The sequence below is a fragment of the Ursus arctos genome, unplaced genomic scaffold, assembly GCF_023065955.2.
Source record: "Ursus arctos isolate Adak ecotype North America unplaced genomic scaffold, UrsArc2.0 scaffold_17, whole genome shotgun sequence".
In the NCBI taxonomy this organism is placed as follows: Eukaryota; Metazoa; Chordata; class Mammalia; order Carnivora; family Ursidae; genus Ursus; species Ursus arctos.
This window is the reverse complement of record NW_026622841.1, coordinates 25,832,650-25,976,828: the sequence shown is the minus strand read 5'-3', so window position 1 is coordinate 25,976,828 and position 144,179 is coordinate 25,832,650. Positions and strand designations below refer to the sequence as shown.

The 144,179-nt window shown below is 41.5% G+C and overlaps 4 protein-coding genes and 1 pseudogene across 7 annotated transcripts in view; 2 read left to right on the top strand and 3 right to left on the bottom strand.

The window, feature by feature from the left end:
- KATNAL2 (katanin catalytic subunit A1 like 2) overlaps nt 1-61,148 on the top strand; it is a 62,792-nt gene extending 1,644 nt beyond the window's left edge. Inside the window, exons 2-16 of the mRNA XM_026496258.4 lie at nt 21,244-21,314; nt 23,991-24,157; nt 25,494-25,536; nt 28,475-28,592; nt 29,739-29,837; nt 31,876-31,974; nt 32,178-32,255; nt 35,477-35,575; nt 37,590-37,653; nt 37,851-37,969; nt 43,300-43,391; nt 45,641-45,751; nt 59,034-59,196; nt 60,105-60,207; nt 60,723-61,148. Coding sequence (XP_026352043.1) covers nt 21,244-21,314; nt 23,991-24,157; nt 25,494-25,536; nt 28,475-28,592; nt 29,739-29,837; nt 31,876-31,974; nt 32,178-32,255; nt 35,477-35,575; nt 37,590-37,653; nt 37,851-37,969; nt 43,300-43,391; nt 45,641-45,751; nt 59,034-59,196; nt 60,105-60,207; nt 60,723-60,862 — 1,566 coding nt within the window. The 3' untranslated portion in view covers nt 60,863-61,148. The remainder of the gene's footprint in view (nt 1-21,243; nt 21,315-23,990; nt 24,158-25,493; nt 25,537-28,474; nt 28,593-29,738; nt 29,838-31,875; nt 31,975-32,177; nt 32,256-35,476; nt 35,576-37,589; nt 37,654-37,850; nt 37,970-43,299; nt 43,392-45,640; nt 45,752-59,033; nt 59,197-60,104; nt 60,208-60,722) is intronic.
- Nucleotides 61,149-67,573: 6,425 nt separating this feature from the next.
- Nucleotides 67,574-102,278, bottom strand: HDHD2 (haloacid dehalogenase like hydrolase domain containing 2). 4 transcript variants are annotated; one of them, XM_026496260.4, is made up of 7 exons: nt 102,115-102,278; nt 95,494-95,604; nt 91,671-91,879; nt 86,464-86,548; nt 74,759-74,975; nt 72,273-72,336; nt 67,574-68,378 (listed from the first exon to the last, which is right to left on the bottom strand). In XM_026496260.4, the coding sequence occupies exons 2-7, from the start codon at nt 95,592-95,594 to the stop codon at nt 68,275-68,277; spliced, it is 780 nt and encodes a 259-aa protein (XP_026352045.1). In that variant the 5' UTR covers nt 95,595-95,604; nt 102,115-102,278; the 3' UTR covers nt 67,574-68,274. The 4 variants fall into 4 exon arrangements, with proteins under 4 accessions (XP_026352045.1, XP_026352047.1, XP_026352046.1 ...); XM_026496262.4 differs by lacking the exon at nt 102,115-102,278 and adding an exon at nt 101,772-101,925; XM_026496261.4 differs by lacking the exon at nt 102,115-102,278 and adding an exon at nt 101,738-101,920.
- Nucleotides 93,963-94,743, top strand: LOC123000898 (GTP-binding nuclear protein Ran-like; annotated as a pseudogene).
- Nucleotides 102,279-104,048: 1,770 nt separating the features above from the next.
- IER3IP1 (immediate early response 3 interacting protein 1) lies at nt 104,049-121,444 on the bottom strand. Its single transcript, XM_026496264.4, has 3 exons — nt 121,222-121,444; nt 108,136-108,237; nt 104,049-106,868 (listed from the first exon to the last, which is right to left on the bottom strand). Exons 1-3 carry the CDS (start codon nt 121,310-121,312, stop codon nt 106,813-106,815), a joined length of 249 nt encoding a protein of 82 aa, XP_026352049.1. The 5' UTR covers nt 121,313-121,444; the 3' UTR covers nt 104,049-106,812.
- Nucleotides 121,445-143,152: 21,708 nt separating this feature from the next.
- The window catches only part of SKOR2 (SKI family transcriptional corepressor 2), a 32,833-nt gene continuing 31,806 nt past the window's right edge, over nt 143,153-144,179 (bottom strand). Inside the window, exon 7 of the mRNA XM_026496265.1 lies at nt 143,153-143,215. Coding sequence (XP_026352050.1) covers nt 143,153-143,215 — 63 coding nt within the window. The remainder of the gene's footprint in view (nt 143,216-144,179) is intronic.

Genomic DNA, 144,179 nt, shown 5'->3' with positions numbered 1-144,179 from the left:
CTCTTTAATCATCCTTATTTCTTCAGCCGAGATCGTGACCCAAGCCACCATGATCCCTTACCTCTACCACGGCGATAGCCTCGTAACTATTCTTCCTATTGGTTTTTGCCTCCCTCTAGTCCATTCTTCATCCAGTGATCTTCTTAAAATTCTGTCATTCCATGGCTGGGATCCTTTTTTGCCTTTTATCATACTTAGGATAAAACCCCCAAACCTTGATGCGACCTACTGAGCACTGCAATGGTGTAGCCCAACTTGCGCATCCAGTCTCTTCCTCACCACGTTCTGCTTTGCCTCCCACTGACCCAGGCACGTTCTCTTTGATCTGACATGTCTTCGAACTCCACATACTCTGTACCATACAAGTTAGTATTTCATTGTGATTCATTTATTTTTATTTTTATTTTTTTAAGATTTATTCATCCATTTGGGGGGGGGCAGAGAGAGAGAGAATCCTGAAGCAGACTCCCTGCTCAGCAGGGAATCCAACGTGGGGCTCATTCCCAGGACCCTGAGATCATGACCTGAGTTGATATCAAGAGTTGGCTGCTTAATCAACTGAGCCACCCAGGTGCTCAGTTTTGTGATTAATTCATGTTACTGTTTCCTGCATGTGACATAGCTTCTCAAACAGAATTCATGAAACTTGAAGGCAGGTGCGGTTTTATTTTTTGTTTCATTCCCTAGATGGCGCCGAGAGACATATTTCGGTATGCCCATTGATGGCTCGATTTTGCAGGAGGTAGAAGTGCAAGGAGTTGTGCTGATTAGGGGTCTGCAGAAGGAAGAAGGTGGCGTGGGTGCAGTGATTTGGTGAACTGGATATAAAAAGGATTGCATGTCCACAAGGAATTTTGATCACCTACAACATCTACTGTATTAGGATTTCCAGAATACTTCCTTTTTATTTGGATGATTTTTATTGTTTCAAATTATATATACATACATATACAATTGCTCTGAGATCTTCAGTTTCTCCAATTGGAGAAATTTACACCTTCCTATGGGACTCTACACCTTCCTATAGGACTAAGGGCAAAATAAACTTGCTGCCATTGTTGGAGTTAAACAGAGGAAGTCAGCTGTGTGTGAGGTGGGAGATTTCTTCTCACTATTCAGTGCACAGATTGTACTTAATTACTCCTTCCTTAATTACATAATTGCATGCTTAATTACTTTGTCCTTTCCAAAGTTTGTGTGGTTGAGTTTCTTCTCAGAGTAAATGTCCGATCTTCAGCCAGGGTAGGGGAGGGATTGTCACGTGACTGGGGTGGGGTGGGGAATCTCTTATACTCTGTTCAGTCTGCTCCTCATTATTTCTGTCCTTAGAAGTGCCTGGTGACTCCAGAAGTACCCAGTGCACTCAGTTCCTGTAATTGTCTAGGGCTCTGTCATACTAAGGTGCTTCTTGTTGACTACTTTGTCTATAGGTGTTGGTTTTCTTTGATTTTGGTTGTCTTTTGCTTTTGTCTTTGTTCTCTTAAGCCAGCTGGCATTTATCCAATTGTTCTCCATCTGTCAATTTTATTGTCATATCTGTCTGTTGTCACTTCCTCTTCTAGGGTCTTTTTCCTCCCCCCCCCCACTCATTTCTGCTCTAATCTTTATTATTTCCCTCCTTCTCCCGGCTTTTTTTGGAATTTGTTTGTTCTTCTGTTTCTAGCTCCTTTAGGTGTAAGGATAGGTGGTTTATTTGAGATTTTGAAACTTCTCTTCTTTCTTGAGGTAGGCCTGTGTTGCTATAAATGTCACTCACATTTAATGCAATCCCTATCAAAACACCACCAACATTTTCCACAGAATTAGAACAATCCTAAAATTTGTATGGAACCATTAAGTACCCTGAATAGCCAAAGCAATCCTGAAAAAGAAAAGCAAAGCTGGAGGCATCATGATTCTGGACTTCAAGCTATATTACAAAGCTGTAGTCATCAAGATAGTATGGAACTGGCATAAAAACAGACACATAGATTAATGGAACAGAACAGAGAACCCAGAAATGGACCCACAACTATATGGTCAACTAATCTTTGACAAAGCAGGAAAGAATATCCAATGGAAAAAAGACAGTTTCTTCAACAAATGGTGTTGGGAAAATTGGACAGCCACATGCAGAAGAATGAAACTGGACCATTTTCCTACACAATACACAAAAAATAAACTCACTATGGATGAAAGACCTAAATGGGAGACAGGAATCCATCAAAATCCTAGAGGAGAACACAGCCAGCAACCTCTGAGATCTTGGCCACAGCAACTTCTTGCTAGATACGTCTCCAACAGCAAGGGAAACAAAAGTAAAAATGAACTATTGGGACTTCATCAAGATAAAAAGCTTTTGCACAGCAAAGGAAACAGTCGACAAAAACTGAAAGACAACCTACAGAATGGGAGAAGATTTTTCAAATGTCTTATCAGATAAAGGGCTAGTATCCAAGATCTATAAACTTATCAAACTCAACACCCAAAAAACAAATAATCCAGTCAAGAAATGGGCAGAAAACATGAACAGACATTTCTCTAAAGAAGACATACAAATGGCCAACAGACACATGAAAAAATGCTTAACATTACTCTGCGCAGGGAAATACAAATCAAAACCAAAATGAGATACCATCTCACTCCAGTCAGAATGGCTAAAATTACAACTCAGGAAACGACAAATGTTGCCAAGGTTGTGGGGAAAGGGGGACCCTTCTACACTGTTGGTAGGAACGCAAGCTGGTGCAGCCACTCTGGAAAACAGTATGGAGGTTCCTCAAAAAGTTGAAAATAGAGCTACCCTACGACCCAGCAATTGCACTACTAGGTATTTATCCAAAGGATACAAACATAGTGATTCAAAGGGGCACCTGCACCCCAGTGTTTATAGCAGCAATGTCCACAATAGCCAAACTATGGAAAGAGCCCAGATGTCTATCAACAGATGAATGGATAAAGAAGATGTGAGATACACACACACACACACACACACACACACACACACACACACTGGAATATTTACTCAGCCATCAAAAGAATAAAATCTTGCCATTTACAACGAAGTGGATGGAACTAGAGGGTATTATGCCATGTGGAATAAGTCAGTCAGAGAAAGACAAATACCATATGATTTCACTCATGTGGAATTTAAGAAACAAAGCAGATGAACAGAGGGGAAGGGAAAAAAATAAAAAGATAAAAACAGAGAGGGACACAAACCATAAGAGACTCTTAACTATGGGAAACAAACTGAGGGTTGCTGGAGGGGAGGAAGGTAGGGGGATGGAGTAACTGGGTGATGGGCATTAAGGAGGGCACTTAACGTAATGAGCATGGGTGTTATAGGCAAGTGATGAATCACCAAATTCTACCTCTGAAACTAATAATACACTGTATGTTAACAAAATTGAATTTAAATAAAACATTTTAAAAAGAAGAAATTAAATAATTAAATAAAGGAGAGGGAAACCTTGAACAAAAACAATAAAAAAAAAACCCAAAATGTAGTGTTTAATTAAAATAAGACTTTTTTCCAATCTGTAGACCTCTGCGACTTTCTTCTTTTCAACTTGAATTTAAGATCCTCTAAAATGTGCTAAGGGCAAGGAAGCTCTGGGGAGCAATTCTTTCAGTGTTTTTAATTTGACCACACAATTCAAAACAAATAAACAGTAATTGGTATCAACGCACAAGAATGCTTTTTGGAAAGCCATAATTGTTCCACACATTCATATGTACACACAGAATAATCCTGGAACAAAGTTAATTTTATGTCTCGTATGTCATTATATATATTTTTCAAAAGTTGTGACTTTGCCTTTGTGAGACTTTTATATTAAAAAATATCAGCTATAAGTGTTAGCTAATTAATGAGGTGGTTGACTAGGTTTTTAAATGAGTGTTGTTAAATGCCTTAGCTTTTATTAATTGCATGGGCCCCTAAAAAAAAGTAATTGAAAATTTAATTACATCAATGTTTTTCTTCAAAGAACTGAGGCTTATTAAACTTTAAATGTTCAAACATTTAAGCATCTATTGAAATACCAATAGCTATAAACAATGTGCAGTTCTAAATACTAATTAAACAAACTCTAAATCACCGTAAAGCGAAGCTGAATTTTAAGTAACTTTCATGTTTTAAGTGCTCTTCTCTGCTCTTACATAAGGAAGATTAACCACTTAACTACTGACCACTGCAGCAGCCTTGCGGGCGTCTTCTAAAATGCTGTGGCTGCTGTGGAACCACATTCTTCCTGGATGTGGACCAAGCAAGGGAGACCGATCCAACAACCTGGAGCAGTTTGCTAATGTCACACGGCTACTCTTGGAGACTTGTTTTTGTGTTTTATTTCTTTTTTAACCACTAAGAGAGAATATGAGAGTGTACAGATGTGAATTTGCATATTCGATGGTTTGGCTTTAAAATACCTTCTTTTGGAAAAACAACATTTATTAGGTTTTATTTTTAATGTAAAAAGTATATGTATCACCACCCAGATAAATCTTTTTTTTTTTTAAGAGTTTATTTATTTGAGAGAGAGAGCATGTGTGTGCCTGTATGAGGAGGGGGAAGGGCAGAGGGAGAGGAAGAGAATCTCAAGCAGACTTCCCACTGAGGGGGAGTCTGAGGCAGGGCTTGATTCCAAGACCCCAAGATCACAATCCCAGCAAAAACCAAGAGTTGGGCGCTCAACCAACTGAGCTACTCAGGCGCCCCATCACCCAGATAAATCTTGTATGCGTTAAAAAAAATTGATATAGCCTCTGCTTTCCACTGTGTTCGAGTAACAGGTGCCAGACCAACCTTCCTCCTGTACGCAGCTAGAAACCTGGCCTAAGTATGTAAATAATCTATTTTCAGCCAGTGGACAGTGTGCTCATGAGAGAAGCGCTTCTGCTTGGAAGCAGTAACTAGGAGCATCTAAGCAGAGAAGAGATGAGACTGAGAGTACAGTGTGAGAAGACTCAGATGGTTAATGGAGGGAGGAAAGGGGAACAGAGAGGAGAAGGCTGTGCAAACAAATTGCTCCATATTTCTGAGTTTTGGGCTGAATACTAAGCTGTGCATCTACAGAGTAAAAAACGTGCAAAGCTGGGGAAAAGCCAATTGCCAGGCAACGATAAGCTGAACAACTAGTGGTGTTCATATAACCTCCTTGTAACATCGAGAGCCATTTTAATGCCAAGCAGCGTGAGTGGAGAAATGTCGTGGAAGATCAGAGCACTTAGCAGAGGTTCCAGGAGGGCTGTGCATCAGGAGCGAGCTCAACAAGCCCTAGCGTCAGCCTACTTTAGATCTCTTTCCTAACAAAGCTTAAAAGCAAGTCTTGGTAGGATCAGACTTACCCGCAAATAACCAAACTATCTGCCAAAATAAAAGTCAGCGCACTTAAAAGAAGACAAGAAAATCCAGACATTCACAAAAACTGATTTATAATAAAAAAAACTACTAGCGGTCATAAGAAACAGGAAAATCTAACAAAACCAGGACAAAACTCAGTCAACAGAAATAGCGGAGAAGACGGAATTGGCAGACAAGGACTTTAAAAATAGCTATGATAATTATGTTTAAGGATTTAAGGAAAACAGAATTCTAAAGAGGAAAAAACCAGAAGGTACAAAAATATAAAATAAAGCACAACTCACAGAGTTGAAGAAGACAGTATTTTAATTTGAAAGACTCACTGGAAACTATCTAAACTGCAGCACATGGAAAAAGTTTGAAGAAAAAATGGACAAAGCCTCAGGGACATGAAGGACAGTATCAAGGAGTCAAACATATGTGGAATTCACATCCCAGAGCAGAGACAAAGAGGAGAAAAACCTACGAAGAAATCATGGCTAAAAATCTCCCACAGATCCAAGAAACTCAAAAACTTCCAAGCAGGATACGCACTTGTTGGCTGTGACAAAGCAAGTTGCTATGTTATGAGCTGCCCTCTGAAGACACCCATGGGGCAAGGAACCAAAGGAAGCTTCCAGCCAACAGCCAACCAGAAACTAAGGCCCACAGTCCTCCAGCTCCTAAGGAACTGAATTCTGCAACAACCGTAGGGGCAGAAGGAACACATTTGGGTGACAGAAATGTTCTAAGTCTGGATGGGAGTGTTGATTAGATACGTGCGCACATCATGGGACCGTGCACTTAAAATGGCCGCATTGTACTATATGTAAACGATACCTTAATAAAGGTGATTTCGAAAGTGCTATAAAAATTCACACAGTATTTAACAGAAAGATATACAATGAGAAGTAAATGCTTTCTTCCCTACTCTCCACCCCTTGTCCATTTCTGCTTTCTCACCCTGTAAGAAACTATTATCTTTCGTTTCTTATATCCCTATTTAGAAATATATTCACATGTCATAAGTGCATATATATTTATATATTTTTTCTTTTCACAGGAGAGATCATTTTCTTCATTCTGTATTTCCCCCTTACTTTATTACATATCTTGTAAGTCTTTTCACAAATATTTATGGAGAGCCTGAGTCAGATACATTAAGTTCTCGGGATGTGGGAGTGAGAAAAAAGACACTGCCTCTACCTTCACGGTGATTATGTTTTAGTAGGGAAGGCAGCTAACAGGTAAACAGGAGCCCCAAAAGAGGAATTGCTGAAACATAGAAAAGCCATAAGTCCAACTTTAGTAGGCAATGCCAACGATTTCCCACAGTGGTTATATCAGTTTATACACAATGCATGAGAATTCCCATCGTTCCACATCCTAAGCAGGATTCAGTATTATCAATTGTTTATCCTTTATGTTTCCTTGATTGCAGATGAGGTCAAGTACTTTTTTGTTAGTTTATAAGCCATCTGGATATCTCATTTTGCAAAGCACCTATTTCTCTTGTCCATTTTTCTATTGGGTGAATTTGTCTTTTTAATTGATTTTTGGTGGGAACTCACTACATATTTGTATATTAATTCTTTTAAGTGCTGATATTTACAGCGTACTAATATGTTTTCTTTTATGAACACAAATTCATATTTTAATAAAGGTCACTTTATTCATGTTTTCTTCTACAGTTAGTGGGTTTTTGGTATCCTCAGAAAATCTTTCCCTATTCCAAAATCATGAAGATATTCTCTTATATTATCTTCTAAAAATCTTACTGTGCTCACACTTAGACCTGTGACTCCTGTGGACTGATTTGTGCGTGCATGCACACATACACATGTCTGTGTGTAAGGGATGAGGTAGGACATATAGTTTTTCCAAAAGCATTTACTGAAAAGATGTCCTTTCCCACACTATTCTTTGTCCATGTATATGCAGAATTGTTTCTGGGCCCTCAAGTCTGTTCCACTGGTCTAGATGTCTACTTCCTAGGCTAATCCCACACTGTCTTAATAACTGTAGTTGTGCAATCTCGGCATCTATTAAAGCAAAGACTTTACTGGTTCTTTCTTGTCAAATGGTTACTATTACAACACATATCGATGCATTAGAATCAACTTGTCAAACTACACAAAGGTTGCTGGATTTTAATTGGGATGGAATTGAATCTGAAAATAAACTTAAAGAGTATTGACAAAAAATAATGAATCTTCTGATGAATGCCTATCCTTTTTATTCCAACTTTAATTTTTTTCAATAGCAATTTTGAGTTTTCTGCATAGAGATTTTGCCCATCTTTTGTTAGATATACTTTTAGCTCCTTGATATTATTGTAAATGGCTTTTACGTCACTGTAAATGATTTCTTGAGTTTTTCTTTACTTCATCTTATGTTTATTATTGATATGTAGAAATACAATGAATTTTTGTGTATTTATTTTATTTGAGTAACATTGCTAAATTCATTTATTAATTCTAGGAATTATTTGTGGATTCTTTTGACTTCTTTATGCAATCGTATCTGTTAAGAAAGACAGAGTTAATTCTTTCTTTTCAATTCTTATGCCATTTGTTTAACATTCTTGCCTAATCTTACTGTTAAGACCCCTAATATAATGTTGAATAGAAGTGGGGATAAGAGGCATTATTGTGCTGTGCTGAGGGAGAGGTACTAGCAGGAACATCTTTTTTTTTTTTTTTTTTTTTTTTTTTTTAATGTGGGCTCCACACTTGGTGGAGCCCAATATGGGGCTTGTACTCACAACCTTGAGATTGAGACCTGAGCTGAGATCAGCTGGACGCTTAACCAACTGAGCTGCCCAGGTGCCCCTCAATCCAGGAACATCTTAACCCAGTTTGAGGGACTGCGATTTTTCTGGGCCACATAGAGAATGAGAGACTGAGCTTGGGCAGCTTAACTTCTCCCTCTGTCCTTATTCCTGGGACTGAGCCCTCCAGGTTTTACCAGGGTCCCCTATTATGCTGGGTTCTGGATTCCGACTTTTGCACCTATGGCACCTTGAGGCTGTCAAACGTACTACTCAGCATCTTAGCTTCTTAGAGGCAGGCAAATGAACTTGGGAAAAAGTGGCTTCAAATGCCTCGGTCATGTCTGTGCATTAATGAATACACCGTGCCCCCACCCCCACACAGGTATATCTGTAGGGTGGAATCCTATAAGGGAAGTTGCTATATTAAAGAGTTTTTATGTGTGTATATTTGACATATGTGAATCTGTACAATAAAGTTCTTGTGGAAATAAATGAAAACCATCTAAGTGAGAGCACAAGCCCTTTCTTGAGAACTTGCTGGAGCAAGGGAGTCAGGTACCATCACTTGCATTTGGCAGAGAATCAAAGGCAGGCAAGGGAGTGGGAAAGCTTGATAGTGAGAAAAAAGGAAGTCTTCAGGCATTTTCTGACTGGAGGTTGTTGACTTGGGACAGCTGGAGGCAGGCTAACTAGAAGCAGGGTACCTTATGGGACTGGCTTGGAGACCATATTTGGCTTTCTCTGCTTGGTCCTCATTTGGAAGCTGGGAACAAAAACTGGGAGGCTGGCGGTTGTTGACCAAATCCTGACCCCCTCTGGGCCCGTTACTACAGAGGCTGTGATTTCGATTCCTGGACTCCTTGCTATAGAGTTTGTGGTTTGGTTTTCTGGGATGGTTGCTGCCGAGGTTGCGGTCTGGCTTCTTGAGCTTATGTGGGTCTGACCACTATCCACTGATATATTCAGTCTCTCATCCTAAAACTGATATGGCTGTACCGAAGAATATATACTTTCAACATTTTGCCTGGTAACTTCAGTAAAAGTTGTATCAATTTGTACGTCTACTAGTAATGTGTAATATTTTGCTCCAACACAGCAGGCTGTTCTTTTGAACTTTATTCATCTAATAGGTAAAAATTTGTATCACATTATGTCTTTCATTTGCATTTTTATAAGATTGAGTATCTTTTCATATATTTAAGACTCATTTGTGTTTCCTTTGCAGTGGACTATCTTTTCCTATGTTTTGCCCATTTTTATAGTAAATTGTTGGTCCTTTTTTCCCTTTGATTTGTGGGTACTTATTATACATAAAGGAATTTGGCCTTTTGAACATTGATAAAATTGTAAATATCTTTCCCGGATTGTTGTCCTTTGACCTTGTTTTTGATTACTAAAATTTTTATGTAGCTAAATTTATCAGTCTTTTTCATTAATGGTTTCTGTGGTTTGTGTCCATGGTCTTATTTACTCTGAGATTAAAACAACAACAACAACAACAAACATGCCAAGTAGTTTTACTTCTTTATTTAAGTACAATCTGGGGATACTATTTATTAATTAAAACGATGTCTTATTGTTTACTGAGAGGCGACTTGATAAAAGTACAGTCGATCTTAAAATCCTCAGTGAAACCGAGGCTTCGCATCTTCAGCATTCTGAAGTATTCTCCAGGCAGGGAGGCCGTGGCACAGAGGCTCACAGGTGCAATATCTGAAAAGTCCAGGAGTCAGAGTTTCCCCAAAGCAAAAGATTCTGGTCTCCTTCAGAAGTCCCATCCCCTAATCCCCAATGCCCGCGTTTTCCTACCCTCAAATTCCATGTCCGGGGAGAGTCCTCAGTTTACCGTTGGGAGAATCTCTTCTTGAAATCTTTCATTGTCTTGGCCATCATCGGGGCAGTTTTCTTGGCGGGTTTCCTGCTGCTGGCCACCACGCCCCCTGGGCACCGCTGGAGCTCAGGCGGTCAGAGCCCGGCTTCTCCAAGAAGAGGTTCAGACTGGCACTGCGGCAGGGAGCATGGCTGCTTCCTGGGGGGATGGTGCTGGCTTGATCCATGGATCCTTCTATTTCAAACTTCTCCTGGCTCCTTCGACCATCAGAAGGTGATAAGGCCACATGGTTGAGAGAGTCAGCTTTGCCCGTCAGCCTTTGGGCTTATTGGCAGGTGCAGATCCGATATTCATTGTCAGTACTTGGCAGCGGCCGCTCTCGGGCATCCCAAAGCCGCACGTGCGTCTCCCACCACGCCCTATGCTCTTCTGGACTTTCTTAAAGTTTTGGTGACAATAAAGTTTCCATAATGTATGTTTCTTCAACTAGTACATGATTGTATTTATTCGATATAGCTGATCGGCATAGAATCTCCAAAATGCATGGGCTCGAGAACAGAATGCGTGACTCCTCCCACTTCCAAGATTGATGGTGTTTTTAAGTACCCGGATGCGCTGTTGACACAGGGTCGTCATTTTGCGGAGATAGGCGCACTTGCAACCAGAAAACATGTGCATCTTCGAATTCATTCTGCGCCCAGGAAATCCAGCTGCTTCCTCTTCCTGGGGTGAAGGCAGTGCTTCTTGCTTTGGTTGGAAGGAGGACATCAACGCCGAGGCAGAAGTGCTCAGTAACTGGCCTGTACCGTGGGCAATGGGAGGTCTGGCGACACTGGTAATGCATCAGTGGGGACCTCTTTCAGCTTGGCTGAACCGGCTCCCGGCGGCGGCAGCTTATCCGACTCGCTTTTGTTCACCTTAGGCAACCTCTGGCCTGAGTCCAAGTTTCTTTTCTTTTCTTTTCTTTTTAAGATTTTATTTATTTGACAGAGAGGAAAAGAGGGAACACAAGCAGGGGGAGTGGGAGAGGGAGAAGCAGGCTTTCCGCTGAGCCGGGAGCCCGAAGCAGGGCTTGATCCCAGGACCCTGGGATCATGACCTGAGCTGGAGGCAGACGCTTAACGACTGAGCCACTCAGGCACCCCTGAGTCCAAGTTTTCATTAGCGCTTTTAGATTCATTTTTTAGTCCTTCTTCTCCAAGCGCAGTTGCTGAAGTTTTCACGGTCTTCCTTTGTCCTTTTTCTTCTGGGGCCAGTCGTAGTTACGTATGCCTCCAGAGGGTGGTTCCAGTTCATCATGCAGATCGGCCTCCTCAGTGTCACGGAAGGAGCCCACTGGCTTTCTGTCCAAATAAGGAGTGTTTACTTGCCCTTCCTGAGTCCTCGAGTTGTTAGAACTTTCTCTGTCACCTTGGGCAACAGGCGTCCTGCCCACGTTCCTATGTCTAAGCTGTCTAGACTTTGCTTGCTTTTGTCTGATTTGGTTTTCTGGGAGCCTTGCGCTTTCGCTTTTTAAGGCCTCTGAAACAAACACCCACGGAGGTGAAAACTTAGGGATGTAGTGGCCCTCTTTCCTTCTTTCTTGACACCCTCACTGAAGGCGTATCGTCGTTGTGTTGTCTCAGGACAGAGGCCTTGGGCTTTCCTCTCTGGAGAAGACCTGGTGTGATTTCTGGCTGATCAAAGCATTGGACTTTTCACGTCCTTTGGTACCCACCAGGAGTTTGTCCCTTTGGGAAGATAGGTGCCCCTTGCTTTGACACACAGCTCCTTTCCCTTGGGGCCACCCTGGTGTCCTTCTTGCCTGAGCCCCGGTCTGTGCTGGGAGGCAGCAGAGTGGCCTTCTCCAGGCCTCTGGCATGCAACATGGGCCAGCGCGGGGCGTCTGTGCCTGTCCCAAGACAACTCTTGGAGAGTAACCGGAAGATTCCTGCTTTGAGGACTAAACTGGAGCAACTCTGTGACTCTTCCCTGTCTCCGTTCACGACTGTGGGACACTGGGTGGAGCCTCTTGAGCTCCGGGGCTTTTCTGTGGTTTTTTTCTGGGCAGTCCGATTGGCTGCTGTAGCCTTTGCAGGGTTGTGGGGAGTCTTCCTCCATTCTGACCTTCTGAAGAGTGGTTCCAGGGCACTTTGGGGAATCCTCTTCTCCAAGTAGGGCTCAGTGTCTGATCCACGGGAGTCAACTTCTTTCCCTGGGCCACAGCCCAGCAGGGCTCTGGATGTGCTGGTGTTTGTGACTGTCCTGCTGCCCAGGTCTCCACGAGCATGGCTAGAGTTGGGCCAGGCAGACAGTCTCTTCAAATCTTCTCACAGCTTCTTCGGGTGGAGGCTGGTGGGCAGGCACACCCGCAGCTCCCACACAACTGGGTGCCCCAACCTCGCTGCCATCACCCGAGCGACCTTGCTGCCATCACCTGAGCTGGGGTCGTGTCCACCTCTGGCCCTGTGATGGCCTGGCCTGGACCAGTGCACCCAGGGGGAGCGGGGTCTGCAGTCCAGGTGCGCCCGACACCCCGACTTCTCCTCCTTGGGGTGCGGAGCCACTGCAGCATGCAGCCCAGGATGGAAGGAAGCCCCCTCGCCAGATCCTGGCCTTGTAAGTATCCCAGCCACCCTCCCTTGGGTGCTGTGACCAGCACACTGCCCCAATGAAATGAACTCCTGTGGGTGGTCCCTGGGCCGCCCGCCCTGCTCTGGTACTGAGAATTAGCAAGAACCAATCAGAAGTGACCACCCTAGTGCCCTGCGCCTGCTGTTGACTATCTTAATTTTAACCTTAACGTAACCCAACAAAACGAGTTATATTTCCCCCATTTTATGGATGAGGAAACTGAGGCTTAGGGAGATCAAATTAAGTTGCATGTGGTCACATAACAGAAAGAGGTGAAGTTGGATTCCGAATCTAAGTAGCTTAGGTCTACGGTGAGCACACACGTCTGAACAGGTGGAGGAATCGAGGCCTAGAGACAGGACGGATTAGTCTAAAGTCCAACAGTTTATCCCCGTGAGGACGGTAATAGTCCCTACATTTGGCTTGCCCCCAAAGCAGTGTATGACACAGGCATCAAATAAATTCTTGAATGAATGAATGCCATTCGCTCTCACCACCGGAACATCCACAGTAGGGCCGGAGTCAAATCAGCCTAAGCGCCCTCTCCAACCCAATTATCCTTGAAAGCACTTACCCTTCTCTTAGAAGGACTACATTTTATTATTACTATTATTACCACTAAAAATAATCACTTAATAGACTTCACTTAAAATGGCAGCATTGATTACAGCTCCTTTCATTAGATCAGACCTGATTAGATCCTAGTCAGATCTCCAGGAATGCATCTGGCCAGACCTCTCGCTCCAATCAGGAAAGTTCCATGGTTTTCCTTCCTTTATTTTTTTATATTTAAATTTTTTAATCTGTTGAACAATTCTATAGGCATACATTGTGAGGTGTTATCAACGTTTCCTTCAATTCTTTCCAGTTGTCTCAACATTGTTTACATAGTTTGTTTATATAGTAGCCTATATTTCCCCCCATTATTCTAGGCTTTAAAGATATCTCAAGTGTTAGAATTTATTAGATTTAAGAATTCCTGACAGTTATTGTTTTTGATATTATCAGTGTATCAATTGGCAGTTCTAATATCACATGATTGCTTCCATAATCACAAATCAAATTTAAAGAAATGATAGATAACAAAGAGAATAAATAAAATAAAACACCACATTCCCACAACCCAGATACACTAAGGTGTTAACCAAAGGTGAGTGTATGGATAAACACCCTTCCAGATACTTTTCCGTGTGTGTATATACAGACACATGCACGCACACGTGTTTTATCAAAACGAATTCATATTAAATACTGTTCTTTAACCAACTAGTTCTCTAACCTGGATCATACCTTGTATCTCGTTGTTGTACCCCTCACCTCACCTCTCACTGAATCAGCACAGCTTCCCCCACCCCCTACCTTCTCTATTGTCATTCTGGTTTTTATTTTTAACGACACCGACTTGTTCAAGAAACCACGAGAATTGTTCTCCAGAACATCTCCCCTTCTAGATTTGTCGGCTTGCTTCCTTGAGGTCTCACCTGCTGCTCTCTCTCTGGTGAATGAGAAGTTGGTTCTAAAGCCTTGATGGATTTCAGTTAAATCCTTTTATTTACCTCATAGGCGATACATCAGGGGACCGACAGTGCCTGTGACAGCAGTGTGACCTTTCATGCCGCTCTGTGGTAAACAGAAAGAAGCCTGTGTCAGCATGAGCTTTTGAAAAAAACACAAATATCGTAGTTCCATAACCTAGTTCGGTGTTGAATAACAGTGGTGTGGGGTATGGAACGTCTCCTGTTTCAGCAGACTTTCTACTTCCCTGAAATCTCAAATTCCATAACCAGTTCATACTCAGGATGAACAACAGATGCCTCCTCTCGTGGAACACTGTCCCTGAGCATAGTTGACCAGTTCTGATTTTATAGTTTACAAGAAATGCCTTTCCTGGATCTGCAGACACTTTTTTGGTAGTTCTGGTGCTTTGTCAAGTTGTGGAACATTTGAAACTTAGGAAGTTTCCTCGTAGAAACAGGAGGTAATCAGGAAACAAACGAAAAACAAATTAGAACCTATGGGTATATATTCAAGCTTTTAAGTGAATATTAGATGCAGGGACTGTAAAATAGAACTATAATAAAAACATCTGAAAGAAGAAATGTGTCCTTTTTAACTGTTTGTTTTTGAGATGGAAAGCTTAATGCAAAATTTGGATCTTATTACAGAAATTGAAACAAGCTCATGCAAATTAATCTCCATTGCACCCGTAAAAAAGAAATTAAAAGCACTAATGTTGCATGTGGTGTATATACAGTAACATTTCCTAAATATCTTCTGGGTCTAAAACTAGGGATGATATTCAATGCTTCCTTTTCCTCAGGCTACAGTATCATAGGATTCAATTTTGAATCTGATAATGGAGGCATTTTTGTTGCACAATTGCCCACAAAGGAAATGAAGGAAGAAGAAAACAGCCAGATCATTGAAGCAGAGACAATGAGATACCACAGTTAGATGCTCACTCCTGGACCTCCTTTCTTTGGTAGACAGAAATTAATTGAGCATCTAATTGTGTCCATTTCAGGGGCACACCATCTTTTACAGTTTAAATTGACCATTTGTTGTTGGCCCATTCTTAGTTTTTCAATTCAGAAGATGACTTTCTATGCTAATCTGAATGGCATGAGTATAAAGATGTTACAGATCTGGTAAACTTTACACTCTTAACAAATCCATGAGACCACATTCTGTGTTTCAATAATAGCACATCTTAAATATTTAGCATTAGATATTTGAATAGTATTTTCTTATATCTTTTTTCTGTTCTTACTAAATTCTGAATTCCCATCAAACTCGTTTCAAAGAAAAAGCTGAAGTATTATGTTAAGGCCTGGAGTCCCGAAATACAAGCTGTTTTGCCCAGTGCTTAGTAAGAAAGCCCTTTTTGAGGCAGCGTCATTACCAAACAGAATTCTAAGTCACTGAACAGAAGGGTGCCCCTCAATCCCCATTATCTGCCATACACATCAGGACTATTTGCCAAACTTTGTGATCCCAGCCGAAAACCCCTAGAAATACTCTTGACTGGAGCTGGGACAGCTACCATTTTCCAGGAATGTAATCAAAGCCCTGGACCAGCCTCTCTGATAGGTTATTTATATTCTTTGAAGAATATGGTCAACATCGCCCAGATCAGCCTGGGATCCAGAGGTGCCTCCGTCCTAAGAATGAGAGCTTCGCCTTCCTGTTCATCCCGCTCTACCGTGAGTTCACCAGCTCAGGGGTTCACTGTTTAGGGAGCACTCCGAGGATTCTAACATGAATCTGAGGGAGATCATTCTGACAGATCCCCCAGCTCAAGTTCTGTTGGGGTGGCTGAGACCCAAGGTGCTAGCTATGGATGGCGGACCACAAAACTCCTAGGTTTCTCTGTGTCTGTGCATGTGAAGTGAGGTGAGGTGGGGGTCTGGGGTGGTGGGGGTGGGAAGTGTGGAGTGGAGGAGGTGCCTGCAGGTGACTTTGTACGGATCTTTCCCTCCCAGTGAGTGAGAACACTGCCCTGCTCCCCTTACCTCCCAAGGCTGGGGCAGGGGACCCGGATGGCAGAGGTGGTAGATGGAATTCCTTGGCCTAGAAATTTTCTGATCTGTGAACAGTTGAACCCAAGCTGAGGTTTTGTTTGCTTCTTACTTGCCAACATTAAATTTAAACAATCAAAAGTATATGGATTGACCCTTCAATTGCTATGCCCCCAGCCCCTTCCTCTACCCAGAGGTGATTACATATCTGGGTTTTTATTCCTTACTTTTTCTATGAGTGAAAGATTGTGGCTGTGTATTTCTGTGACTTTTCACTTTACAATAGGTCTTAGAATTAGGTGGATCTACATATGGTGGAATAGAAAGATTCTTAAGACATATTATTAAGTGGGGTGAGAAAGCAAGATGTCCAACAGTATAAACAAAATTATTCCATTTTGGTAAATTTTTAAAAAGTGGTACATACGTACTTTGATATATTCGTAATTCCTTTCTGAACCGTTGCACAAGAATTTAAAAATAGTGGATAACATGAAGAGAGAATCTTTGCTTTTTAAACCGTTTGTACTATTTGAAGTTTTCCTTTGTTAAATTTAATTCAAGCTTGTATTTTAAACTTTCTTTCCCCGAGTAACATAATATTCGGGGCAGGCAGTGAGTGGGTGGAGAGAAGACGCGATGTCTCCAGAATCTTTCCTCACCAGTGTATATAGACCAACCTCATTCTTCTGGCTGGTGCATAGCATTCCACAGCGAGCTCGTGCCATGACTTATTTAACCACTAATGGACACTTATAGCCAATTCCAATTTTTTTTGGCGAATACAAATAATGCTGTATTAAACATCCTTAAACAGTAATCATTGTGCATACATGGACTATTTCTATAATCTACTATAATTGATCTCCTATAGTATACATTGCTGGGAGTGGAACTGCTGGGTCAACGAGTACGTGCATATTTCATTTTGATAGATCTTGCCAATTTGCTCTATAAAAAGGTTGTACTAGTTTACATTTCCACCAGTTATGTCGGAGTGCATGTTCTTTCACACCTTGCCCAGCCTGGGTATTATCTGGATAACATTTTTAAGATTTCTGCATTTAAAGAAATTGGAGATTCTTACTGAAAGCAGCTTATTTTTGTCCAATGAACTGAAGAAATATTAATAACACTTAAGGTGGTTTCTTCAACTTTTATGTGCATGACCAATGATGACAAAACCAAAAAGAAAAAGTCTACAGCAAAGGGAAATGAAAACCTTCTGGATGGTTTTGCGTTTTCCTTTCTGCCCGGTACGTCCCACCTGGGCTCGCGCTGACGGGGCTCGCTCGCTAGCTGAGTCAGTGGAGCACGTAAAGGCGCTCCCGCGGCAGCCCCGCCCACGATGGGACCAGGCTCTGCCGTCAGCCTGGTGAGCAGGCTCTCACGGGGGTGTGGGCGATAAGCAGCTCTTTCTCCCCACCACTTCCATTTGAATCACTCCAAAATGTTGCATGAAACGATTTCCATTTTTCAGTCGGACCATTTGTTTTATATATCAGGGTAAAAAAGTTACTCAAATTATTTACATTCATTTTAGCCTTCTTTTCTCTACCTCTCTCCATTTGTTTTTGGCATTTTAAAACAGCCTTCTTTGAGATATAATTAATATACCATGCAACTCACCGGAAGTATATTTACAGAGAGATACAACTATCAGCATGGTAACTTCAGAACATTTTCACTACCCCAAGAAGAAACTGTACCCCTTAACTGTTACCCATCCCCATTCCTCCATCCTCCTCTGCCCTCCCATCCCCTTTTCTTTTCTTCTTTTTTCTTTATTTTTTAGTGAGCTCTATGCCCAATGTGAGGCTCGAACTTACGACCCTGAGATCAAGAGTTGCACGCTCCACCCACTGAACCAGCCGATTACCCCCACCCCTATCCCCCTTTAAAAACATCTCTGCCGGGATGCCTGGGTGGCTCAGTCAGTTAAGCGTCTGCTTTCGGCTCAGGTCATGATCCCAGGGTCCTGGGGTTGAGTCCTGCATTGGGCTCCTTGCTCAGTGGGGAGTCTGCTTCTCCCTCTGCCTGCCACTCCCCCTGCTTATGCTCTCTCTCTCTCTCTGACATCTAAAATAAAAAATCTGTAAAAAAAACCCAAAAAAGAAACTTCTCTCCCAAGATCTTTTCCTGTTCCCCTAATAAGTTTTCTGGCGCTACCCAGACCTTCATCTTCAGGAAATTCAGAGCTATCAGCGAAACTGAGTGTAGTGTGAGCAGTCCTGAGGAGCACAGGCAAAACCCTCCTTAGCTAATGTTTCTCAGCATCCTACTCATAAGAGAACACGTGCATCTATCTGTGCCTGTTTAGGAAGAAGCACGTGCTTCCAGTGCGAAGGATGGAGAGACTGTGAAATACACGAACAAAGCAACTAACAGCTGCTGAGCACCCACCGATCACTGACCCTGCCACGGGCACAGCACGCCACAGTTTGCAAAACACTGTCCGGTTGGAAATGGCACTAGTCAGTGTCCAGCGAAGTCCCTCTGAGTAGACAGGGCTCTCATGGCTCTTGTAAGAGACACCATTCATGCGTTACCATGTGAGGTCCGCTAAGAAAGATTGTCTGGTAACCACAATTGTTTGATTTTAGCAAATGTGGCACACGGATTTTGGCAAGTTAAAATAGCTTCTCTCTAGTCTGTGGTTAATGTGCAGGGGTGGGAGTGGAGATTGATGAGGAGGGGGTGAATGCAGGAGAGGAAGTGATGGGGAGAAGAGCACTGGGTTCTGATCTCAATTCTGCAGGCTTTTGAGCAAATCCTTTAATTTATCTGGATCTTGGGTTCCTGAGACTCAATGATCTCCCAGTAATTTTTAGACTCTTAAAATTCTGAATCAAAACCCCAAGCGTGAACTTGAGAATTTGTATATTTAGAAACATAGCCTATCAATTTTATCACTGCTTATTTAACAGGTGGTTATATTTTTTATTTTGCAAGCTTGATTTGGACTGAATTTTGTGATGACTGTCATCTTTATTATGTGAATAATAATTTGGAACTAACCTGGATTTCATGAAGTGCTTCCCCTCCTAATGCACTAGATGGCACTAGAGGCAAGGCAAAGCAAATTCAAAAAAAAAAAAAAAAAGGGGGGAGGGAGGGTAGGTTTCGACTACCAAAGTCGGTTACTAATACGGTAAATTCGAAAGGTTTCAGTCTCTTTCAAGAGTCATGTCAACATCTTCAGAAAGATGAGCAAACACCGCCGGAGTTGAACATCTTAATATCAGGATAATGTCATTTTGTGTGGCAGCTTTCACACTATGACCGTGACCAACCGTAAGACATCTTAGATTGGGACCCGACACATATACACACAGGCTAAAGCAACAGAAGTTCCCCAGAGCAATCCTGAGACTTCTTCCCTGTCTCGCATTCTGAGACAATGCTATTGCATTGAAGGGAAGCCTTGGGGGGGTGGGGGGTGTAAATGACACATTATCTGATGTATTTGATGGTGCAGAAAGTGATACATCCCCTTTAGAGATGTGTTGGTGTTTGAAAATTAGCAATAGGTATGCAGAAAAGTAACCAAGCTAAAAAAAAATGAGGCAATTATCCATCCCAAGAAAAATAATGTACAGAAGTGGAAAAGTACTTTCTGACTCAGCAGTGAACATTGTTTTCATGGTTACAATAATAGAATCACCGAACACTGATATCCGTGTAAGGGGAGGGGAGGGTGAGAAGTTGGATGACAGCTTAGTTCTCATCTACCTTAACTGGATGTGACTAGTTAATGCCTAATATTCAAGTATCATGGAACACTGATATATTTAGAAACATGGAGGTAAATAGAAGAAACAGCTCAAGTAATTGAGGTTGTTGCCTCTAGGGAGTGAGTGGGGGGTGGGGTAGTGGAGTGGGGCAGAGACTATTGTTTTTCTTTAAAAAGGAAAACATTTGGACACATATTACAACATGGATGGACCTTGATGACATTATTCTAAGTGTCTAAGCTAGACACCAAAGGGCAAATACTGTATGAGTCCATTTCCATGAGGTACCTAGTATAGGCCAATTCATAGAAACGGGAAGTAAAATGGCAATGGCCAGGGCTTAAGGGGGTGGGGGGAGGGCATTACTGTTTAATGAATACAGAGTTTCCGTTGGGAGGGATAAAAAGGCTCTGAAGATGGATGGTGGTGATGGCTGCACAACAGTATAAGCGTGCTTAATGCCACCAAACACGTATAAATGGCTGAAATGGTACTGTATGTCACGTATGTTCAGCACAACAAAACAATGTAAGGAGAAAAATAATTTATAGTACTCTTTGAATTTTAAATAGCTGTATGCACATTTTAATTTCATTACATTAATTTTTAGAAAGCTTTGGATGAATGTCTGAAAAGTTTTTGTGTGTGCCATGAGCGTGAGTGTTTGCGTACAGATTTTATGATCTGGGCCACTCAGGGGCCTCTTTTGCTTTTATCCAGTTCTTATCTGTATTGTCCTTAGATAAAGATGTTAGGTAAGCTGGTCTCAAGTAAGGGACGTATTACTGAAAGTAGGTATTTTATGAATACGTTTCAGGGGAGTTTGAGATACCAGATAAGTAAACGCAGCACACGAACACTGAATAAATGCACAGATGCATCCAGTTTGAATAGGGACATTATTACGCGGGAATTTCCCTTCTCTGGCCTCTGCTCCTCTGAGGGGATCTTCTCAATGTTTGGCTGTGTAGTCACCTGCTGAATGGCTTGCTGGAACTCGTGGCCACGTTTGTGCCGGGACTGGGTGGGGCTCTGAGTGAAGCCAAGATGTCCTAGCAGGTCAGTACCCGCGATGTCAGAGCTGATTTCTAGCTCATGAGTCTCTCTTTACCATCACTTTCCTTAACCTGGCCCAAACAGGAGTGTATATATTCGCTTCTTTGCTGTTAAGAGCAATAAAATGCCAGTTAGCTTGGCCGTAAGAGGTTGACTAGTGAAGCGCAATTCTAATTTAAATCATCATACCTTCAGTTTACAATTGAGAAGGCAGCTCTAAGAAGAAGACAGTGGAAAATAACTTTATATATCCTTAGAGACGTCAAGCTGCCTTCCAGCCTTTGAGTCATGCTTCTTGGTTTTGACAGGTTACATTTACCTTCAAGGGTTTATTGCTATAAAAAGAGTGTTCTATCTCACTGTCATCCCATCTAAATTTTCCTTTTTGTTCACAGTGCGAGATGAGGACAGAAGCACGACGAAAAAATCTTCTTATTTTGATTTTGCACTACTTAACACAAGAAGGGTATGTTACATTACAAATATTTACAGAGATGATTCCTCTCTTTCTCTGACCCCCTCTCTTCCAGATATACCCTTATCAAAATAGTTCATAGAATTTATTTTTTAGAGCAGTTTTCTATTTATAGAAAAACTGAGCAGGAAGTATAGAGAGTTCCCATCTACTGGGAATCCCCCCACCCCAGCCAGTCTCCCCTATTATTAACATCTTAGGTTGGCGTGGTACATTTGTCACAACTGGTGAACCAATCTTGATATGTTGTTAGCTGACACTCATAGTTTCCATCAGGGTTTACTCTTGGGTTGTATAATTCCATGAGCTTTGACAAATGCATAATGTCACGTATCCAGCATTGTAGTATCATATCCAATAGCTTCGCCCTAAAAATCCCTTGTGCTCTGCCTATCCCTGCCCCCACATTCAGCAACCCAGACACATACTTTTATTGCCTTATTTACATAGATATTATTCCCATTACGCATTTGAAAACTTTAACAAAGCTACCCAGTTCCTGAGATACCGCCCCCCCTTCAGGTTTCAGGCCTATCAAATGAGATGCCCGGGGTCCCACTGCTGGGTATCTACACAGAGATAACGCTCTTATTCTTCAATTCTCCTTCCCTCAAGATAAAGGTATCGCATTTACCTGATGACCTGTGCTTGACTCTCTTTTCTGAGCAATGCCATTCGATAACTGACATGGGAGGAAATTGGGAAGCATTTGAGTTTGGCCACCTACCTGATTTAGAAATGTGTAAGCCCTTACAATGAAGGCCGCTGGTGTTCTGGGTTTTGTGAAGAACAGAGCTCATCCACTGTTTACTTTCAAGTTTCCTTTCTTTCCAAGTTCCAGCCAGGAAGAATATATTTGGGTTTCAGGCTTAGGTCTTGAACTTTCAAGTTAAAGCAGCAGTTCTCAACTGGGGTGATTTTGCCGCTTGGGGGACATTTGGCAATGTTGGGAGACGTTTTTGACTGCCACAATGGCACCTAGTGGCGAGAGGGCAGGGGTGCTGCTAAACATCCTTCAACACACGGGACAGCAACCCACAACAGCTGTCCAGCCCCCGATATCAACCGTGCCAAGACACTGTATCAGGAAGACCTGCGAAAACAAAAAGACAAAGCAAAGTCAGCATAGTTTATCCCCTCTCCTACAGGGCTTACTGTGTATTTACAGGGCATGCATTTCCCCTTTCTGCCACAAGATGGCCCCTTGCATCTCGAATTAATGAAAATTCTACTAGAGTTGATCATTTTCTTGAAACCCGCTGGTTAAGATACTTATGAGTGGATTGTCAAGATGAAAAGTAAACTGTCAGGAAAGTAGACCTACCTTTAACAAAATATTAAGAAGTTATCTTCGCAAAGAGGATAGATTGTAGTGCAGTGGAATAAACAATCAGAAAAAGCTTTGTAGAGAAGGTGATGTGAGCTGGTCTTGAAAAATGTATAGAATACGGATAGACAGACATGATGGACAAGGATATTCTAGGCAGGTGCAGAGAGGAAGGAAGGAAGGAAGGAAGGAAGGAAGGAAGGAAGGAAGGAAGAGTGAGCATGAGCTAAGTGGAATGATTAGGTAAACAGAAAGACCAGATGTTGACTGTCAATGGACATTTGCAATTTCTTTAAAATTAGCAAGGTCACTGGAAATAATCATGGCAACCTCATTTAAGAAAGTTCAAGCTTCCAACTGACCTGAATCTGGGGCAGGGAAGAGAGCATAATAAACAAAGTTTTCTCCTACTTTCCCAGATTGGAATCAAATAGCAAGATCTCTACCTTGCGGCAGGAATTCTTAATCTGAGGTCCTTGGATGAAATTGTATGCTAATTTGTGCATATTTGCACACTTTTCAGGAGAGAGTCATTGGTTTCAATAAGAAGTCAAGAGCTAAAATTAAGACCTGGAAAGTCTTTCCACTTTCAGAGGATTGTGAGACAAAGCATGTTTTTACTGCTAAAACCACTTAAGTTGGACAGCCTTACAACTGAACAGATTAAAAAACGGCAGTGACGTACCCCTGGTGAAGACGGCGCTTACATTCACAGTCAGCTTCTAGTGTAATGTGTGACTGAAGAAAAAATCACCAGAAATAATACATCCAAGCCGATGATGTCTTCTTATACTTAATTTCCCTCAATGATACTGATCAACATATTTTTGGAATTTCCTTCAGAACTCATGACCTACCCTTTTCAATTGCTACAAAATCGTGGCAAATCTTGCGTCTTGGAGTTGAATTTGGGTTTATCAAGTGCCCGATATTATCTAAAATGAGTGCTGGTGAATAAAGAGGTAATTGAGTTGGGCACAGACCCACTTTAGGCTAAAAATGAGTAAAAGTAAAGCACAAGACATTTTCTTAGCTGATTTACATATTTGACTTTTAAGCACTTCCAAAAATATTTTGAACAATGATGACACCATTAGAGTAAGTATGTAGCTTCCTGAGGCAACTGCTCTGAAAAACACTACGTGCATATCCTTACTGTATGTGGGGCTCCTTACTCTATAGGCAAACCTCATGTATTCTAACTGTTGTCCAATGTACTACTTAATATAAGCTTACTATTTGTATCGAACATCTTTGGACTTGTTATGCCTGTTTGCCTTTATTCATTTTACCCAGTAAAATGCTTTTTGTTTTGTTTTTCTCTTCTGTGAAATGGCCAGATATATCGATGCAGCCAAAGCTTTGGAGCAAGAAACTAAACTGGGGTTACGACGCTTTGAAGTTTGTGACAACGTTGACCTTGAAACTATTCTGATGGAATATGAGAGCTATTACTTTGTAAAATTTCAGAAATACCCCAAAATTGTCAAAAAGGCATCAGACACAGGTACATGGCTATTTTCTAGAAATAAGGTTTTCTCTTCATCTTTAAGACCAGTGTTTCTTCCTCATTGTGTTCCCAGATAGATGCTACTGCCACCCTGCACTGAAAGAATAGACCAGAAAGACTGTATCCTCTATTAGATCCTGTACAGATAATGTAAACATGATCGTCTGGGCAGTAATGTCCCTATAGCCATGTTGGCATTTGTTCGAGGAATGTATGTTTTAGGACAAGGAAAGCAAAACCTCAGTGTATCACAGGTACTTTTTAGAAGACCAATACTACTTTCATTTCTTTAGAGATGGCAAGAGCTGTTGGAAGAGGATAAATGACAGAAGACTTGTTGTTGTTGTTGTTAGGAAGACCTATTATCTATCTCGAAAATAACATGAAAATGAGTATTGGTGAAGCTAATAGCTCATGTATAGATAATGAAATGCTTTTGAAAGCCATCAATCCAGATAATGATCAATATAATGCAAAGACCCAGTATAGGTTAGCAGTCAAGGAGGCTGGCTGGAGGAAAGATCTACAGTGAGGGCCCCATGTTTTGTAGTAACATCGACTTAGAAGTCTGTAAGTGGGGGAAGTAATTATAAACCAAGGGAGATCATTGTCCTGTTTATAAGGCACTTGTTAAGCCACAGACTTTAACATTTCATGTGGGGACCAGGAAACCAAGAGGAATGTCAATTAAAAATAGCCGGGGGTGAATCTCCTAGCTGGAAGGGATATTTTATCTGAGCTCCTTTCCAGTGCAGCGTTCAGAGCTCCATGTCCTTGGCTGGTTGTTGGATCTGGGTTTTGGCAGAGAAAGCACTGATGCCTAGCCACTGGGCAACCTGACCTATCACTCATGTGATCTAATTTCTAGATTGCTGGTTCTGATCTAACTTAGAACCATAGTCTCCTGGGATATTGGACACAATGTGTTTATTTTAAGGTAAACTGGCAGAGTATGACTGATAAGTGTCCATGCAATCACCCTGGTGTCCCTACAGACCACAGCAAAATGGTGTCAAGTACATGAAAACTTGAAATGGTTACTGTCACCTGGCCCACAGTGAAGTCACCACCAGGTTCACGGTTTCTAACACGTTTCATATCTGAGGGTTTTGGGGTCCGCCTCTGTGTGGAAATGCTTGGGAAACGTGAGCTTCTTTGTCTTTTCTGGTAGTTTCACTTCTTTCTACATGAGAATAGCTTAGAGCTCCTGCATTCCACAAGGCTGTAGCACAAATTTTAAGAACAATGTGAAAGGACAAACATACCTGACAAATCACTTTCTCTTAAAAAATTAAATTCTTTCCTTTTCCTCCCAATATTTGTTTCACCACAGCTGAAAATAATTTACCACAGAGAAGTGGAGGGAAGACCAGAAGGTAAAATGAATGGTAATTCATCTTGACCAACTCAACTGTAGGAGTTTGTGGGATCGCTTTCCAGAAGATTCTCCAGCTCAGCTCCATGTCTGTCTACCAGCAATTGCAGACTACGATCATGTGACCTTGGTGGGCCCAGCCATGGGTTCTCCTCACCTTACGATGTCCAGGATATGGGTCACTGTCTGTTGGTTCTCCTGGTTTTATCACAAATAACTGCATTTACTGGTGCTCTTTCAAGGCTCTGTGCTGTGAAAAGATCCGGGGTTCAATTCCTGACTCTGCTACTCACCAGCTTGGAGCAATTTTCTGACACAAAGTGAGGTCCCCACACGTAGGGAACACCCACACATGCTTCATGATAATACTCTCAACAATGCTCTGCCTGAGGCCACCTTGGCTTCGTGCTATTCTTTAGGGACAGTTTTATTGTTTTGACCAAAGTGTTATCCTTTTACTTATAGTTTCCATAAAGCTAGTCAGACTCTGACAATGAACGATAACTACTTTAGAACAGAAACGGTGAGCAGCACTTTAAAAGGCCAGCTTTGGTATGCGTTTGGATTCTGATTATTTTTCAGCCACACGCTTCTGCCTGGAACGTCCCCAGCATTCCCTACCTGGCAGAACGTTCCATGAGTGGTGTCTTCCGAGCACTTTGCTTCTCTTTAGGGATGGAGCTTGACAGCTTGGGTGTCTTCAGCTCCTCTCTGAGTAAATGCTTGTACCTGGCAAGCACAGAGGTCAGACAGCAAATGGCTGGAGTCAAGAAGGATAATTAGGAAAGTAATGAACGCTGTGGGTTTATAATTCTGTCATTGAAGGTATCTATTGAAAGAGGTTGTATCATGAGATTGGCTATTAACAAATGAAAGTACCTTTTCCTCATTTGCACATCTCACACCAGAGAGCAAGTTCCCAGTTTACAGATCTGCAGATGACCCAATGGAGGAATGGTTACTTAATGTGATGGATGGCAGAACTAGGATGCGAAAAAATCTTGACAATTTGGATGATGGGCCCAAAATAATAAGATGAAATTTACCAAAATAAGGTATAAGCTCTAACCAAAGATTAAAAACAAATAGCTCCCTCATTACAAAATCAGAGACCCGGAAATTTGAGTTAACAACAGATGCACTGTGACTCAACAATGCGATATGATTGCCAACGTGGTCTCAGGCCTCAATGATAGAAGAACAGTGTCCACAAAATAGGAGTTGACTCTATTCTGGTTAGAAGACAGTGGACACTGGAAAAGTGACCAGGATGAGGATGAATCTGGTAACCTTAAAGATGATTGGAGCAGCTGGTGATGTTTAGCTCGAAGAATGGAAGACGCGGAGGAGGTGGCCCTAGAACGACACAGTATCAGTTTCACTCTCTAAAGAGGGCTGAGCCTTCTTCGTAGTATTCCACAGGGCACACCTGGGAGTGGCAACTAAAGTTACAGCGGGGTGAATTTGGTTCCATATTAGGAAGAATTCTACAATCGTTAGAGCTGACGGGAAATGAATTGCACTGCTTTGCACATGAAGCACTTGTCTTTGATCGTGTTAAAGCAACTCTGTGAATCACTTGCCTCTAAAGGGAAATCAAAGTGGGGAGACAGACTCCAAGGCCCCTGCCTGCCCCACAGTGACGTTGGGCAAATTTAACTATATATATATATGACCTCACTTCACTTAAATCAATGCTGTTCCTAAGGGTTTGCACTTGTAAAATGTTTGGTATTCGTTTCATAGATATTTCATTTTTGTGCCAGCAAAAGGCCCAAGGGACAGGCATTTTTATTCCTTATTTACAGATGAAAAACAAGTGCTGTCTACCTCTTAGGACACTCACCCCAGTGGGCCAACAGTGGGGTCACCGTGTATGGATACTGGCGGTATTATTGGTGTGGGTGGTCTTGCTGGCCAAACACCTATCTGTTTATATTAGACACAAACAACTTTTTCTTTCCCACAAAGAAATGGAGAAATAGCTGCTCTCTGAGACCCCTTAGAATATGGGAGAAATGTTTCCAGTGAAACTCCTGCAAACACATTTCATGTGTAAGGACAAATGAACTGAGAAAACCAAACAGCTTCTGATGTGGGAGTTCATGTTGTGCCCCCCCAAACAGTCCTGCCTCTCTCTGATGTCATCTCCTATCTAACAATATTGCAACACTGAATTTTAGATCTCATGGTGAGGACCTCATGTACAAATTTATTTTACTTTTGCATTGATGTATATGACATATATAACATGTATGCAGTCAAACACATTTGTACACAGATACCACCATCCCTGCACCCCACCCCCAGGAGGCTCCCTTCCCAGACAATACTCCCCATCCCCACCAGACGTAGCCACTATCTCACTTCCAGCCCCATCAATTTGTTTTGCTTTAAATGAACAATGTTTGGTGAATATTTGTTTTGCAAATATGAAGATCTTATGTGATGAGGTAAGGTTTGCTTCCCTTCCACAAGTCCCCTCTAGGTATACCCAGCACACCAGATCAAAACCGCTGGCAAATCCCTAGGCTTTCTCCTTCCTCCCCACAACCTAACCCCTGGTCTGCATACTGTTCTTTAAAAGGTAGGAAGAAAAGTTGTAAAAATGCTTGCGAAGTCATGAGTTCTTGAGAATACAGACCTATGTGCAGAAGGGCTGGAGCCAGGTGGCATGAGGGAAAATGAAGAGGAGGGCAGGAGCCTCCGGGAGGAGGCGGACCCTCTAGCCTGGTCTTGGAGGAACCCAAGGGGTAGACTGGAGCAAGTCAGAGCCAGGATGGACGGGGTGGGAGGGCAGTGAAGATGGAAGGACCCAATTGTGGTACAGGTGCCTATCTTTCTAGAACTCTTTTTTAAAATGTGGTACACAAGTTGTTTAGTTAACTCAAATTAAGTGGTTAGAATAATTTCCTCCAAGGTCTTTGTTTCTCCCCTAGGGTGATGAGCGACAGTTGTCAAAATCTTCCCAAGATCAGTCAGCAGAGGCCACGGTCCAGAACCACAGTGGGGAAGTCAGGGGATGCCAAATCCCTCCATAAGGAGCATCCTAAACAGGTCTGGACAGCTTTGCTTGGCACTGGTAAAATTGCAGGTGGCTGAGAAATAGCTCCAAGAAAAGTCTCATTTATTTATTTAAGGACCTATGTTTTTAAAATGCTATGTGATTTTGTTAAATTGTAGATTTTCTTCTTGATTAAAACCACAGGCAAATCTCTAGCCTTCCTAATGTTTTTAAAATTTGAGTGGGAGGTCTCCTTCCTCCCCCTAGCCTTTCCCCTGGTCAGAGTGCTGTGTGACAGGCTTTGAGGTGTGAGCCCTGGGCCCAGTCAGAGCAGGGGTCCTAGTTGCTACAATGCTAAATCATCCCATTTGAGGTAACCATAGGTGGCAAGTCTTCCTGTCCCAAAGCACATCCCCGGGCTCCTAAGATTAGGCCAGGAATAGTCTCAGGAATGGCTGGGTTTCTCCAAAGCACACAAGGTCAGTCCCCACTCCAGACCTTCACACTGGACAATCTTGGGGACAAGGTGGGCAGCAAGAGGAGAGAGCCCAGCAGGTGGGTGAAATCAATGGCTCTTGACTCAGGGGATCCATCCCTAGAACCTCCTGGGTTAGGACAAACATACCAGGTTTCAGTGGAAAGAAAACCAGTTGATATTATGAAAAGGAATGGGAAGAATAGATGTCAGAGATGCCCAGTGGGATAGAAAGGAATAATCATGAAACTCGATTGTCAGAAGGAATCTCTCACTCTCAGAGAGGTTGGTTGTACGCCTCTGGCCGTGTAGTCTGACTCAGGTAGAAGGGAGGTGGAGGTGGGGCAGGAGAGTTCCACAGGTGGCTGGTTGACTATTGACTCTGCTCCACCTCCAAACTCAGCCACTCCCGGCATCGAACACCTCTGGTCACAGGAGAAAAGACAAGCCAGTGAGTGGGTTTGAATTGAGGCACCATGGTTTCCTCCACTGGAAAAGCTGCTTGAAGCCCACGGCTTCCAGTGACCGCTCCTTCCACATGGCACAGGCAGGCAGTGAATTCATCTTGTTGGGACCGCACAGAAGTGGCCGAATTACACACAGGGTTCCCATTCACTGAACTGATACCCAGTGTGTGATTTTGGACGATAGAATAGGCCGTTTCCACGGGCATTTGTAACTTGTGTTCCATGGCTGCCTTCTCCCTGTCTTCCTCTTTCTTCAGGAGGCTGTCATTAATTCTCACATAGAGAGTGCTGACTTTGGCTTGAGTATATCAGGAATCAACAAAGGCAGTGGAGAAGAAAATGTCCGCCCACAAAAAGTAAGTGGAATTCATGAACCTAGCACCAAAAGGCGAACTCCCTTTTCTTTCTAAAAATGAAAATAAAAAATGCTATTGTTGTCAAATAGAAAAGCTAATGCAGAATGGTCAGAGCCTGGCTGTGAGATGAGCTGCGAAGAGCACTGGATGAGGATTAGAGCCCTGGGGTTCTGGTCTGAATCTCCTTTCTGGATGAATGGTCTTGAAGGAACTGCCCCATCTCTAAGAAGCTTAGTCTCCCTATTTGTAAACTCTCTTGGAAGAGATGGCTTCTAACGTCATTGTCAGCTTAAAAATCCTGTGACTGAGATGGTAAATGTCGGTGTTCTGCATTATTGAAGGAGTCATGGCGGCATCCTCATCCTTCTCCTCCCCGTCTGGTAGTTGACTAGTGGTGACACCTTTCCTCCCTGGGGGTGTGGCTCTAGGCTTAAATGTCATTTCATGTGAACCATGAAACCTCAGTGGAAATAGGGTGGATCTTGTTCCTAATAGACATCTCTACCCCTTTCATAATGAACCTCGTGTCTTGATTTATAAATAAGAGCTGCTCAAATAGAAGAGACTCAGATTGGGAGGATGTAGGCAAAAGGCAGGTTAACCATGTCCTTTGGAGATGCGAAGAAGCAGGATCGACATCAACTGGTTTCTCTTGATTATAACTTCTGGGGTTGTATTTCTTGTAAGAGCCATCTTTCTTTCTTTGGGCAAGTTCTCAGACTATAGGACTTCAGATTTACCTTCGGCCAGCTCTTCTTGGGTAGACTCTGGCTGTGTGTGCTTGGAGGGGAAGCTGGGAGCATCTCCCTGGAAATCAAGGGAACTCTCATTGGACTGAACTGGCTCCTTGAAGGGCCTCAATTATATGGGTGATTGCTGGAGATGATGCATTCGGATTAGTGCCTCCCATGGAGAAATACTTCCTGGTTCACCTCTGCTACTTTCATTGTGTTTTCAGCCACTTTCGCCTAGGAATTTTGTGACACTAGGTTCTCCCGTGAACATCTCACATTGATATGAATAGTTGTTTCTGATCAGGTCACAAGGAAGGGACTGTTTAACCCAGCACTTAACCTTGGAAGGAGTCTAGTTATAAATTCTCTTTCCAGCAGACGTGTCTTCCGGGTAAAACACAGATGGTTTTCTCCCCAGCATTACAGATGTTCAAAAACTGAATGAGGGTATGTGGCCAGAGGCCCATCTCCAAAATGGGTCTATCATTGATTGCAATGTTAGGGCCCCTAGCTTTAGGGTTCCCGAGCTCCCCTACAAATTTAGTAGGTATGTTGTTCTTAAACGCACTAGTCAGACTGCCTAGGTTCAAAACCCTGCTCAGACTTTCCCAGCTGTGTGACCTTGGGCAAGTTGTTCAATCTTGCCAAGCCTCATTTCTCTTATCTGGAAAATAGAAATAATCAGTGCCTGCTTTAAATATCATGAGTGGAGAGCGTTAGCATAGTGCCCGGCATATAACATGCCTCAGTAAGCACTGGCTACTGCTGCTGTTACCGTCTTTTGCATGCAACCTTGCCTTTTCCTTCTCCCTGTGGGGAAGACAAGGGGGCACTGGGAGGAGTACGGGAGACAGATATCTGGGTTTGAATCCTGGCCTTAAGCCACTTGTTAGCTGGCACTCTACTGAGTGAAGAATGTACGTGATGGTAAGTGGGAGCTATCGTTACTCTTACGCCAATGCGTTCTTCCTGTGTGGGGGATGTTTCAAAGGACCAGACAATGTAGGGGCAACAGACCTGTAAGGAAGCAGGGGGCGTGGTGTCAGGAACTTAAAATTGCTTGTGAATTTTCATGCAAACCAACTTCATTCTGAGGAGTTTATTTGCAACTTAATTTTTTTTCTAGAGTGCCCAACTTGAGGGTCACCTCGTTCACGGTTAGCGCAGGTTCTTCTGAAAGCCTCACCTGAAGTTTGCCCTACATACCAAGGTACATAGATGTGCCTTGATTTACTGAAGCTGAGCTATTAGGGGTAGTCTTCCCTCATGTTTTAATGGTGTAAATAACAATGACTCCCTTTCAGGGCCAAATCATTGACTTCCGAGGGCTGCTCACAGATGCCATCAAAGGAGCAACCAGCGAACTTGGCTTGAACAGCTTTGACTGTAACCCAGACCCCTCAGTAAGTGGCTAAGATATGACATTGCAAACTACCAACACCCAGATGAACTTCCGAAATATAATTTTGAGTCCAGAGAAACCTTGAGATCAAATCGAAGGTCACAGCAACCTGCCACCAGTTATGTCACCGAGATCCGCCCATTTTGCTTTCTAAATTATGAGCGATATTACATGTAACGTAAAGCTTTCTGTTCCCATCGTCAGGAACGATTGTTGAAACCTCTGAGTGCATTTATTGGCATGAATAGTGAGATGCGAGAACTGGCAGCCGTGGTGAGCCGGGTAAGATCTGATATTCAATTCACAAATTTACGGAGGCGGATTGGGGCTTCTGGAGCATTGTGGGCTGCTTCTTTTATTAATAACAATAAATATGATCATTTATTTATAAAGTGCCCCCACTTGCAAAGGCACTCATATTGTTTAGAGGCACAATAATGCATGATAAATAAATTATAGAATCATAAAATTACAATACAAAAAGCCCACCATCTCACTACAGAGGCCAAGAAAACCAAAAGGGAAAAAGACTTAGAAGGGAAGGGACAGGTGAAAGGTTTTAGAGCAGAGCCAAGAGTTAAGGAAAGAAAGCCTCTTAGAGAAGGAAAGAGCATGCCTGTGTCTTGTTTAAATGGTCAAAGTCTAGAAACAGAGATGTTGGGAGTCTGACAATTTCATAATTGGAAATTTCCATGCAAAACAAAATTAGTAGGAAAGAGCTTATCATCTGGACTACTGATTTTTAAGCTTACCCTCCAGAATTCACTTATTTTATTTTCTTCTTTTTTTAAAATTTAAATTCAATTAGCCAACATACAGTTGGCTCTCATTACTTTTAGATGTAGAGTTCAGTAATTCATCAGTTGCATATAACACCCAGGGCTCATCACGTCATGTGCCTTCCTTACTGCCTGTTACCCAGTTACCCCAACCCCCCCCCCACCTCCCTACCCTCCAGAATTTAAAAGCAGTGAAGTGTCATGGTTAACGACACTGGCTCTGTATTCAGTTGAGCTGGATTTGATTTCTACATCCTTCTCTTTCTAGCCATATGACTTTGAGCAAGTTTCTTGGGAACAGAAAAGGTTCCTGAGTTACAGGGTACTTATCTGATATCCAGCAATCTCATATTTAAGGAAAGACTGAAACCTAGGCAGACTCAGAGATATGTTTAATATGCTCCCAACAATGCACAGCTATTCTGAAGTAATTAAGGGTTCCCGAGCTCTGGCTGTTCAGTTTAGCAGCTGTTACTGCACCTATTAGCTATCAAGCATGCGCTGGGGGCTGGAAACACAAAGATGAACGAATCAGACACAGTCCTTGCCTTTAAGAGTCTCTCATCCCATGGGTAAGGTGCACTTGGAGAACATAAAGGAGGGGTATTTTGTGCCAAAGTGTAGGGAAAGCATTAGGGAAGAAGATACATGAGAAATAGGCACATGAAAATGCACAAGAGGGAGGGAGGAGGGTTCTAGGCCAAACAACATACCTGTGAAATTGTACAACTTTGAGCTGAATGAGCCACAAGGAGTGGTGGGGAATAATAGGGCTGCAGAGAGAGGCCAGAGTTCCTGAGTAAAGGAACACTAACCCAGGATTGGAAGTGGCCTACAGGACATGGGGAATCTTTGAAAGGTGTCCATCGGGAGAATGGGATACTCAAATGTGCTTTTAGTCTGTCCTAATGACAGGGTGGTGGATGGATATCAAAGAAATGGAGATGAGGAGACCAGCTTTCAAGTTATTTCCAGTGAGAGACGATGAGGTCTGTGCCAGGCTGTGGTAATTAGGATGCAAAGGAGAGCAGAAAAAACAATCTTTATGCCCATAAAAATTAATAGTCTTGTTACTGTTTCTGCAAGAAGACAACATGACTAGAGATGACGGAGTTGTAGAGTAGAAGTGGCCCGAAATGATTCCACTGGGCATCTTTTCTACAGTACCATGGGAAGTAGTTCATCCAGTCTCTGCTTGACTGCTTACAGTGATGGGGAGATCACCATCTCATGACTGATAACTTTGTTGCTATAAGGAGGAACTTCCTATTGGAAAATTAAACACTGCTATGTGGAATTCAATATCAGCTCTAGAAGAAGGCAAGGAATACTGCTCTGATCTATGGATGCTTTGAATTCCGAGGTAGACGAATCCCCCACTCTGTGCCAAGCCTTTCCTAAGAAAGTGTGGTAATAAGAATGTGAGAGGGCGGTGGGCTAGCCTGTAGATCCACAATCTAAAGATAGGGGGCATTCTCCCAAGATTTTGGAAGACAGTCCTTTCTCTGTCGCTGTATCAATGGATCATGTCTATTATGCACCACCAAAATCACTTGTATGAATATTTTCTCTAATGAAAGTGGTCAGCCATGGTGGAGGGATGTGGGAGAATGGGGGACAGGGATGGGGACATAACATCTCACCAGCACTGAAAAAACATATTTTTATATTTTGAACCATGTGTATGTATTATTTAAAAATTAAATAAATATAGGGGTGCCTGGGTGGCTTAATTAGTTAAGTGTCGACTCTTGGTTTCAGCTCAGGTCATGATCTCAGGGTCATGAGGCTGAGCCCTGCGGTGGGCTCTGCGCTCAGCACAGAGTCTGCCTGATGATTCTCTCTCTGCCCCTCCCCCCATCCAGGTGCCCACACTCTCTCTCTCAAATAAATAGATCTTTAAAAAAATTAAGTGAATATAAAAATAGTTTCCAGATTGTTCTGTAGTCACTCAGAATGACTTTTAAAAGGAAGCTTTTTCTGATCTAACACTAGATACTCAGTATGCCTGGAACAGCTCCTGCTGAGAAAGGCCCTATGTGGCTGTTCTGAGGCGTCCTGTGGAATTGAAGTTTGGAAACTGTAAATTAGTTATCAGTAAAAGCTACCTTAATTGATTGCCCCAGATGGTTGCTACAGGGCTCCACTAGGAGAGGGCCAACCGCACCTCTGCTTGCTTGCTGCCTTCCTTCAATTTTGCAGAAGCAATTGCTCCTGATGGAAAGTAGGGAGACATCACTAGGGAAAAAGAGAAATTGGTTTCAGAGCAGCATTATCTCTTTTAGGCCACAAATTAAGAAAGCGTTTGCAAGATCAAGGAGCAAGCGAGGCCAGGCACTGGCTAGGAACTCTGTTTTGCAGTAAAAGCCAATGTAATTTGAAGGCATATTCTGTAGCTTCTTTGATTACAGTCATAAATCAGCCTGGTTTGCTATTGACTGAAGACAGGTATAGTCCATTGTTAGGAGATTTTGTTTCCTCTTAAAAGTACCATATTATCTCATCAATCTCTTCTTCAGGGAAAATCACTGAATATGTTCATGGCATCCATTGTTGAACTAGCCCATAATTACAATGTGTATATATACATACATCTAATATGAAGAGTTGTTATCACCAGCACTTTATGTCCTATTGTAAGTCAAGTATTCTGCTGCTCCTGTGTTTATTACAGCTGTGGAGGAAAACATTAGTTTTAACAAAATGATCAAATGTGCATTGCAGGACATTTATCTCCATAATCCAAACATAAAGTGGAATGACATTATTGGACTCGATGCAGCCAAGCAGTTAGTCAAAGAAGCTGTTGTGTACCCTATCAGGGTAAGGATGGGAAGCCTCTCGGGGGTTCTTTCTGTTCATTATCCATTGGACAAACTGTATGTCATGTACCCATCAGGAAGAGAGGACAGGATGTTCTTCTGTCACCAAGTTGATTTTTGCCTGTGTCCCACAATAATTGGTTAAACACCGGAGTCCCAAGGCCCAGCCATTGCAGGCATTTTGAAATCATGTTACATTTCGGTTCAAGGCAGGGGTCTGTTCAAGTGTCGTTTAAGACCCAAGACTCTAATATATATGATTTGTCAGTTATCATAGATTGGTTCAAATTAGTCTGCCTCCCGAAAAATATACTTATTATAGTAGAAATGCCTCCTGTAGGAGAGGGCCTCTCACTTTGTTTCTATAGACCTTACCACCCCCCCCCAAAACCCCCATCATCTGGGGTTTTGCTTTTGACTCTTTGTAAAGACTAGACAGCCCCTTCCAGGGCACTGGCCAGTAAAGCCATTGTGTTATGTTCACTGATTTTCCCCGACGAGTCTTTGTGCAGAGTGGTTCATGAAACAGGAAGGAAAATAGAAAAACAAGACATTCCACGTTGGGTTTACAACTGTGGTGATGAGAAGGTCTGTGTACCGCATAGCTTTGGCTGTATAACAGACCACCCCAAAACTTCACGCCTTGAAACAACAATCATTTATTTGTGCAAAGTTGTGGCAGTAGGCAGTCTGGGCTGGGCTCAGCTGGGCTGGCTCATCTCTTTTCCACCTGATTCTGGCTGGAATAGACAGGACAACAGAGACTTGTCCACGTGCCTTTCATCCTCCAGCAGGCAGGCCCAGTCTCGTTCCTGTGGCGGCACAGACTTCCCAGACAGAAGCAAGAAAGGCCAGCTCCCAATCCAACAGCATTTCTCACGTCTCTTCTTATAGTCCTTATATTTTCAAGTCTCTTCTTATATTTGCTAATGTCTCATTGGCCAAAGTCACAAGGCCAAGTTCAGATTCAAGCAACGGAGAAAGATGCTCTGCCTTTCGGTGGAAGGAGCTGCAGTTCATTTGTGGCCATTTTCTGTAATCTCCCGCAGTCAAGATAACACATTTATCGCGTTGAATAATCTATTTATTCTTACCACTGAGCCCACACAGCCCCTGATTTTTGGCTGCTTCTAGTCTAATGAGACAAAAATCAATAAATTTGGATGGTCTTGCTCCCTCTTTCTTCCTGTGTTCAGACATGGGGGTAAGAAATATACTGGCGTTCAGAATTAGTAGAAATTTATTCTCCCTTTCCTCTGAGTGGCTGTATGGTACAAGTCTCCTGGGACAGGATAGAACCTCTCACTGAAACTCCGGATATGTTATCTCCATGGTGCTACAAGGTTCAAATGTGATGGCGTCGAGATTTTGGCGTTAGCATCAGCAAGAAACTACTAGCTGGTTATAATTTTACTGTTGTTCTTCCTTCTCCCTTGTTCTCTATCACTCTACCTACCCTCCAGACTGTCCGAATTTGATCTAATGGGAGAGAATCCCTGAAGTCCGTGTATGTCCTGTGTGGAGTCAGTGTCTCATAATGCATTCAGCATTGAATATTCCCAGCTTCTAAATCAGGCTTTGCCATAGCTTTATTTGCATACACCTTTGTTTGTTGGTTTTAGTGTTTACCTTAAAAGGCATTCCTGATTCACAACATTCAAAAGATTGCCAAATACCCTGTACGTAGAACTCCGGGGGGAAATGATGTTATGTATGTAGGAAATAACTATGGTGATGGAGAGGGAAAGTACCTACATATGACTTTCTTTTCTTGAGAAAAGAAAAAAATTGCTCTTTTAAAAAGCCACAGAAATTCAGCCAGGAATTGCTATTAAGTGTGAAAGCAAAACTGGGGTCAATAAGATGTAGACGGAAGCAGCCAGCCTTCAGAAAAGGAAGACCTGACTCTCTGAGCTGTGCTGGGTTTCACTCCAGCCTCCTTCTTTTGTTTGTGCTAAGGGTGTGCAGGCTGACATACCGATGCCAAACCTCATCTTCGTTCCTTGTTTCCATAGTACCCACAGCTGTTTACAGGAATCCTTTCCCCCTGGAAAGGACTACTGCTGTATGGCCCTCCAGGTAAAGGAATCTTTCTGTTTTGGTCTTGATACTCAGTGTATATGCAGAGGATGAATTGCCCTACTGTCCTCATTCAGGCTGGGGGGGCTAAGGACCATGGGTAACACCTCCTTTTTCACTTGTGAGACTGACTTCTCTCTGTGAGCAGAGGAATGGAGTTCAGGGGTCACTCATGTTTTATCCCCATGTGTCTCTAGGCACAGGAAAGACTTTACTGGCCAAAGCTGTGGCCACGGAGTGCAAAACCACCTTCTTTAACATTTCTGCATCTACCATCGTCAGCAAATGGAGAGGGGATTCAGAAAAACTTGTTCGGGTAGGAATTCTTGATTTTGCTTTGTTTTGTTTAGAATAAGCTCCAGCAAATACAGTGGTGCAAAATGATGTTAGACCTTGTTTGTTTTTAAGTGACTTATGTGTTAGAATTTATCCTGGACTCTGATTACCAAAAGCCCAGGAGATGGATTGACTATTATATGTGGATTTTAATCCTATCCCCATTAGCAAAACATGATCTCCTTTCGTTTGGGAATGTGACCAATAGTCCCTTTTTGATTCTTGTAGTTTAGGAATGGAAACTGGGACAAAGGTTGTTTATGATATTTTTTCTTCATTCAAGAAGCATTTATTATTAATTTATTATATTTTATTATATTTATTATTTATTTATTATATTTATTATCTATTTATTATATTTATTATTACAGTACATTCAGTTACCATCTATTGAGAGGCTACTACCATATGCTAGTCCCTACACCAGATACTCTCAGAAAGAATCAAGAAATTGAAAACAATTATTTTTTCAGATGCTCTGAGCAATTTTCCTCCAAAGTGCTCCATAGCCTTACAATTTGTTCCTCTCCTTAGGAGAAAATATAAAAAATATTTTATATAAAATATAATATAAAATTTTATGTTATAAAATTTTACTATACTTTCTGGTCACCTTAAGAGAATATCTGTTTATGATTTACACCTCAATGTAAGGTGGGCCCTTCTCAGAAATCCTGTTAAACTGCTGAATTCTATAGAATGGTAAGTAATCAGTACTAAGTCAATGTAAATACTATATATTTTCTGAAAAGAAATTACTCGAAAATATTATGCTTAAGTTACATTCCCTTGGAATGTCTCATTTTCAAAATATTATGGCTTACTTGGAAGTCATAATAGAATATTTTTATAGGATTGATTTACCTAAAATGACCTATTACTTATTACTTTGATACTTTTCTCAAGTTATTTCAAATGTGTAAGTTTTTATAAATTCTTATCACTCTTTCAAGATTGTAATTCGTGGAAACCCACGTTGACATCTGTTTCTTTGTTCTTTGAGTCTACCCTAGTGCCAGGTCTAAAGGTGGGGTTGGAACTTAACCTGTTCCTAAGTTTGTGGGTTCTATGTGATTCTGGTTAGTTTGATTTCAATTAGCTAAAATCTAAACTATAAAATCATCATTAGCTTGAAGACTCTTTTTTTTTTTTTTAAAGATTTTATTTATTTATTTGACAGAGATAGAGACAGCCAGCGAGAGAGGGAACACAAGCAGGGGGAGTGGGAGAGGAAGAAGCAGGCTTCCAGCAGAGGAGCCTGATGCGGGGCTCGATCCCAGAACACCGGGATCACACCCTGAGCCGAAGGCAGACGCTTAACGACTGAGCCACCCAGGTGCCCCATGAAGACTCTTTTTTTTTAACATTCCATTTCTATGTGCTGAGGAACAATAAAACTTTTACGAGATGCCCCCAGAATCAGTTTAGATTCTCTCCTGTCATGAAAAGTGGTGTTTACAACTGTGAGCACAAAACACTGCAAGATGCTCAAAGAAAGATTACATTATATTCCCTGGACAGGACTTCCCTAAACAGAAGAGTAAATTCAAATATTTTATGAATATTCTTTTTTCTTTTTTTTCTTTTTCTTTTTTTTTTTTTTTTTAAAGATTTTATTTATTTATTTGACAGAGATACAGACAGCCAGCGAGAGAGGGAACACAAGCAGGGGGAGTGGGAGAGGAAGAAGCAGGCTCTCAGCGGAGGAGCCTGATGTGGGGCTCGATCCCATAACGCCGGGATCACGCCCTGAGCCGAAGGCAGACGCCCAACCTCTGTGCCACGCAGGCGCGCCCCTGAATATTCTTTTTTCTTAAAGATTTTATTAATTTGTTTCAGAGACAGAGACAGAGAGAGAGAGCATAAGCATGAGCAGTGGGAGGGGCAGAGGGAGAAGCCGACTCCCTGAGGAGCTGGGAGCTGGAAGCAGGGCTTGATCCCAGGACCCCGGGATCATGACGTGAGCCGAAGGCAGATGCTCAACCGACTGAGCCACCCAGGCGCCCCTTTTATGAATATTCTTAACGAAGATTGAAACTACTAAAAGAATTGTCTTGTTTAATGTTGGATAGCCAGAAAAGTCATTTAACAAGGACTCTCCATTCTGTGTGAACATTTTATATAACGAAAGTTCTCCTTTGCTTCAGTATTATTTTGTTAGAATTCTTAGGGCGAGGAAATGATTCCTCCCCCAATTTCTCCCCTTCTTTTACCATATATTTAAAAAAGTAACTAGTGTTGGGGTGCCTGGGTGGCTCAGTAAGTTAAGTGGCTGACTCTTGATTTCAGCTCGAGTCATGATCTCAGGTTCCTGGGATCTAGCCCATGTCAGGTTCCACACCCAGCAGGGAGTCTGCTTGAGGATTCTCTCTCTCCCTCTCCCTTTTCCTCTGCCCCTCCCCCACCCACATTCCCTCTCTTTCCCTCTCTAAAATAAATAAATCTTTAAAAAAAATAACTAGTATTTTTGAAAAAAAAAAAAAGGTACAAAAGGGAATATTGACCCTTGAGCCCTCTCCCTAGAAGCAACTACTACAGTTTGCGAGTGCAGCCTTTCAGAGCATTTATCTATATCTATATTAATACCAACAACTTCATCTATGTCTCCCTTCCTTATTAAATACAAGTAGGAACATATTCCACATACCCTTCTATACTTTTTTTTTTCCCACACTCAACAGTATAACTTGGCTATTGTTCCACACTATTACAGAAGAACAGTTCTTTTATAAGTCTGCTTGGCATTTCATTGCCTGAGTATACCAAAACGTATTTAACCAGTCTTTTCTTAATGGACATTTAGGTTGTTTCTAGTCTCTTGCTATCGTGAACAAAGCTACAGTAAACAATCTTACTATATACATGTCCTTGCATATGTAGTAATGTAGGACAATTTCTTTGAAGTAGAGTTGCTAGGTCAGAGAGAATGAAAAAATCACTGATCACCAAATTGCCTGACAATAGCATTGCACCAGCTTACGCACCCATCAGTGATATGCGTGTTTGTTTCCCCCACCCTGGCCAACACTGTGTAGTACCAAAATTTAAAAATCTTGCCAATCTGGGGGGACGCCTGGGTAGCGCAGTTGTTAGGTGTCTGCCTTCAGCTCAGGGCGTGATCCCGGTGTTCCGGGATCGAGTCCCACATCGGGCTCCTCCGCTGGGAGCCTGCTTCTTCCTCTCCCACTCCCCCTGCTTGTGTTCCCTCTCTTGCTGGCTATCTCTGTCAAATAAATAAATAAAAAATCTTTAAAAAAAATCTTTGCCAATCTGATAGTGAGATTAATATTTCAGTGCTCAAATATGCATTTAATTCAAATGAACATCTTTTTATAGGTTTAGAAGATATTTGTATTTCTTATTTTCTGCGAAATGCATTTTTGGCTTTGGATATTTAAAAAAATAATTCAAGAGGAAAACAGATAACCTCTGCTAACCTTGAAGGATCTCATCTTCTATCCTTTCAGAAATTATTTTCTGAGCTCTTGGAAAGATCCTCACCTGGAAAGTCTTGGTCATGCTGTCAAGATCTTTACTATGAAGCTTTCAGATAAAGAGAGCCCTTCAGGACCTTCCTCTAAATCAGAGACACTTTCCTACCATTTGTTTCTCTTTCTATTCCAATTAGAGTTATTTATAGGGAACCCTTGGGTTGTGTTCCTCCCTCCCCTCCTAATGTTCTTGCCTCCTAGGAATTGATGCTATTGAATAGTTGAGTGGTCTCTTTAGCAAATGCACACACCTGTTGGTGCTTACATCTTTCAACACCCTCCCCCTTGCCCCCCAATCATATGATTTAACTTCCTCCAGGTACTTTTGAAAATTTTAGACTAATGCTTCCAGAGCACTTACCCGGAATTCTATATATTCTCTGGCACTGGAAAGAGCAGTGGCATGGTCAATATGGAGACATAGGCTCCAGATGTGGTTCTCCTTCCAACTGGATGTTTGGTCTTGTAGAGCCTCTTGGTCTCTCTGCACCTTAGCGAGCACCTTAAAAACATAAATGGTTCTATTAAAGAGTTCTGATATTCCACTTTTCATTGGGTAGATTGCTGCTGTTGTAATCATCCTTATTATCAGTTATTTTGGGGTTTTTTTGGTGTGTGATTAGGAAAACAAGTTACTGGCTTCTAATGAGAGGATCTCTATTGTGTCTAAAAGGCATTTGTGATGCGTGTCCCAGCACTGACACTGTTCTCTCAGTTCATTAGGCTGAGCCAATTGTCTCGGCCAATATGAAATAGGATTCTGTGAAAGGAAAACACTTGCGGACGAGCACGGATGCCCCATACATGCACGCAGTGGTGAAGGTGAGGAATTTCCCGCTCAGTGACAGGGAGACCTGTAAGGGATAACCTGCCACTACTCATGAAAACCACAATCTGGCCTTTTCTGGGCTCTTCTCCTCTTATTTGTTCTGTGATGCTTTGCTAGTGCTAAGTGACATGGAGAATAAATCCCCTATGCCTATTAAAGAACCTCTATTCTTTTCTAAATCTCTACTCCTTTCTCCGATCAACCAGTGAAGAATTGTATATGGTGCTCAAGAGATCACTTTCAAGGTTAAAAAAAAAAAAGGTTTAGTTTTTTATACTCTTTTCATCACCACCACATCTCCCTTTAGAGCTCTTTATTTTGTTTTTATATGTCTGTTCTTTTGCTGGCTGCATTCCTGTTCTTGTTCAGTCTATAATATTTTATTTTGGAATGGAACATTTTAGTCAATTGGGAATTGCCTTCAAGTACCTGAGCCTACCAAACAACAGTGTTTGAAGTGGTATGGGGACCCCATGGAGTAACTGGGGGAGCAGAAAGGGGCAAAATTCTTCAGTCTTGTTACCTATGACTGGAACTGTATCATCTCGCTACAGTTCTTCCTTCTGAGAATAACCCTCATTGTCCCTAAAGGTTAAGGGAAAATCATCAAATGACTTTACACATTCTAAGGCTTTTGCTGTCCATATGGAACATGTGATTGTCAGGGAGTCTCAGGGGCTAACTGACTGACTAGGAGCTCAGGAACTGCATTATATCTTAAGCTCTCCCATTTATGATTAGTAACCTTGAGCTAACCACTAACTCTCTCTGCTCTAATTTTATCAAGTGATAAATGGAAATAATTGGACCATCCATGGGGTTCTGCTAAGGGGAAATAATTGCAATGATTATAAAGTTATAGTGAAAGAAGAGAGTGCAGCATAAATGCTTAATATTACAGCCATCCTAAGCTTTTAATCTCTGGGAGTATCAGTGAACTTGAACTTAAGTATATGAATTTGAATACATGGTTGCTTTTCTCCCACCCAGGTGTTATTTGAACTTGCCCGCTATCACGCCCCCTCCACCATCTTCCTGGACGAGCTGGAGTCAGTGATGAGTCAGAGAGGCACGGCTCCTGGGTAACAGACAGGGGTTTTTTTTGGTCATCACTTCTCCCCTCTTGTAAGTGTGTTTGATGGTCGGAAGCCCATCGACATTTACCAGCAGAATGAGCCTATTAATAAGCCCACAAATTTTCTGCAGACACGTGGAAAGGTCTTTAAATTAGATCCTGTTAACTGAACAGCTGATTTAAGTAGTTTTTATAACCGGAGGAAATGTCATCCTCCCTTCCCCCTTTCCCCACAGAGTGGTTTTCAGGCCCGAAGATCACCCAGCCCCATGATCCCAGGCTGCCATAACGGTCTTGCTGGCTCAAAATAGCTGCCTGTGACCACGTCCTCTGGAGCCAGAGGGGCTGCCTGTGGGGAACGGGGCTGCAAAGGCCAAGTCCCAAGAGGCAGCCCTTGACAAGGGGTGTGAGCCCAGGGAAGCCACCACTTCTCTGTGACATCAGGTTGTGGCTCAGCCTGTCGGATTTTAAATATGTCACATATGTTATCTCTAAAGATTAAGTGTCCACTTAATGTCCCCAGCAGAAAAGAACACATCTCAGACTGCAGTGAGCCTTCTGTGTGTGTGTGTGTGTGTGTGTGTGTGTGTGTGTGCGCGCTTTAAAAAAGTCTTTCTGTCTCCGCCAGAAGTATTCTTCTTTGAAACTTTTTACTAAACCTGGCTTCGAAAAACAGGTCTCTGGGAAATTGCAACCCGGCTGCATTTATTAATGGCCTCTAATGGTCCATTATCAAGGCAGAACTAATAGTAATAAAAGGCAAATATTTAGCTTCTTGGATGTATAACTACAATATAATTTATGAAATTTTACTTATTGAAAATCATTTTCCTAACGGCAAAGCAACCATTAAGATGCACCCAAGAGGCCCAGCATTGATGGCATTGATTTAAATGGGACAACTGCCATGGCTTAATGGGTGCTAGTCAGCCCCAGGCTGGGACACACTGTCTCTCTATCCAGGACCTGATGGGAGCAGACCGGTGCACAGGCACCCGGCTGGGCACCCACCAGACAGACCACCCTAGTGGTCATTCCCTCTGCAAAGACCCAGCCCACGTGGCCTGCCTTACCGTAGTGACCTGTGCACTTGTTCTTCTTTCGCTTTGTCGATCTCCATTCCCAGGGTTCCCCACGGCTCTGAACGTGCTAATTTAGGAACTTCATCAACTATCCTTGTGTGCTCCAGGTTTTGCACTGAATGTCAGCTTCTTTGTCTGGAACTTGGACCCTAACACTAGAGTCTTCAAAGGCTCAGGGACTAAGAGCAGGTGCTCTGAAGACTTCTTGGGTCATAGGATGTTAAAAGAATACTTAAGAGTAAATGCTAAATAAATATATAAATAATATATAAATATATAAACAAATATATACATATATAAATATATGAATAAATAAATATATAACTCTACTGTAAGAGACTGTCCTCTCTCTTAGGAAAAGGTAGTTCGAGAGTGAGTGGCACAATTCTTTAAAACACACACAGCTAATCTATGCGGCCACCATGCACTCGCAGAGATGAGAGGCTGAACGTCGTGTTGTCTAAGAAATGCACTTTTTTGGTCCTTTTACCTCAATCTGTACAAGTGAAGAAGAACGAGAGGCTGCTGAATGTAGTCAGTATTTAGAGCCAGTTCAGATTGTTAGGTCCGGTAGTGAGCTCCTTCTTTTTGGGAGGGTCTTTGGCATGGTGGAGGTGGGGCTCAGAGGGTGAATTTGCACAGAAGACAGCCCCAATCTGCTGTGTTAGGAAAGCATACTTTCCATGTCATCTTATTAGGAGAGATGGAAACAGATTCATTGTAGTAGCTCATCTCTCTTTAATGGATTATATCCACAAATTATACTAAAAGAAATACTGTATATAAAAGTACTTTGATGCCTGCTACAGAAATGAAAGGATCCTTCTCAATTACACCATTTATTCCAAGGGCAAATAGTACTGCAGGTAGAACCGCTGGGCTGCATTAAGTCCATCAGGGCTACTGTCTACCTTTCAGCTGTTCTCTAGTTCACTGCCAGCCTTTGGTTTCCTTTCCAATATCGTCATTATATTCATTTACTTCCTTCCTATCACCCTCTACGTGAAAATTGTACCAAACTGCTTGTTTCCTCCAACTCTAGTACGAGTGGCTCCTTAGAATGAGGCAGGTCACCTGTTCTACCGGCACCGAATCATTGATGAGAGTGCCACTCTTGTCCTGGAAGCAAGGGCTCCATGTCTGGGGAGAATCTCACCTGTGTGTCTCTCTGTAGGGGAGAGCATGAAGGAAGCCTTCGGATGAAGACAGAGTTGCTGGTGCAGATGGATGGGCTGGCTCGCTCAGAAGATCTCGTGTTTGTCCTGGCAGCCTCTAACCTGCCATGGTAAGAGAGCTTAGTACATTATATTTTTTTAAAAAGATTTATTTGTTTGAGAGAGAGTGCATGTGTGCGTGGAGCAGGGAGAGATGGGAACCGAGAATCTCAAGCAGACTCCCCGCTGAGCACAGAGCCCTATGTAGGGCTCAGTCCCACAACCCGGAGATCATGACCTGAGCTGAAATAGCATCTTGCTTAACCAACTGAGCTATCCAGGCGCCCCTTGAACACATTTTCATGAGCCACTGAGTACGTTTGAAGACATTATGTTGGGCATTTTCGGCAAAGGCTCATTGTTTGGATCTAGCCCTGGGGGATCAATCTGAAGTCTTTCCTGGTCAAGTCCTCAGTCCTCGCTATCTGTTCCATGAAAGAACCTGCCTTAATAGAAGGAACATAGACCAGGCCTACCACTAACAATACTTAAAATGGACATTTTGGAGCACCTGGGTGGCTCAGCCGGTTAAGTGTCTGACTTCAGCTCACGTCATGATCTCAGGGTCCTGGGATCAAGCCTCATGTTGAGCCCCCCGTCAGGCTCCACGCTCAGAGAGTAGTAAATAAAGGCTTTAAAAAAAAATAAAATGGACCTTTGAGTTTCAAATCAAATTATTTACTATATTTAAGCAGGGCTTTGGCAGAGAATTATAAAATGCTGAAGTCTTCAGGTGGGATTCAAGGAATATTCCAGAAATAATACGTTTATACTTTAACAGTATTAAAATCAAACTTTTTTCTTAAATTAGGAGGAAGATCTTTAATGTTGCATAGTAAATAGGAAGCTAAATAATCTCTAATTGCAAATATAATCTACTCTCAGAGTCTTTTATTCAAACTGTATCCCAGAGTGGTTTAAGAACAATTCTAGAAGTGGAATTGGGAAATAAGAGAGGCTGACTAAGGAAAAACAATATCTAGTTGGAAAGTATATTTAAAAAATAATTATAATCCCTTTACACTTCCAAGAATATTTTCACATACATTATTTCTTTCGAGCCGCAAGTAAGACAGGAGACAGATGAGGAAATGCTGTTCTTGCCATTCACAGACAAGGTCAAGGAAGGTCAATCCACCCAAAGTCAATAGCAAATCTACAACAGAGTTGGGACTAGTAACACAATCTCTCCACCCTCACCCCTACCCCATCCATTTCTGTTTCCACAAAGATGAGGAGAGAAACTCTTCTATTGTTTCTCTTGCTGGTCATCTAAGCTCCAAAAGAAGTCACTGAAAAGAGATGATGTGCACGTGTAATCTGTTATTTGAAATATATTTCTAATTTCAACCTGGTTCCACCTTCCCTCAAATTTATAAGACTTCACTAATGTGTACGGTGATCAGCATTTTATGTGTTCATGATAGATCTATTTATGTACAAATATAAAAGTGAAGTCCAAGCAGAAAACTGTCGTTTAATTGTGATTGTGAAATCCCTCAGAGAAAGAACCTCCACTGCTTCATCCGTTTGAAATGGGGTTGATCACAAGCACTTTACTCCTGTCCCAAGTGACGTGCAAGTCAGCTGGAAAGGTCTGTGCACGGCTGTGGGAATGTCTGTGCCCCCCAGGGGGACTGACACATTTTCTACAGGAACAGAGAAGCTTCTACTCCCAGTGAATACCTAGGACTTTGTGGAGGAAGTTACTGTGCCGCCACAATTTCCCTGAGGTGATCAGTTTTTAGTAAACCTCAAATGAAATGATCAGAAAAGAAAAAAAAGGCAATCAATCAAATATTAAAGAAGCTTAGAAGGTTTTTCCAAAAGAATTGCCCCTCATCAGGGCAGCAAATACGCACATGCTTTTGAGCTTTGCCTGCATCATCACAATGTCCCTGGGAATGATATGTTCTTTCTGAGCCATCCTTGAGCAATGCTGGACTCTAAAAAAACTTATTATGAAAAATTCCAAACAGACAGTAAAGAAGAGGAAAAAGCACCCACCATTTCCCAATTTCAGTAACTAACATCTTGCCCGATTGATTTTTAAATTTATTAATTTGAGAGAGAGAGCACAGAGGGAGAGGGAGAAGCAGACTCCCCACTGAGCAGGGAGCCCGACACGGGGTTTGATCCCAGGATCCTGAAATCATGACCTGACCCGAAGGCAGGAGCTTAGCGGATTGAGTCATCCAGGTGCCCCTTGCCCGACTGATTTAATCTCTTCCTGCCCCCTGCTTCGTTTTGCTGCACTACCTTAAAGTATATCCCAGTTGTCACATCCTATTGTCAAGTCACTTCTCACAAACATACCTCGGTATACATCTTTTAAAAAAGGGACATTTTCTTCCATTACTGTACGATGACATTACCACCCCCAACAAAATTAACAGTAATTCCTCTGTATCATCTAATACCCAGTTTATATTCAGATTTCCCAGATTGTTCCAAGATGTCTTTTTACAGTTAATTTACTGAGCTGCTATCCAAATAAGGTTTGCATTTTGTTACTGGTTTTTCCCTTAAGTCTCCTTTAATCTAGAACAGACCTCCTCCCCTTTTTTTCCCACTTGCCATTGACTTGTCAGGGAGACTGTCCTGTAATAAGTCTAAATAGTCTGGATTGCACTCATTGTATCCCTTGATGGGAAAAACAATATTTAGAGATTGCAATCTCACAGTTAGGGGTGCTCCTTGCTAACTGAGTTACCATCGCTTCTTGGCCATTGATCGGGCAGAACTAGGGAAATACATAGTTTTAAAAAGAAGCAAATAATGACTTCACACTAGTATTTCCCACTCAAATTTAAAACTACAAGAGCTTTAGTTAAATTATTGGATTTTATAGTTGTACATTTTCTCTAATTGTGAAAATCTTAGTTACCATTAATATAATTAACATTTACTTAATCCTAATATGTAGGTATATTCTGTATTATGTAACAGAGTTTCTCAGTAATAAGACAACTCCTCTCATGACAGCAACATTTTTGACGAGGAAGATGGTACACACCTGGCCTGAGATGGAAGTGCTAATTCAGGATTTCTTAACCTCAGCACTGCTGACATTTTGGACCAGATAACGCTTTGTGGGGACTGTCCTGTGCACTGCGTGGTGCTGAGCAGCGTCCCTGGCCTTTCCTCACTGGATACCAAGAGCATAACCCCCATCGTAACAACCAAAACTTGCTTTCAGACATTGCCCAGTGTTCCCTGGGGGGTAAAATCATCCCCAGTTGAGACTCACTGAACAGAAGTGACAGACATTATATAGAGACAAACTACACATGCCCCACAGATGAACTCTCAAGGTTTTGTTTTTTTTTAACTCCAAGAAATAATTGAGTTTGGTTAACTTACACAAAAGGTGGCATATTATATAAATTGTTCTGTATCTTGATTTTTAACTTAACAAAATATTCTGAGCAGAAAGTTCTTACTTACTCCCTTTGTAGCTGTGTATGTTGCATTTTGTGCATACGATCATCTATCCCAATCACCTGATGATGGGCATTTGGGTTATTCCTACTCTTACTATTGTGAATAATGGTGCACATATATCACTTTGTGTATTTGCCAGTGTATCTTTGGGAGAGGTTCCTGGAAATAGAATGGCTGGGTCAAAGGGTTAATGTGCATGAAATTATAGTAGAGATTGCCAAATTTCCCTCTATAGAGGTTGTACATTTTGTATTCCCACTAGTGTCCTGCTTTCATTACTTAACATTATAGTGAGAACATTTCCAAAGTCATTAAATAATCCTTGAAAATTGGATTTTGTAATGGCTGTCCAAAATTCCCAAATGTGAATATACCACAATTTAGTTAATCATTCCTTTCCTGTTGAACATATATGATGCTCCCAACTTTTCTCTATTATAAATAACACTGAAATGAACTTCCTTGAATAAAAATCTGTGACCAAAATTTGTTTTTTTGCTTTAGGACAAATTTCCGGAAGTAGGATTACTGTGTAAAAGGAAGTGGATGGTTTGTAAGCCCCTTGCTACATACTGCCCAAGTCCGTGTATGAGGAAATACCGCATTCTTCTCAAGGCTATTGGAACAGACCTTTATCTTGGCTTCAGGGCCTTACATGAGGGAGCAAAATTATCTGATTACAGCAGACTGTCCTTCTGCCGGAAATAACTAAATCATACCAAACTATATAAAAACCCAATCTTAAAATCTCCAAAGAGATTCTTCATGGTTGGTTAGTGTTAGTTCTCACTTACAGCATCTTTCAGGGCACAAGGCTCTCATTTACTACTTGTTAACTTACCATTTTCCCTGGGCAGGGCAGTCCATTCTTTCTTAGAGGGTTGGTCATTTCTCCCTTCTCAGCAGTGAGATGGTGTGCAGCCTCTCCTCCAAGGAGCACCTGTCCTCAGCTACAGCATCCCAGAGAGGACCAGAAGGAAGCAAGAAATAACAGTGTGGCTGCGTCATTTGATGTGTAAATAAGCAATGAGGAGAATAACAAATGTTGCATTTGTAATATTATCATTAAAATAACAGCCATGTAAGAAACGTTTAGTGAGCACGATTATGGCTAATTTGGCCCACTTCCATTGTTAAGTGTGCACAAACTCAGGCCTAAGAGTCTAGAGGGAAAGAAAATACTGACCAGGGCCGTTAAGGCAAATGCCATCTTTAGATGTTTTACAAATACGGTGGGAAAATTTTATGTGTGAAGCATGATGAAACTCATCTCTTATTTACTACTGCAGAAGGGCTAGAAAGTTCACTATCCTTAAAAATCAAACACTGAGTATGACCAAACTTTGGATTAAAAACAAACAAACCCCAATCCTAATGTTCAGAAGAAAGAATAAGATCCAGGAGATTATTGCACTGGGAACGTGCAAGAATTTACCTATGTAAAGTGACTTCTTCCTATAGGAGCTGTCTCCTCTCTGGTGTGGTATTTCTATAAAAGTGTGTGCATGGGACTGAAGAGAGCACACATAACCCCTGTTCTTCCTACAATCTCTCCATGCATTTCGCGGGCTCCAGGGGAAAGCCTCAGGCCTTGGCTATCATCACCCTCCGGATCAACGTTTCTCTGAGTGGTCTGCCATAGGTCAATAAGCATTATCCAAAGGATAGAACCTAGTGATCTAATAAATTCAAGAGATACTGAATTAAAGACAGTTCAACTGGTTTCCCTCCATGACAGGACTTCTCAGTGCCTTTAGGATGTTATTGTGCGTTGTGACTCTCCAAGAGAAGCTATGAGAAAGTGATGAGAAAGCGGTATTTTCCCTACTTATTTGACCCCAGAATCCTTTCCTCAAGGAGCATTTCACAAGACCAACGTTCCATTTGAGAATGCTTTGGGAAACAGTGGTTTGCGTGAACTCACTCTGATCTGATGACTGCATCTTTTTCACTGCAATTGCATTCAGTCATGCTTTCAGGCTTTTTATTGTTCACTGTATTTTTGTGCCTACCAGTGGTCAAACTGTTTTGCTTGAAATTGCTTCTGCCCATACATAACATCACTATCCCATGCAACAATATCAAGTCCATGATCTTGCACGTGAGGTTGTCGGGTGATTCTAACACAACCAGGAAAGAAAGGTGTGGTGCAGGACTGGGTAGGTGCAGTGGGGAGGGCACAGGACTGGCTAAGCGGGAGGTTGCTAGTGGTAACCTTGCCCTTGTCCTGTTCACATCTTACTCTGTTTGCTTTGTTCCACCAGACAGAACCTCTTTCAACCTCTTTTCAACCTACCGTGGCATTTCTTTTTTCTTCTTAATGGTGCAGGTTGACATGTGAACTATAATTTTAAAACCAAATTTTACAAATTATGAAATCAGTATATCTGTTTTATGGGAAATTTGAGAGCTAGAAAAAAGTACTCATAATTTTACTACTGTGACACAGGGATTAGCCTCTTTGTATATACCTTCTGGAGAAAATGGTGTAGTTATCATCATTTGTTGCCTGTGTAGCTTTCCACGGTAATTTTTTTTCCCCAAAGAAGAAATAGTTTTACTGTTTTGACTATGTAGAAAAGTAATACACACATACTCATTAAAAATATAGTATATACTTCGGTACTGCTTGAAAGTGAATGGTCCCCTGTAACTGCACCCTGGTAAATAGAAATCTTCCCAGATTCTTGTGTGTGCAGTGTATACACACACACACACACACACACACACACACACGATATAAACTGTGATCATCCTATGGATGCAAATTATTTTCTTATATGGCCTGCATTTTTTGTTCTTTCACTTCATGTATTATGGACAAGTTTGAACATCTACCCAATTCCATATAGAATCCCACTTATGGGTAGGCCATAATTTATTTGATTTTTTTCTTTTTCTTGAGGGTTTTAAGATGGCATCAGCCTGCTGGATCATGCTCCTCCCACCACGACTCAGCTCCCAGCTCAGCCCCGCAGATACTTATAGGTGGGAAGCAGATATTTTCTTCAGTGTTTGGCTGGAGTAGAGCAGGGATTATCAAAAGGTTTTCATAGTCCTTTGTATAAAGAGAATGGGCTTTTGCCTGTGCATGTTAGCAGTTTTGGGGCCTAGGTGTCTACAGTGCCCCACTGGGGATATATGAGAGGCAAAAAGAAAACCCAGAGAAGCCACTGCCACGTCATCCCTCATGTCCCAAGGGGCCCAGTCTGTCCTCCTCCTCCTTTCACCCTTCAGTGTTTCCCGGCATTCGTTGGCTGCATTATGTCTAGGGATTTTTGATTCTAAGACGATGGGCTATTCCAGCTCGGCCAGAAGTAAAGGTCTCTTCTCTTCTCTTCTCTTCTCTTCTCTTCTCTTCTCTTCTCTTTCTTCTCTTCTCTTCTCTTCTCTTCTCTTCTCTTCTCTTCGATCCCCTTTTATCTTTTATACATCTTAAACACAATCATTTTGTGCTCCAGACCAGTGGAGTCTAATTCTGTTAAGTTTCTCCTGCTCTCATTACATGGTGGTTTGTTACAGGTCTTGTAATTTTAGATGGTGAGCTTACATTTAATGAAGGGGACTCTGTCTGTGAGTCTTGCATGTGTGCTTCCAGAGAAAATTTATATTTGTGTCAAGCTTTAGACCACTTTAAGCTAATTCTCAGCTTAAGGTTTCTCTGATCATGCCAATGAGGGTAGGTCTGTATTCTGAATCACAAAGGAAGACCTTAAAGTGCAAGACAGACAGATTTCCTGTTCCTTCCTTGGCAGTGGGCATATTTTTCTGACCCACCCTTTCATAGAGTATGTGCCCTCTGGTTGTTTTATGTAATGGGCTTTGATTCCACCTCCCATCTTGAATGTGCCCAAGGCCTTCTATGCCATCCCACATGTAAACCTGCAGATCCAAACCTTTTATAACTAAGAGGCAAACACCCCAAGTCAGCCACAGCTTCAACTTCAAATGCTCAGTGTTGATTTTCAGCTTCCTCTTCATTTTTAGTCCTCAAGAATTTTGGCCCTGCTTCCTTGTGGGCTCATTTATTGTGTATTCAAAAAGTGTTTCCTATAATTCATCATTTTTAAAGGGGCTTTATAACAAGAGATTTCTGGATATCTAGAGTTCTTCACTTTGCTGCAAACAATCTTCCCGTTTTTTACAAATCAATTATTGATAATATATTTGCTGGCAGGAATAATGGGAATATATCTTCGTTGTTGGTATTATAGTAATTAGAAATAACTTTTACTCTTTATTATAAAGAAATGATGCTCTTAACCCAAATATCAGTAGGGCATAAACTGAACCGATTGATCTAGACTTTCCTACTGGATCCTCTTGTCTGGGGCTTGTAAATTCACTCCTCAGAATGAGGAGTCTCTGGAGAGGAGAGGTTGGAGACTCCATACGAAGACTACATCTTTCTTTCTTTCTTTTCCTTTCTCTCCTTCCCTCCCTCCCTTCCTTCCTTCCAAGATTTTATTTATTTATTTGGGAGAAAGAGGGAGAGCATACATGAGCAAGGGGAGGGGCAGAGGGAGAGGGAGCAGCAAGACCCCCTGCTGATCAGGGAGCCCAATGTGGGGCTTGATGTGAGGCTGGATCCCAGGACCCTGAAATCATGACCTGAGCCGAAGGCAGACACTTAACCGACTGAGCCACCCAGGCGCCTCGAGACTACATCTTTCAATTCATCTTCAAAAGCATTGCCCAGCCAAGTGAGTTTGATGAATCATCCCCTAAAATCATTGTTTCTATTATTTTCACTAAAGATGAAAACAGAAAGTTTTATTCCCATTGCCCGAGATGATGCTGATTTTCTCTATTAATTAGAACTAATGACTATACAATGCTAATTTTCAACAAAGCAGATAAACCTTCATAAATGAATGCTGGGCTTTAAGGAAGCAGACCGTTTTACATGAAGCCAATAGCCCTGCACCAAAAGTTCATTCATTCATCCAAGTAGTCTTTATTGAGCACTTATTCTGAGTATTCTGCGTGATGGCTGGATGGGGAACTCAAGAAATATGGTCCATGATCCTTGGCCTCTGGAAGCTGGCTATCTAATGGACGATGAATGAGATATAAACACAGATAACTTGAGATGGGGATACAGCCAGTACTATGTGAATGGTACAAACAAGTAAAATACAATGGTACAGGGAGGAGGCCATTTCTGAGAACAGAAATTTAAAAGAAAATAAAGTCTTCATGGACTACAGCACACTTGAACTGGACTTGTGAAATGACCTGGCTCTTGGTAGACAAAGGAAGCGAAAATTGCTGAGTAGAAGCTCAACAAGGATGGCAGAATGTGGACTCCGAGAACAGCAAACAGACCAGTTTGGCCCACATGGGAAATGCAGATAAAAGTCAGCTTGTGTGGGGTTCACTGTGGGAGACGAAGTAACCTTTAATGCTTTATTCACTGGCTCCCCGTTATTCACTGGCTCTACTGCAGAATAGTGAGTTCCTTACTCTGCTCTTCAAGGGCAGCCATGATCACTCCCTTCATGTGGGTTATAGACGTACTACGAAGGCTGCTTACAAAATGGAAGGTTCCTTTCCTCCTGCCACGCTGAGAGAGTTTGAACTTAATAATGTTTTAACTGTTGAATGAAACAGAATTACGTTCTGTTTCCAAATTCTGTAAAATTTGGAATTATCTGTGTCCCAGGAACCACACGGTTTAACAGGGGAGACAGGCAAAGGGCTGAGGAGAGGCCCTGAATTCAGGTTTGGCGCAGAACCCCGGGTGCTCGGGTGCAAGGTCTCAGGGCCAGGAGGCTGTCTGGGAGGCCAGTGAGCACAGGCCCAGCAGCCTGGGCCTGAGGCCTTGTGAGCCTCTGCCAGGTCTCATGTCACTCTTGCTGGTTGCTTGTGTTTTTCGAGGTGATGAAGGTACCAGAGAAGCAAAATAAAGGAGACATGAGAACGGAACAACTAGTCAACAAAGTGTGAGAGCTAAAGGGAGTGTTTTCTGGTTGCCACACATTCAATTTTTTCATATAACTGTATTGGCATAAAGAGTAATTCCTGGGTACATTCCATTTGTCCTTTGTTTCCTCCCTTGCATGATTATATTATTATTGATGTCATTAAAAGTGCATCCATCAGACCTGGCTGTCAGAGAGTTGCACTTATTTTGTGCCCACAAGCAGTTTTGAGGTAAATCTCTTGCTTTAGGGCATTAGTTGATCAATATAGACATCTATAGTGAGGTATTGTTTCCCACCTCCTGCATGACTCCATTTTCCTAAGGCATTCTGAGGATCTGGTCTTCCTTTCAATAAGAAGTCACTTCAGAAGGGATGGGGAGACCCGGGAGAAGATACCCCTACAAAAGAACGTTCCTTCTGCAGTCCCCTGTCTTTGCAGGAGGGGCAGCTGGTCCAAGGCAAGGCCTTGAAAGAAATACGGCAACAGCTTCTCGCCCCCAGTTCTGCAATTTCCTTCAGGGTAGTTTCTGTTTCCTTCCTGGGTTTTAGTCCGATCTCAAGTCCCATTTTTATCTTTGATGTTTACAGGACCAACACTCCTGCAGTCCAAGGTCAAAACCTCCCTAGTATTGCCTCTAGTTATTCATAAGGAGGGAGTGTGTCTCATTAATTTCTGTATTTTGAAGACTTAGCAGTAACAACACACTTGGCAAGTGGTCAGTATTGCTGACCTGAATTCCTAAAATGTGAATTTAATGGTTTCTCCTCTATTGAATTATCCCTCCCTCACCTCCTTTCCTTTCCCACCATCTCCTCCCATTCAGCCACAACTCTCTACTGTCTGAATCCACTCTGGATTCATTCAGACATACCAGGTATTCTATCGATTTCATCTTCTTGGAGCCATGTCTGCCAGAACCTTCTTGCCAACACCAAACTGACCTGATGATCCTCTGTACCCAGTAGAGAAGGAGACTGTGGGAGCTCACCTCATCATCCTGGAGATGTCCTTTTCCTTCTGTTTCTTGAATCCCATGGAGCCCTTTGGTTTGGTTTAGGCTCTCCCTTTGGTCTTTCAGTACTTTCCTGATAAAGGGTGCATGGGAGATAAAGACTTGTAGGCTTTGCATGTTGAACATATCTTTACTCTGTCCTCTTAGTTGTTTGATCAAGATATAGACTTCTACATTGGAAATCACTTTTCCACAGAAGTTTGAAGGCGTTACTCTATTTTCCTTTAATGTCTTGCATTGCTGATGAGAAGTCTTATTACTGATCCTTTGTCTGTAATCTGTTTTTTCTCTCTGGAAGCTTTTACGATCCTCTTTGTTCTTGGGGTCCTGAAATTTCACCATGGTAGGAGTCGGCAGTCTACTTGCACTTACCGTGCTGGCATCAGACCAGTATCCGAGGCACAGGCTCTGGGCTCTCACTGTTCAGGTTCAAATCTACTGCCACCATTCTCTAGCTTTCTGACCTCAAGCAAGCTACTCAACCTCTGTGCCTCAGTTGCCTCCCCTTAAAATGGATAAAAAATAGTACCTACCTTGTAGGGTTGTTGTGAGAATTAAGTGAGTTAATATCTGTAAAATGCTAAAGCCAGTGCCTGCCGCTTAGAACTACTAGTTAAGCAACAGTTTTTATTAATATTTCAAATACAAAAAAAAAATTTCCTAGAGTTTTGCAACATTTCCTTGACCCTGTGCCTTAAATAGAAATGTTGGCCTTGAGAGGGGGGAATGGCTGCATAGAGGGGCAAGGCTGAGTCTCTGACATGAAATGAAATTTCAACAGCGCGAGACCGATAAAGTACAAAGCAAATGCAAAAAAGCAATAGGTGGTTGTTATTGCTGGCGAAGCACCCTCACACTATGGAGTCTCAGCTCAGGACTGGAGGAACAACAGGTAAAGACAAGACAGAATCTTTAAAGAAATCTAGTCACCCCAAGTTAGGATTCACATATGCTCTCCGAAAGGATGTTTTCAATTTTCAATGTAAAAGGGAATATCAGGACAGAGATTCAGAATGAGGAAGAACAGGAAGATGCGCTGGAAATTGTGTCTTTATGAATGAGAAATATCTGGTGATGATGCTTTCCTTGTTACTCTTTATTAATGGTTAGGCCAGACCAACACACAAGCATTGCCTCATTTCTATACTAGGAAATCAAAGAGATGTTTCCCTCCATTTTAGGAACCTGAAATTTTAACATATAAACAGTTCACAAACTCACACTAAAAACGATCTATTAATAGGGATGGTAATACAGGGTAATCAAAGAGCCCCCTTAATGAGGGAAAGCTCTATTTTACCGAATAGTGCCAAATAATACATTTGGAATGAAAAAAAAATTTAATCACTATTTTGTACCACTCTTATGAAATAACCAATTCAAAGATCATTAACAGATGCTAAAACCACTAGCTGAAAGGGGATGGGAAAAGGAGTATTTACACAGTGCCAAAGTATTGCACACAGGGGCGCCTGGGTGGCACAGTGGTTAAGCGCCTGCCTTCGGCTCAGGGCGTGATCCCGGCGTTACGGGATCGAGCCCCACATCAGGCTCCTCCGCTATGAGCCTGCTTCTTCCTCTCCCGCTCCCCCTGCTTGTGTTCCCTCTCTCGCTGGCTGTCTCTGTCTCTGTCAAATAAATAAATAAAATCTTAAAAAAAAAAAAAACTTCAAAGTATTGCACACAGAATACTTACTACTTGCAAAGAGATGTTTACAATGGAGTGGTCTGTGGACATCAGATGATCCCAGTAATTAAACACCACATCACTAATAGTGGGACACACCAACATGTGGATCCCAATGTAATGAATATGAAAACATAAAATCATCTATGAAATATACTTGCCAAAAATCACTACCCTGATTCTAATTAAGCTTTTAGATCTATGTTCCATCTTGGAGGACAGGGCACAGAGGAACCAGTTACATGATACCATGAGGAAAACATCAGGGGAGTCCAGAATGTGTCTTATTTTGGTCAAGGCAAAGTCTAAAGAAAGGTCAAGGAGACTGGTCTAGATTATAAGAGATTTAAGAGATATAACCATATGTAATGCATGATTCTTGATTGGATTTGGGTTGGAAAAGGTATTTTGGGGATGACTGGAGAGATTTGAATATGGAATGAGCATCAGACATTTTATGCAATCAGTGTTAATTCTGCTGAGTGTCATAATAGTATTGAAGCTATGTAAGAAAATGTCCTTATTGGGGGAAATGTATGCTAAAGTATTTAGGCATGAGATTTCATGATGTAATTTACTTTGAAATAGTTTGGCTGGATAAATAGATATGAAGCAGATATGATGAAATATTAACTGCTGTTGAATCAAGATGGAAGGTTTATGGATATCCATTGTTTTATTCCACTTTTCTGTTTGGAAATTTTATATTAAGAACTTAGAGAATTGGCTCACAGATGCGAAACTGCATAAACCCGACCTGACAGTGTTTTGGGAGGGGCAGGCTTGTGGGTCTCAAAGGGCCACACTTGCGTTGGGCACCCTGGAAGGAACTTTTGCTCTTTTGAGTTCAGCAGAGCAATGGCGTGAGACAGTCATTCACTCCAGAATGTATGAGAATTTGGGAAGAATTAATGTACTTCCCAGCGTGCCCAAGTTATTGTCAGGAATAATAACTCACTGGCAGCTTTAGACTGAATAATTCATGGTATGTCTGCAATGGGAATGCTCACGTGTGGCTGTTGTTAGTTGGATTTTTCCCCCAAATTAAGTCACCTAAAATGATCTCCTTTACATGAGGTATTTTGGGGATGTATTTTCTTTTTTTAACCAAGTCTTTCTCCCAAACAACATGAGGTGATTTTCCTGTTCGCTCAGGTATAGATGTAACAGGTAAAATGCAGAATGGCTTCCTACAACGGTAAACTGTTCTTAAAATATAGTTACTGCTTAAGAAGTGAGTTGATCACTCTAACCAGTTCCTCCATTTCCTACGTGATCTCAGGGAGCTGGACTGTGCCATGTTACGCCGCCTGGAGAAAAGGATTCTGGTGGATCTCCCCAGCCGGGAGGCCAGGCAAGCCATGATCCACCACTGGCTGCCCCCCGTGAGCAAGAGCAGGGCTCTGGAGCTGCGCACGGAGTTGGAGTACCGCGTGCTGAGCCAGGTAAGCTGCCTGGAGGGAGCACCTGCAGGCCAAGCAGCCACCACACAAATCTTCTGGGTCGGGTCCTCTCATGAGCTGTTTTGGGGCATATTCCTTGAGTCACTTAAAAAAGACTTGAGCTGCCCAGCAATGCGCGTCTTCATTCAAGCAGGGAGAAACAGTGCCATGTAGTGGAAATAGTAGAGGGTTTCGACTCAGAACCTACGGTCAAATCCTGGTCCTGCCCCTTATTAGCTGTGTGGCCTCAGGGAAACCACTGACTCTCTAAGTCTGTTTCTACATCTGCAAAACGGGTAACCGATATACCACAAAGGATTACCGGGATGATTCAAATCTTCTACAAATGGAAATGGGGGTACATATCTGCTACCCTCATGGTCACTGGTGTCGCTGCCTCCTTTGAGTGGACACTTGAACATATTCTCTGTTCACCTGAATGATGAACAGCTGAACGATGTTCTCTGAGGTTCCTCAAAGGCAGGTATGATCTTATTCACAAGAACACAGTGCCTTCCAAATTTGATCATCCCTGAATTTGGGCACAAGGACCCCATTAGGGTACCATGGGTGGTCTGGTCCTTCACCAGCATCTTCCAGCATGATGGCATTAGGGAGTTGTTTACTGCCCAGCTTCTCAGGTTATCCAAACACGTAAGCAGCCTCTCTACCCCCAAACATGATAGATCTGGGAATCTTTGTGTGGTGTTCGTGGGGGACAGATACAGATTCTAAACAGGGGCTCTTTTTTCAATTTATTTAAATTCAATTAGCCAACATATAGTACACATCATTAGTTTTGGATGTAGTGTTCAATGATTCATTAGTTGCGTACTGGGTCTTGCCTATAAGAACGTAATCATCACCAGCACTGTGATTACTGACCAACGGCTGGTCTGCGGCTGTTTCAGGAGACTGAGGGCTACTCGGGCTCAGACATTAAGCTCGTCTGCAGGGAAGCAGCCATGCGGCCTATGAGGAAGATCTTCAGTGCACTTGAAAATCACCAGTCAGGTATGGTTGGGATCACAGCGAAGGTGCTCTGGGAGAGAAATTTGTTTAAAAATCCAACTTTCACCAGCAGATGGAGCCTTGCTCCTGTGCTCGGTGGCTCTTTGCACTTGCAAACACATTCTTTGGTCAAACTGTCCTCCACGTACTCAACTCATCTCTTCTGTGGTGTTCTGTTTTGGATCAACTTTGCCGCAGATGATAAACTCCTTAGGGCTCAGGCTTTTATTTCTCTGGCACAGTATGATGTTGGGCTGGATCCATTTGCGGCACTATATAACTCTTAAACACTACCTTGATAACGATACATTTAAGTCATATTTTTTATCTGGGCTTCAGGGGCTAAGTTGCACATTAAAGAATTTCTCCTCCAGCTCTCTTTAGTCTTGCCTTTTGCTGCATTAACCATTAAGAATGCTGCATTATGCATTGTCTTGAAAAAAAGTCTATTAGCATTTCAAGAGCACGAATCACCATAAGGTCAATTACTGCGCTGTTACTGTTGTGTTTTTATCTAGAGAACAGCAATTTACCTGGAATCCAGCTGGATACAGTGACCACTGCCGACTTCTTAGATGTGTTAGCTCACACCAAGCCTTCAGCAAAGAATCTGACTCAGAGATACTCGGCCTGGCAAAGTGAGTTCGAGTCTGTATGAAATCACATCTACCCTGACCTGGCCACAGAGACCACCACAGAGGCCTTCCAATTTATTAGTGTAAGCGGGAGAAGAGCATAATGATTGGGAGAGAAAAGAGAAAATTATCCTTGAAGACTGAGTTCGTTTGAACAACTGTACTATTTTGGAAAAAAGATATTCTTGTTAATTTTTCCTGATTGATGCCAGCAAAACACTGAAGATGTTAATTACAGGTGTATATGCTATCAGTCACGCAATGGAAACTTTTCTCACAATTCGACTCCATACAATTTGATGAACAGATTCTTACAGTGTTCCTTGTTTGTGAATTGGTATTTTCATTTCGAAGAAAAAGACCTAGTTTGGGAAGCTGTGTTAGAATGCACAGTGGCTCCAAGTTGGGGGGCCCATTAGAAGTTAAGTGTGACAGACCATCCGACCAGCTCATGGGCTTGCGGGTGGTTAGGAATGGGCGTGGGGAAGGACATGCAGTGCTTCTTCTGACAACATCCTGAGTGTCATCAGCTCTCCCTAACTCTGACCCCAACCAGTTCTATCAGCAGCAAAGCCCTAGCAGACTAGCTCCCCCGCAGAGGTTGCTGCTACGCCTCAGGGGAGCATCTGGAGTTTTGGGCTAGCAGCAGGGCTGCTGCCGCCACCACCACCAGCTTCATCTGAGCCTTTGGAGTTCTGGCCCCTAGTTATCATCTTTGGACTCTCCACATCCCCTGTGCTCTGCCCTCTTCCCACCGCCACAGGTCCTCGGCGGATCCAAAGCTTAGGATGGGGAACCTGAGATTCCAGAACAGTCGTCCTGGGTCTTCCCTGCCCTTAGGCTCCCCCACATCTCCTTATGCGGTGGTCAACAGCTGGAAGCATCTCCCTCAGAAATTCACGATCTGAGCCATCTACTTTCAACCCCTGAAAAATGCCGCTAAGTGATGCCACCACCCCTCTTCCCGGCTAGAACTTACCTGTGGTTGTCCCCTCCTTCTTCCCTTCCTCACCTCATTTTCTTCATCCCTGCAAGGCACACTCCTCCTCTGAAGAAAAGCTTGCAGGAAAAGGGACATTTTGGATAGCTAAATATTCCAAAGGATTTTACCCTAATTTTAAACAAAAACAAAGCGTTTTGGGGGGTACTGGTTATTTTGAGCAGAATACCCTCAAATGCCTTTTTAAAATGCCATTTCATGGGCAATGCAGTCAAACTGAAAATACACCTATATAAGGAGTTAAAAATAAACAAAGACATTTCATCTTAGTATACGCTAAACTTAAGCTTCTTCACGATCATGAAGGTCTTACACTATCCAGCACTAGCGTTAGCCTAGATGTCGAAGTCTCCAAACTAAATGGCCTCAGACTGCTGTACTGTTCAATTTCCAGCATCTGCTTCCTGTGTTTTGGGGTCATTTTCTTTTTTTCTTTTTTTAAGATTTTATTTGTCAGAGAGAGAGAGAGAGAGAGCACAAGCAGGGGGAGCGGCAGGCAGAGGGAGAAGCAGGCTCCCCGCTGAGCAAGGAGCCCAATGTGGGACTTGATCCCAAGACCGCAGGATCATGACCTGAGCCGAAGGCAGACACTTAACTGACTGAGCCACCCAGGTGTCCCGGGGTCATCTTCTTTGTCAGGCTGTCAGTGGACATATCTTGCAGCTGTTAGTCCATTAGCTTGTGGCCACTACCATCCTTTCTGATTTCATAAAATCTCATTTGGATGGAACCTCAATTGTTGTTGCTAATTTGTTGTGGTTGCAAAGTAGATACATTTGTGTGTGTGTACTTAAAAGTGAACAGGTAAAAAGGGGCAAAGTAGAAAGCCCCTGTGGATAGCATGCTTTGTGCCAATGTTCGGCCCCGTTTAGCTCACTGCTCTTTCCTTACTCCAGTCAGGGTAAGCGTGGTTTTGCCACCCCTCATAATAAATACACACAGCCTCCCACACAGCTATGTACCTGACACACCTCCACATCCTTCCTCCATTCCTCCTAAGAATCTCCAAGTTCATCTTTGTAATACTTCCGTCTTATTCAATCGCATATTCAATCCTCCTCTTTCCCTTGGAAAGTTTGTCTCCAAATAATTAGGCAAGTATGTTTGTAGGTCACGCTGTATTTCAGTGACTTCTTTATCCATTTTCTCCTCTATCTAATGACTTCTTGCTTTGCATGAAATGAAATGTAGCTCTTTCATCCTTCTGCCGTGTCCCTACCAAATACACAGGTCTTTCCCCATCATCAAACAGTTATGATTTTAGGTTTACTTAATAATTGGTATTTCTATGAGAACACATACTGTTCATGCAGAGCCACTAGTGAATCAAAATTACATTTCCTTTATATGTTGGTTTTGTCTTTCCAGGAATTAAGTGCCTTGTTTTATCATTTGCTTAATTTTTGAAGTATCTCTTCTGATTTTTTGCAACATATTCTCTGATCTATTAGATACTGATCAGTATTAGTTTCCAAAAGGCCAATAGCAGGTAAACTGTTATTCCATTCCCATACCCTCTGGTCCTGGTGTTTTAAGGGGAAAGGAACCAGGAACTCTTCTAGAATAAGTGGAGATAGACCGAGTCGCCGTTTGCAGCCCTGTAGCTCACCCAGGCTCACCACCATGCCCACTCTCCCCAAGGTCTTCACTTTCATGGTTCCTGGGGCTCCAACCATTTTGTTTACCGGCTTCAAACTAATTCTTTGCTTCTCAACCCTACCTCACACCTCACCTCCTCTCTACCTAGTGTCTCTAAGCCTTTAACCTTTGAGGTTCTACAGGATAAGTTTTGGTTGTCTTTCTTCGCACAGATTTTTGTTATCAACAACCTATCCACTTCTATCCTTTAAATCACTGTGCCCTCTCGGCCACTGGTATCTCCTCTTGTGGGCTCTCCTTTTGAGTTTTACCTTCTTTATTCCTTGATTTTTGTGGGGCTCTGAGAGAGACCGACTAAGACATAAGATTAGTTTATGTTTAATCTCTATTTAAAAAGTAGATCTGAAGTGTATCTAAGTTCACAGGGAGATAGGAATCTGGCCTAATGTGGGAGGAACATTTAACTTCACCCAACATGCGGTATTTTCTCCTAAAGCAGAAGTCACAATGCCTGTTGGAACTTGGAACACAGTAACTGACATGTGGGTAAAGTAAGCTGGCTGTAAGAAAGAAGAGGTGGGGGCTGTGACGGAGGGTGAGACTACCTGAACGACACAACCGCGGTGCAGCTCCCACCGAACCTAGAGATTTGAACCCAACACTGCCAGATCTTCCAGTCTTCCTAGGAAAACCAGTAGTAACTGATCTGCATTCGAGACCTCCTGATACCCGGATGTTGGCCACTAAGGTTAAGTCTCTGTGTTAGAATTCAAAGCCTGTCCCCACAGTTCATTCAGGTCACCATCAGACGCCTTCTCAGTTGGACTCTACGTATCTAAAATAACTCCCTCCCTTGCTTTCTTGATCCTCACGTAGCCATACAGCTATTGTATTAAGTAGCTGTGTGTACGTTTTATCGTCTGTTTACCCTACCCGAATGTTAGCCCCATGGTTGTGGTATTTTTGTCACTGCCATCGAATGAATGCAACATTCTTTAAAACGAGCACTGGAGCTGCTTCACAGGCTAGAAGCTGTTATTACTGTTCCAAAGCACTTAGTTCACTGCACACGACCTCTTCTCTCAGAGGACTTACGCACCTTGAACTTGTCAGAGCCCTTTGGGCTGTCCAGTGTATCTTCACATGCTTCAATGTCCCAACTAGAAGAGATGCATCTTGGAACTGGAGCTACACTCTCTCTTCCTTCGTACTTTACCCACAGTTGGCACTTAATAATTTGGTTTTCTCAGGCACATTAGCCAGTGAAACAAACAGGAGTTGAGATGTGTATGACATGAAGGTAAGCACTGAAGAGTAAGGTGTTCAAAACTGTTGGATTTTAACAGATACGTAATTTAAATGATAAATGATTTCTGGTGCTCTGGTGTCTTGTTCTGGTTGTCCCTTAAAGACAGCAGCATGCTTCGGGGTCGTAGGCCTTGACGGCTGGCGTGATAAAGTCAGCAAAGGTCCTATGCGTTTATGCCGAAGAAAAGTTTTTGTGACTGTGTCAAAGGAACGTGGTAACGCAAACATGGCTTTCCACAAGCAACTGCTAATACGGAAAAGGGATTCTGCTGTTTGAGGCAGAGTGTTTTAGTGAAACAGATCAGTGCAGTTTTAAAAATTCTTTACTGTAGGTGCCCAAGGATTTCAGTTTCATCCTACATGAACCACCACGGATCTCAAACCAAAGATCTCACAACCCGTGCAGGTGTGTTTTTGACTTCCTGGTCCAACACGGTACAGTAACTTTTGAATGTGGGGTTAAGAGTGAGGTGATGATACTATCCTTCCAAAGAGAGTTTCTGACATCTGTGGCTATAGGAGTTCGACGGCCCCAATCAGCTCCGACAGATGCAGAATGGTGGGTAGTAAGAGCTACAGCAAAACTAGCCAATTCTGGAGCGAGGAGACTGAAGTGGTAGGACGGCCATCTGTCTCTGCCACTGGACTGGCCCTCTGCCTTCTTCCACACCCAGCACACACCTGGCTTACAGCAGATGCTCAGTAATTCGCTCCTAATAGTGGGCCTTTCCAGTCCCAAAATGGTACTTGGTCCCTTTTATGGACTTAGGAGAGGATTATAGTAAAACTGATGCAAACACTGTCCTTGAGGTCATACCACTGGAAAGCCCTTTAAATGGGATGGCTGGAAAAATGAAGTTTTTTCGGTACTTCAGTTATTAAATCTCCTCTGTGAGGCCCAAGGCAGACCAACCGGCTATGCTGGGAATGTTTATAGTAACCTGGATCTAAAATCAGATTTTTATTTATCCTCATGAACCTCACTGTGGACAAGTTGGTTAACAAGCCCTATATAATACTTGTTAAATAAATAAAACATGAAACAAAGATTTCAATGGCCCAAGACGGCCCAACTAGAACGGAGGAAAGAAGCCATTTCTCTAGGCCAGGGATCTTATGTTCACATGGTCTTACCCATTCCTGTCACTCTGTTTGATTCCTGACCCATCGGTGATGTCTACCTCTTTGCTTTAGCTCCAACCTGTCTCTAAAGCATCAGATCCATTATTTCTGAGTGTCTAATGGGGCCTCCCCTATGGGCAACGGGTCTAAAATGAAACGTAATTTTCTCCTCCCTGATCATAGCTATACGTTCCGACATTAAATTCCTATAGTATTCACAGCTAGTTTGCAGTGGTTCAGTAACCATCTGAGTATCCAACCACCTGTGTTGCAGGAGATATAAAAAAGAACGAGCCACAGTCCTGTTTGGGGAGGAGAAGGGACGTGTGAGAATCGAAGTACAATCTAACAAGTGCGAGGAGGGCACGAGGAGGAACGCCTCATTCCACCTGCAGTCAGGCGGACATCACAGAGGAGGGCCACGGGAGTATTAGTAACATCTTGTGCATTCTCCCTAGCTCCTCCACTAGTAAGGGTCCTCAGGGCAAAATCCCCTTCTTATACACTGGATTGTTTCCTAGCATGGCACTTGGCACGTAGCAACCAGCAAACACTCAGTGGTGCTTGAGCCAAGGCATCACTGACCCAGGCGGCCAGGTAACAGGCCCCAGTTGAACAGAGCACATTCATCAGGCACCAGGCTGCAAGCGCCACCCGCACGCAGAGCTGCTCCGTGCGCCTCTGCGTGTGGGAGTTTCAATGGAGTAGAATGTCTCGTTTTTTTAATCCTCAGGAAGACTTCTCTCACTGAACTGACTATTGAGATGAATTCTATCAAGATGTATCAGATTATTCAGTGTGGGCAGTGCTGCTATGTCTGCCTCATCATTAGTGCCAAAAACACACAGCACTCAGCATTTGTCCGATTCTATTCTCAATACTTAATATGCTGGTCACGCATTTAACCCTCACGACAAGCCTACGTGGTGGGTGCTGGCACGGTCTCCATTTTACAGACAAGGAAAAGGGGGCGTGAGAGCCTAGGTGACTTGCCCAAGGGCCCAGAGCTAGTTAAGTGCTGGCGAGGCCCCCAAACCTACACTCCTGGCCATTCCACTCGTGCTTCTGATCGGCGGCCGCCCTCCTATCACAGCTGTCCTTTGCACTCTAGGCTGTGTAAGTACTAAGTCAGGGCATCTGCAAAAACAAGAACAGAGTGATCACCAAACCACCAAAAGGAGAGGGAGCTGCCATTTATTTAGCTTTGCTCCCTGCCACCCAAGACCAAGCTGATCTCTAAACAAGCATCAAAGCCCGAAGCTCATTAACATCAGCGTGGGCCTCAGTAAGGTGAACACCACAATGATGTCCAATTACACGCTAATAACTCAATGCCCAAGAGCCCTGTAAAACAACAGCGAAGGCCCAGGATGATCACAGTATGCAAATGCACTAGGAAAATCATTACCTCCTCAGGCCCCTTCATTTTGGTGGGTTTAGCATGAGAAGAATAATCCATGCTACAAGACGAGATTTCATTTTACAGCTGTAGTAACCAAGTACATAAAAGCTTGAATCTGTCCCAATAGCTTCTAAAAGATTTCTCCCATAGTGTCAGAGGCAAAAATAATGAAATCTTGCAAATGTACAGTTAATAGGACCCCGGTGGACACTAACTTCAAAAATGCATGGTCTGTAAGACATTAAAGGCTTGATTTTAGTTTCTGCACTGTTCCTGTTAATAACAATGTCTAATTAAAACATCTGTAAAATACTGATAGTTTTAATTTTACATAAAATTTCCAAAACAACTGTTACACAGTATAATAGGTATCTGCAATGAATAGGTTATTAATGGAAATATTATTTTAAATTAAAATCAGGTTCTAAATTTAAATTAGTCATCTCTGGCTAATGAAGAGAAAAAGAAGTCACCCGTGCTGGGAATAATACGGTAGATAATCTAGTTTTCAACATCCGTTAAGGCAAATTCACTTGATCACTTGGGCCAAAGGACAATTCATTTTGCTGCTTCTGACTTGTACTCCACTTGGCACTTCTGATGGATTTCACAGTTGAACTCAATATTAAAACTGCAGCCGAAATGCTCCTTTTCAACACATTATTTTATAATTTAAAAAATGCCATTCAGTTTTATTCACAAGAGAACGCGACTCCCCGCCGGAGGTTCTCCCTCCCAGCCCTGCCGAACCTGATGAATATTTTAAAGGAATGGCATAAAATCTCAGCTTTCCCTTTCTCTGGGTCTCATCTTCTTTTACAAAATAAAACAAAAGGGATAAGCAAGGCATAGTGGCTGGCTGCAATTCGATACCTTTCTTTCTAATTCATGCACAATAGAGGAGTGCTGGTCCGGGTCTATCTACGCTGGCGTGGAGACGGGGAGGGAGTCACTCCAGACAACGAAAAGCTGCATCTCAGGTTGCTTCTGAGTCACATAAAGGATCACAGGAGATGCTGCAGAATGTGGTCCACAGCATGAGGGAAGCTCTCGCAAGTTAAGTAAGGAGGCGGATTAATTTTTTCTTCATCTGCTGCTCGGTATTTCCCTGGAATGAAAGTAGAGCCAGTGAACAAAGGCTACTGCTAAAATGCCACCTTCATCACGTCCATGAGCACTGGGGCCACCACCGAACCACCCTGGCGAGTACTGGAGAATCGGGGGCTCCCCAGCTCCCACAGCATCTCTTAGTGCAGCTTTAGGATGCAATGAGACAATCCCAAGCAATATCACATCCAGCATCTTCCCAGGACTCTGGTCCTTCACAACGGACGGTCGCAGCCCCGGGCACCTGGCCGCTACGGTTTCCTTCAGATCTCCACAGCCGGGGAAATCATTTTCTTCCCCGCCAGCCCTAAAGATAGGAACGGTGACTGAATCATGGCTTTTCAGTGGAAGCCAGGACACCACAGCACGGAGGCTTCTCAGCTCCCGAGGGTGAACGTGCTGCTGCCAAGCAGGGACCCTGTGACCGCCTGGGAGTGGGGACGGAGAGTGACGCAGGCACACAGGCCTGGGCCAGGCAGGACGGTCCGCCCAGCAGGTGCACCGCCTCAGTCTCCCCGGGCTCTGGAACGTGGGACACACAACTGAACACCCCTGCGCAGGAGGACCCCTTCCACCCAGTGGTCACAGGCAGCTCTTACAAATGTAAATCCGATGATGCACGGTCCCTATTTAAACACCCTCAATGGGTCCCACTGCCCTTCAGAAAGAACCCAAATCCCTACCGCTGCCCTTTGTCATCTGGCCAGCAACGCTCCAACCTCAGCTTGTGCTACTTTCACAAGACTGCAGTCCTAGACTGGATGGCTCTTTGAGGACCTTCACACCTGCCGTCCCCTCTGCTGGCAACAGTCTTCTCACCCCCATCACCTCCTGCGCGCTGCGGGTCAAACTTCACATTCCCATCCCAGTTACATCTCCTCCCTGTTATCCTCTCTCTTAGCACCCTATTCTTTGCCTCCACAATATTTATAACGCATTGCAATTATATGTTTATCTGTTTAATGTCTGTCTCACGCCTAAGACTGCGAGTTCTCTGAGAGTAGGGACCGTGTCTGTTATTTTCCCCAATGTATTCATTCCCAGCACTGAACATAATGACTAACACGTGGTGAGCGTTCCACAATTTTTTTCTTTAAGAGTGAAAAGAAGGAAGGGAGGGAGGAAGGAAGGGGGGTGGGAGGGAGGAAGGAAGGAAGGAGGGTGGGAGGGAGGAAGGAAGGATGGAGTGAGGGAGGAAGGAAGGGCAGAACACTGCTTCATCTGAGGCCTTGGGGAACAAGGCCAAGCGCCCTTTAGCCACTTGGGCTACCTCTGCACTTCCCCCTTCTCTTTGCTCTCTCACCCCTTTTTCTGTGATCTCTGCCATCTATCCCTCTGCATTCTCCAGCACTCTCTGTCTAAATCCAGCTCCCCTAACAACAGACCCACCGTTTCCTAGAGTTCCTGCCATTCTCTAGTAACTACCTCTTTACAAGGCATTGCCCAGCAAGCGCAAAGCTTGAAAAGCCCCTGTTCCACACCTCCGCACTGTGGTGAAGATGTTTCCTGCCTTGTCTTACTAACTGTGAATTCCTACAGGAACAGAGCCAGCACCAAATGTACGAAGGTAATGAGTATCTGTCTCACTCGCCTTTAGCATCCTCAAGGCGCCTGTCCGCAGTATGGGCCACAAAGAAAACTCTGCTGCTATTTTTTTCTCAAGCTTAAATTCCATTTAGTACAAACTCTTGCCACATTTCTACTTGGTCTCATACAGAAATTACTAACTACTGCTCTACCATACCACCTACTTCCCAGATCCAGGGGCCTAAGGGCGTGTATGTGAAAGTCAAGTTTCCTAGCCGTGGAGATAAGGGCTTGCAGAATGCTCTTGCTGTCTGGCCCTGCAAGCGGGGGCTTCTACAAAGTCCACACTGACACAGTGGCTTACAGAGGTGCGACAGTTCCGGCACCTCAAACTGTGGCTGGCCCACAGCAGGTGCTCGCTAACGTGGGCTGAATGAAGGAAGCAGGCCACCGCCACCGTCACCCATGCCTGCCTCACTCACTGTGGCAGTCTGTGCTCTCCTGGATGAATAAATTCCTGGGAGAAGACAGGAAGCCATTTTGATATTAAATAAAGACGGACCCCATCTTTTCTAGGTGACTATTCTACATGCTAAACGAATAAATTCTGGGTAGGACTAGTCACAAATCTTTAAAAACAAATCGTTGGGCAAACGTATACTGAGCAACAATCATGTGCTACTCACTGAGAAACAAAATTGCTCAAGACCACCCACAAGAAGTACTTAGTACGGGACAGGTGAACACCTTCGTGATCATTTTCAACAGTGGGAAGCCTAGCACTGGTACAAATGCATGCAGTTCAAATGCATCCACACAGCCAGCCGTCCTGTGTGCTTTTAGAACAGTGGGCTTACTTGGGATTGTCTCTGACCAGAGATGAACAGTACAAATGGGCCTGTTTCCCTGCACTGGACTCCGCTACTTTATTGGTTACATATTTTCAGTTTGGTTGTGTTATGCTGCTGGCTTCTCTAACACTAACCAGATGGCTCTGTGACAGGCTGACCACAACCAGCTGCCAGGGAGAAAAGAAGGGAGAACCCACAGAGGCCAGCCAAGGGGGAGGGGAGCAAGGCCCACAAGACATTGGATAGGGCGGTTTGGATACTTGGAGTAAATCCTTAATTATGTGAACTAAGGAGAGAAAGTGTTCACAGGACTGATACACAAGAGGAGAAATAGTTATACGGAGATTTCCTCAGTGACCAGAAAATAAAATAGTGAATGGCAGGAATTTGAAAATTTAAGATACAGGGAGGGATCATGAGTGTGACGACTTTTCTTGACTTTTTCTTGATACCGCCTCTCTTTTGCTTACATCAAAGGGCAGTAATGTTCCCAGGAGGGTGCTAATCATTTTGACTGAGAAATGTGAACACACTGTTCGTTCTGTAAAGACTGGAGTCAGTGTCTGCAAGGCTCCAATGATTCCCTCTAGGACGCCGGCACAGTCTGCACTCTGTTCACACAAGGCCTTGCCAAATACTTCTTATTCAATGGTAGCTGTAGCTATGCTTTCTTGTTTCTACTTTTAAATTTAAAATAGCTTTTATGCAACCACATTTTCTTGAATAAATGTTAGTCAGGAGTAAATGTACTTTTTCTAAAAAACTTCCATATTGCAGCTCTTCTGAAACTTTGTTTAAATCTTCCTTTTCAGGAACAGCCTCTTAAATGGTTTCGCTAGCATTATATGAACCCAGGCACATGCCCGTGCATAGTTAGTCACTGCGGACTGAGGCCAGGACCCAAGACACTAATGGGTCCTCTGTAGTCATAATACTGTATTAGCTGAGTCCTCCCCAGTAAGTTCCCGCTCTTCCTTAAATTTACTTTGAGGGGCCACAAAGACTATACCTAATTTTGGTATAGGAAATAATTCCTAACATAGTGAAAGATAAAAGTTCTTTGTGTGATTTTTAAAAAATGGAAACGTTAACGGAAAGTATCAGATCACTTAGCCCACCAGTTTCTAAGGAGACCAACTTTATCATCTCATAGCTGGCACCAAAAAAGGAGATACTTTTATAGAGCAATCCAAAATCAGTCGCCTTTGGTCCATTCCAATGTGGTGATTTGTGGATCAAGAAAAACATATAAATACTAATTGTCAACCAGCATGGTTATCTCTGATAAGTTTCAAAATAACCTCTGAACTCTCTCTGATCTTTCCAGTTTTATGCAGCATGGGCCCTCCCACAATATCTTTTTTCCCTGAGATCCTGAGCCCATTTTATTTTTGCTTTGTGACAGAAAGAGAATTAAAGCGCCCAGTGGGCTTTGTCATTTCTCCAAAGACTGTTCTTCAAGCAACTGTGTATTTTACAATTCTGATTTAGAGAAGGCTTATGCAGAAGATACATACCAGTTTTTACTAAGATACCCAGCATGCCGACATTCTGAGCTCCACCAACATCATCCCTGCAATCCTAGAAAAGCATAAAGAAAGCATTGAGTTCACTGTCTTCAGTTAGCTTGTCAACAGAACCCTACCAACTGACTGACTGAATAGGACGGGGTGGCCAAGTGCGATAGCATTCTTTTTTCTTAAAATACAAGAGGGGAAAAGGGGTTAAGTCCACGTGGGACCGACTGGGGAAGCATGCCACTTGGAAAGGGAAGTGTCGAAGAAGTGGAAGGTGTACAGCAGAGTAGTAATTCTAGCGATCAAACACAAAAAGCACATCCACAGCTCGTGTTTTCCACATGTACATGTCTCCTCTTAAAACAGGTCATGGGAAAAGCATTCTATTCATCCGGCAGCTCTGAAGGTGAACAACCCAAATGCAGACCATGAATGGACTACGTTCGGAAGGCAGCTCTGCTGCTGCCCACGTAACACGCTATCCTTACTTTCCAGCCAGTTGTCCCTCAAAGGTGGAATCAAGCCAAATCAGAATACTGAGATTCTCTGAGATTCACTTCACCCTTGGAGATAACAGATCAGTTAGAAAAGGTAGCTCCTCTTTCCAATTCTTACCCAAGGTAGAGAGGAATATGCTTGGTTGACTGTGATGATAAACAGCAGGTAATAAAAATCCAAGGACTGGAAGAAATACCAAGAAAATCAATCCATGGGGCCCCTGGGTGGCTCGGCTGGTTAAGCGTCCCACTCGATTTCGGCTCAGGTCACGATCTCAGGGCTGTGAGATCGAGCCCTGCGTGGCACTATGCACTGGGTGTGGAGCCCGCTTAGGATTTTCTCTCTCCCCACCCCCCCAAAAAGAAAGAAAATCAATCCTGCCATCTTTTTTTTTTTTTTTTAAAGATTTTATTTATTTATTCGACAGAGAGACAGCCAGCGAGAGAGGGAACACAAGCAGGGGGAGTGGGAGAGGAAGAAGCAGGCTCATAGCGGAGGAGCCTGATGTGGGGCTCGATCCCAGAATGCCGGGATCACGCCCTGAGCCGAAGGCAGACGCTTAACCACTATTCCACCCAGGCACCCCTCAATCCTGCCATCTTATGTCTTTGTAGGACTTTACGGACAGGACTCATTCAGACCATGCCTGAAGGAAAGTCTTTTCCTCAACAATCATTAATATCGTTCAACAACAGACCTTGGAAGTGAGTTCTAGAGTGTGAAAATCTTCATTCAAGGTCTACCTTAAAACCTTCCACTGCATCTAAACTTGCCTTAGTGAAGCAGAGAGATGGGGGAGAGGGAGAGAAGAAAGAAGAGAGGTGGGAAAAAGTGGACAAGGGAAGGGAGGGAAAACCCACCACCTCTGGGGTAACAACCCTCCACGCAGCTGAACACTGCCATCACGTGCCCTTCTCGTCTCCCACCCTGTCCTCATACGGGTAACTCCCGGGATAAAGAATACTGACGTCCCCACATCTTCAAACATGCATTTGCCTAGGAAAGCCAGCTAAAGGTTTGCCAAGAGGAAAAGATGTAACTAAAAAGATGGCTTCTCAAAGCAGCGTCAAGTTTAGTGATTATCCTGTTCAGGTTCAGGTGAGTGAGGAAGGAAGTGGATGGGGAAAGAGGAGCACTGGGCTGTACCCACACCATCACAAGTGAGGCAAGCAAGGGAGCCACAGTTTGTTTCGGAGGAAGTCCGGAGCCTTGAGTTCTGCTTCTGGCTGGGCCACTCAAACTGTGGGAATCCAGGCATGGAGCTTTACCTCCTGGGCTCCAGCAACCCAGTCGATCAAATGAGGAGGTTTGGAACAGACAACCTCCGTGGTCCCTTCCAGCCTAACATGCTTACTTAAAATTGAAATATAATCCTTGACGCCTCCTTTGGCACAAGGCAGGGTGCTTTCTAGCTCTTTCCCCCTCACGGCACCTGTAGAAAATGACGTTTTCCCAGGACGCTGGGGAAAACTGGCAAGGTGCTCCCAGCCAGAGGTCACTGGCTAGAGCTTCTAATCGTCCAGGTCCAGCCCTACCACTCAGAGGGCCGAGGCAATCAATATCTGTAGCTATTTGTGGCACAGTGACTGGGAAGTTCTTCATAAAGCATATACTAGGAAAAAAATAATTGTAGAATTTTGTAGGTATACATTGTTCTCTGCATACGTAATATTAAAAAAAAAAAACCCTTAAATTTCTATAGAGGTTTTCTTCAAAAAGACATATAAAGCATTTAATTGACTTGTGTTTAATGGTCTTTTGATTGTACACATATCTCACCACACTATGAACAATGTCAGAAGTCATCAAAATTTCAATTCTTTAAAGAGTATCACTAACCATCTACTGGCAAGCCTGCTGACAGGTACCCACTTACTACCATCTGATACCCACAGTGAGAGTCTGCTTGTTTCAAAGCAGTGCCTCGAAGTTGGCTCTTGCCCGCATGACAGGTAAGCTCCGGGCATTTCCTGGGCTTTTCTACTCACATCTCCTATCATGACAGCCTCCTCAGGTTCACAGCCAGTGCCCCGCAATGCTTCTAAAAAGAAGGTTTTCTCTGGTTTCCCCACGACTGTGGCTTTGGTATCTGTGGCATACTCCAGAGCTGTCACGAATGGTCCAGGCCCCAGGGCGAGGCCATCTTTCCTCTTGTAATACCTGGCTTTGTGGACTGCTATCAGAGCTGCCCCGTCCAGGAGTAAGCTAGGGAGACAGAGAAAATGGAAATTGGCTAAAAACAAGGCTTTTATAACTGCAAAAGAATGTCAGACTCACAAAGTGGTTTTACTCACACTCACAGAAACAAATAGTTTCTTATTAACTTTTAATGACTTGCTGTCTTCTAATGAATTCAGCGAAGAACTGCTGGGAATTACGCTCAAATACGCGAAAGAAAGGTGATAGATTATTAAATTTGGGATTGCGTCAACCTTTTACCTTTAGTGGTTTCAGACACTTTACCCAAATCACCAGGGAAAGAGAATGAAGAGAAGTAAAGCTAAATAAGACACTCAAGGGAAGAAGCTTAACTTAATGAGACAAGTTGTTTCAACCTTCCCTAATGGTAAGCAGGAGGCTCTAGAGCCTTTTCCAACATGACACAACTGTGCTGGGCTGACATATTTGGCTAACTCCGGAAATACCTGGAGTCTTCTTTTTCTACTCCAAAACGTAAGTTTCTTCCTAATTCAGAAATTTAGGAGAGCATTCTGCAAACACTTTCTCTTGTACCTTTACCTTTCCATTCTCCCTCTGACTGCTTCAGGCCACCTTCCCTGAAGAAAACACCAATGAGGTTTAAGAGAAAGCCCATGCTATCAAGTCCCTTCCTTTGTCCTGATGTAGGACAAATGCCCTCAGACCAACCAGAAAGGCAACCAGAGTTTGAGAACCACACTCTACATATAGCTAAGGATCCTCATGAGTGACTCGGGCAAAACATAACAACCCACATCCAAAAAACCACACCAGCTTCTTCATGCTCACCTCCCAACCCTCGTCCCCAAACACCTGCCATGCACCCCAACAGCGCAGCCTGCAGCCACACGGCAGAAACAGCCACGCACGTATTCTCATCTGATGGAATGCGGGACAGGATAGATTTCTTAAACTGGTTTAACAAATGTAATAAATGATCTCACTAGCTTAACTTACTTTAAGTCATCTCCTTAGTTAAAATATTTAGTATGTCCATCGAGGAGGAATTCATCACATCTTACTCTTCACAATTATGAGTAATTAAGCGTTCCACTATGAAACTGCTAAATTATTCTTGTCAGTGGGCACAGAAATGCCTTCCTGTGGGAGATGCAGAATTCAGACATTTACGACTAAATATTTTATTAAGTAAAAACCAATACTGGACTATTATAGGGCCTTACTGTTAGTTACTACGAATTGCTCACAGCACAGGATAGATCCTTCAAATGTGTTTGCTAATATTCATACAAATTTACTTCTTATACATCTTGAAATCCAAATGTTAGGAAACCTGATAAAGCCACTATGTTGGCCTTAAAGAACCACTGCTGATAGCAGTGAGATAATAATGGGTGATTTATCTACCCCCTCCTCTTGTCACCCGCCCCCAATCCCATTTATTTGCTCCTCTACCACGGAACTGGAATTCTTTATGCAACAGACCTCAAAATTGCTTTCCACTTATATAGCTAAACTAAAAACTCATTTGATTTAGCTTTGTTAATATTTTATTATATATTAACTGGGGATAAGACTTATCAGCTTGATTGATGTGTGTGCTTTAATTCCCAGGCAGTACTTTCGTGCCTTCCCTGGAAGGGCTGAAACTGTGGGTTCCTCCACATTTCTCTAAATGGGTACTGGTTCTACACTAGGCTGGAGAGGATAGGCACCTCTCAGGGATGCCTTCTACCCTCCTTCTCTGCACAACATGGGCTTTATTGAATCTTTGAAGAGCCAAGGCATATTCAGGATGGACTGAAAGGTAAACGTGTTCTAGGACACAGATTAAAAGATCTTTTATAGTTAAACATTTTAAAAATATCAAAAATAGACACCCCAACACTTGGAGTGTTTTTACACTTCCTAGACAGGGCAACAAAAGGTCAGTCGCTTTTGTTACAAGGAATGCATCAGCAGGAAATCTAACAATTTTCTGTCTGTATCTAACTATAAAACCACTAAGGTTCAAGAAGTAAGGTGTGGGGGAGGCACAAACAAGGCCTGATACAAATATCTTTGGCTGTAAGTCCCATGTAGGCAAAGTAAAAAACCTGTAACAAGTCCTAGCCAAGCAGGGCCACAATACAGAAATCCTAGGCAGAGCAGTGAGAGGAAATCTAAAGGGGTAATTTAGATTCATGGCTACAAACCACTGCTGAAAGGGACTTTAAGGAACATCAGGTCCAACATGCCCTGTCACTAGATGAAGAGATCATCCAGAGATGTTGGCCACAATCAGTCGCACCACCAAGGAGAGCTGTAACCCAGAGAACATCTCAAAACCAACCTAGTCCTCTTCCAAATACACTATACTGTCTTTCTAAATAACTTTTTCAGGAAAAAAATAAACTTTTCATCATTTCTACGGAAGATGGAGTATAGGAAATGAAATCACTTGGCAGCTTAAATAATTGTCAGACATCTCCCATATGTTCAACATCAAACTACTGAGTCCCTTTCTTTCTGCCCCCCCCAAAATAATCACCCCCCCATGTTTCCCATCTCGATATATTCACCTGGGTCCTCAAACCAGACACTTAGTAGCCATCCTTAGCTTCTCCCTTTCGCCCATCCCTCCTCACCCCTACCCATTAACATATCCAGTAATTTCCAATTCCAAAACAAAAATAAAAATATCTCAGAACCGTCTTCCTCCTCTGCTGAACTTCTGCCACGGTCTCCTAACCAGCCTTCCCGCTTTCTACTCTTGCTCCATTCTTCCAAGCCACTGTACAGGCAATAGTGAGAGTTTTGGAAGTACAGATAGGATCACATCCCTCCCCCACTCAGAAGCCCTTGACAACTTCTCACTGCAAATAGTATAAAACCTGAAGTCCTCACTGCAGCCTACATCTCCAGTCTTAAGTCACCTTCCCTATTGATGGTCATGAGCCAGATGCAACAGTCTCTTCCAACTTTTTTTTTTAAATTTAAGATTATTTATTTATTTATTTATTTGACAGAGAGATAGCCAGCGAGAGAGGGAACACAGCAGGGGAGTGGGAGAGGAAGAAGCAGGCTCCCACCAGAGGAGCCTGATGTGGGACTCGATCCTGGAAGGCCAGGATCACGCCCTGAGCCGAAGGCAGACGCTTAAGGACTGCGCTACCCAGGTACCCCCCTCTTCCAGCTTCTTAAAAACCACGTCACTCTCTTGCGCTTCAGCTCACACCTCCCGACACAGCTCCCCATGCTTTTCACACAGCTATCTTCTGCTCATCCATCGGGTCTCAGCTTCAACATCAGCACAACAAAGAAGCATTTCCAACCTCCACATGTAGAGTGGACTTCCTCCTCACCTCTGATCTCTTCTCTCATCACCCTTTCTCCTTTGTATCACTTCCCACAGTTTGTCATCCTTACTCAACTGTGATTGGTCTGTCTTCCTCACTAGAATATAATTTCCACTATGCCCATTTACTCATCACTGTATCTCTTACTTCCGAAACACAAACAAAAAAACCCTGGCTCTTCTCACTAAATGTTTACTGAAGTAATGGATGAAGCTCTGTCTCGGGGTCCTGATCTATGACACAAGGAGTGATGCTTACCTTCCCGGGGAATAGAGAGAATATATGCAAACCTTTTCACAGTATCTGTCTGACGATAACGGCAATTAGTATTCTTCATAAATATAGGAAGCATGGGATCTATGCTACTTAAAATAGGTAACAGAAAATCACTTCATACTTGTGGGCCCTGGTTTCTTACCAAATGAAGAGGCTGAAACAGATCAGGGCTTTTCAATCTCAGCACGGCTGATATTTTGGACTGGAAAATGCATTGGTGTGGTCCCTGTCCTATATGCAGTGAGATGTTTAGCAGCACCCCTGGTTTCTCCCCACTGGATGACAGTAACACCCTCTTCCCCAGTTGTGACAACCAAAAATGTCTCCAGACATTGCTAAATGTCCCCTGGGAAGCCAAAGTGTCCCTGGTTAAGAACCATTAAACTAGGGGCGCCTGGGTGGCAAAGCAGTTGGGCGTCTGCTTTCGGCTCAGGGCATGATCCCGGCGTTGTGGGATCGAGCCCCACATCAGGCTCCTCCGCTATGAGCCTGCTTCTTCCTCTCCCACTCCCCCTGCTTGTGTTCCCTCTCTCGCTGGCTGTCTCTATCTCTGTCAAATAAATAAATAAAATCTTTAAAAAAAAAAAAAGAACCATTAAACTAGACGATTGCCAAAGCCTTGACACTCAATACATTTAAAACTAATACCAATCAACCTAAGAGACGCAAACTACCAAAAGCTCAAATTAAAACGATAGGAAATCATGAAATATATCAAAGGAAACTCTCACTAACAACGAACTGGAACCTTCAAAACATCTCCAATGTCACACTGACACAATGACTCTCTCATCGATAGCCAGCTATCTACTATCACCACTTCCATTTAGTACTGCGTTGGGGTCCCAGACAGTATAATAAAGCAAGAAAAAGAAATGAAAATATAAAGATTGGCAGGGGAGAAGTAAAACTGTCATTATTTGTAAGTGACACAACTGTCTATGTAGAAAATTTAATCCAAAAGACTACAAATAATTTATTAGAATTAGCAAGTAAATGTAAGATCAGTAAATATGAGGTTAACATATAAAAACTCAATTATACTCCTATGTATTAGCAACACCACTTAAAAATGAAATTTAATAAAATACCATTTATAAAACATCAAACAGCATGAAATACAAAGATTAATGTAACAGAAAAATCTAAGACCCATACTTTAAAAACTGCAAAACACCGCCAAAGAATGTAAAGATCAAACCTAAGTGGAGATAAATTCCATTTTCATAGACCGGAAGAGACATCATTGTTCAGATGTAAATTCTACCCCAATTCAATTCTGCCTCTACACAAAAGACGTAGAATGGCCAGGACAATCTTAAAAAAGGTTAAAGTTGAAGAATGTGCACTACTGGATAATAAGACTTATTATAAACCTACAGTATAGAACACCACAAATATAGATAAAGAATCCAGCCTCACATCTAAAGTCACTTGATTTATGTCAAAAGCAGCAATTCTATAATAGAAAGAATGGGTCTTTGCCATAAATGTTGCTGAAACAACTGGATATCTGTATGGGGGGAAAATGAACTTTTACCTCACATAATTCACAAAAGTTAATTCAAAATAGACCTTACACCTATTGATTAAAGGTTGAATAATAAAGGTGGTAGAAAAAAAAAAACAAGAAAATATCTTCATGACTGTGGGGTAGGCAAAGATTTCTTAAGCAGAACAGAAGAAAATATTGACAGAAGTTGGACTCCATCGAAATTAAGAACTTCATGTTCTCATACGACTAGTATTCTCTATGTTCTACGGGTATTCTCCTACTACTAACAGAGGAGGACCACAGACAGGGATAAGGTAACTGCAGTACATACATCCAACCAAAGACTTGTATACATAACAAATAAAGAGCTCCTACAGATCAATAAGAAAAACTCGCCCCAATCAGAAAAGAGAAAAGATTTGAATGGACACATCACAAAAGTTATCCAATGGCCAATAAGTATATGAAAACAACATTACTCATATGGGAAATACTAACTGAAACTCAGTAAGATACACTATACACACCAAACAGAACAGCTACAATTACACAGACTGGCAAGAGAGTGGTAAGAATGGGGAGCAAGTGGAACTCTCACTGATACAGCCAGTGGGAACATACGACTTAGTACAATCACTTTGGAAAAACTGTTTGGCAATATTTACTAAATCTAAAGAAGTACTTACCCTATTACCCAGTAATTTCATTCCTAGATACAGACCCAAGAGAAAGGAGTGTATATGCCACCCAAAGACATGTAGAGGAATATTCGTAGCAGCTTTATTCATAACAGCCCAAACTGGAAACAATCTAAATGCCCATTAGTGGTAGAATAAATAACTAAATTGTGGAAGGGACTACTGCACAACAATGACAACAACAATAAAAAAGGAAGAAACAAAACAAAAACAAAGTATTGCTACAAGGAACAACTTGAGTAATCTCAAAAACAGACAAATATGCTACAATTTTATGATTTCATTCATATGAAGATCAAGAACTGGCAATACTGGCAGCGATCATAGCGGTGACCGTAAGGAAGGGGTAGTGTTGACTGGGATAGGGAGCCTTCTAGGGTGCTGGAACGTTCTGGCTTTTGATCAGAGTCGGGGTTACACAGGTATATCTATGTGTAATATCTTACTGAGTCGTATACTGACAATTTGTACACCTTACTGTGCACGTTATACTTCAAATCAAAAAAATCAGCAATAATATATTTATGTGATTTATTCACCAGAAGCTTTTATTTGGAGTAGGAAAAGCTGCCTTGACCATAAAAGAATCTTCCCAATTGATTAAAAAGAAAGAATCATTAGTGACTGATAATCAACTCAATTCTGTATTCTGATTTTCAGATTGGCATAGTAAGTTGTTCTCCTGCATGTACTAATGGAATGCTTTATATAACTCAAGTTCATAAGCCTTCAACAATTTACTTCAGAAGTGTCTTATTTTTATAGTCTGGATTTTAATTTAAAAAACTGCTTAGTAGTCAGACCTTTCAAAATAGAAAAAACCCCCAGAAATTATTTCTACTTTAAGCCCTGCACATTGTTCTGGAATTCCTCATGCCCAGGGCTCTAAACACGTAGGAAAAATTCAGGAGTTCCTGTCCAAATGCACTAATAACTGAGGCCATTACTGTGGATTTTTTCTTCCCTTTCTAAGGAACTGAATATACTGGAGTAATCAAAACATTTTATTTTTTCTTAAGGAGACAGGGAAAGAAAACAATTCAACACTGAACAGAAACCATTTATGGTGATAAGGCTCTCCTCCCCAAAACCAAAAAACCCCCTAATTTTTGCACACCTCTAAGACTTTGGGAGGATTCCTATACCTGGCAACAATTATAGAAAAGAAGTCATTAAGAAAGTTTCAGGGGCGCCTGGGTGGCGCAGTCGTTAAGCATCTGCCTCCGGCTCAGGGCGTGATCCCGGGGTCCTGGGATCGAGCCCCACATCAGGCTCCTCCGCTAGGAGCCTACCTCTTCCTCTCCCACTCCCCCTGCTTATGTTCCCTCTCTTGCTGGCTGTCTCTCTCTGTCAAATAAATAAATAAAAATCTACAAAAAAAAAAGTCATTAAGAAAGTTTCAAAACATTATTAGCAGCCTTCATCTCTGCATTTAATTGTGGAAGTTGTGGTGTCATTTACCTTCGGTTATAATGACATTTTAAGAAACTCTTCTAGAAGCTACAGAGCAGCTGCTCTTAATTTAGAAACAAAACAAAACAAAAAAACTTTAATTTTTCCTAGGTTAAGCGATTCTCTGTAGTTTCCCCCCCAATTATTTTGACCCAGCACACTTCTGAAAACAATCTTAAGGAATAAACATAAATACTGTTTAAAGAAACATGCTTTCATTTTTCAAAAACCAACTTCAAACTCCTGGCAATAACCAACGATAGGAAGCAGATGGCTACACGTGTATTGCACTTTTTAAAGTGGGATATGCCGTGGGAATCAAACATGTTTCAGAAGAGACTATTTAAGAATATGGAAAACCATACACAACATATTACAGGGTTTTTAAAAAGCAAGTGACCACATAGTATATATACATTCTCATTTTTATCTAGTATTTTATGTGCATGGAAACAAATGAGCTATATGCTAGCATGTTAACTGGGGCTCTCTCTAGGTGGCAGGATTACAGGTAATTTTATTTATTCTTTTTGTTTTTGAGCATTTAAACTTTTCCACAATGAAGACATATTACTTTTGTACCGATTTTTTTTTTAGTCTTGTGACTAAGTTCACGTTGGGTTATTAAATGATCTGCTTGTCCAGCAGCCTTTCTCCTTAATAGAGATCATCAAAATTAATTGCAATTGGTCCATTACTAAAGTGCTCAAGCATTTGGGTTTCTAACTCAGGTCAGCAGATGAAAAGAGACTTTGCTACAAGCAAGTACAGCTGGGAAAATGAATGAACTGGAGCTATGGATATTCGCGGTGATGAATCAAACAATACTACCGGGGATCAAGCAAACTGATAAATACATAAAGTACAGAACACACAAAATAATACTACATATTGTTTAGGGATTCCTACCGTATGTGATAAGGATAAAGAAATACATGACAATGAAAAGCAGAGAATTCATAACTATGATTACTTTTGGGTCTTGGGTCATAAAATCGGGGAGGGCTATGCAGGGGATATCAAATGTGCTGATAATCTGTATTTCTTAAACTGGTTGATAGGCATATAAGTGTTCATTATCTTACACTTTGTAACTTTTAGTATTAGATAAAAGGGAAAAAGCTACCCATGGCTCTTAGGATTTGAATGTCTTCTAAAATCCAAACCCAAATCATATCTGTTCCCTATAGCTGGTTCTTATCCTTTCCCAAAATCAATTCTTTAAATTCAGCTTTCTCAATTTCATTCAGACATTTAAGACACGTTGGTAGACAGACTGTACTATGCATTTGTGCGTGTGCATGGGGGAGGGGGGTTACCCATTCAAAACACAGTAAATAAGAGGCAGTGTAATGTGGAAGGTTGATGCATCTGCCTGAGGGCAATATGCCCCTGAAGCTGTTATTCAAGGCAGCTATGCAACGGGGTTTAAAATCCAAAGCTTATTCTCATTATCAACCTGAATAGTAATTTAACTAATCGGTGGTTCATTTGAGATGTCTATATTTGCCACACACAATCCAAACAGCTGTAGTCATTGGTTGGAAGGCATAGTCTCTGTGGAGACATCAATATGCAAAGAAGGGCAAGACCTAAAATCCTTCTGTTAATTCTCCCCCCAGCTGTTAAGTGCATTTGTGAAATTAGAGTTGACCTATAAGTGCACTGTAATGCTTCAAAATGTAGTGTTTAAAAAAATCAATATGGTTAGGGAAGTGTACTAATTAGACAGCATCCGAGCAATTACAAAGTCAGTATTATGTCAACATACATTTTTATTACCCTGAGTCTAGTATTCATCTAAGACAGAGACCTCCCAACTTCCTATTAAATATGTCCTTCCCAAATTACCAGCTAAAATCAATCAATACCCTCTCCTTGAATTCCGTGGTTAAAGAAATGGATAAAAAGTAGTGGGTTAAGTTCAGAAGTAAGAGTTCATAGCAGGTTCTCCATTTCACGTGAAAACTGATTTTGGCATAGCGGTAAACCTTACTTAAGAAGCAGTTAGATAATCCATTCCCCACCCCCCAACCCAAGAAGCTAAAGTAGGGTAACTGAAGTAGGTGAAGCAAAAGGAATTTTAATACCATATACTCCAAAGTGTATCTTCAAGCAATATGGCATAGCAATGGGTCTTCAGGAAATAAGAACAGTAAATGGATACTGAACAACTATAAAAAGTGAGTTCATTCCTTTTAAACAAAGGCTTGACTATCACGGTGACTCACGGAGAGTCACAAATAAAAGTGCATTAAGTAGCCATAGTTTCCATGAACGAAGGACCTAAAATAAATGTTCATACAAAGAAAGAAGGAGGCTGTTCCCAAAGTGCTATTTTTGGCCACAAAGATTTCCAAGATCAACAGCAAATAATGTGCCCAGATGTGTGAACCCTGTAGTGAGTTTTAAACTTTCCTACAAACATTCTGATTTTTGGACATCTATGTCAAGAAATGAAATCTACATCAAGTATATGTTAGAATGATTCTTGTAAATATTCCTACTGGCGAGAAAATGATGTTTTTATGGCATTCTCTGTGTAACTAAATACCAAAAACTTACCAAGCCATTAAAAAAAAATTTTTTAACAAGTTCAATGTATCCTGATGTAATATTTAGAACTACTTAACTTGTCATAAATTGAAAGGCAAATTACAGTGTTTAATGGTTTGATAAGAAATAAAAGACAAGATGAAGAATGAAAAATCTATGAAAAATGAAAAATCCAAGGGAAAAAAATCAATCTCACTCTAGAGCATATTTGCGGGTAAATTCTGATCCAATTTATCTTAAGTATGAGAACCAGGATGCTGTCTTCCCTTTGAAGCAGCCAGTGAAAAGTTCATGTAACCAAAATGGACACACAAGTGAAGACTGAGAATATTTTCTGTATTCTATTTCCCCACATTTGTACCGGCAGCCATTGGAACATCTCCAGTTAGATACCCCAAAGGCCAAACAGCCCCAACCTAAACTTACCACCTCCTGAACCCCAAACAGGGAGTGTTCTCTGTCACATGTGCTCAGATTAGAAATCTGGACATCCGCCTCCACTCACCGGTCTTCCTCATCCCCTAAAGCCAACCATCCATCAAGTCATGTCAGCACTGCCTGAATCTGCTCCTTCATCCCTACGGCTACCATCCCAGTTCAGACCACCATTACCACTTATCAAATAATTTCTTTGAAAGTGTGGTCGAATATGTCAACCTTTCTTGATTCCCGAGATTATCACTGGAGGAAGAAATCACATTTATTGCTTTTGGAGTGTTAACCAGGATGATACACCTTCCTTCAGAGAACAGCACAGTCAATGGAGAACCACAGGAATGATAATAAAAGATAAAACTGAAACAGTGCTCCACGGGATTAATGAAGTTAAAACGAGCAGAAAGTTTAAAGCTTGTTTTTCAGAGAACTGTTGCCCCCTCATCAGCTATTACATCTTTTCAGACCCCACTAACATATCCACCAGCTGTCTCTGCAGAAGCCTGACTCAAGGTCATCTGATACGGTTCCAGACCATGAACAAGCAAAGTCCAGCATTCCTTCCCTGAGATAACCAGTCCCAGACCCCATTCCATTTATACCAGCTCTCAGAGCATGACCTCTTTGTCACAAGATAACCTTCTGACGTCAGGGGCTGAACTGTGCCTCATTCTGGTGTTAAATCTCCACCCCAAATTGAACAGGGGATGTTACATCTATGTTTGCTCAATGACCACACTTCGTCTTTTCTCATGAATAGTCATATAAGCTTCCCTGCCCTTTTCATTAATATGTACGTAATCTCAACCCCTCTGATTATAAAACACTTGTTCTCTCTCCCTTTGAGGAGGCAGATGTTGAGGCTTGTCCTCCAGTCTCTTCCTTTGGCTGCCTCTCGAATAAACTCTTTCCTTGCTGCAAACCTGATGTCTCCGTGACTGGCTTTGCTGCCCACTGGGCAGGTGGACTTGGATTCCATTACAAAATTGCTAGCTTCAGAGCTGCAACTTTATTAAGAATTTCTGCCCCAGGATATTGATTCTACAAACCAGAAAAACCCCAATGATCATCACATTTTAACATATTGATTATTTTTTAAAAACTAAGCAAGATAGTAATAAATATGATTTAATGTTGCTCTTGAAGTGATCTTGAAGACATCTATCCTCATGTACAATTCGGGTGGCCAGAAAGTAAAATGTATCTATAACCCTACATGACAGAGACTCAGGAAGAAGAGAGGAGCATATGATCAGGTGAAAAATAAATAGCTGTAGACTTACCGGAATGCTTGATTCAGAATTTGATAATGAAAATGTTCTGGTGCCAATCCTATGACCACAGCATTAGGATCACTTGTTTGTATTCCTGGGAACGGAAAAAATATGTAATTGTTGAAAGATGCAATTAATAGTAATGATACATTTTATAATAAAATAGCTTTAGTCAATCAAATGCAAATTTTTGCTGTAGCCATAATCTGAAATTTAAGAGATTATTCTGCCTAATGTACTTTGGAGGTATAAGCAATACTTAAAGAAAACAGTATTTCTTTTTTTAAGATTTTATTTATTTATTTGACAGAGAGGGAGCGAGAGCACACACGAGCACAAGCAGGGAAAGTGGCAGAGGGAGAGGGAGGAGGAGGCTCCCCACCGAGCAGGGAGCCCAATGTGGGACTGGATCCCAGGACCCCGGGATCATGACCTGGGCTGAACGGAGACACTTAACCGACCGAGCCACCCAGGCGCCCCTAATAGTATTTTTTCATACTTTTATTTTTCTAGGATTTTTGCATATTCCTTTTGCATGGTGTTACAACTACTTAGTAACTAGAAGATCTCAACGGAAACTTGCAACTGGATGTTCTCAAACAAGTGACAATTTCTAACTTTTAAAAGCTTTGCTGATTACAATCAACAAGAACAGCCCCGAATTCTCTATGAGCTATCAGATCAATAGCAACTGATGAGGGACTAAAAGTCTAAGAGGCAAGGGAAATTAGACTTTCTAATTGACATGACTGAGGTTAACACATTCATGATAAATAAGGAATGCACTGTAGATTCTAGAGTCTTCTACTTAATGCCTAATCCACTTTCAGTTCCGCAAATATTATTCTATAATTAAAGCATATTTTAAGGCTTTGGTATCCGATAATAGAAATTCAGATATGATAACCAAACAAGTACATTCAACATTGCAGTTATTAAAGGTCCAATTAAAGGTTCTATAGATTATCTGTATAACAATTTCTATTTGCCTCTCTCACTGACTGCCTTGAAGCATTCTCATCATAGATTCCACCAAAATGCGAGGGGAAGAAATAGAAAAAGCAGATACCCAGATTTCCAATTTCTTCCTTACTAGTAGCCACAAGTATTGAGTAGTTCAGAAATGGTAGTACAACACCATTGAGCATTGGTTGTCACTGCTTCTAGGCCTCTGCAGTAGAAGATCTAGATAATATGTATCTTTTTAAGAGAAAAAGGGAGTTGATAATGACATTTTAAATTCAAAATTAGTAATACACAGCTTATTTGATTTTTATACTTGTATCTCTTTTCACTTACACATAAAATCGTGGGTACTACCAATACTAGCGTAATTACTACTTTGCTTTATCCTATAAATATAATTTAAAAATAATAACTAATTACTACATTACTAATAACACTAAGACTACTGAATGCAGTTTAAGACTTCTTTGCAGTTCCTTTTTTTAAATTAACACATAACGTATTATTGGTTTCAGGGGTACAGGTCTATGATTCATCAGTCTTATATAATACCCAGTGCTCATTACATCACATGCCCTCCTTAATGCCCATCACCCAGTTACCCCATCCCTCCACCCCCCTCCCCTCCAGCAACCCTCGGTTTGTTTCCTATGATTAAGAGTCTCTTACGGTTTGTCTCCCTCTCTGGTTTCATCTTGTTTTATTTTTTCCTCTCCTCCCCTATGATCCTCTGTTCTGTTTCTTAAATTCCACATATCAGTGAGATCATAGGATAATTGTCTTTCTCTGATTGACTTATTTCGCTTAGCATAATACCCTCTGGTTTCATTCACATTGTTGCAAATGGCAAGATTTCACTTTTTGATGGCTAATATTCCATTGTGTGTGTGTGTGTATGTGTGTGTGTGTGTGTGTGTGTACACACACCACATCTTCTTTATCTATCCATCTGCTGATGGACATCTAGGCTCTTTCCATAGTTTGGCTATTGTGGATATTGGCTGCTAAAAACATTGGGATGCAGGTGCCCCTTCAGATCACTACATTTGTATCTTTGGGGTAAATACCCAGAAGTGCAATTGCTGGGTCATAGGGTAGCTCTATTTTCAACTTTTTGAGGAACCTCCATACTGTTTTCCAGAGTGGCTGCACCAGCTTACATTCCCACCAACAGTGTAAGAGGGTTCCCCTTTCTCCACATCCTTGCCAACATCTGTCATTTCCTGACTTGTTAATATTAGCCATTTTGACTAGAGTGAAGTAGTATCTCACGTGGTTTTGATTTGTATTTCCCAGATGCCGAGTGGTGGTGAGCATTTTTTCATGTGTCTGTTGGCCATTTGGATGTCTTCTTTGCAGAAATGTCTGTTCATGTCTTCTGTCCATTTCTTGATTGGATTATTTGTTCTTTGGGTGTTGAGTTTGGTAAATTCTTTATAGATTTTGGATACTAGCCCTTTATCTGATAGGTCATTTGTAAATATCTTCTCCCATTCTGTCAGTTGTCTTTTGGTTTTGTCGACTGTTTCCTTTGCTGTGCAAAAGCTTTTTATCTTGATGAAGTCCCAATAGTTCATTTTTGCCTTTGTTTCTCTTGCCTTTGGAGACGTGTCTAGCAAGAAGTTGCTGTGGTCAAGATCTCAGAGGTTGCTGCCTGTGTTCTCCTCTAGGATTTGGATGGATTCCTGTCTCCCATTTAGGTCTTCCATCCATTTCAAGTCTAGTTTTGTGTACGGTGTAAGGAAATGGTCTAGTTTCATTCTTCTGCATATGGCTGCCCAATTTTCCCAATATCATTTGTTGAAGAGACTTTTTTCCATTGGATATTCTCTCCTGCTTTGTCGAAGATCAGTTGACCACAGAGTTGAGAGTCCATTTATGGGTTCTTTATTCTGTTCCATTGACCTATGTGTCTGTTTTTGTGCCAGTGGCCTACCGTCCTGACGATTACAGCTTTGTAATTGAGCTTAAAGTCCAGCATTGTGATGCCACCAGCTTTGCCTTTCTTTTTCAACATTCCTTTGGCTATTCAGGGTCTTTTCTGGTTCCATACAAATTTTAGGATTTGTTCCAGCTCTGTGAAAAAAGTTGATGGCATTTGATAGGGACTGAATTCAAAGTGTAGATTGCTCTAGGTAGCATAGACATTTTAATAATATTTGTTCTTCCAATCCATAAGCATGGAATATTTTTCCACTTCTTTGTTTCTTCCTCAATTCCTTTCCTGAGTGTTCTATAGTTTTCAGAGTACAAATCCTTTACCTCTTTGGTTAGGTTTATTCCGAGGTATCTTATGGTTTTGAGTGCAACTGTAAATGGGATCAACTCCTTAGTTTCTCTTTCTTCTGTCTCATTGTTAGTGTATAGAAATGCAACTGATTTCTGAGCAATGATTTAATATTCTGACACTTGGCTGAATTCCTGTATGAGTTCCAGCAATTTTGAGGTGGCGTCTTTTCAGTTTTCCACATAGAGTATCATATCATCCCTCTGCAGTGCTTTTATTCTAAGAATTTATCCCACTATGAATGAACCATCACAATACTGTATTTTAAAGTCATTTGAAGTAACTCTTTTCTCTGAGTGGATACGTCACCAACTTGATATAGAATTAAATTTATTTGTTTCTTTTGGTTTTCAGGGAATAGCTTTTTACTTTTTAATTATCTTTTAAATATGCAAAATATTTACACGGTTCCAAAGGGAACCTATATAACAAGGTACTCGTAGAGAAGTCCAGTCTCCTAATCCCTTTCTTCCTTCCCCGCCCTTTAGATAACCACTTTCCCAGCTTCCCATTTATTCTTCTTTAGCTTCCTTTCGCAAATATAAGACAAACACATATCCATTTCTCTCTCATTTTCTTACAAAGAAAATATGTAAGTTTTTCTACACCCTCCTTTTTCATTTAATATATCCTATGAAGACCACTCCTTATCAGGAGATAGAATTTGCCCTTACTTACTGTTCAGCTACAAGGCATTCCGTTTTGTGGACATATCACAGTTTAAACAATCGGTGCCTTCCAATGAACATTCGGGCTGTTTCCAATCTTTTGTTATTTCAAATAAGGCTATAATGAACAACTTTGATTGCATGCCATTGTGTATTTTTGTAACTATCTCTTAGGGATAGATTCCTACAAGTGGCAGTTCTGCTTCCTATGCAATTTTGCAAGCTATTGCCAAATTCCTCTCCATAGGAGGTGTACCATTTTATATTCCTGTCAGCACTGAGATGGTTTTAATAAATGTATTTTCTGTTTCATTCAGCCAAAGTTGGCTTCTGTTTCTTACAAGTAATAATTCTGCTTGATACACTGTTCTATTTCCTGATGGGACAAGTTTTGAAGTTCTGCCTGACGATATATTCGTGCTGAATTTCCCTAATCATTATTTGTAAAGCCATCATATGGTTTTATAATGAGGTACTTACACCCATTTTTCTATACTGTGTCATTTCGCCCTGAATGTCATTTATAAAAAGAGGTAATGTGGCAAAGCTTCATAAAACCAGGATATTTTCCCAGAGTCTGTTAATTTTTCCAAAGAGAAACAGTTTTATTTCATTTTGATTAAAAATACTTTATGGTCATTGCAAAAACTTCACACGATACACAGAATGATATCTATTTTTTTTCACAGTATTATTAAGATTTATTTATCAGTCTTGAAAGCCAAACCCATCATAAATATAAACTCCTCATAATCAATCATTTATAAGTGGGATCAGATCAATTCTATTAACAGAAACTGAAATAAAATATAAGATTCCAACACCTATTTTTAAGTAAGTAGATCTTAATTTATTTCATTTAATCAGTTAATACAGTGGCTCCCGGATTGAAGATTATAATATACAAAGTGATTTTGACCTGTGTTTTTGCAAACTGTGGGCCATGATCCATGAGCAGATTGTGAAGCTAATCTGGCAGGCTCCAAGCAGCATCAAATTCAAACAAACAATAAAGTAAACCAAATAGAAAATAGAATACATCTCATATACTAACTATTGTTTAACATACATACACACAAATACGTATCTACTGGGTTACTATACTTATGTGTGCATATTGTGGAGTATAGTCAAAACAGGTTTGAGAAACATGAATTTAGATTAAAACTATCTGTTGACCACGTCAATAATAATAAGAGGAAATCTGACAAAAACACTCGTAAGCGTCCAGTTTTAAGAATGATTATAAGCAAACATGAAGAACCAATTTCTGTATCTTTCCAAATGTACCCTACCTTTGAAATCAGGGAGCGCCCGATCGTCCACTAGCAGCATGGGTCGAACCTGTTTCTGCTCTACTAAATTTCTGGCTGCAGTCAGTGACGTGAATATTTCATCTTCAGAGATATCAAACTCCAGTTTTTTCAACCTATCCAACAGGTCTTGCTTGCTCTCTTTGGTTGTATTGGTCACAAACCTAACCATGACAGAAGCACTGCGTAACCTAGGAAAGTCAAAGTCAGATGTCAATAGGCAGCTTTTACACTCCAGTCCCAGACAGCCTAATTTGCTAGCACTTGCCAAAGGTCAGAAAACGAAGAGTAAGTCACCAAGTAAATGCTTTTATGGCCAATAAGCTTATTTTGTAACCTACCCAGATTTTTACAAATCATCCACACCCTGCGGACCGCTTCATCTCCAAAGGCTGCAACATCTAATTGTTAAAGCCATGTATGCCTACCTTTTTGAGGGCCTTCTATAAGTTTTACCCCAGGATTTTAGTAAAGAATTGAAAAACCAAGCTTAGTAACCACTGTACTCACAGATGATGAGAAAGTTATCTTAGAGATTGTCTACTAGTGCAAGCTTCTCTTAAAGATGGGACAACAGAAGCCAGGAGGAGTTAAGCGACTGCTCAGCTTTGCACAGCTGGGGGCAGTAGGGCCCAGATGGGAACTCACTCGGATCTATGTTCTGGTACAGCCTCTGATCTGCTACATTAAGAGAACAGAGGACACTTCGGGATGTTTATTCCCTCTTCGCAGTCAGAGACTGGCTAAACCCTCATACGTTACTATGTTAATAAACAGAACCTACCTGGAATGCTCAAAGAAACATTCCAGTTGTACAGACCTAACGTGTTTTCTCCTTGAACACCTACATACAGGATTGTTTTGATTCCGTGATCTGCTGCTGGAACCTACACTGGCAATCAGGTACCAGACAGAGAATTCGTGATAGTCTAGCTTTCTTTAAATATGGAAATTATTTTCTTAGACCTACAGTATTTTAACCCGAAATCTACAAATAATTTTAATTTAACCACAATTTAAAATTTTATATCAATACCCTGTTGCTTTTTATTTTATGCCTGTGTTGAATGGACACAAAACATAACAGCACTAACCACAATTTAAAGCAAGCAAGCAAATAAATCAGAAAAAATATTTTTACGTATTCACCCAAAGAACATTAAATACATTTGCATGATTAAATGGTTCACTGTAATCATGATTATCTGTGTAATATCTATGTGATAGCTTTTCTGAAAAACACATTAAATTTGGTGATTTATCTCTCAAAAGAAACTGATTACTTTAACATAACTACCATCAAAATAATTAAAAATGAACAAGTACAGAAATTACCACATCACTTTTAATGAGCATTTTTTAAAAAAACTTTTCTTCTGACTAGTCCTTCAACTTCCCTTAGTTTCTTTTGTTTCCATAAAAACCCAAACCAGCATTGACAGAGTAGTGATTTCTTTGGGATGGAAAGCCCCCAGTGCCAGTAAGAGAATAGTGTGTAGACTCTTGCCTCCCCAGACTGGCAGGCTCACAGTTTACTGACCAACTTAGAGATGTCGTCCACTGTTCACCAGAAATAAAAAGAACTTTCTTTCGACCCAGATTAGAAAGCTCACCGTTAAAACAGTAAAAGCTCTTATCCAATAGGAGAACAGACTGATCAATAGGCATCCTTTTCCCTAGAATGCCTACCTAGGAGAGAAACTGTGTCAAGAGAAAGTCCAACCCTGCAACGGATTTTCTTTTGGCTTTAAACATGTTGTCCACCTATAATGAATATCGTAACTCTAACGAAACTGATAGATTCCAACTGAAGCCTACCAGATATATAAGCCTCCTCATGTTTATTGATTCCCCAAACGGGAAATAAGCTCCTTGAGAGTACGAAGTCTGTGTCAATCTTTTGCTCTACTACCTGGATCTGTGACACTGGTCACTACATTTTCTGAATAACAGCATACTATGAATAGTTTAAAGTTGGAAAATGATAAGCACCACATGCTCAGTATTGCTGATTTTTGAAACCTTTCCTAAATTATTTTAGGATGAAAGTACTAAGTAACATTATTAGTTCTGTCATATTGAGGAGTATTTTTTTCAGAACTCAGAAGCAAACACTCACATTCAGTTCACTTTAAAAAACTTTAATGAATAATCAATAAACTTTCCCCATATCCCCAGTTTGTATGTAGACTTGCGTTAAATACTGTGATTGATACATCAGAAATAGAAGAGGTCAGTCAGATGGCAGGAGATGCTTCTGGAAGCACCAGCACGATGGCTGCCCAAGGAGAACCCCAAGTCCAGCTCAAACTTGTATTGGCGGGTGAAGGTAGTACTGGAAAAACTATATTTGTGAAACGTCATCTGCCTGGTGAACCTGAGAAGTATGTAACCACCTTGGGTGTTGAGGTCCATCACCTTGGGTGTTCCATACCAAGAGAGGACCTATTAAGTTCAATGTATGGGATATGGCTCGTCAGGAGACATTCGGTGGGCTGATAGATGGCTGTGACATCTAAGCCCAGGGTGCCATCATAATGTTTGATGTAACATCAAGGGTTACTCAAAAGGATGTGCCTAACTGGCACAGAGATCTGGTACGAGTGTGTGAAAACATCCCCACTGTGCTGTGTGGCAACCAAGTGGACGCTGAGGACAGGACAATTAAGGTAAAATCTATTGTTTTCCACCGAGAGAAGGAACCTTCAGTACTACAACATTTCTGACAAAAGTAACTACCACTTTGAAAAGCCCTTCCCGTGGCTTGCTAGGAAACTAACTGCAGACCCTAAGTTGGGGTGGCACCATGCCTGCTCCCGTCCCACGAGAGGCTGCCATGGGGCCAGCTCTGGCAGCACAGTATGAGCACAACCTAGATGCAGCTCAGACAACTGCTCTCCCAGAGGAGGACGACGACCCAAGAGAAGGTGCAGCTGGAGCCCAGCATCAGAAGTCTAGCTCTAGAGGCAACTGCCCTGTGATGTCAATGGTGCAGCGTGTCTGCTACTTGACGATACTGCTGAGCAGAACACATGCTTCATCTTTGGGACGCTGAAGGAGATGAGCGGGCTGTGGAGTGAATGTGGTAGTTTAAAAAGTACCTTTGTTTTTTGGACCTGCATATTTAGCTGTGTTGGAATGCAACTGTTGCCCTCCTGAGTTTCAGATAGGAGACTGCTATAATCCCATCACAATATCCAGTGGTGAAATCTCGTCTGTCACTGTCATTCCCATTCCTTTTCATTTAGAATCAGAATAAAGTGGTATTTCAAATTAAAAAATATATATAAGACAGTCTCTAACCTTCAAAAGCATTAAATTTAGTTGATAGAAACAAATATAAAATTTCAAGTATCTTACTAAACTTTACTTGAGCAGTTGCATACTCAGTGCTAGATTTTGGGTGAAGGGGGAGTGGGCAGAACTATGCTTTTGTGAATGTGTGTGTTTCATTTTATGATTCCAGGATTCATTTGTGATTTTCCAATGCTATTTATTCCATACCTTAGAATTTTAAGTCTTCATTCCTAAATTTACATTACTGACGTATATAAAGATACACACACACACACACACACAAAGAACAAAAAGACTAGATCGAAAGGCCAAACCTAATAAAGGTTGAGGAAACAGTGTCTGGAGGATATCACAGTGCATACATCTTCTAGCTCAAGCCAAGGCAGTTCCTGCATATATGGTAAGCTGGTGAAATGCCATCTTAGGGCCATCCATTTAGCTAATGCTCTGCCTTGGTAAAATGGCACTTACAAACATATTTGTCAGCTGAACCTGGAGAATAGCTTGCCTTTTAAGAGCTTCCTGTGCGCCTGGCACAGCTGCATCTTCAATGTGAAGTGTGCCACTGAGATCCACCAAAACAGCTTTTAATGCACGGCGTGCTGCCATCCTTCATTCCCTAGGAGAGAGCAAATGAAATTAAAAATACAGTTTAGGAAACAATGGACAATTAAAAACTGGTAAGTCTTCAAAAATATCATTCAGATCCAGAAAAATACTGCTTAGTGTTAAGCTGCTTCTCTTTTAGAGAAAAAAAAATGTGTTTTTAAAAATCCAAAATCCAAAATTTTACCCATAAAACTTTTATAATATTTGGGTTTAAAAAATATATATATTGAATTAAAACCATGGAAGGGGAGTACTAAAAGAGAAGTTACTATTTACTTTCAGATTTCTTAAAATAATTCTTTGGTGGAACAATTCATTCATTTATTTTAAATATGAGCAAATGTATCTGAAGAATGGGTGGATGGAAGCCTTCAATCACCGGCAAAATCTTTTTCATCTTTTGCTATATATGATGAAAGTGTTCAGGGGCGTCTGGGTGGCTCAGTCGGTTCAGTGTCCAACTCTTGACTTCAGCTCAGGTCATGATCTCAGGGTCCTGAGCCAGAGCTTCATCAGGCTCAGGGAGGAATCTGCCTGAGATTGTCTCTCTCTACCCCTCTTCCTTTGCCCCTCCCCCCACTTACATGCATCTGTGCTTGTGCTCTCTCTCTAATATATAAAATGAATTTTTTAAATCTTAAAAAAAAAAAAAAAGGAAATGTTCTAATTGCCCATCTCCACCACGATAGCCTGATATGGTATATGTGGTCAAAGAGCTACCAGTGTTTACAGTCAACGAGAAGGAAATTTCAAGCTATAAAGTAATTTTAGTTAGGAGTTGTTCTCCTTACCTTAACCACTTCCAACTTTCCTTTTGCATATTTTCCCCTTTAAAATTTGCTTATTATGAGCTACCTCATCTATACAGTGAAGTATAAGGCATATGTACGGTTTAAAAATAACAGAGCGGGTAAGAACAGTACGGAAGCTAAAGAGAAGAGGCTGGGACTCCATTTTTAGTTTTTTTAAGCTTATTCACTTTTTTCTTCTATTTCTTGTTTTCATAATAAAATATTCCAGACATACAAACAAGTATCAAAGATATCACCCTATAAATTCCCCTGTGTACCTTCTCTGTAGTCAACTGCTCTCCCCTCCACCAACTCCCAGCAACCACTGATAATCTGTCCCTAATTCTTTTTCAGAATGTCATTATGAATAAAATCATAGAATACGTAGCAAAATGCATTTAAGATCCATCCATGTTTTTGCCAGAATCAAGAAAGCTCATTCCTCTTGTTACTGAATAGTATCCCACAATGTGGCTACACCACAGTTTATCCATTCTCCTGTTGAATTTTACCTTGGTACTGCTGGTTTTCAGTGATCATAAGTAAAGCAGTTATAAACATTCATACACAGGTTTTTGCATTAACAGACGTTTTCAATTTATTTGGGTAAATACCTAGGAGTGTGACTGCTGGATCCTTTGGTAAGCCCAAGTTTCATCTTTAAAGGATGAAAAATGTAGCCAATAAAGAAATTTAAAAGAATATGCTACTAGCTCTGAAACCAATTCCAAAAAAAGAGTTCCAAACATATCTTGAGCAATGGCAGAAATTTGTAATCTCCCATACCGACCCCTTTGAAAAGTAAATACATATTTGTGAATGTATAAACTCTGGTATGCTTCTTTTTAAAAAAAATCATTCTTGGACTTGGGCATCCAATAATATAGCTGGCTAAGTAACCAAATTAACTCTCCAAATAAACCCTAACAATACTAAATTAAAATACACACACACACACACACACACACACACACGACCCTTGAACAACACAGGGGTTAGCAATGCTGACCTCTGCACAGCTGGAAATGCAAGTATAATTTTTGACTCCACCAAAACTTAACTACTAATAACCTGCTGACTAGAAGTCTTGCCAATAACATAAGCAGATTAACATGTATTTTGTATCTGTACATATTGTATGCTGTATTTTTATAATAAAGTAAGCTAAAGAAAGGAAATATTAAGAAAATCCTAAGGAAGAGAAAACACATTTACAGTATTATACTGTATTTATTGAAAAAAAAATCGCCATGTAAGTGGACCAGTGCAGTTCAAACCCGTGTTGTTCAAGGGTGTACATGTATGTATATGGTGTGTGTATATGTGTGTGTGTGTGTGTGTGTGTGTGTGTATAAAGCTTCAAGGAGCAAGGAAGAAAATAAGGATTTCTTAGATCTGAATAAAGCAACAAACCAGGAGAGAAGCGGAATTCTGAAGTCTGTTTTGGCCCTAAGAGCACCTGCCCACACTGGTTACCTTGAGTCCCCCACCTCTTTGGCCACTTCAGGGAATAAAAAGTAAAATTCAGAGCCCACCTGGGGAGACAGATCCTCCCAATGTAAAAGCAGAGCCTTCACTGTAAGGATGAGCCAGAAATAAACCATCACTGGCACTCCCATGCCACCCTGTCTCAGTCGACTACAAGAAAAACAACTGCTATGAAACTTGGCCCAAAGAGTGAAAAGGAAGAAAGTGCCACAGAGAATGTGGAACCGTAAACCAGCCCTGGACCCAGTCTGCAGACTAAACCCACATTATCGAAGATAAGTCCTCAGAGAACCTTCAAGATTTTAATTAGAATGACCTTGACTAGCAGGTGCCCAGCTGAAGTGAATGCAAACCTTCCCCAAGATATTACTTTCAGCCCAAACAACGAAGAAATCCCATAAATAAAATCAAATAAAATTCTAAGCATAATGAGCAAGTAACCTAAAGAAACAAGGTCCATAAGGGAGAAGAACCTACAGAAACAAGTGTGCATAAAGCAGGCCTGTAAGGGCTCCTGTGATAATGTGGTTATCAGACAGATCCACTGGATAGGACTACATGTTTAACAGATAAAAGACAAGACTGAAAATCTGTGTAAAAAAACCATGAAGAACTATCAACGTACAGATTCAGAAAGCCCAATGCATTCCAAGCAAGATAAAAAGAAGTCCATATCTAAATCGCTGTATACTGAAAGCAAACCAAAGATCCTGAAGGCAGCCAAGGGAAAAGACACATTACTTTCAAAGACACAAAAGACTGATAGCTGACTTCACACTAGTAACAATGACAGCCAAAACACATTAGAATAATATTTTCAATGTGCTGAAAGAAAATAACTGCCTATCTGGTAATAGATAAAAAAACATCGTGACCAAATTGGGATTATCCTACTAATACCAAGTTGGCTTAAATTAGAAAACCAATCACTGTTATTTACCACATTAACAGATGAAAGAAGTAAAATAATATCTGATCATGTCAGTTCATGCAGAAGAAGCATTTGATAAAATTCAGCATCTATACACACAAAATACTCTAAGCAACATAAAAATGGAGGGGAACTTCCATAAGCTGATAAAGACTATCTACCAGGGGCGCCTGGGTGGCTCAGTCGTTGGGCGTCTGCCTTCGGCTCAGGGCGTGATCCCGGCGTTCTCGGATCGAGCCCCACCTCGGGCTCCTCCTCTGGGAGCCTGCTTCTTCCTCTCCCACTCCCCCTGCTTGTGTTCCCTCTCTCGTTGGCTGTCTCTCTGTCAAATAAATAAATCTTAAAAAAAAAAAAAAAGACTATCTACCAAAAGCCTATAGCCAACATCAGACTTATCAGTAATACACTGGAAACATCTCCTTTGAGATAGGAATAACACAAGGATGCAACTATCATCACGTCCATTTAACAGTGTAAATACCCTAGCTAGTGCAATCAGGCAAGAAAAACAAGCTAGAAGGATTGGAAAAGGGAAAACTACTGTTATTCATACATGTAATGATTGTATATACAAAAATTCAAGATTCTAAACTAGCAGGAAAGTATAGCAACTAATATTAAAAATCACTATCACTTCTATGTCACTAAAAATAATTAGAAAATTAATTTTAAAATATTACTTGCAATAGTATCATAAAATATAAAGTCACCAGAAAAAGTCTAATAAGAGAGGTCACCATTTTTACGTCAAAGTTTAAAAACGTCAGTGAAGTTTGGGCGACATCTGTACTCAATACAAAATGTTAACTCTGCAGGTAATTAAAGAACAAAATCTAAACAAGACTGGATAAACAACAAAAGAATTGTAGTTAAAAAGAAAAAAAACCCTGTACAACTAGAGCCAGCAAACGGTCATGATAAATAGTGATAATATTAACCCTTATTGAGGCATCCACATAGGCTTAGTGTTACCAAAGCATTTTAAAAGGCTATATTTTTGCTTTCATCAGTTCCACAGAACATACCTTTTCAATTCTAAAATGCTCTCTGGAGCATTACATATCCGAGAGTGACTGACTGAGCCTAGAAGAAAAAAACTGAGATGCCCCACTCAAACCTCAAAACATACTTCCTCAATTAGTCCCAGTATTGGCCTTGACCGCTTCTGCCAAGATCTTGTCTGTACGTTTGCAATACTTGTTAGTTGAACTATAGGTTAATATGTGATAAAGTATAAAGGTAAAATATATGTGTCACCTCCAAAAAACAGGCAAAGGCTTCAGAAGTAGTCCATGTCTTTTGTTTATCTTGGGTCCATGCCCCCCCATCTCCCATTGTTTGCACAGGTTATAGGGGATATACCTCAGAAAGTCATCAACAACTGATAATGAACGGCACATATTCAGTGCAAAGAAGAAAAGTAAATTCTCCCTCATGCCAAAAGGAACTCTTCGAGATGCTTCAGAGGCACATCTCCCCTTGAATACTGCAGTGCACCTCAGGCCAACAAGCCCTCTTTACCCTCAAAGCTGCTCTTTTCCTTACAATCCTGTTGAGGGAATGGCTGCCCCAGCAATCCAGAGGTAGCCACCAGGCACTCCCACTCCTTCCTCCCATGCAGTCAAATGCCGAATCATGTCAGCTCTACCTCCTTTGAATCCACCCGCTTCTCTCCATCATTACTAAAACTATCTTGGTTTTGAAATCACCTCTCATCCTGCCTATTTCAACAACTCCCTAAATGTCTTCTCTGCTTCAAGTCTTCTCCTTATTTCCAGCCCAAATCCATTCCCCAAAGCTAAGTAGTGCAGTGAAGTCCCAAGAACTAAGGGGTTGCACGTGTCTGGGTTTGAAGGTCAGCTCACTAGCTGTGTGAACATGGGCAATTTTCTTAACCTCTCAGCCTCAGGTTCTTCATTACTAAAGTAGAAAGAATTACACCCACCTCCAATGGTTGACAGGACAGTTAAAGAAAATAACACATGTATTGTGAACACTGTTCCGCAAGTAGAAAGGCTGGGTTGTGTATGTGGGGATGCATGTGTCAAGGGCTACAGAAATCACAGGATATACATGATGCGAAGTCCTAAAGCCATCAGAATAACTTGAGGATCTGAGAAAATATCTTATACCAAACCAAGTATATACTTTGATACATCATTCAAATCTTGTATAAATACTTAAAACGAGAGATTTCAACAATTTTCTCCTGGGAGGCTGGGGCTTTTCAGAATATGCCTCCTAGACCTCCTGGGGAATACAATTGTCTTTTCCTCCCTATGTACTTGCAGTAGAAAAGTCTGGAAGCACTGTATGCACTCAATGAATGACATTATTATTCAGTCACTATCCAATTAAATATCTTCCAGTTGCTCTGCACTGCCCTCAAGATAAAGTCTGAACAATGAACAATGGTGTGCAGAGCCCTGGTTTACCTCTCCAACTCTCTCCTCCCACACCAAAGTTCCACGCACTGCAGTAGGCTACCACCCCTATACTCTACCTTCCTCATCGCTGGACTTTTGTCTGGAACCACTTCTGTACCCTGACTTCTACCACCGGTCCCCTACCATCCTCCCTCTCCCTGGCCAACTCCTGCAGTTCAGAGGTCTCACATTAGCATCCTTTTCCTCTGGCATTCCTAAGTCCAACTCCTTTTCGCCCAGGGCTGGGCCAGGAGCTCCTAACTTGCTCCTATTATCCCTACTATCACTCGGTCCAAACTGTTAAGCTCTATGAGGAAAGGAGCTGTTGTTGCCTTTTCCACTGCACTACTGATCGCGCAGTATAGGCTTGTGAGTTAACTGAATTCATGAATCCCGGTCTCAGTAACTGGTAGAATTCCAAGAACAAAGGCCTTTCAGCACTAACAACTGCGATCTCCTCCATCTCCTGGACTGGAAAGGGCCTCAGGACTAGTCAATGCACTCTACCTCAGTGCAAAATCCAGGACCCGGCCAGACTGACCGGAAGGGGAACCAGCTTCGAAACAGAGTCCAAGGGCAGATCCCGAGAAACGTCTACCACGCGAGAATCGCGATGTGCCCCGGGAAGACCTACAGGCCCCCGCCCCCGGGTACCCGGCAGAAGTGCCTGGCGCCCCGGTCCGCGCAGGCGTGCTGGCCTGGCGGCCGCGGGAACCCACCCCCACCCGGAGGGGTGGGACCGTCCTTTCGGAGCGCGCGCGCGGATTGGTCCGCGGCCCAGAAGGGGCTGGCCTAGAGACGCAACCAGTGTCACCGGGCCCTCTCACAAAGAAATGCAGCCTCCGCACGGGTGGGAGGTCGCCCGTCCGAGAACGGCTCCTCACCCGTGCTCCGCACGCCGTCCTCAGCAAAAGCCCCGCAACCAGGAAAGTCAGCACAGCCCCGCCGTCTGCAACGTCCTCGAGGCCAGCCCAGGTCGCCAGGCAAGCGTCCGCTAGAACCCCGGAAACTGGGCCGACGGCCGCACCGGAAGTCCCGCCTCTCCCCATCCAACTCCGCCCCATCCGCCCACGGCTGCCTCCGGGTTTCGGATACCCTCTAGTCTTGCTTCTTAGCGCCTTCGACGTGGAAAAGTTGTTCTTGAGACCCGCTCCCTCAAGGGCGCGGCCTGCTTAGCCCCAGATGAAGGAGGGTAAACGAAACCTCTGCCTTTGCTCAGCAGCTCTTTCCCCTTCTACAGCATCATTGGTGAACCAAGTATTGAGTACTTTTCTTTGCTGCCACCCTCCCTTGCTGCACTTCATGCCCGTTCTTGAGGCGTAACTCGGAAGTCATCTCCTCGATACTTTCCGTGAAATAAACGATCTCTGAAGTCATTTTCTGCTTTGCTACTTGAATAACATCTGGCACTTGTAGCTGTCGTTGTTAACCACTACCTCAGGCAACGAGGTCCCTCTTTTCCTACATCAGCTATTCCTAAACGTTAGGTTGTCAACTCTCCCATCCTGCCTCCTTAGACAGCAGCCACAGGCCTTGCCTATCGTCCCTAGGGGAGCATTATCTTGAGGTACGTGGAACCATCTCCCTCACTGCTCCCCTCCCACGCACCTACTGGGACTCTACTTTGATCTACATTGGCTACCTTTAATCCAAGTAAGTTAAACTCCTTGAGTGCAGAGGTGGCCATCCTCTGCATTCTCTATGAAAACGACTAATTGAAAAACTTTCTGGAGCAGTCTGACATAATAGGATACACACTCAGGTTTGCACATACGAAACTCCTAGCCTGGGGACTCGTGCTGCCAGAACCCATCCAATATCCCCTCGGCCCAGTGCTGCAGTCTGCCATGTTGTGAGCTAGAACTTTCCTCTGGACTAGTGACCCCTCTACTTTTCCTCCCCACTCGGTCTGGAGGTTGTTTTTGTTTTATTCATATTTGTTAAGTCTGTTTTCTATGTGAGGGATACTTGGTTGAACGAAAAGGAATCTGCTCCTAGTTTCCCCTTCAGAACTAAGAGCTGCAACCAGACTAAAAAGCACTGAATGATTTTAAGCAAGTGGGTAATGTGAAACTTGCATTTTTCTAAATGCTTACTCTGGCTGCAGTATGGAGAATGGATGGGGGAGGGGCCAAATTGTACGTAAGACCGGGTAAGCTACTGCAGGGCTACAAGAGAGATGCTTGCACTAAATTGTGGGGGAAACGAGACAAATTCAAGAGATCTTAGGAGGTAAAACAGTGAGAAATTGTTGACAGATTACATTGGTAAGGGAAAGGAAGGCATCAAGATAATTACTAAGTTTTAGGCTTGGGCAGCTTGGTAGTGTGATAGTGTTACTCACTATGTGGCACGACTGAACAGAACTAATGACTTCCTCCTCTAATCATTCCTCAAATGATTTTGCTTGCCAAAGGCAAGATGAGTAAAGGAAAAGGATATCTAAGCAGATGGTGACCATACTTATGGAGGTGAGCACTGCATAATGTATAGAACCGTCAAATCACTATGTTGTACACCTGAAAGTAACAACATTGTACGTCAACTATACTTCAATAATGAAAAAATTTTTTCAGTTATTGATGAAAAAAGGAGGGACTGAATTTGGAAAAGAATAAGATGGTACAAAAACACAAAGCGGGAGTAAAGAAAGAGTGTCAGAACTGAAACAAAAACAGCAGGATTGCAAAACTCACCTTGATCAATACCCTTGGACAGTGCCCACTATGTGTCTAAAGTCCCTGCACAGAATGTTTTCACAATCTGGCATCTAATGACCAATCAGGGCCAAGAAAAATTTCAGCAAAAAATAATTCCATTTTACTTAGTATCAAAATTTTATTTATCGGTAATAACTTTGAAACTATGAGGCAATGAGAAAGTAATTTATTTCACTAAAAACATTTACTTTGGGAGAACATCTCTTTGGTTGAGTTACATCTAGAATCAAAGATTAGTGACCTGGAAAAGGTATACATATATAAATCACCTGGAGCAGATTTCTGTTCTGAAATAGTTCTTGACCAGTTTTACAGATGAAGAAACTGAAAACAACTGAGGTCTTAGGAAGTTTGTCTCAAGTCATGATAAAAGGTTTTGCTTGGCATATTAGAAATATCCTATCCCCCACTCTTTTTACTACTCAAATATATTGGTTTCTCTCAAGTCACTTCATGAGTACATTCACACTCAAGTGATAGTATGTACCGGTAGACCACAGATCACATTGCCTACTGTATCTAATGTAGGGATTAAAAATACTTCTTAACTATGTTTTTGAAAACTTAAGAGTTTTGTGGAAGCTCCTTAGGAAGGATGACAAGAGTGGGGTGGAGGTTGAAGAGTGGGCCTTTGGGCCCCATCCCTGCTTCAACTAGAAATAAATAAGTGGACTGCCCTCATCTTAGATGAGTTTTAAATAGTGGAGCATTACAGTTCTGTGTTATCCCTTTTGGAATCTGGTTTACCATTAACAATCAAAACTTGAAAACCACTATTCTTAACTAAGGATCAGGGTATGAATTTGGTTAACATCTACACTTGAGCCAAGATCCTTCCTGAGATAGGTCAGAGGCATATAGACACAGGGTCAGCATACATTAGGACCATAAACATCATGGATATTTGCAATCTAGAATGATCACCAACTGTTAACATTGAAAATGGCTAAGGGAGAGCATGTGGGCAGGCAAGCAAACATTGAAGTTACGGTCAACTAAGTAAGATACTATGGTTACTGAATCTCAACTGCTCTGGGGAAATCAGGGCTAACCTGTGAAAGCTTACAGACCTCCCTTCAGGGACACTGAAGATAGAACTGTGTTAAGTGGCCTCCAGAGATGAAATATTTTGATATGAATATCAACCTCAGATAGTTTTATCCTGCCACTAAATGAGCATGAAGGTGTGCTGTCAAGGTTTATGAGAAAATGGCAAAAGGCCAAGGTCTCTCTTTTCTTTCCTTTTAAAATTCTGTATGGCCTGTGGAGAAATGGAAGCGCTCTCAATTAACTGCATCTATTGAATCTGTTCAGTGGCTTAAACTTGGACTCATGCATCGGATCTTTTTAAGGCCAAAAGAACACTGCTTCTAAGTGCCAAATATGTTAGTTACTCACATGAGCCAGATAATCAACTAAGAATCCCTGATACATCTCTTTGGTTCAGCTGCAAGTGGTCTCTAATTCAGGCATGGCCAATAGGCATTCAGTACCTGCTCCAAAGTTTTAGAAATAACCTAAGTCATGGAATAAAAGCTGCTCATGAGTCTCCTTGACGTAATCAGCAGTTCAGTTAACTCACTGAAGAAAAAAAAGTGACTGTAATGTTTACTTTCATTAAATCCATGCTCAGTGATTTTACAGCAAAGAAAGTATATAACCAGTGTCACACACGGAATGAGATTAATAGTTAACACTGACAGGTAAGGTACAAAAACAAGTGCTTGACTTGGAAATTTAACTTTATTTACAAATGTTCTCCTATAAACAAAGATGCCACTGTATCCCTTTAGACTATTATAACTGATAATTTCCAGGAAAATTATTTACATAATTTTAATCTTCCTGCATAAAACTGTATTATGCGATGAGCAAATATGGAATGGTCTAAGAATATAAAAACAAAACAAAAAACTTATCTAACACAAATCTCTATTGACAGACAGAATGAAGAATTAAGAATTATACCCCTTAATGTGCTACTCCAGAAAATGGAAACGTGATAATCTGGGGGAGAGGTAAATGTTTCACAATAGTCTTCCTACATAGCATAGTTTAATTTTGACTGTTTCGGACTGCTCTTGCAGGCTAATATTAGGCTGATTTTAAAAAATAAGTCATTATTGTAAAAAGGGCATAGACTTTTCTACACAGATTTTTCTACCAATGGGAATATGTAGATAGTGGTCTGCTCTCATCATTCAGGCCTATTAATAAAATAAAAAACACATGAAAAGAACGTAAAAACACAATCATCATGTGACTATCTGACTTACAAAATTAGAATTCTCCCTGAAGTCAGACAGTATTGCTCAATAGTTGCTATAAATTTGAATTTGTCATAGCCGAAGCGATATATAGACAAAATAAAGAGTTCAAAGTAAAATTATCCAAATTACCGATTTATCATTTTATATGTAGTACTTTTAAAAAACCCTTTAAATTTTATCTAGGAAGATAATCACTCTCACATCATAGCTAAGTCACAAGGAACTTCAAAACTTTGAAAAAAAAATTTATCCCTGAGAAGTGAGAGAAAAATCTCTAAAAACACGCAAGTGACAGTTCTGTACCCTTTTAACAATCTTTACCATGGCATGAACTTTTATTAACAATTAGCAATCATATGTATTCCGATCCTGCATAGTTACTGCCTCTGATGACCTAATCTTTTTGTAATGAAACTGTAAGTGCAACATTTTTTTAAAAATCAGATAAATAGGGATTCTGGTTTTATTGTCAGGTTTACATTTTTGTCAAGTGCAAGGACGACCAGCTAAGACATGTATATTCCAATAATGACCGAAGTAATAACTTCTGCTGGCATCTCTTCTTCTGAGTCTCCATTTCCCCCACTGTTCTTCACCCAAATAATAAAAGTAATACAATGGCAACTGAGTTTATTATTATCAATGGCACTGTAAAGAAAAAAAAAAAGTTTGTTACTATAAAGAAAATAGCAGGAAAAAATTAAGTAATAATTACTAACATTCAGGAAGGATGAAAATATCAAACAATATGTCATTCATAATCATGTCGCAAATCATTGTTACAAAGGAACATGCACTGGATCATAAAATCCAAAATTTATTTTAAAGAGGGCTTATGGGGGCGCCTGGGTGGCTCAGTCGTTAAGCGTCTGCCTTCGGCTCAGGGCGTGATCCCAGAGTCCTGGGATCAAGCCCCACATCAGGCTCCTCCGCTGGGAGCCTGCTTCTTCCTCTCCCACTTCCCCTGCCTGTGTTCCCTCTCTCACTGGCTGTCTCTGTTAAATAAATAAATAAAATCTTTAAAAAAAAAAAAAAAAAAGAGGGCTTATGTGACGGGGTAAGGGTCACACTGGTACAACTAGATCAATACAAGACATCTGTGAATGGTGCTAGGGCAGGGCCGGGAACATAAAGCACACCAGGCCCGGCAGAAGTAGACCCACACGGCTGTCTGCGACACTTGACAGTAGAAATAAAGAGCAAAGAAGTTTCCACAGTTTCACTACTAAATTAAGAGTGAAGTTATTTACCATTCTATCCAAAGTTGGGATCAAAAATCCTAATATATAAAGAGGAAGACAGAGACCCTAATTTTAAGGGTTTCAAATAAAAACTTTTGAACCCTTCTTTCTCCAGTTGCTCTAAAATAATATCCAAAAGGGGTGCCTGGGTGGCTCAGGTGGTTAAGTGTCTGCCTTTGACTCAGGTCATGATCCCAGAGTCCTGGGATTGAGTTCCGCATCGGGCTCCTTGCTCAGCAAGAAGCCTGCTTCTCCCTCTGCCTGCCACTTCCCCTGCTTTTGCTCTCTCTCTCTAACAAATAAAATCTTTAAAATAATATCCAATATCCCAGATATGGGACCTTTATTTTTCTCTCAAAGCCTTCTAGGACTCTAGATGACTTTACTACTTGAAGCAACATAATTTCCAAAAAGTAAGAACACTGCTTTCAAGTCTGAGAGGCAACATGTGAACAGATTATACCACTGAGCATTCTGTTCGCATCAAGTGGTTTAGACGGAAGTAAGAGGCAAACTAAGAAAGAAAAGCAGTAACTTCTAAACAGTAAAGCCAGGTTAAAGAGAAAAAACTTCACTACAAAAATGTTGCGATAGTATTCACACACAGAAGCTCTGCTACTTAAAAACCACAAAATTAAAACTTAAAAGAGTGTTTCACTAGTTTTTCTTCTTACCTCTCATCACAGTTCTTACAGATCGAATAAGATTCATTAGCTGAGATTTAATTCCTGGCTCCTCTCCGAATCCACCAATTCCCTGGTCTGCTCCCCAGCCAACTGCATAATATAAAAATGATTAGCTGTGTTAAAATTTATTATGCACTCGCCTTGCTCCTTCATTCGTCATCGTCTAAAAGATTAACTTGAGTCTTTGTTAGACATAAAATATGGTCATCTGACTTAAAAGTTACCATACTGATTAAATATCGTACAGTATATTTTTTACTTTTGATAGCAGCAACAATCTTATTTCATTTCCACATTGATTTTATAAAATAAAGTATGGTCTAAATTATTCCCATGGCATTTAATTCAGTGAAGATGATTGTTGTGACATCCTGATTGGTTTTTTCCTTTTTTTCAAACAAAACATTTTTTCAGGTCGGAACTGAAAACCAAGGCATGTTATCAAACTTGATAATTAGCTCAGTTCAGAATTTATAAAATCCAACACAATTAGCGGTATAAAAATGTGGCTGAGATGCACTATCTACATTACTTGGGGAAATTTGAATGCAAACGTGCTCCTGGCTTGCTTAGGCTTTCAGAGAGTGCTCTATCCTGCCGGCAGCGGCACATGTTTCCCCTTTCATCACTCTCTTCGTTTCTCAATTCTAGCTGCAGAATTTAGTCCACTACTCTACTCATTCTCTGTGGAAGAGTCTTTTACCTTCTGTGTCACTTTCCTGATGTTATACATCATTATTTATCTTTATCTGTTAGTTCTTTCTTTACTGCCATACATTCTGCTGAAGGCCTACAAGTCCTCATTTCTGCAACCTGTCCTTCTCTGGTCCGCATTTCAGGCCCACTTTTCATATCTTATATAACATTGTTTTGTACCTCCGATGACTACAGGGCTTAGTTCCTGCTGTGCTGGCCCTTAAACTTAAAGATGGTCTTTATTTTATACATGAAAGAACCAAGTCTCAGGAAACAAGATTACACTTCATTTAATCAACTTTTAAATAAAAGTTAAGAAAGGGTTGGCTTGCTTTTTTGGTCATATCAACACCGAGATTTGTTGCGGGATAAAACTACTCTAAAACTCAAGTTCACAAAAGAGCTGATGGGTTTGGGCTCACGTTCTCCCTTTGAGGCCTAGCTCAGGTTGTGCTGACAAGCCATCCCAGTTGACTGGTGTCACTCATTTTTGTGCTCCCACACTACAGCCACCATCACAATGGTTATGATCAGCCTCTCTGTTGTCTCGGAAGACTTTCTCAACAGATGCCTCTGGAATCTGGCTGTCTTAATCCCTTGAGTTTTCTCCCTTACAGGGTCAGATCTCTCTACCAACTAATCATGTGATGATTCCCACCGCCTCCTGAATATAGTTCAAACTCCTGAAACTGACATTCCAGCCCTATATCCCACCACTCCCTTCCACGTATTCCTATTCACACTCAATGCCCACTAACTGCAGTACACGTTAAAGGCAGCCTCTGAATCTAGGTCTGACTTCAGTGTCAGGGCCTTTCCTACTTGCCTCTCATATCATAACCTTCCTTCTCTTTGCTCCCCAAATAACCTCCTGATTGTAGTGACTTTGTTCTCCCTCTTGGTTAGCTGTTTTCAAGTCTCTCTCATTAGACTATAAAATCCTGGAAGATGGGACTAAATTTAGTCGTGCTTCACCTTCCCACTCTCCTACACCCCACCCCACAGCAAGTACTTAGTAGGTGTTTGTGGAGTTGAAGTGAATAATAGTAGACTGAGTTAATCTGGGATAAGGTGAAATAAGGTAAATTCTAGGATCACAGTTCCAAAGAACCTATTTCTTAATTTTTACGACACAGGAAGTTATAACATGAACAGATCATTCCACTGTAGCTTTAGGGGAAGGGAACAGAAATCCTCCAATATTAAATGTACACATCTATCCAAGCTAAAAGTAACTTAGAAAATATACCTGCATCTTGCCTGGGCAACATCACCCTCCTACTTCAGGATCTACTCTCTCCAGCAAGCAAATAAACTTCTGCCACTTCTCCAACATTTGCTTTTACTCCATTACGAGTTTTACCCCCATGTCTTTCCTCCAAATATCTGTCTCACTGTTCAATAGCTCAATCAGCATTGTCCACCAAATGGCAGTCCTCTTTTTGTAATCTAAGTTCAAACTGTAGCACCAGCCTTCACCTACTTACAGTGTGGTAAAAACTATTTCATACTCATCTCTAGACATCTAGGACACACAAAATGACAACCCACCATCAGCTGTGTCAGTTTCCAACCTGCTACATTAGATTTCTATGGGAAAGAAACTTACAGAAACCTCTTTAACAGCTCTGTACAACAGAAAAGCAGTGTGGTTCTGGTTCAACATGATGGGGTCAGGGAGGAAAAAGTTAACCCTGACCCTCCTGGGGTCTCTGACTAGGTCTGAAAATTACACTGATAAGGGGCGCCTGGGGGGCTCAGTCGGCTGAGCGTCTGACTCTTGGTTTTGGTTCAGTTCATGATCTCAGGATCGTGGGATTGAGCCCCACATCTCTTTCCCTCTGCCTCTTTCAAAATAAATAAATAAAATCTTAAAAAAAAAAGGAAATTACACTGATAAAAACAGATAAACAGGAAAAAGCATACAAATTCTATTAACTTTTTACATGTACATGGGAGTCTTCAAAAGAGAATGAAGACCTGAAGAAGTGACTAGAGCAGGAAGCTTTTGAGACATTTGTGAAGAACTGATAAGACAAAGGAGTTTGAGCTGGGAGTGGGGGGTAATAAATTGTGGGAAAGTAACAAAGTTTGTTTCTACAGCCTTCCTCTCTGGTGATAAGGATGTCTCCCATCCTCCTGATACAAGGACAGTACCTTTCACATGGGATATTAAGCGCTGGTTTTAAGAAAAGAGGGCAAGGGGAGAAGGGAGTAGACGGTGAGAGTGACCTTCCTGCTTCTGCCATTTTCTCAAACTCCTTCAGCTTAAGATACTCAATACTGCTAAGGTGTCAGTCATATTTTGGGGTAGCATGCCCTGAACCTTGAACCTCATCAATGGATACATTTTTATCTTCGCTTTCTCCTGAAACCCTACTAAAAATGACAATAAAGGATATAGGTTAACAAAAGAGAAGTCTCTAGGCAAAAGAAGTCAATCGAAATTTGGACACTGAGAATCCTGGGAAGGTGAGAGAAACCTCAAAGTGCCAATGTGGGCAACAGGGATGAAAAACAGGAAGACTCACTGAAGGTCTACATTAAGAGCAGTTAGCTCCCCACTGCCCTCCCATCTCCTTTCCTAGACTTGACTGATGGAAGAGTGTGTCTCTCACATATCAAAGACAAGAGGTTTACTCTCAGCAGAGAACCACAGAAGCTCTGCACCTGGGGTCATCCGTTTTGAGTGGAGGGTATGAAAGTCTGCATACCAAAGTGTCAGACTCTTGCCCATATCCTCTGCTTGTCTCTAAGTTTGATCATAGAATGCTTACATTCTGCAAGCAGGAAGTTAGAAAATTAGTTGGAAATTGGCCAGCTGCCCAGGAAGAAAGACTTCAGAAACTGACACTGGTTGGGGGCGCTCAACAAGAAAACTTCTTTAAGCACCAGTGAGGCCCACCAGTAAACAAGGCCCACCCACACAGCTTCCAATGAGCCTCTCTGTGCCCTATACTTAAAAATGAACTCTCAAGAAGAAATGATCCTTAACATGGAAAAACACAGCAAAAACAGAAAAAGGAGACTTTGAGGAAGAGACAATGCAAGAAGCAGAAGAAAACATTTTTACTATTTTTTTAAGTGACTCATTTATTCTTTATTTTTTAAAGTAAAATCTATGCCCAACATGGTGCTCAAACTCACGACCTCAAGATCAAGAGTTGCCTCCTCTACCAACTGAACCACCCAGGCACCCCAGAAGAAAACATTTTTAAAAATGAACATCCATAGAGAGTAAAGCTACTGAACCTATGAAACAAGAACAGGATGCCATACAAAAGGAACACTAAGGAATCAAGACAGAGCTCTTGTTCTTGCTATATTAGCAGAAGACGTTCAAGTGGTTGACAGATTAAGTTGAGGAAACCTACCAGACAAGGCTCAAGGAAAAAGAAGAGTATCAATCTGTCAAAATAACTGGAGTTTCAGAGAGAAAAAGGAACAAACAGGAAGAAATATCAAAGAAATATTAAGAGAATTATTAAGAGAATATTGCAGAACTGAAGGACATGAGCCTTTAAGCCAAAAGGACCCACTGAAAGAACAGTCCAATAAAAAAAAAAAAAAAAAGGCCCACATGTTGCCACATTTTTTAAAAATCTCAGCCCTCTGAAGACAAAGAGAACACCCTAAAGGCTTTCAGAGAGACAACTCAGGTTGTACAAAGAATCAGAAACAGAATGGCATCAGACTTCTTTATGTCAATACTGGAAATGAGAAAATTAAGTGGAACAATGTCTTCAAAACTCTGAAGAAAAATTAGTTCCAATCTAGAATTCTATACCCAAACCACAAATCAAGTAGAAGAATGGCATCATTATTTTTTTATTGTTCAGCTGTGAGCAATACTCAGTGAATAGTATATAAATATGGAATACCAATATCGCCAATAATTGGTTGGAGATGGGACAGACTGGGGGAGGGGAAATGTGTGTATACTTGTGCTCCCACAAGCACAAAAAAAACCCTTCCACAGCGGTAAGTCAGTGACTCAAAACTTGGAAGAGTTGAAAGTAATTGCTTTGGAGAAATGGGGCTCAGATTGAAGAGGGATGGGGCAGGAAGCTTCTATCTTTCTTTATAAACAGAAGAGCTTTTTCACTTTAACAACCACACGCACATTTACACTGCTTTGATTAAAAGAAAAATGAAACTTAAAAAGAAAGCCTGTAAAGATGCTCACCCACTGGAGAAACTCTTCTGCAATTAGGCTTTCCTCTCCAGGGCATGAACACCCTGAGGGCAGGGACAGGTCTACAAGTGAAAGCTTCATCCATGAGTCACTTTCAATAATTAAAATTCTGTTTTAAAACCAGCTTTAAATGGTATTGTTGGTTTCATTTCCTTTACTTGCTTTTTTAGAATTTATCATTGCTAAAATCATCCAGTTTTCCCACCCACAGCCACAATCTCTTAGATGGTAAAAAGGACCTGTTTTCAGTATGTTATGGATCATGTACTCAATTTCTGTGAAAAAAGCATAATTTCCAACAATTTTTTTTTCTTTTAGACCTGTTTCAAAAATGTTTGAATGTACATTTTTACATAGTAAGAGTGACTGCCAGAAAAAAAAATGTATTTTCCAATACTTAAGAATAACTGCTCTTCGACAAAACAGAATTAAACTCTACAGTATTGGGAGTACCACATTTTAAGCACCAGCACTGAAGTTATTTTAAAAAATATTAAGTCGTCAGTTAATTTTAGCCTAGTCTCTATTCTCATGCCACCAGAATGAAAAGAAAACTAAATTCTGGGCAGAAAGAGTAAATCATTTGTTTAGATATTCCATGGACAAACACAAAGGTGACAAGTAAAGGACCAGATGCCATGGATTATCTTTTACTATAACAAATAGTTTTCCGTCCAACTGCTACTTAGGAAGTCTCCGTTGTTTTTCTAAGGAAACTGGCCAAAGCTTCAGAGCTTTGCTTTTTTTTATTTTTTATTTTTTTGAAAGGAGAAAGATTTAATTCTGCAGCTCTCTTGACACTTCCATAGCTAGAGGGCCTAGAAAAGAACAAATGGTAAGACCAGCCAGCACTGGTTGCTGCCATAACTTCAGGAAGAGAGTTAAATATAAAAAGTTACTTATTGCAAACGCCAAAAATGTTCTTCTGCTGCCCAGACTTCAAAAAGTCATACACAAAATGGCAATCCATCCAGCCAACAGCCCTCAGCCAGACACATTCTGAAGAAAACTATTAGAAAAGTATTAGTACAGTTAGCATTAGTATTAATATTAAAAGTAGAGTTTTGAGGGCTGGCTGACCCTGTTTCCATATGTGCAAAAGAGACAAATGTGCTTCACTTTGTCAGTATCACCAAGTTTGCACAAGAAGCAAATGCTATCACAGATGTGAAAGTATCCAATAAACTCTAGGATAAAGAATTCTGCTAACATAAGTTTTAAAAAATTACTTTGATCAGAAAGATCAATGAAGTAAGTGATCTGGTATACTTGGACTAATCTCTCTTGGATCAATGTAATTAATTTCCAGCTCAACGTAACAGTTTCTATTTAATCTGGGATGAAATTCAACAAACGCTTTTTAGGAGTATATATTTACAGAGAAACTTACGTGTCTATAAGGTTTTCTCAATGTTTTATAAACTGCCATGCTCATACCATGACTATCATACAAGGCCTGTAGAATGCCTTGCTCATTTCTCTATATTTATGCACACCTGATTTACTGTTTAACATCTACCTCCATTAGGAATTCTCCCTCCATTACTTGGGCTCATACAGCTCTTACTACTCTAAACTCTAATGTTGCATTGGCTCTGGAGCAGTCATTTAAACCCTGGATCAGTATTACCTTGTAATATTTTAACTATTTGCTACGGATTGAATTGTGTTCCCCCCAAATTCCTATGTTGAAGCCATGTGGAGACGGGGTCTTAAGGAGGTAATTACAGTTAAATGGGTCTTAAGGGAAGGGGACTGATAGGACTGTGGCCTTACAAAAAAGAGGAAGAGAGAGATCTTGATTCCCTCCCCGCCTCCTTCCACCTAGCCATGTGAGGACACAGTGAGAAGACAGCCATCTGCAAGCCAGGAAGATAGCCCTCACCAGAACTTGACCAGATCTTAGACTTCCAGCCTCCAGAACTGAGAGAAAAATCAATTTATGTTGTTTAAGCTACCCAGTCTATAATATTTTGTTATGGCAGCCAGAGCTGGTTCATACACTGTTTCAGGTATGAAATGTTTCTTTTGTAACACTCATAAATGCTACTGGACATACTACTTGTCAAATGGATCCATACCGGGCATCATAAACAAAAACTAGTAAGAATAACTTTGGCAGGTATTAAAATTCACCATGTGTGTGTTTCTTGTACAAAAAGGAATTTGCATCATTGTGGAACACTAGAAGAAACACCTTCTCTGCACTACAGTCAAAATACTGGCTAAACTATTTGTATAAACATACAGTTCTCAAATCAGGAATTGCAAGAATATGATAATGATAACGTTATTCAGTTATTTAGAAAATACTCATTGACTGATGGAATGATAAAAATGAGAGAATTCTTGTCATCAGTCTACTGGAGAAAACCAAAAAGGAAACTGCAGTGGTGCCACAACCCATGGAATAGGCCAGTGATGGTTTCTGGGAAAGGCATATGGCAGAGGTAGGCCTTAAAGAACAGTTTGAGGTAAGTCAAGGTCACTGAAGGCAGAGAAAGTATGCGTAAAGGCTCAGTAGCGAAGAAGAGCACCATGGTAAGAATGGCGTACAGGGTAAATACTGGGGAAGGGTTAAAGAAAGCGAAGGACAGAGAAGAAGGGATACACTATGGCGAGCTTGAAAGTCACACGAGGGAGTCTGACTTTTATATTGGAGGCTATGAATATTAAAGAACTCGAGAATTTCAAATCACTGAAGAACATGTTCAGCTTCTCATGGAAGGTAAAACAAAAAGAAACAAAACTGGAGGGAGGGTGACCAGTGAGGAGGTTACTAGAAAAATCTAGGCAAGAGTTAAGAGCTTACATAAACAATATTTAAAAAATACTTAAAATATTTTAAAATTCTATTTTAAAACATAGTTAGATATTTCACTTTTTATTTTTTGTAGTAATTGCTAAACCCAACATGGGGCCTGAACTCAAGATCAAGAGTCGCATAGTTCTCTGACTGAGTTAACCAGACGGCCCTGAATAAAGGGAGATTTTTTTTTAAGTTGGCTCCATGCCCAATGTGGGGCTTGAACTCAGGATCCTGAAATCAAGAGTGGCATGTTCTCCCAACTGAGCCAGCCAGGTGCCCCTTAGATATTTTAAAACAACAGCTTATCCACTTAGACAAGCCAATGTGGTATTTTCCCTTAGTTCTGGGACCATACTCAAAACACATGTTCAAATAAAATATCTGTACTACTTCTGGAAAAAGAAATGAAGACAAAGTTCTAAGGGGGAAAGTATTAACATCTCTGGGCCATTCCAACAATTTGTAGTAGTGATTTTCATTTAGGGGCACAAAGCTAAGTCACCTGCAGAAATTTTGAAGAAGACACCGCTGAACTTCACTTCTGGAAAATTTAAATGCAGGTCTGGAGTAAGGTTTGGGCATTGTATTCTCTTTCAAGACCGTTTTGCCAAATCTGAGCCCATTTCCTTTAGGAGCAACTTGTCAGTTTCTGTAAAAAGCCAAGTGGGATTTTGATAGACTGAATTAAATCTGTAAATCAGTAATATTAAGTACTGTCATCCTAATGATATTAAGTCTTCTGATTCATGAACATGATGTCTTTATTTTAATTATCTTTAAGAATATCTTTATTCTTTAATTCCACTCAACAATGCCTTATATTTTTCATAGTACAAGACTTGCACCTCTTCTGTTAAATTTAATCCTATTTTATTATTTATATTCATTTTCAATTGTTCATTGTTCATGTATAGAAAAAAACTGACTTCTGCTCCTGACACTGTATACTGCAACATTACTGAACTCATTTATTCATTCTAATAGTTTTTAGTGACCCCATAGGATTTTCTGTACACAGGATTATGTCATCTGCAAGCAAGGGATAGTTTTACTTTTTCAACCTCACTATCTGGATGTCTCCTACTTCTTTTTTTTTCATCTAACTGCCCTGGCTAGAATATCCAGCACAACGCTAAACAGAAGTGGCAGCAACTGTGTGTTACTACAATAGATTTCAAGTAGCCAAAGCAATCTAGAGAAAGAGGAGGAAAGCTGGAGGCATCATGCTCCCTGATTTCAAACTATATATAAAGCTGCAGTAATAAATAAAAGTATGTGGAAAAAGGGACCCCTTGTGCATGGTTGATGAAAATGTAAATTGGTACAGCCACTATGAGGAACAGTATGGAGGTTCCTCAAAAAATTAAAAATAGAACTATCAGGGATCCTTGGTGGCTCGGTTGGTTAACATCCAACTCTTGGTTTTGGCTCAGGTTGTGATCTCAGGGTCGTGAAATCACACCCCATACTGGCTCCCTGCTCAGTGGGGAGTCTGCTTGAGATTCTCTTTCTCCCTCTTCCTCTACCCCTCCCCCCACTCATAGGCATTCTCTTTCTCTCAAATACATAAATCTTTTAAAAATAAAAATATATGGGGCGCCTGGGTGGCTCAGTCATTAGGTGTCTGCCTTTGGCTCAGGGCGTGATCCCAGCGTTCTGGTATCGAGCCCCACATCAGGCTCTTCTGCTGGGAGCCTGCTTCTTCCTCTCCCACTCCCTCTGCTTGTGTTCCCTCTTTCACTGGCTGTCTCTCTCTCTGTCAAATAAATAAATAAAATCTTTTTAAAAAAATTAAATAAAAATATATTAAAAATAGCACTACCGTATGATCCAGGAATCCCACTTCTGAGTATTTCTCCAAGAGATGAAATCACTATCTTGAAGAGATATTTGCACTCCTATGTTCATTGCAGCATTATTCACAATAGCCAAGACATGAAAACAGTCTTAGTATGCACTGACAGATGGATGGAAAAAGAAAATGTGTATATATTAAATGGAATATTATTCAGCCATAAAAAAGAAGAGAAACCTGCCATTTGTGACAACATGAGTAAATCTTGAGGGTATTACAGTAAGTGAAATAAGCCAGACAAATATATTATCTCCCTTATATGTGGAATCTGAAAACATCGAACTCTTGGAAACAGATAGTATGGACGTTGCCAGGGTTTGAGTGGTGAGGGAAATGGGAAATTCCTGGTCAAAAGGTACTACCTTTCAGTTAGAAAATGAGTAAGTTCCAGGGATTTAATGTACAGCATGGTGACTATAGTTAACAATACTGTACTGTATACCTGGAAGTTGCATTGAGAGTAAATTTTAAATGTTCTTATCACCACAACCACAACCAAATTATAATTATGTGAGGTGAAGAACACTAACTGTGGTAAGCATTTTGCAGTATATACGTGTATTGAATGATTATTGTACACTTCAAAGTTACACAATGACACAATGTTATACAGGCATACCTTGTTAAATTGCTCCCCTTTATTGCTACTTGCAAGATACTGTGTTCCTCACAAACTGAAGGTTTATGGCAATCCTGTGTCAAGCAAGTCTATTGGTGCCATTTTTCCAGCAGCTCACCTTGTGTGTCTGTCACATTTCATTAATTCTCACGGTATTGCAGACTTTTCATTATCACTGTATTTGTTACGGTGGTCTCCGTTTTATCACTTTCCCCTCACTTCTCAACACATTCCAATTTGGATTTCATCCACAGTTGTAACTGCTTGTGTAAAATCACCAGTGACTTCTATTACCCTGAATCCTTAGGCCATTTTTCTGTCCTTATCCGATTTTCCTGAACATTCCCCTGTTGTACCATGTCTCCTTCTTCAAACACTCCTTGACTTCTGTGAGACTCCACTGTCTAGATTTTCCCATTTCTCGTTTTGCTCACTCATCAATTTCTCCTGTCAGTTCTTCCAGCTCTACCTAAACATTACATATTGGAAGAGATTCTGGGACTATCCTGGTCACCAATTCTCTTTGTACTGTATTCTTTCTCTGAGCAATTTCATCTCTTTACATGGCTTCATTTATCGTCTGTGGTTGACAAACTCAAATTCAATCTCCACTGTGGCTCTTGCTTCTGTTCTATGGACTTAACTCGAACTGACTATCCCACACCTCCACTTGCATATCTCACAGAAATCTCAAACTCACCATGTCCAAAACTTATTTCACTATCTCTTCACCTTCTTACCCACCACCGCTGCCCTCATTTTTCCTCCAGTACTAACTTGGTAAAGGTACTATGCTTCACTCAGTTGCTAAGCCAGAAAACCTAGAGATCTCTGACTTTTTCCTCGCCCTCATTCTCAATGTCCAAACAGTAAAATTCTGCCTTCTATCTTTAAAATATCTTCTGATTGTATTAGTCTCCTAGGACTATACCTTAACAAAATGCCACAAACTGGATGGCTTAGCAGAAATTTATTTTCTCATGGTTCCGGAGACCAGAAGTCCAAAATCAAAGTGTTAACAGGGTTGGTTCCTTTTGGGGGCTCTGAAGATCTCATCCATGCCTCTCGATGCTTCTGGTAGTTACTGGCAATCCCTGGCATTCTTTGGCTTCTTGCTGCATCACACCAATCTCTGCCTCTGTTGTCATTTGGCCTTCTTCCCCCATGTTTCTGAATCTCTCTCCCCTTATATGGACACCTCATTGGATCTAGGGCCATCCTAATCCAGTGTGACCTTATCTTGACTTGATTATACCTGAAAAGACCCTATTTCCAAATAAGGTCACCTACACAGGCACCAAGGGTTAGGACTTCAGTGTATCTTTTGGGGAGGGCACAATTCAACCCCCACATATCTCCTACTTTTCCGTATAGTTTAGTCGTGAGGAGATGGACTTTTAAGACAGAATGCCTAAGGTGAATCCTAGCTCTGCCACTCCTAGCTGTGTGATCACAGAAAAGTTACCTACCCTCTTTTGCACTTCTGGTTTCCCATCTGTAAAGTGGGGATGAAAACAATACTTACCTCATAGGGTTGTTGGGAGGGTCATACAAGTTATATATGTAAAACACTTGATACAGATCCTGGTACGTGGTGTTAAGTGTTAGTTGTTGTTATTATTGTACCCACTCAACTGATGTGCTACCCACCATTTCTACTTGCCCTGTTCGGAATGGCGCTTCCCACACCCACTACTCTGCCCTTCCAATTTGTTCTCCACACTGCAGTAAGGCTCTTGCAAATAATACAAATCTGGTCATGTCAGGGCTCTGCTTAAAACCTTAAAACCTCGTTTTCACCTGCCCCAGTTTTCACAAGAGCTCTTACTCCTCACCCTCCCAACCCTTCACCTAATTCACTTATTAGATTTTGGGTTCGACACACTTCCTCCACAAAGCTTTCAAAGATTCACAAGTTAGTGTTTCCCTGAGCTTCTCTTTCATAATATTCTGCATACTTGTCATTGTTACTTGTTCATTTTTTACTTAACTTCCATTAGAAGGGCAAGTGACTGCTGTAACCTCAGCTCCTAATTATATGGGCTAGGCTCATAATTTGTGCTCAATATATCTGAAGGAATAAATGAAATGAATCAATCTTGCTCGTGGGTTTGGGCTTCAGTGACTCACACAGACATACCTGGTGTACTTACAGACCAGTGATGATATATTTTGTGCACTAGGTATACTTGCCCACAAATGATGCACATCGTGCAGTATCCTGTCTCACTTTTGCCTCATACAGCAAGAAGTGGCCCGCCCAGGATGGCATGGAAATCGCCGTATTGTGTGGTATGACAAGCATAATTGTGTCTTCATCTTGGTATTCTTAGATTCTGGCCTGGCACACTGTAGACATCCAATAAACTGTGCTGAATAAACTTTTCTTAGAACGAGGGTGTCTGGATGCCATGATAATCCGAACACCTTCCCTTTCCTCCTAGCCTCAAAGACCAGGAACCTCTATGGCCCTCCATCAGTTCATCCTTCTAATCACCCAGGCTCCAAAATGAGCCACGCCCCTCCCTCCGTAACTAAAACCTCGGACCCCAGGTTTCCGACCATTAAAAGCGATCCCAGGGGAGTAAATTAAATTACTAACCTAAACTAATCGCAGGCAGAGGCGTCCCTGGCTCTTCTCTGTACCCCTTCCCATCCCAACTCCCGGGGTCCGGCACACAGCAGACATCTGTTATACAATCTTCGCCCCGCTGTTAAGCTCAAACTCGGTGAGACGGGAAGTGTCTCGGCTTCCTCCCTCCAAGGAAGGGCCGCAGGAGTCGAACCTTCGGCCTCCCGTCGGTCGCGACCCAGGGTGTCCCCTCCCGCGGCCCGCCTCGGCTCCGCACCCCGGGGACTCCGCCACCGCCCCCTCAGCCCGGCCCCGCGGTCCCACTCACTATTCTTGAGGAAGCGCTCTTCGTGTAGCACGGCGATGGCATTGACGCAGAGCAAGGCCGCCTGCAGCAGCGAATACAACGTAAAGGCCATGGCCGCCCGGAGCCGCCCCGAGGCCCAACTGATCTTTCTCCCGCCGCCGCAGGGGACGTGGCGCCGCCAAGGCCGGCGCTCTCCTACGGGAGCCGGGGAGGCTCCAAACGCGCTCTCCCAGAAGCCCCGCCCCTATCTGGCTAGGACCCGCCCCTCGCTTACGTCACTAGGCGCGTGTGATCAGCTGTCTCGACCTGTGTCCTCCAGGGTAGTAGCCAGGCATGTGTGGCTGCTGTGAGCCGGAAATGTGGGTGATCGCAGGTGAGGTGCTGTAAAGTGTGAAACACTGTACCCACCGGATTTCAAAGACTTAGGACGAAAAAAACGTAGACTCTCCCATTAATTTTTAAATTTTGATTAGATGTTGGAATGTTGATTACATGTTGAGATATATTCAAAATATATTAGGTAAACAAATGAATTCTTAACATAACTTTTACTGTAGGGGCACCTGGGTGGCTCAGTCTGTTAAGCGTCTGCCTCCAGCTGGGGTCGTGATCCCGGGGTCCTGAGATCAGCCCTGGAGTCTGGCTCCCTGCTCAGCGGGGAGCCTGCTTCTCCCTCTCCCTCTGCTGCTCCCCCTATTTGTGCTCTCTCACTCTCTCATAATAAAAAAAAAAATTTTAATTTAACTTTTACTGTTTACTTCTACTTTTCTTTTTAACTGTGGCTACGAGGACATAGATAATGACATGTGAGGCTTGTATAGTATTTCTATTGGACAGCACTGTACTAAATGCTCCTGAGAGCCTGCATGGGATGTTAATATTCCTATTTTACAGATAAAGAAACAGAGGCTTTGGCAAATAAGTTTTTTTAAAAACTTAAGTAAAATGACATGTACTAAAATTACTCAGTGAAAAACATTCTCTCCTTGATCAAACTAGCCAGGCTCCTCTAAGCCCACTTATCGACTAGACCTCAACCTCAGCATATAAAAACTACAGATTCTCAACACAAATGATTTCATCCACTCTCCTAGCCCTGCGTTAAATAACTTAAACAAAGAGTAAAGTAGTTTCTAACAGCTCAAGGCCGCTTCCCTAGGATGACCCCAGGCCCCCTTAAAGTGTCTCCTTGAGAAAGCTCAATGCTGCCAAAAGAATTTACTGTTTGTTCTAGCCAACCTGAAAATAGGCCCCTGACTATCCTTTCTTAGAACATTTATTAAAAAGGGCCTGCAATTGTGAATCCTTCCCCTGTCCTTTTGAGATGTATATGTATCTCCTATAATTCAGGAGTGTCTTTCTGACCTGAAAGACATTCCTTCAAAATGTAATCATCAGGAAGAATAGGGCCTCTGTTTCCCACTGTCTGTGGGAGGGTAAAAACCTAACTTTGATAATTGTCAGCTAACAGTCGCAACTGGCCAGTCAACATCTACGCTGACCACCCATCTGTAATTTTTCACCTCTCTACCTCTACTGAGCCCCTGTTCACCTCCCTTTCTTCTCCTTTTAAAACGCCCAGTCACCTCTGTACAAATTGAAATCGAGGTCAGCTTGCATTTGACCTTCTTGCCTATTGCAATAGTATATTACATTAAAATCTTTCCTTACCATTGGAACTGGTAATTAGCTTTGTTTATCTTTGACAACAGCAGTAAGAAGTTGAGCCTGATTATGTTGAATTTTAGATACTGTTTGAGGCCAAGTATGCAAATTAATCACCTTCTGAACTTCTCATGGTCCCCTAAAATAGAAAATAGAAAAGCAGTACATTAGTCCCAAAAAAGACTTTGGAGGCCCATGTGTTTGCTGCTGTTGCTGCTACTGGAAGAGACACTAGCCAAAAAAAAGAAAAGAAAAGAAAAGAAAAGAAAAGAAAAGAAAAGAAAAGAAAAGAGAAAAAGAAAAAGAAAAAGAAAAAGAAAAAAAAGAATAGTTAATCTCCCAGGAAGAAATTAAGCTTAAATAGGCCAACTAGTTAGTATCTACAGGGAAGAAGAGATGTATTATTTCCCACAGACACACATAAACACTACCTCCAAAATCGGCCCTAAATGCAAATTAGGTAGGGAGAGACACAGGAAGAGAAAGTAAAGGAAATAAAAGAAACAACAAGATACCAACAAATCCTCCAGTTTTTCAATGTCCACAAAACCCTAGACACTGGTGGTAGAGAAGGAAGGTTGTTCCTGTAAGTGGATGGTGACCAATACAGGATTTCTACCCTGGGCTGGGAGAGGTGAGAGGGTACCCCAGGGGGCCTTGTCTGGAAGCTTTGGTTGAGCCAGTGAATCACAGTTTTTACTAGCTTGTATATTTACTGAAGAGGGGGGTAGTGGAGGGGGTGCCTGGAGATTCTGGGGATAGATGCAGAGAAAGTGAGGTTAAGCTTCTCACAGTTACTTCTTTGTGTCACTCGCCCCTGGGTCACAACTCACATGATTCAGTTCTTTTATTTTCAAAAGAATCAGGTTAACCTCTCTGGGCCTCTGTTACTTCATCTATAAAATTAGGTGATTATGATCTCTAAGGCTCCTTCAGCCCCCAAAATCTCTAGATCTAGCAAAAGCAGCTTAAAATATAAGATAATGTATGAGTACTAGTACCACATTATCAGATCCACTATTTTTCAAAAATCCAGGCTTGTAGACTAAGCTGATAAAAGCAGATTATATTTTTTAAAAGAATTGTTCCTCGGATGTCCTTACTTTTAAGACATTTAAAAGCCTAGAATTTTAAAAATGTATTTATTAAACCGTTGTCTCAGTTTAGAAAAAAAATCTTTCCCCAAACAAAGAAATGGGTAAAATGCATATTCTGCATCTTAGTAGCTAGAAAAAAACCACAAAAACCCAACTGGGTATAGCCTATTTAAAATTAGAACTTGCTGGGGGGCCTGGGTGGCTCAGTCCTTAAGCATCTACCTTCGGCTCAGGGCGTGGTCTGTGATCGAGCCCCGAATCTGGCTCCCTGCTCCCCTGGGAGCCTGCTTCTTCCTCTGCCACTGCCCCTGCTTGTGTTCCCTCTCTCGCTGGCTGTCTCTCTCTCTGTCAAATAAATAAATAAAATCTTAAAAAAAAAGAACTTGCTACATGGTGCTAAGCTTCTGATGTCTGTGTGGTACGTTTTCATGCATTCCTGTTAGATATCTTATCAGATGCTACTGTTGAGCACTTTTCAATTTTACATACAAATGCCTCCTTATCATTTGCTTCAAGTTTTGGGTTTTGTCTTCAGACTGTTAGATGGCACACTTTGGCATCTTGGACCATCTTGCCACAGACTTTCTTTGTAACTGGTACTATGGAGTCAATGTTTTCATTGGCAAAATGAATGTTTCCTTTGACAAAAATCAAAGAATGAATGCCTTCAGGAAAGTTCCTTTAGGCAAGGGGGAGCAATGGTTAAGATGATGTCCAGGGTAATCTTTATGTTTGGCCCCTGATTAGTTGTGGAGGGCAGGGTAGATATAGAATTCAGAGTTACCTTTTAAAGGTAAGTGCTCCAGGCTGGACTCCGTCCTTGGACTTAGGAGAAATTGCATTATTGAACTCAATTTTTACCCTTCCATGTACCAGCGCCTTTGCCTTTTAGTTTGGCTGATCCTTGACTTTGGGTTCAGTTATGTGACTTGCTCTGGCCAATAGAATAAGAAGGAAGTAAGGCTGGGCCAGCTCTGAGCCTAGACCTCAAAAGGCCTTATATGTTTCTTTCTTGTGCCTCTGACATCGCCATGGGGAGTGGGGCGGGGGGGGGGGGGGGCGGCGGAGAACGGGACACAAACAACAACCATGCCTGAACCAGTCCACTGGTTCTAGAAGGATGAGAGATACTTGAAGCAGAACCAAATAACCCCACTCAAGCCCAACCTAGGTCAGCAAACTCTTATCCAAGTACAGATCCATGAGAACAGATGATTATTGTTTTTAAGTCACTAAATTTTGGGATGGTCTGCTCCACAATATTTTTGAAGCAACAGATTTCTACTCACAGTCACTCCCTTGGTTATTCCAACAGCTTGACAACACTTGTATACTCTGAAGACTTCTAAATTTATATCTCCTACCCAGAACTCTCTCATGGACTCTTGGCTGATATTTCCAGCTGACAATCACTTGAGGGTCCGATAGACATCTCAAACTTACCTTGCCCTAAACTGAATTCCTGATTTCCCTCTGAAACCCACTTCTCTTACAGTCGTCCATTTCAGTTCATGGCAATGCCATCCTTCCAGTGGTTCAAGGAAAAATCCTTGGGTTGTCCTTCACTCTGTCTCTTTGTCTCACACCCTATATACAACCTATCAGCAAATTCTTTTGACTTTAACTTCAATATATATCCAAATCTGACTACTTCTCATCTTCTCTACCACCAAAAACCTGGTTTTGGCCACCATCATCTCTTGCATAGACTAACACAGTAGCTCCTAACCAGTCTCCATGGCTTTTGCTTGCCCTCAGTTTATTCTCCCCAGAGCAGCCCAAGTACTCTTTCAAAGTTAAGTAAGGAAAGTAATTTATTTGTTAAGAGAACTGGGTCATTTGTCCCATAGAACTTCCCACATTCTGAATTTTGCTGATTGTATTCACATGGTCCTGGCTGGACTTAGATATTATGCACAATACCTGAATCATCTGTAACAAAATGAAAACACTTGATTGAAGACAATAGTCACTATTGAAATGAACTAAGACTTTTCACTCACTCAATGGAAGATATCAGGTATGTGGTAAAGAAAAAAATGCTTGCAAGTCAGATCTTAGAATAAGTCTACAATAATTGTGCTGGCTGCTCTCTTTCCATTCTTATTTTTAAATCTCAGCATTTCTATTCCTGTGTTCCTTAAAATAAGGATTATGTATGTTATTTATCAAAAATTTAGACTCACCTTGAATGATGATAAAAATGGATTAATTTTTAACATTTTTGTCCTGCTATATTTTAATAGATATATTTATTTTATTGTCTGTCTGAGATACGAATCAACGATGACTGAGGGATATTTGCTTTTAATCCTGTTATTTACAATGGCAACCTTGAGTTTAAATGGGTTTATGGCAGCAGAATTCACCTAAATGGGTTCTATTTGAGGTAAGCATTGGACTAAAATAGGAAAATCCCACAAGAAGAGCCTCATTCATGTTTATGGATTCATACAAGCTATTCCTGGTATGAGACTCAAATGAAACCATTTGCAAGCTGAAAGCTTGTGCATTATGAAGTGTTTCTGGAAATAGGGCTCTTGGAAATGGAAAGTTTCCTTAAAAAATAAAAGTGAGTCACTGTATCTATTTTTAAAGGGAATTAATTCTGAATGACTACATGTAGCTAACTAGCTTTATTTCAAAAAAAAAAAAAACCTACTGAGTAAATAAAAGCAGAATAAGATACTAGAGAAATGACTAACTCAAATGCATATCATCCCTTCACTCACTCATCCCTTTGTTCATTCTGTCACTCAAGGAGAATTTACTGAACTTCTAAGCCATGCTTTACATTGTTCAAGGGGTTGGGTGGAGTGCAGTAGGCTAAGCACAACGACTCATCAGACACGCTCCTGCTCTGATGAAAATGATCAACTAGTAGGGAACCCAGGCATAGAATGCATGGAGTTACAAAGCAGTAAACGCTCAGTGCTTAAAATAAAAGGGTAGGTAAGAATAAAAGATAGTTTAGGACAGTATCTCCCAAACTTGTTGGATCATAATCACCCGGGGGCCTTTAAATAGATAGGCTTTTCTTCCAGTTCAAGATGGCACATCAAGTCACGTTTTTCTCATCGCTACTTCCCGAGACTCCATTATATTACAAATGAAAAAAAGGGGGGAAGACTTTTCTAATAGTAAAGATATAAAAGATCAAAAGAAAGTTCAACAATGTCTGAAAGAAAAGAAAAAAGAAAAAAAGGAAAGAAACATATCGATGGATGACACTCAGTGGATGAAACTGTAGCCCAAAACGAACCACGAAGGGGTCACAGTGGAGGGGTGGAAGTCATTGTCCTGAAGAATTTTACAAAATCTCCTGATTCAGAGTTGGAGGTATACCAGAGATCCAGAAGGAGAAGAGGGCTGAAAACAGATGGGTTGATGGATGGTTTTTATACACAGTACTTAGCTTTCCCAGCCTTGACTCCCAAACTGCTTGGACAGTATAGCAACCAGTCTGCATTTGCCGCTGGGCAAGACTGAAAGGATTTTACTCTTAGGAAATTAAAAGTATCTGTGAAGTGCTAAGGCTTCTAACGTGCGTGTTGCTGCTCTAGACTGGGGCTATTCTTTTGGTGTTTGGGAGGCGGTTAGCTTGACTGCTGATTCCCTACTAGTTCAATCTACAGCTAAGCTCTGATTTCATTCTTTTCCAAGTACACAGAGCTTCCAGTTAGATATTTCTCCACATACCAGTTATATAAATACCCATTCAAGTTTATTATTATTAAATATAAACAAGCCACCTGGACCCATGTTGAAAACCAGCAAGATGAAAAGGAAAGACTAAGATGAAAAACTCAGCAAAACTGACCTCAGAGGGACAGAGATAATTCAGGGGGGGAAAAAAGGCTGTATACCTGAAACTAACATAATAGTGTATGTTAATTATATTTTATTTAAAAAAGAAAAAAGGCTATTTAGTGATAATGAAAGTGATTTGACAGGCATTTAAAATTTTTTTCGGATATTTCTGTACAGAAGGAATAACGAGAGAAAAAGAATGAATTCTTAAAATGAAAACCATGATAGCCCTCCAAAAAGGTTCATTGGAAGATAAAGTTGAGGACTATCTAAGAATACAGAAAAAAAAAAAAAAAACAACAGAGATAAAAGTATGAGACAGGGACAGAAATATAGAAAGCACAGGGAAAATGAGAGTTCCATAAGGACAGAAGTACTGGACAGGAAATAATATAAATAAAAATTTCCAGAGAGAAAAATACACAAGCGGTCAAATGGAAAAGACAAAGGACTTACTGGGTACATAGTAGGTTAAACAGTAAAAAATAAAAAGAAAGAAAGAAATATTTTTAAAAAAAGAGTAGCTGGATGCATCATCATGAAATTTCAAAAACTTATTACATCTTAAATTTAAAATCCTATTGAAGATTCTAAAAACTTCAAGGGAGGAAAAATGTTACCTATAAAGAAATAAGTTGATAAGCACTAAATGTGAAGACAATGGTGCACTTCTTTCAAGGTTTTGAAAGAAAATAATTTTAGACCTAAAATTCTATAGCCAATCAAACTATCTATTAATGGTAAGGGTAAAATAAAGATTTTTCAGATAAAGGCAAAAGAAACATTTTTCTTTTTTTTTTTTTTAAGATTTTATTTATTTATTTATTTGACACAGAGAGAGAGAGAGAGAGATAGCGCACAAGCAGGGGGACTGGCAGAGGGAGAGGGAGAAGCAGGCTCCCTGCTGAGCAAGGAACCCTATGTGAGGCTCGATTCCCAGGACCCTGAGATCATGACCTGAGCCAAAGGCAGATGCTTAACCGACTGAGCCACCCAGGTGCCCCAAAACTAACATTTTTTAAACAAAATTATTATTATTAATATTTTTTATTTAAGTAGGCTCCACACCCAGCATGGAGCCCAGAACAGAGCCTGAACTTCACGACCCTGAAATCAAGACCTGAGCTGAGATCAAGAGTCAGATGCTTAACTGAGTGAGCCACCCAGGTGCCTCAAACAAAATTATTATTATTTTAGATAATAAATTTATTAAATAATAAATTTATTTATTATTTATTTATTACTTTCTATTTGATTTTTCCCCCCAGCGTTAGTTGGCTGGATGGAGCCAAAGGAGAGCTCCAAAAATCTCAGGGTTGTCAGAACCACAGCATGAATGAAAACTTTCTCCTGTGGACTGTGGACTGTGATGGACTGTGATATGATCAAGAAATAATCTTTTGTAATGTTTAACCACTGACCAACCGAGATTTTAGAGTTAATCTTAATCTACCCTAACTACAAATACAGTGAGAGTGAGAGTGAGAAAGAGAGAGAGAGAGAGAGAGAGAGAGAGAAGTCACCCTTTTCTCTCAATAAGAAATAAACATGCTTAGGACTCAAAATAAAATGCAGGACAACAAACTCATGATCTAATACAAGGTCAAGTTAAATGTGGCCATCTGTCAGGACAGAAGCTAGGTCCTGGGCACAAATACATCTATGAAGAATTAAGAAAAAGAAATTGGTGGTGACAGGAAGGCGAAAGGGGCAGCAGCCTGAAGAGAAGGCAGAGTTCAAGAACAACTGTGGTAGGTTCATTTATTAAAGCCACTGGCACCGTACCAACTACCACCAGAGTCATCTGCTGGTGTTATAGAAAAGTTAACCTACTTTGGATCTAGAGCAAAGCTACATAATATATGAAAGTTTGAAAGTCAAGAAGCATCTGTATGTATATAGAGGACAGAGACTCTCAAGGGGACAGGTGGGGAAGTAGAAAGGAGCAGAGATAATGAATGAACTGTGGTTCAAAAAGCAGATTAGCTTGGTCGGCCACATTTCTGTATATTGAATGTCCCCAAGTTCTGATAATCCTCTACAAGCCTGTATACAAGTTTAGGGCATTTAAGACATCCAAGTCATCTGCATTAGGAAATGCTTATCCAGCCAAGAGGAGTGCAAGGTAGGACCAGGACTATTTGTTCCTGCCCTGAAGGAGTTTACAGTCTCAATGGGCACACATTAAGACAGAGAGAGCAGTGAGCAACCCAAGGTAGCACATAAGAAAGGCCAAGTGGGGCACCTGGGTAGCGCAGTCGTTAGGCGTCTGCCTTCGGCTCAGGGCGTGGTCCCGGCGTTCCGGGATCGAGTCCCGCATCGGGCTCCTCGGCTGGGAGCCTGCTTCTTCCTCTCCCTCTCCCCTGCTGTGTTCCCTCTCTCGCTGGCTGTCTCTCTGTCACATAAACAAATAAAATCTTTAAAAAAAAAAAAGAAAGGCCAAGTGACTGGTGCAGAAAACCACATACCCTTTATTTAGAGTTTATTTATTTATTTATTTAGGATTTAGAGGATGGAGAAAATCTAAGGGTTTAGAGAGCTAGGGCGGGATGGGGGGAAGTGGACTTGAGCTGTTGGATCTTGAGGGTTAGACAGAGCTTAGGCAAGAAAAAGGAAGGAAGGAGGGCCTTCCACGTGGAGGAATGGTGTCAGCGAAGGCAAGAAGACAGCAAGCAATTGGGGGCCCATATAGGAAGCGTCCCGCTATGAGATGGCAAATGTGGGTCCAAAGTGCATAGGGCCTTGAACAACAGGTAGGATTTGGGATTTATTTTGTAGATAATAGGTAGCATCAAGGTAAAAGTGTCGGTACAAAACCTCAGCTCACACTTATTTTTCTAGTAGTAGTTTCTGAGTCTTCATCTGTAGGGGAATATTCCCCCTGGTTAGTTTGGTTCTGGAGTAAAGGTCAATGAGCTTTGCCTTATTGGGAGTGAAGAACGAAAATTTCTTTTCCAGAAGATGATACGCCCACATCTGTTGTTGCCAAGATTCTTCCTTCCTTGTTACTTAATGTTAAAAGTAAGGAAACCTCCCAGGAGTTCTGAGAATTAAGTAGTATCTCCCAAGGGACTTTCTTATGCCTGTTATTTATGTAGCTTATTAAAGAAAAGATGTCTTTTACAAACATTACCTTATTAATCTTTGTTGAATCCACTTCATAAAGTCAGGAAAGATGGTGGAGGCCATGGTGGTCAGTAGGGAGACCCAAGAATACCAGGAAGACTGCCTATAGATGTTAAATAGGATTTGGGGACTGTGAGCATTCTAAAAACATGTTGTATTATGGAAAAGCTTTCCTCTTTCTAAGAAAGAAAAACCACATGTTTTTTCCCCAACATACTTTTCCTTGAACAGAGAATACAGAAAATGTCTTTTGTATCTTTAGACATAGACGTAAGTAAAAACGGGACTATATAAAAGTAACACAGCTAGTGGATTAAGCATTTGTTTATAGGTTTTGTAGTTTGCAGAGGCTTATTCAAGTTACTCGAGACAATGGAAATTGGCTGAAGAACATACATGGCAAGAATAAAAACAGAAATCTTCTCTATGCATCCCAGCCCCCCAAGGACCCAAGAGTATCACAGATTCGGACTCACAAAGACAGGAATGGAGGTTGGGAAATGATCTGAATAGGGAGTTTCCAGCCCAGCAGTGAGTCTTGCAAGCAAGTTAGAGTACTTGTATTTCCAGGAACATATAATACCTTAGTTAAAGGAATCATGCTAATGGAGAAATTTCAGCTTCAAGTGAGTTTGGTGAGGAGAGATATTTTTAAGAGAGGTCTCCACCATCCTTCAAATTATGTCAGTCAGGGGACTGCCAATTCACCCATGTGTGCAAGGGGTTTTGCTTGGCTCCCGGCAATATGCACTGATGTTTAGTGGTTAAAAGCAGAGCGTTTTTTTCTGTTTGTTTGTTTGTTTGTTTTTTAGTCCAGTCTTTTTTCTATTTATTAGAATGAAGGACAAAATATTGCTTCCAGAGTTTTCGATTTTAAGAGCAGAGGTTTTGAAGTCATAGTGTACAAAGGTTCAAATTCCTAATTTTCTATTTATCAGCCAAGTGACTTAACTCCTCAGATTTCAATTAAATAGTTAAATAGTCTGTGCTTCATAGGGTTGTTGAGAGGATTAAATGAAATAATGTGTTAAGACACTTAGCACAATGTTCCACTTATTGTAATCACTCAGTGAAAGTTGGCTGCTGTTATTATTATTGGCTGCCAAGTAATTGGATGAGAGTGCCATATAAGCAGAGGGATGAGAAAGCAACTACATATAAAATCACAGTTTCACCAATGCTGGTTTAGTACTGAATTCAAACAGTATTTAACCATGTTTTAAAGCACACAATTTGGGGTAAATGTTGATTCTTTAAAAAGTCAATCTCTAGAGGGCCATAAAAGCTATTTTAATCACTACAACTAATTACAAGGAAGTATAAATCAATAAACTTTGCTAAATGGTCTAAAATATAATAAAGAAAACCATCATTAACAATCATCCAGGAAGCCACTGTCCTTAATAGTGAGATGATGTAAAAGTTGGATGAGAAGAATGAATTTTATTGTTTGAAAACTCCAGACGTTAGCAATGCTTTCAGGGAAGTTCCTAATTTGGTACAGAGTCGTGGCTTTTCAGAATGATTATTTACTTTAGATAACTTGAGTTTATTATTTCTAAATTATATGTATATTAGGCCTGGTATGGAAACAAGAGGCCATTTGCAACAAGGTATTCTTGGCTCTTAGTATTTTTTGGATCCTTTCTCAGCTCAGGACCAGCTGTCTTTCCATTTTTCCTCCTGAAGCTACAACATTGTTTCAGAGCCCACATCAAGACTGGAGTCCAGAGGCATTTAGAAAGACTTAGCTCCCTTCTAGTCCTGTGTAGTGGTGACTGGTCCAAGTCTAGGGGTCCCAGGGCTATTACCTGATCTCCCAGTGTATGTTGCTGCCCTCTGACTAGGAGAGCCAATGCCCACATGGGTTCCTGAGTCAAATTCCTCACTGCCCAACATATCCCCAAGTCAGGCACTGGGCTTGCTTCTTGCCACCCTATTTATTCTCAGTGGTGTGTTTTCCCAAGGCTGGAATGTGACCGTGAATGCTAACTGAGCAGCAGGGACACTTTATCAAAGATGATGAAGATTGACAACCTCCTGCTCCTGGGCTATCTGTGCTATTCTATTCCCTTTGTGGTCCTGGCTACACACCAGTTCACAGCTTTGCGTGCATCACACAAGAATCTGTAAGGTCTTTTGTACAGTGTACCTTTCCAACCCAGTTCCTGTCCTACCCTGGGGAGATCAAGTTCAGGTCCAGCCCCTTCTGTCATTTTCACCTATCTATATTGCAATGGGGGATATCAGAGATGTTACAGACGTTCAGCTATGATGGTGAGGCCAAGAGATTGAGCAGGAAAAGCTTGCTATAGCAATAAGGAGAACTGGATTTGAGCCTTGACTCTGCAACTAGTCAGCCTTCATATCCACTGAACTCCCTTAGCTAAATCAAAGGGCTATTGAGAACGTAAGATGACGTAGATGGCATAAATATGTATTGGAAAGCTGTTACACTAATACGAAGTTGTGTTACTGTTGGCTGATCACTGAGCCCCAAATAGAGAGAAGGATTCTGTAATCAGAGTTAACAGAAAATCTAAAATAACAGTGGTTTAAACAAGATAGAATTTCATTTCTTTCGAAAATAAAAGAAGTTTGGAAGTGGGCAGTCTAGAGTTAGCACGTTGGTTCAGTAGTTGTTGGGGACCCAGGCTTCTATTATCTTTCTGTGCCATAGCATACGGCTTCTATCTTCAAAGTGACCTCATGGCCCAAGTTGGCTTTTGGGGCTCCATCCATATTATAGACATCAAGAAAGAGGGAAAGGGAATGGAAAAGAGAAACACTGCCTAAGTCAAACTCTTCTCAAGTGAATTTCCTGAAATTTTCACATATTTCTACTTACACCTTATTGGCCAGAACACAGTCACGCAGCCATATCTAAATGCAAATAAGCCTGGGAAATGTAGTCTTTCATTTGGGTACATTGCCACCAAGAATGGATACTGTTGGATGGTAACTAACGTTTGCCACATATGGTTATTTGAAACCAAATGAAATGTCAACATTCCTGAGAGAGAGTTTAAAGTGATCACAGTGAAACAATCTGCTTTTGTGATTGGCTCAAATAAAATCAATGACGTCCACTTACTCAATGAACACAAATATTTTATGTGGCGACTACATGCCAGGGATTGTGCTCAGCAGCAGAGACAGTAGTGAGCCAAAATGAACACTCTTCGCCCTCATAAGGAGTACAATGTACATCTTCCTATGAAAGGAAGTGTGTGTAATTCCAAACTGTGGTATGGGCTGTGTATGGGGAATCATGTTAGGTAGTCAGACTTGAACTTTGTGCCCTCAACTGTGTAGAGAGACAAAAGACCTCTGTCATTGGGCCTGGAGTCAGCTGGAAGAACCCCCATTAAATGATGTGGTTACACATTCTCAGCATGCTGATGGTATTCCTCTTCTCTGACCTTCCTCACTTCTGACCAAGGCTGTTTTAACTCTTACCTATAAATGAAAGAGATCCTATCTGCTTGGTCAGATTCCCCGTAGCTAAGAGAGAATTCTCCTCTATTTTCCACAGAGCTGAGGCTACACTCATTGCTCAATCTAAGGAAATTGGGATGTGATGTCCCACTCTCCTTGCCTGTGGCAAATAGATGAGCAATTACTCAGGTGTCTTAAGGACCAAAAGCATCCGTCTGCAATGTCTATCCCAATAGGAAATGCTTTATTGTTTGCGCCTGGATTTCTGCTTTGATTTGCTATGGCTCCTTCTGATCTTATGATTTCATTTGGAATTGAAATAGCGAATTTTATTTGCATTGCCCTTATTCTTCATTAGCTAATAGTTGGCTTGACCTTGGAATTTAACATGATAAAACAGTCAAAGAAAAGAGCACGGCATTTTTCTGCTGTCATTTTGTGGAGCCAAGTATTTTTATTTGTCCTTCTGAAGAGTGGCTTTATTTTTAGCCCCACGTAGCACTTTAGATGGATGTCCTGTCTGTTTCCACAGGGCAGCTCAGATAACCCAATCACATCCGGTTTTAGGGACAAATTCTTTTTGTTCCAACTTAGCATCAAGCAACGCTAGAATAAAGAAAAGGTCTTTGCTCTCCTTAATGAGAAAATATATGAATTAATGACGTTTCCATATCATGTTTTTTGGAATTTTTTTCTCTGAAGGTTTTGGGTTTGGGTGTATAACTTCATGGTTACTTGGAAGATTCTTGGGCTCTACTGCTGGTAAGAAATAGACTGAGTCTGGGGCACCTGGATGATTCAGTCATTGGGCGTCTGCCTTCGGCTCAGGGCATGATCCCAGGTCCTGGGATAGAGCCCCGCATCGGGCTCCCTGCTCCGCTGGGAGCCTGCTTCTTCTGCGCCCCCCCCCCACTGTGTTCCCTCTCTCGCTGGCTGTCTTTCTGTCAAATAAATAAATAAAATCTTAAATAAATAAATAAATAAATAAATAAATAAATAAATAAATAGACTGAGTCTGATAAAATACCTCAAGCAGTTTCCAAGTCCTCAGGGAAGGATGCACAGCTGGGCTTCTATGGAGCCTGGAGCTCAGGAGGAGAGCTGGAAGGCACCGTGTACTTCCAGCATCTGTAGAGGCCAATGGTCTTCCCCCAAGAGTTTGGCCATGAATTCAGTTCAGAGCTTTGCCACCATTACTAACTCTCGGCTCTCAGACATACTTGTCAATTTATCTGGTTCTAATGTCCCTTTTGCTTCAAAATTATTCGCTGATATTTCAGCACTAATAACTCTGAGACGTTTCAAATTGAATTAGAAAAAAAGAAAGACATTTCAAGCTTGTTTACACTGCCAGCTGATGCAGCTGCAGGACAAAGGCCTTCGGTTCGTCTGTAAGTCTGTTAGTTACTTCAACCTGCCCGGTTAGCTGTTCTTGCTCTGAGAAGGGCTCTGGTCCCTGAGGTTACACTGGATTCTGCAGAAAATGACCATTGCTGTCCCCTGGTGGTAGGTCACAAAGCCAGGTTTGTGTTCTCACAGATGATTTTCTGTCACCTCTGGCAGTATTGGCTTCAAGTACAAAGCTAAGGGTGCTGGGCTTCCATTCCTATATGTAATGTAAAGCTTACATGGAGAAAATGTCCCACCAACTTGACTGCCCAGTTACCCTACTAAGCCGCCATTTTTAGAAACGTGTGCCATGTCTGAGGGTGATGTGAGCCTCATGCTCAGATCCAGGCCAGAACACCTCAGAGAGAGCATTCTGCCCTATGTGGTCAGTGACAGCATTCTCGTATTATCTTCCACTAGTAATCACGGGGAACCTGTCCTCAGATTCCAGGACCTGGTTAGATCCCTTCTCTGACCGGCTTCCTATCCTTCATGGGCAAGGAAGAAAAATCACTAATGAGTAGCTCTCCTTTGGGTTCTTCATGTGACAGCCAAAGGTAAGAAAATTTATCTCAAGGGTATTGTGAAGCTTTTTTTTGATAGCTCATGATAATGAAGATGGTGGGGGAAAAGTATCAAATATCATGGTGATGCATTATAAGCCTCTTTTGAAATCTGTCAAGAAGATCACCGGCAACGTGCCTCTTCTGTTAGGATGGTCTTTGGCAACCTCACAGTAAGATGTCTTCCACAGTAGATTTCTGTGCAACTCAGAAAGACCTTAGAAATCCTGGCCTCAGAGGAGTCACCATTTTGGTCCTTCTCTCTCAGCTGAGAGGCAGAATTTTTGGCCTACAAAGATCTTGGGGAGTGCTTGGGTGGCTCAGTTGGTTAAGCATCCGACTCTTGATTTCAGCTCAGGTCATGATCTCAGGTCGTGGGATGGAGCTCTGCATTGGGCTCCACAGTCAGTGGGGAGTCTGCTTGAGGATTCTCTCTCCCCCTCTCCTTTTGCCTCTCCCTCCACACTCACTCTTTCTCTCTCTCTAAAATAAATAAATCAATCTTTAAAAAAAAAAAAGGATCTCAGACTTTGATGCAACATCACAGTAAGGAGGGAGGCAGAGTATCAACACCATCACCAACACTGGCAGAAGACCTAGCAGGAATATAGAAGCTTCCCGTAGCCATACAAAGGTCCTAACATGATGGGGAGAACTCGAGCTGCTGACAGTGGCCAAAGGCTAACCTAGACTTTAAAAATCATTTTTGAAGGAATTCCATTTTCAAAAATAATTTATTCAAATATTTTATGTCAAAATAATTCTAGAAGTATTCATTTCTATTAGTTGTCCCCAATCAAATGTGCATTTAATTACATGAACACCACTATTACTTCATAGTTTTTTTATTATAGACTTTTTTTATCCACATGAATGTTAAAGAAACTACAACAGAGTTAAATACCATTTTTGATAACATGATTATATTCTTAATTACACTCAATATTAAACTGTAAAATATTTCCAGAGGAATACAATCTTCATTCATACAGCAGGCAAAGTACCAGAGAGGAAGGGGCCACGTGTAAGTCTGTCCAGTTTGCTGTGAGAAGTGAGTTTGTACAGCGGACGCCATCCCAGCTGTCGAAACGGGATCCCCACTCCTAGGACAGGTCTTGTGTTTCTACCAAGAATCACTTCTTCAAACGCAACAGACAGTCTTGCAGAGCCGCTCTCTCCACGTGTGCAGCACTGAGATCACTTGGGACCGTCCACGGATTTCCCACCCCGGTTGGCTAACAGCACTCCCACGCTCTGGGTTCAGTTGGCCTTGAAAAACACAAAGACTCAAACTTTGGTTCCACCAAAAGATGCAACAAGCATTGGCTTCTCTGGTTGGCGCCCCCCTCCCCCCACTAATGAATGGCCGCTACAGTCTATTTTACATGGTTGTCCATGCTGCTTTGAGGTCACTTGTCCTTGGGTTCTCCCGAACCTGATTTTGTATTTGATTCCCAAGCCCTTTCAATTCGCAGTCTTTATGTGGGTCAGAAGTGCTCAGTGGCAGGCTGTATCTTACAAGAGAGCAAGAGTAAGTGGTTCTGTGCACCTGGGAGAAGACAAAAAGCACAGAGTGGGGACTTCAGCACCATGCAAAACACGTCAAGTAACATTTAGCATATCCTGAGAGAAGACATTTGTAGTACCGGTTGGATAAAATGTTTCAACAGTGACTATGAAAGCATCTCTTTTACATCTATTTGCCTGCCATCTTTGTTTAAGCATCTCCATATAACATGACATTGAGCCAAACTAGAACGATTAAATCCGACTGTGCTGGTCAGCTATGCCTTCTTTACAGTAAAGCCATGTTTGCAGGGTTCTAGAAGCTCCGGTTTGCTTAAGACAGCCTGCGGTGAAAGGCGCAGACAGAATTTCACGTGCCAGTGCTCTGCTGGCTTTGGCTGGATGGCCTGTTAACATCTGTTTTTCTTGTCCTGAGGTGTTAGGGCAACTGCAGAAGCATGACTGGAGTTTCTGTGATTCAACATCAACAAAACCATTGGATTGGCTATTAACTGCATATTTATAACTGATAGTAGAGGATGTAAATTAGGCCACAGTCTCCGGATATGAATCAGAGGAGAGCAGATGAAGTGTGGGTGACAGAGCCAGGCAGCCTGGCTCAAAGCCTGCCACGTGCTCCCAGAGAGACCACAGACCACGGACTCAACTCTCTGCATGCCAGTTTTCTCAGCTGTAGACTATGGTGAAAGTAGCAGTCCTTCTCTCAATGGGTTGTTTTGGAGATTAAATAAGATAATTGACACAAAGCATTGAGCAGAGTAAGAACACATTATCATTTTCACTGGAGACTCTCGAAAGAACCTGGTCCTCTATGTCTGACTACAGATGAAAGAAATGGATATGCTATTCCTTTCCTTTGTCTTTGATCGATACAAAAGGAAGACACAGGGTGTTCTCTTACAATCCCTCTATATCCTTGTAAGAGCTTTTTCTTGCTATTATTCTTGTAGCAATTATTCCAGAACTGAAATAAAAATAACAGGAGTTTACCGAAGAGGTAGATATTGTTAGTACAGGAAGAAAAATTCTCCAAGTCTCCAGAAGTATGCAAAGTAGCCATTTGTGATGAAGAAAATGCAGACGTAAGGTTAAAGTAGTTTGGTCGTGCCCTAGGGTGTTATATACGGTCTTGAGCATACTTTTAAAAAAGTAAGGGGAAAGGAAGGAGAGTATGACAGAAGTCTGGTATGCAAGAGTGATAGCCAACATTTTAGAACTGGCAGAGACTTCGATCAGGCTTGGCCACCCACATTTTATAGATGAGAGTGGGCCTCAGAGAGATTACATGATATTCCACTCAAGATACCATAGGGAGGTAGTGTTAGATTGAGAAGGCAGACTCCTTCCAAAATGGTTCAATGATCCGTGGGAGACAAAGAAGTGTAATAGAGTCAAATAGACCTGGCTTGAATCCTGGCTCTGTCACTTGCTAGCTGAGTGACTCCCCTGAACCTCAATGTTCCCATGTATGAACAGGGATAATAATAGGATCTACCTTATAGAGTTGTAAGGTTCCAAAGAGATAGATAATGCGGCAAAGAATTTAGCCCAGTATCTGGCATAATTAGTGCTCAAGAAATGATAGTTATTATTATTTCTGTCTTGGTCACGGGTTTCCGTATGACTATGAACAAGTCATTTCCCATGATCGACTTTCCACTTGTGTAAAATGACTGGAAGACCTGGGTGCTTCAACCAGCTAAATGGAGGACATTTGTATAATGTCAAAAGGTGCTTAGGGGACACCTGGGTGGCTCAGTTGGTTAAGCTTCTGTCTTTGGCTCAGGTCATGATCCCAGAGGCCCAGGCTCCCTGCTCAGCAGGAAGTCTGCTTCTCCTTCTGCTCCTCACCCCACGCGTGCTCTCTCTCTCTCACTCTGTCTCTCTCTAAAATAAATAAATAAAATATATTTTTTAAAAAGGTGCTTGTGGGGTGTCTGGGTGGTGCAGTCATTAAGCGTCTGCCTTCCGATCAGGGCGTGATCCCGGCGTTCTGGGATCGAGCCCCACATCAGGCTTCTCCGCTAGGAGCTTGCTTCTTCCTCTCCCACTCCCCCTGCTTGTGTTCCCTCTCTCTCTGGCTGTCTCTCTCTGTCAAATAAATAAATAAAATCTTTTTTAAAAAAAAAAAAGGTGCTTGAAAGAAAAAGAACACAAAGTGATAATTAAATCAGCATTGACATCATGGCACTTCTTTGGGGGTATAGATTTCACAAAGATTACATTGGGTGCCTGTGCAGGACATGGGTCATGGAAACAACCACAGGTAAGAGAGACTGTCAGGAATAATTCTAGGGTTAAAAACAGTCCTAGACGCAAGGATAATACACACAACATTTTGAAATATTTTTTTCAAATCATTTCCATTGTACTTGCAAGCTTACAATGAAACAAATATGCAAAGTAGTCCAATGGCTAATCTACTAGGGCTTCTTTTAGGAGGTAGTTTGAAAATAAAGAAGCAAACTACACTTAACACAGCTGGTAGCTAAACAAATAGAATTCATTGCCCCAAAGGGGACTATGTCTAGGTTGAAGAAAGGTTTAGATGCATGGGTAATGGGTCTTTAAGGAGTTATCAAGGCAAAGCTAAGAGCATTCAGCGCACGTGCCTAAATTTCGAGGTTGGTATTGTTAAGAACAACAATTTGGCTCTTCTAATGGAGTTACACAGTTAGTATCCTGGTCTGGGTGGACCTTTATTCGATTCAACATGGAACTTCTTCTGTCCTAATGTAGGGCAAAAAAGATTTGTAGAGCAGTGATATGTGGCAATACTTGCTCGGCTTATTAAGTGGATTGCCTGTGGTTTTGAAAAGCTTCCTCCTCTTAATAGTCATATTGGAATCCACTGGGTGGCAAGAACACAGCACACTACCTTAAGGGTCACTCTTGCATAAGACATTAATGCATCAGTCCCTAATTTGGAAACCTGTGGTCACTGAGCATGGCAGAATTCGTCTCTCTCCCTTGATGTAATGATTTCTATTTTGTAATCTCTCTTGGGGTAATTCCTTGCAGGCTTGGCATGTTGAGAATCAAATGCTGCCTCTAACAATATGGTCGTGATTCTCTGCTTGGCTGATTTAGCTCAGCATTTAAGTAACCACTAATCTTCTGAAAGCACCAGGGTCTACTTAGAGAAATCCCTGTTGTCTGCAAGGATGGAAACAAAATCAGCATGAAGGAAGCATTAGTTACTAAACACAAATCAATCTTTTTTTTTTTCCACCTAGCTGTACTTGATATCACCACCAGAGGCATGGCTTCTGGGTAGCGAGGCTTCATTTTGTAGGTGCAAGAACAGTTCCTCATAAGCAGGGAAGACATGTTGGGAAATCAGAAGGACTAAAAAGACAGTTTACTGAAGTTTCCACTGAGTGGAAAGCAGACTACGTTCTAATGGATAAAGCTCACGCAGAGTAAAAGAAGCCAGATACCAGAGAACGTTCTGTACAACGTCCTTTCCTAAAGCTCAAAATCAGGCGAAGCTGATCTTTGTTGGGTGGGGGAGTAACTGGGCAGGGGTACAGGGGGGCTGTCTGGGTGCTGGAAACCTAAGTGAGTTCGTCTTGTGAAAATCCACTGAATTTTGATCTGTTGACTTCATGACTTGTAGGACTTGATGGTTTCTGGACTTTGATGAGTGTGTTATATATACTTCCATTCAAATGTTATTTGAAAAGAACACATCCTAATATATTCTCTTTAAGCTGAAAGAAAATTACTGGGACATTTTCAGATTATTATACCTATGAGCTTATTTGGGTGATTCTTGCCTTGATTACCTTCATGTTCTGGGTTAAGATTTAGTGAAGTCTGACTGTTCTAAAATTATTCATTTCACACAACTGGTACAAACCTGTCTACGCTAATGAGAAAGAAATGCCCAACATCAACCTCAGGCTTAAGAAGAAAACCTGCAGATATAGAAGAGAGCCAACTCGCAGGCCCGCTTGTGGAGGACTTCATGGAGATGGAAACACAATGACTTATTACTTGACTGTCTCTCTTGCGGAAACATCTGCTCACAGAGGACAGGAAGTGCATGTATCAGGAGCAAGCTGGCACTGAATTTAAAGTCAGGAGCCCTAGGATCTCTTCCTAGCTTTGCAGCACGGACCTAAAACATCACATCTCCTTCTCCATACCTTAGTTCCTTGTGTGTGAAATTAAGGGAAAGCATCTGAATGCGAGACCGTCTTGGAAAGAGTTTTGAGCTCCTGATGAAATGTGGGTGGTGACATAATTATCATTATTTAAGACAAATGCTGAAGATTATCACTAATAAAGATGATGACAAGAGGTGGGATTGTCATTTGTACAAAGATGGAGGAGGCTTGCAATATGCAGAAAGGGATGGGAAAGAAAGACAGGGAACCACAAGCCTGCGCTGTACAGAATTCTTTTGGCCAATAAATTCTATTAAGTTGAAAACATGTTCCAGAGGGAAGGCCCGGGAAGAATGATTCTGATGGGAACAGGTCAAACTGATAAATGACCGCAATCCTAGCTGGCCGTGAGCACTTACAAATGCTCCCTCTGACATCTGAGTTTTTTCCTGATTTAGCAATTCCGGTTGTTAGGTCATCCTAATGTATTGTTACAGAACCAACAAGCCGTAGTTTTTATATCCCTTCGATTCGAACAATTACACATGTCTTCTACATAATCAAAAAGTTGCTTTGGAAATGCTTAGGTCTGTTCTGACTATGGTTACTTAATTTTTACTGTCTTCCTTGCCTTAGGAGCCCAGAGTATTTGTCTTTTAAATCCTTGCCAGGGACGTGACCTTGAACCTGGCTTCCGCTCTAGAGAAACAGTGATTGGTTTAGGGAAAGAATGAATGACTCTTCCTACAGTGGACTTTCTCAAAGGGCCACGTTGCCTGCAATTGTTCACATCACCGTCTGTCGGTAGTTCCCTGGAAGCCGGATTTCGGGAAGACGTTTGGAAGCAAAGGAGAGGCACAGAAGAGAAGGTACAGTAACCATGACTGCTGACACACCACTTCTGTGCGGAGGGGCAGTAACCGGGGTGTCAGGGAGAACCACAGAGAACAGAAAACCTCAAAACAGAACGAAGGTTGCTTCTGCAGAGGAGTAGAGAATTTCCTTAGTTTTACGACTTTTCCAAGGAATCTATAAAGTGTATGTGGCCATTCGCTTAGGAAGTCCCATGCCCGGGCATAACAAAGTTCATCCGTGTACTGGCTGAAACATGGGGTGCAACTTTACCAATCCCTTGGGCTACTTCGAATACACCAAATAAAGAACACGGCTGAGTAATAAGACTTCTGAGCTCAGGAAAATCGCTTTCATCTGGTAAGCTTACCTTTTAGCTTTTGCTGAGATGGGCACCAAGCTTTTCTTTCCTGATCAAGCTCGCTGCATAGGGGATCTATAAGATAAAAATAAGCAAAACTATCCCGATAAGCTAAATTTAAAGACAGATGCACATGGAGACCCTTCATCATGCCTAACAATTTGAATGTCAGTGAATGCCCCCACCACCCCTGCCGAAGGAGAAAAGGTCTCCATCCGACTGTCAACAGTATGGAGCTTCCCAGACATAGCAATTCCTAAGGCCTGTTAAAAAGCAGATCAAGGACAGAACTGGCGAGCACACGGGACTCTTGCTGGAGCTGGTCTCTGAGGTGAGTATCTGACATCTCACTTGCAGAACTTGTTTAAATTTGCATTTAATAATGTGGTACTATTATTTTTTTATTTAGGTATGAAAACAAAGTTATGATGTTAAAATGTATGTCCAAAGAGACAAGGATATGCTTATAAACTAGATCAATGCTATCTTTCATTTAGTTACAGTGACAAAATAGGCTGTCATTATAAATCACAAATAAGATGAATTAACTAAACACGAATTATTACTCTGGGTACTTTCCCAATAACTACTAAGAAGCATCAGAAATCACTGCACTGAGTGGAAAATACGACCCCTGAGGATGCTACCTGGATAAACTTAAAAAGTACTTTTCACTGCTGGGACTTTGAACAAAAGCCTATCTCATTTGATATGTTACTTTTCATTTGAAGATTCAATGGCTGAAATTGGACATGTATTATTTAGATTTACCTCTTTATTAACCCCAGTTAAGGTTATTCTATGCTTATGTTCCTTACCTTCATCATTAGAAGGCTAAACTCGGGACTATAAAGATTTGAACCTATTTTACATTTAAAGAAAGGAATATCCAGTCTTCTAGAATGTAACATGAAATACGGCTGTTACATAAAAGCGGTGGGGCAAATGCAATTATTTTCATCTGATCAGGCAATGTTTTTGCATACTGATGCATATATGTTCCCCACATTTCAGGCATATACGTGCTTTGTTCTCCTGA

Excerpts from the sequence above, each read along its gene's own strand:
- HDHD2 (XM_026496260.4), bottom strand. The coding sequence starts at position 95,594 with ATGGCAGCACGCCGTGCATTAAAAGCTGTTTTGGTGGATCTCAGTGGC. Across the intron at positions 86,549-91,670 it reads GGCGCTCCCTGATTTCAAAG|GAATACAAACAAGTGATCCT; the intron begins GTAGGGTACATT and ends TTCCGTTCCCAG. Across the intron at positions 74,976-86,463 it reads ATTCTGAATCAAGCATTCCG|CTTACTCCTGGACGGGGCAG; the intron begins GTAAGTCTACAG and ends CTGTCTCCCTAG.
- IER3IP1 (XM_026496264.4), bottom strand. The coding sequence starts at position 121,312 with ATGGCCTTTACGTTGTATTCGCTGCTGCAGGCGGCCTTGCTCTGCGTC. Across the intron at positions 108,238-121,221 it reads AGAGCGCTTCCTCAAGAATA|TTGGCTGGGGAGCAGACCAG; the intron begins GTGAGTGGGACC and ends TATATTATGCAG. Across the intron at positions 106,869-108,135 it reads TGTAAGAACTGTGATGAGAG|TGCCATTGATAATAATAAAC; the intron begins GTAAGAAGAAAA and ends TTTTCTTTACAG.